This window comes from Nuphar pumila, chromosome 9 (genome assembly GCF_984573655.1).
Source record: "Nuphar pumila chromosome 9, dmNupPumi1.hap1.1, whole genome shotgun sequence".
In the NCBI taxonomy this organism is placed as follows: Eukaryota; Viridiplantae; Streptophyta; class Magnoliopsida; order Nymphaeales; family Nymphaeaceae; genus Nuphar; species Nuphar pumila.
Window position 1 is genome coordinate 4,549,161 of NC_143257.1, and position 138,988 is coordinate 4,688,148.

The following is a 138,988-nucleotide window of genomic DNA, read 5'->3' on the forward strand; positions in this document are numbered from 1 at the left end:
ATCGTGGACTTGTCAAAACAAACCTGGACAACTAGAAGACAGGAAAGGAAGCGAAAAAAGCATTTATGAGGGTAACCTTCCCTGCCAAGGAAATTAGTCTTGCTTTCCAAAAATCCAATTTCTTTCAAAATTTCTCCACAAGCGGCTCACACATGCTTGCTTTTAGTGCCCCTTCAAAAAGTGGAACTCCAAGGTATCTAACTAGAAGAGAGATGACCTTCAAGACACTTCTGACCAAACGATGGCTCTTAAAAAAAATCATATTTCTTTGCAAACGTCCTCTACAACCAACCCCAAAATTTTTTTTATAGAAATTCACTGGGAACCCATCTAGTCCCAAGGAACTACTACTATCATGAGCTAATTTTTGCGAGCTTGTGTGGTGTCTGGCGATATTTGCCACAATTTTGAGATCCATACTATTAAGAAACCAAAAGAGAATTTGGGCATTCTCGACTTCTCAATCTTCTACCTTACATTATCTCTTTCTTCATCATTAAATGCCTTAGTCACAATCCTTTTTGGTGAGTATGAGTTGTGGTTCATACTCACATACTCCCATAGCTCTATGTTTCATAGAGGTGCCCACATCAAATACTTGGAGTCGTTTAGCTTAAACGCAATCATCGTCATGGATTCTTTTCTGCCCATGTTAATAGAGAACAAACCAAAGAATATGGAGAATCTTTGCTTTGCAACCATGATTTTTTTTAAAAGCTTTTACACAATCACAAAAGCTTTAGGCTCTGATACCATATAATGAAACAAGTAAAAGTACAAGAGAGAACCCAATAAGGGTTAAAGAGAATACAAAGAGAGTACACACACTAGTTCGCTATGGAACAATGCAATCACAAAGTGAGACTAAACTCAATAGCACAACACATGCACACAATAGCCACTAAAGGCCAACACAAAAGATAAAAAATATAATTTAGATTCATAAAATGCTTAAGAAAACATTGTTTTCATACAAGAGAGGGAGTACATTTAAATAGGCACTTCGAGACACAAGGGGGCTGGCCCAACTAGCCATTGGACCAGGCCTAACAACTATAAAGTGCAAAAGAAAAAGAAAAGAAAAACTAAAAACTAAAAACTAAAAAATGACAAGTCAGTCCCTAAAGTACTGACACCTATTATATACTAAAATGATTGAAATACCCCTGATGAGTATTTCAATTTGCATACATAGAATATATATATATATATATATATATATATATATATATATATATATATATAGATAATTTAATACTTCCCCTCAAACTTACAGAATGATCGCCAAAAGTTTGCTAAGAAGAGATAAAAATTGAGGTTTGGCTAAACCATTAGTAAAAAAAAATTGTCAGCAGACATTTTGAAGTCACATAAGGCAATTCAATAGATTCTCACAAAAATTCTTTTCAGACATAGTGGCAATGCATCTCTATATGGTTGGTTCATTCATAGAAGGTATGATTGCTTGCAATGTAGACAGCATTCTTATTGTCGCAATGCATATTCAAAGGATTATAGATGACTAAGCTTATATCTTTAAATAGACTCCTTAACCAAATAATCTCCATAGTTGTTATTGTCATGACTCGATATTCAACTTTGGTGGATGACAAAGAGACTTATTTTTTCTTATACCTCCAAGATATAAGATAGTTTCCTAAAAATACACAAACCAGTAGTTAAAACTCTATCATTAAAATTACTTCCTCAATCTGCATCAATATAAGCAATTAAATCTAAAGAAGAAGATAAAAATATCCTTTTAGTTATAAAAGTTTTTATATATCTGACAATTCACAGAACAACACTTATATGCATTGTAGATGGGGGCATGCTGAAATTGACTGGCTGAGTATACTGATGGATAAGTAGGTCAGGGATTCAATTGAAGACGAGTTTTATCTTCCAATCTTAATTTTGCATTTACAATTTCTAGTATGTCCAACTTTTTATCATAAAAAATTTCAGATTTTTGCAACAAAATGTTGCAACCAATTTCATTTGAGACAAGATATATCCTCTAGGTGAATAAGTCACTTCAATACCTAAGAAATATTTCAAAAAACCAAGGTCAGACATATCAAAATATTTTTTAAAAATATTTTAAATTTCACTGATTCTCTTTTTATCACTCCTTGTAATGATCATATGATCAACATATAATAGAAGAACAAGAATGTCATTATGTGTATCTTTGACAAAAAGAACAATGTTAATATAACAAGATTTATAACCTAAGTTTAACATAACTTTATTAAACCTATCATACCAAGCTTTGGGGTTTGCTTAAGCCCATATAAAACTTTTTTTAACCAAATAACTTTTTTCTTCTCGATCATAATACCAAGAGGAAGATCTATGTATACTACCTCATTTAGGTCCCCATTCAAAAAGGCATTTTTAACATCAAATTAGTAAATAGGATATTTTCTAATAGAAGCTAAGCCAATTAGTATTCTAACACTAGTCATACGAGTTACAAGAGCAAATTTTTTTTCATAGCCTATCACATACTTTTGGGAACAACCTTTGGCCACTAACCTAGCCTTATATCTTTCTAATGATTTATCCCCTTTGGTTTTGATTGATAAACCCACCTACATCCTATAGTATTTTTTTTTTTAGGTAGTTATTGGATTTTTCAGGTTTTGGCTTTCTCAAGGGCTCATAATTCTAGGTTCATGGTACTAATTCATTCAAAAATTTCTTTAGTCTCATTGTAGGTTGAGGGTTCATGAAATAACTGAATAGATATGAGACATGCTCTATATCTAGGTGAAAATGTGTCATATGACACAAACCTTTCAGGAAGTCTAGAGGTTCTACTAGATTTTCTAACACTAGTTTCTCTTAGATTTTAGTTTTCGGAGTACCTATCAAGTGCACATGGAGGGTGTTCAATAGTTCTTCTAGAATAAAATTGAGTATCACGATTTTGGGTATCCTCCATGGGAATACCTGGCATCAAGATCATCATTAACATGTATAAGTTCATCAAAAACTTTCTTTGGCAATAAGTCAAATAGAAAGGAATACTCAAGATCGTTCTTAGGCTCATTAAAACCTTTTTCATTTTCGAGAAAGTTTATATTTCTTGAAACATATTGGCATAACCAAGAAATACACATTTAATGGCTTTGGGGGATAATTTGTCTTTTTTTCAAAAAACACAACATTTACGTCTACAAATTCTTTATCTACTTAAATCTGAAAAAGATTGATGAAGTTTTTAAATTGAATATATGTTTTATAAAGAAGATAAGGGCATTTAGTTGATAAGATAAATCACAACTAAGGTTAAGGCACCTTTAGCCCAAAAACTTTTTGAAACATTTTTTGAGATAAGAAAAGTTCTCGTAGTCTCAATAATGTGGATGCTTTCTCTCTGCCGAGCCATTTTGTTGAGGGATATTCGGACAAGATCTTTGATATGAAATCTCACTTTCTTTCAAATAATTTTTGAAATCATTAGACAAGTATTTTTCCCCTGAGTCTGATAAAAAAATGACGATATTGTTTTGAAATTGGTTTTGCACAATATTGTAAAAAAAATTAAAACATGAAAATACATCAAATTTATACTCAAAAAAATAGATCCAAGTATACATACTATAATCATCAATGAATATAACATAATAATAGATCCCACCTTTTGATATGACTGGGGTTGATCCCCATACGTCTGAATGCACAACTTCAAAAGGTTTAGAAGAAATAAAAGTTCTTGATTCAAAAGGAATTTTTTTATTTTTCCAAGAATACAGTCAGATGAACTCTTTAATACAAGAGTCTTTCAAAAATGAAAAAAGAGACATCTTAGATACATTAGGATAACCTAATCTTTGATGCCACAAAGAATGTCTTTTTCCTTAACAAAATTATAAAATTATTCTTTAGGAAGATGAAGAAAATCTATATAGTAGAGATTTTTCCTCCTATGGTCTTCCTCAATCAGTTTTCCTAACTGGCGATCCTACACCCAATAATTTTTTGATGAGGAGACCTCATGCCCATAATCCAAAATTGAGTTTTGGAATAATGAAACTTGAATTTTTTTTGAAATGTTTATGAATGTTTCAAGACTTTTTATTTCTAAATTGGTTTCATCGGCTGTAAAAACACAGATTATAAAAAAAAATGCATTCAGATAAGAGGGACTCTAAAAGGATCATGTGAAAGGAGGCATCAAAGTCAAGAATCTAAGAGAGTGTGCTTGGGAGAGAAAAAGTAGATACGGCAACACTGGAAGTAGATTTAGAAGAAGTCTTAAGGAATTAATGTAATGCTTCCATTAGATGGTGAATAGAATTCTTAAGATCTCCTTCTTTTGTGATAGCTTCATCACCCTTTTTGGGTGGTGTCTTTTCAACGATTGCAACCTTTTTTTTAGTTTGGGACATTCTGATTTGATGTGTCTTGGTTCTTAGCAAAAATGGTAAATAAATTTTCTCCCTCCTCCATTGTTATTCTTCCAAAAATGAGAAGGTAAATATATTTTAACATTATTGTCGGGTCTTGACAAGGCTAAAACACTTCCTCACTTTATTTAGTCATGCCAAGTTGGGTCTTGGCTTGGTACACCTCTCCAAAAGCATCATCAAGAGTGGTGGTAATGGTCTTATGTAAAATATTGGACCTAACTTGCTCAAATTCGAGTCTTAATCTGAATAGGAACGCAAATAAATGTTATTCCGCAAGTTGTTTTTGCCTTATTTCAATAGTGGGGTCTTCCCACTTAGGCGCAAGCAAAGCAAATTCATCCCAAAGAGGTGAGAGAGAACCATAGTAATCTCTCACACTCTTATCTAATTGTTTAATAATTCAAAATTTCTCTTAAAAAAATCTTTTTGTGCTAAATCTTTTTGCATAAACATATTTTTAAGAAAATTTCAAGCTTCACATGTCTTTTTGAATTTAACTATACTTGCCTTAATTTTGATATCCATACAATTAAGAAACCAAGAGAGAATTTGGCATTATCGGCTTCTCAATCTTTCACCTTGATATGGTATTCTTTTAGTTCATTCTCTCTTTCTTTATAATTAAGAGCTTTAACTTGGTCACCATCTTTTTTTGTGAGTATGAGTTGTGGTTCGTATGTAGTATCACTCGCATACCCCCATAGTTTTTTGTCTTTAATATGATGCCCCATAGCAGTAGCCCACATCAAACAGTTGGAGTCATTTAGCTTGAATTTTTTTTTGTTCATGTTAATAGAGAACTTACCAAAGAATGCGAAGAATATTTGCTTTGCAATCATGATCTTTGGAGAAGCTTTTATACAATCCCAAGAGCCTTGGGCTTTGATACCATGCAATTAAACAAGCAAAAGTACAAAAGAGAACCCAATAAGAGTTAAAGAGAGTACAAACACAATAGTCTACCAAGGGACAATACAATCACAAAGTGAGGATAAACTCAATAGCACAACTCATGCACACAATAGCCACTAAGGGCCAACACAAAAGATAAAAAAAATATAAATTCAGATTCATAAAATGCTTAAGAAAGCATTGCTTTCATACAAGGAGTCCCTTTAAATAGCACTCCAAGAGACTAGGGGGCTGGCCCAACAAGCCATCGGACCAGCCCAACAACTATAAAGTATAAAAGAAAAAAGACAAAAAATAAAAAAATAACAAGCCAATCCCTAGAGGACTGACACCTATTTCAAAGTGAAATGATTGAAATACCCTAGATGGGTATTTTAGTTTACATACACAAAATATATATATATACATTGATACTTAGAATTTAACACCTGACTAGCCTAATGGACCTAGCCCTGCATATCACCCCCATGTGTGAGTACCGAAACAATCGTTGTCATGTCACCCTATGTGTAGCTGCCTAGATGAATGTTTGGCCCTATGCACCATCTCATGTATAGCGACCTAGCCCAAGCCACGGCTTCCCATACCACCTTATAGCGCCACAATACTTTTCACAAATGTGTGGAAGCAATTAATGTTAGAGTTTCAAAAAAGGGGCGACGCTCACACCCCTTCAAATCAATAACCAAATCCAACAACATCGCACCATGAAGACTACGATGCAGCCTCCTAAAAATGTCACCTAGGGACCTGTAGGTACTTTATGACTAGGGAAAGGTTGTTACTGACCTCAGCCTTTCAGCCAGTTGATAGCTACATGTCTTAGTAAGCAACGCTACTCAGATCACTCATTGACGTTGAGGCACTCACTTGTATGGCCCCGTGCTCCCATGCACGTTTAAGACCACCTAATGTGATCCTCGGAAGAATTAGCCCTAAATCACATGCACACCTGTGCGTACTGAATGCTAATGCGTAGGATGTTTTTATCCTAAGTTGAGAGGTATTTAACCAAATCTCTAAAGTCATCCTCCAATTTATTGGCCCAACACAATGCATAACAACACACCATCGCACCAATGTTGATATTGTTGCCCATCGTATAGCAAGCTACCACCGCACGTCACTTATTGTTAGCAAGCTACCACCGCACGTCACTTATTGTCCAACGCATACCGCCCACTATGTCTGATAAATTTTCCACTCAACCGTGTTTCACACTCCCCTTGCCACATTTCGACCCTCACAATACCAGACAGTGCACACATTTTTTCTGCCAAAACATCTATTGTCTACCTAAATGTCGAGTGTTATCTACCACCTACATGATTGGTTGTACCAACGATGTTGTCTTGCAACACCCACTGTACACAACAGCGTCCATCCACATCAAGACTATGCATACACATCGGCCCCTAAACACCGGGTGCCATCCCCCACCTGTGTGCCCAACAGTGCTTACAAGGTTGGCTTGTGACAACTACCATCCATCTCAAAAATGATGCCTTTGATTTCTTCACTGTAAACTTGAGACACTACACAAACATTTTCCTCTGTCTTGACTGTCTCCAACTACTTCACTCCATGCTAAAACAGGATCTGGTTTGGTAAACAGGTGTTGAAAGTAATCAACTGCAGTGTATTGAATTTCCCGTTGAGTGACTGCCATAGAATTGTCCTCATTTATGTAGTAGTAGTCAATGTGCCTTCTTTAGATGTTGAGGTTCACTAAAGCTTGAAAATATTTGGGGTTTCCATCTCCTTTCAGAAGCCATCGATGGCACGTCTTTTGGCGCCAAAAGGATTCCTCAATAACCGGGAGAGATGGGAGTTCATCTCTTAGGGAAAAGTCTTTTTCCAGGGCTGCCTGACTACCAGCATCCACTTGAGCTTGAGCTTCAACCAACTGATTCTTGACCTCCTTGATTCTAATTGAGAGGTCCCCTATAGCCTCTGTCCTCCATCGAGATAATCTTTTGCTCACTGATGTCAATTTTTGGAGGAGCCTAATCATGGGGCAGCCATTGACAACAGCAGCCCAACCTTCCCTAATCTGATTCTCAGTCATCTTTGACTCACCAAAAATCAAACAATTTGAAAGGTACCTTACGAGTTGTGGCTGTAATGACCACGGCATTGTGATCATAAAACAACTTGGGAGCCTAATCTAGGCAGATTTGAGGAAAGGCAAACAACCAATGGTGATTGACAAAAGCGTGATCTATCTCACTAGCCCTGAAAGTCCCTTATGATTGTTGTTCCAAGTGCATTTTACAAGTTCTGCCAGTTCACAGTCACACTGATCAGCTGGTTGAACTCTACCATTCCAATTGCAGGCCCTGTGCCACCCCATCTTTCTTCCCTAGTTCTGGTAATATTCCAGTCACCAACTCAGACGGAGTTTCAAGATTGTGCTGTCTCAATAAATTCCACAGCTGTCTTCTTTCTAGGTAGCTATTGCTCGCATAGTTACCATTAAGACCATCAATTCCTGTTGAGATTCTACTAGCAAAGACATGGATTGGAAAGACTGAAGAAGATCTACTTTAATCTGATTCCCTTCCACATGACAGTTATTCTACTATGTGGAGAAGATTCGAAATTGCCCATCAAAGAGAGCTCAAAAAATTCCTTTCGAAGGACATTAAGATACTCTGCTGTTACCTTGGTCTCCAGAAGAATTGCCAGCTCCACTGATTTTTTGCAGAGCTACTCCCCAAACACCGGCGAGCCCATTTAAGGCCCAACCCCTCACATTCCAAGCTAGGAATTCCATGATCTCCCAAGTCAGAATTGCTGTTATCTGACCCAAAACATACATTTTAAGCCACAATTGCAACTTCTCATTTGACCAATGACCGTTCGTCAGTTTAACTAAATTTACTATATCATAGATAATAACACATACAAGGATGCCCCGCCAGTATCTACTGTTTTTCTAATTGTCCACACAAGTTAGTATTGTCATTAACATAAACTGAGCTAAACTTTTTTTGGCAAGTCAATCACCCATTCAAATGCTAGGTATAAGGCTTCTTTTTATCTGAAAATACATGTCTTAAAAACTTCATCATGCTGATTTTAAGTACCTATTGTCTTCAGGTCATCCAAATTAGTTGCCTCAAGCATATGATGCAAGCATTTTATAGTTTAATAAAGGATTTCCTACTATGGTACCCAGACACTCCATTTTTTTCCTCCGTACTTGTGTCAACAAGCGTATCCCGACATGCGTTGACACTCGGACATGCCATTTTACCCTCCGTACCTACAAGTTTATATTTAATTTATAATTTATAATTAGATTTTCAGTTTATAACTTTCTATTTTCAGTATATAATATATATTTTAGATATGGCATATATATATTTAGATTATATTCTGTTTATTTTGTATTTATGTGATATATTTATAGCCGTGTCTCCATACCCACATTTTTTGGAATTGCTACCCTCCGCACCTGCACCCGTACCCAGGTGACAGATTTCCTATGATCTTTCCTGCAAATTTTCCTTGAAAAGAATTTCCATCATTAATCATGTAAATCAAACCAAGTTTAAATACTTTATCATTCCTGTGGATAAAAAATAGTGCTCATCTTGTGCAATTATTTATTTACTCTAGACAAGGTACTATATCAACGAAGAATACCTACTTCACCAATCGCTTGCACCCCCGCACCCCCCCCCCCTCCCCAGTCCATCGTAAAATAGTTCATACAATTAACAACCATTTGCAGTGGATAGAAAATAGTGTCCATCTTGTGCAATTGTTTATTTACTCTAGACAAGGTATCAACATATTAATTTACTTGAAGTAGATGCCTTTAATGCAAGAGTTCGAGTTATTGATAGACATTGCCCATATACCATTCAAAAAGATGATATATTATGAGTTTTCAGGTCCTTATGAAATATAACAATAGATAAAAACCACTTGCACAAGGTAACACCTTCATTGTAATCCTTTTCCATTAACTAACCGCCCTTGCAGGAATATTTTCAAGTTCACCTGTATGCTCATAAATTTACTTTATAATGAATAATGCTCTCTCTCTCTCTCTCTCTCTCTCTCTCTCTCTCTCTCTCTCTCTCTCTCTCTCTCTCTCTCTCACACACACACACACACACACACACACACACACACACAATAGAAACCTTTAACTAAGATAACAAAGTATTCGTAACATTGAAATGCACATTGTATTTGTTAGTTTTTATGGCTAGACTCATAATAACTTCGAACAGAAACAACAAGGAATACAGGTGTACTTAAGTTCAAAAAGCATGGCTAGCTGCTTTGATGACCATTTCACCAGATTTGCAACAAGCAAACCAGGAAATTTGAATAATAATCATGCATAATAGTTGGCTTATCCCATGCTTAAGAGAAAGAAATTTAGTATTACATGAAGTAAAGAATCTGAAAAATATAAAACAAACCTTGCTTGTTACAATTACATATAATATGCAAAATAAATGGTTGGAGCTGATTGTCACCTTCGAAGTAGCTTCAAGACATCCCCAACAAGATGCAGTGATCCTGTCACAAGAACCTGAAACCAAAGAATCATAATGAACTCCTTAATATTACCATTGACACTCAATAAATGAATGCTTGACTTTTAGCTATCCAGAAATTTAAGATTTTCAAGCTTTTACTTTTTTAGTCACAATCCATCATGATGTGCCTCTAACAAACATCTAGGCAGCAAATATATAGTAATCATAAACTTGTATATAAGAACTTGGTCACTGCCGCAGAGGGTGTTCAGTAAAATTTTGCCAAAGAAAAGAGCTATCTTCAAATTAACCTACTTAGGACTTCAATTGTGTGAGCTTCCCAAGTACAAAACTTGGGATGAATTTTGTCTGCATGGAATGCGACTCAGACCATGAGTTATGAGATAGTGTGTACACATCAAACATTGATGCAGAGGCATAGTCAAATACCAGCATGAACAAGAAAAAAAAAGCCAAGCAGCAGTAAACATATGCTTGTGTTCATTTCCTCAAAGGATGTCACGAACAAGAAAAAAAAAGCCAATAAGCAATAATCATAAGCTTGTGTTCATTTCGTCAGAGGGTGTAAGCACACCAAGCAATGAAAAGGACAAGGCACCCTGAATGAAGGTGGTTACGTTGGCACTGCAACTTAAGAATGTTCAGTAGGCAAGGAAATATTTTCTCCATATCAAACTTCTGGCCATGAGTTTGCTCATGTCATAGAGTCCAACAGTAATTCCATTAAAAATTAAAAGAAATGATAATATTATACCTTAGCTCACTACCCAACTAGCTCAGCTGAGCAAGTAACAAAAGTTTGCAACTCATCCTCTTAAAAGTGAGTCATCATGCTTGCACAAGGTGTGGTTTTGCTACAAAATTAACACTTATACAATATTTTTTTTAAAAATCACTTTCTAACCTGAACTCTTACAGATGGGTTTTGCTTGACACATTCCCTCAGCCATTTAATTGTCAATGGCAATGAGGGGATGACTGCACTGGAAGCAATGGCTTTACCATCTGGATTACATTTTTGAGTAGGATCACCAAAGAGAAACGCATAGGAAGGATCCCTTTCTGCATAATGCAAATATGAGCTTTCTTCTACTTGTACATCTGATTCAGACAAGAAAAAAGATATCATTCAAAGAACAAAATTCAAAATTCAAACAGAAGCAGATCTTGAAATCACCAAGTTTGAATACAAATGATAATGTTGAAGATCAAAGGAATTATTACCCTTTCCATGAATAAGTTTCTCCCACATTCTTTGGAGAGTAAATTGCCATGACAAATCCGTGGGTATGCTAGAAGGTACTGGTGACGTAGAAGAGAGGACCTTGTTGTATGTAGACAAGCTTGGAACAAAAAGTACCTTGGAGAAATGGACTCCTGAGCAGGCAAACATTAAAAAGAATTACTAAACCGTATGGAGCTTACCATTGGAACGACCAAACTATGACTTAGGAATTTTCATATTACAAGTCAAAGTCAAATATAATTTGTTGAGGAAAATCAAGTGTGCCAATGTCTACAAAACTATCCTTTATGTAGCAAATAAATAGGCACATACAATGGTGATGGGCATTATTACCACAAGAAGCACAAGTATTGACAAGCTGTGGAAGAAGGACTTGAGGATCTCTGACCTCCATACAATTAAATAAAAGAACCTACAATGACATTTCATGCATCACGTTGAACATTTCAATGATTCCATGACAGAAATGGACAAAACCACCAGTCAAAGAAATAGATAATCATAACGCATGAAAATTATTGAAAAAAATATTTACATTTTCTGGAACAGAAAAAGAACTCACATTCTTTAAAATTTTGTCAGGTTCATTTGACATTCCATCTTCACTTTCCTTCACACTGCCTGTGCCAGATTTCCTATAATCTTTTACAGCATGAGAAAACCATCTTGCACAAACTTCCATGCTCTCTGGACTGTGTGCTCCATCCAAGTAAAAAACCAAATCACCTGAGTTACTTTCTTTCCTTTCTGATGATTCCTTCATAGCAGTATCATGCACAATCTGAGCACGGCCATTAAGACTTGCAGCTGAAAGACCTTTAAGAAATTCACTAGATAGTTCTCCTCTCTGATTTGTCTGATAGAGAAACCATGTCAGTGGGTTCTTGTGATAAGAGTGAAAACTAAGTCTCACAGATTCTACACATCTTATATCCAAGTAAACTTAAAATTATAGGAACAACTTTCAACTAAAATGTTCATTGCATGTACAATCAAATGAATTGTCATTATATGATTGCGTCATTGAACAGATTATTAATAAATCAAGCATCAGAATTCTTTGCTTGATTCTTTTGATCCCAAGGAAAATAGCATTTTACTAATAAATGACATGAACAGAAATTTTTGGTTCAAAGTGCCAAATTCATTAGAGAGCCTAATTGATAACTTCCCTGAGAGCCAGTTTGTTGCAAGGCCGGAACCCCCCCCCCCCCCCTGCCAACCCCTTTCATGCAAAAAGGCGATGCAGAAAAACCACTGGATCCCCCCTTCACATGAAAATTCTTCCCCACCTCTTCTGGTGGGAATAACTTTTGAGGGAAAAGAGGGACCCTGTGGGAACCACACTTTCCCACGGGACTGTTTCAGGGAGCAGGAAAGGAAGCCCTTTTTGTGTGAAAAGGGCTTCCTCTCCCATGAATCAAATGGGCCCTAAAAGTTGAAGCCAAACACCATTGTCTGTAAAGGGTTTTCATTCCAAGAACCTGAACAAAACCATTAATGCACTTAAAAGAAACATGAGGTATATGATTCTCTAAAAGAAGATGCCACAAAAGAATGCCTCTATCTTACTGTAGACCAGCAGAAGCTTCTTAGATAGGTGGGAAGCCCGCTTTTCGGAAACTCACTTTGAAAGCACGATACTCCTCGCTTCCAAAAATTTATAGGAATCTCGATTCTCCCATGCTTCTCTTATGCTTTCCACATGCTTCATATGCTCTTATAAGTTTTCTCACTCTACTTTTCATGTTTTTATGTGTTTTCTCTCATGCTTCTCACTCACTTCCATGTACTTTCGCTAAATTGGCAATCATCATTTTTAAATTTTGTTGAAAATTTAATTCTTACACTAAAAACTTATAAAATTTAAGAATAGTCACTTATATTTTAGTTTTTTTTTGTCTCATTTTTATTCCCATTCAATTCTTATATTACTTTTTTTTATTCCTCGCTTTCCGCTTCCTATACATTTTAAAATGCATTGTTTCTCGCTTTTGCTTCCCATATTGTTTCCTACTTCCGCTTCCTAATCAGGCAACCTTGTTGTAGACACTCCAATTTTGATACATATGGTGTAATGAAGTATACGGAAATGTAATACAAGAATGTTAATGCATTCACAATGTCCAATAATGGACAAGCACAAAGGCACAAGAAAGAAATAAAAGAGAAGTCATTATGAGACAATACAAAAATCCTTTAAAAGGTTACAAAAATAAGTAAAAAGTAAATAACTTTATTGTTAAGGAACTCACAAGCTTAAGAATACAAGGGGAGAAGTCTCCTATTTATACACAAAGAAAAGGGAAAAAGGAAAGCCATTGAGGGCTCCCACATGGTGTCGTTGGGAGCCCCCAACGGTCATATTTATGACCATTGGGGGTCCCAACGACTCTATGTGGGACCCCCAATGCTTAATAAAAAAAGACAAAAAAGAAAAAAAAAAAAAAAATCTACCCTATTTGAAATAGTTGTTTCTAGAAACAACTATGTAAAAGGACCAAAATACCCCTATTGGGTATATATATACATATATTTTAACACTCCCTCAAACTTTACGGGGAGATGAACGAGAGTTTATTAAGAAGAAAAATAAAACGGGAAGCAAGAAGAGTTTTGGTGAAGAAGTCTGCCAACTGGTACTCTTATGTGATATAAGGCAATGTAATAGTTCCTCTAAGATATTCATCACGTACATAGTGGCAATCCTGTTAGACTTCTTCAAAATCGATAATCAGGAAACTGCAGAGAGGAAAGAGAATGAGGCTGCAACTAATCACGTTTTCCATAGTGAAAAAATCGTGATCTCTTTCTTTTAATATATGAAACAAAACCTAATACATGGTTTTTTACAAGTAACCCTAATAAGTTACAAGTATTTACAAGTATGTCCAATATATGTTGGACATGTTACACAAAAGTAGTTTGGATCCGAATCCGGATCCAAACTTAAATACAAATACACGATATTTGCCCTGTCTAATAGTCCCCCTCAAGTTGTGCATGGTTTTGAATCATGGACAACTTGCTCTTTAGGAACCAAAAACGACACTTTGTGAGTCCCTTAGAGAACAAATCAGCCACTTGGTCTTCTGTTCTAACATAATGAGGCTCAATCTCTTTTTTTTCAATCTTCTGTCTGATAAAATGTTGATCAATCTCAATGTGCTTGGTCTTGCTGTGATGAATAGGATTAAGAGATATTTGAATAGCACTTTGGTTGTCACAAAAGAAAAAGCAACTAGCAATCGGCTCCTTTAACTTTGTTAACAAATGTCTAGTCCATGTTACTTCTGCCGTAGCAGCAGTCATCGCCCTGTATTCGGCTTTCGTGCTAGACCTAGCCACTGTCTTATGTTTTCTACTACTCCAGGAAACAAGATTGGCACCAATGAAAACACCATATCTTGAAACTGACTTTCGATCATCAAGATCTCCGGCCCAGTCTGTATCTGAATAAGCAATAATGTCATGAGCAGAAATTATGGATCTACTTTTGGTGTACAAAAGTCCATCTCCAACAGTACTCTTCAAGTATCTCAGTATCCTTTTTACTGCATCCATGTGTCCCGTCCTTGGCTCATGCATGAATTGAGAAACTTGATTGACCGAATATGTGATATCAGGCCTGGAAAATGTAAGATACTGAAGTATTCCCACTAAACTCTGATATTTGGTGGGATCATGATACAAGTCTCCGTCTTGCGTACACAATCCTTCATTCCAGCCTTTTCTAACAAATCCAGAGTGTATTTATTCTAGGTCAAAGTAAGCTTATTTCTTTGATTATCCACCTCTACTCCAAGAAAGTACCGAAGGTTTTCAAGGTCCTTCATTTTGAATCTTTGGCTCAGAAGATCTTTAGTCTCTTGAACATGATTCTTACTACTTCCTGTAATAATTATATCATCAACATATATCAACAAGAAGGTAGTAAACTCCTTACCTCCAAGAATAAAAAGAGAATGATCCAATTGCGATCGATAAAAACCATGTCTTTGAATTTCTAGGGAGAAACTCTCAAACCAAGATCGAGACGCTTGTTTCAGGCCATAGAGTGCTCGATTTAATCTGCAGACATACTCTTTTGAATCTCCTTCTATATATCCTGGCGGTTGTTCTATGTATACTTTTTCCTTCAAATCACTATGAAGAAAAGCATTCTTCACATCTAGTTGGCTTATTCTCCAACCATAATCTACAATCACGATTGGACTAAAGGTTTCATCATAATCTTGTCCAAATTCTTGGGTGAATCCCTTTGCTACGAGACGAGCTTTGTATCACTCGACACTCCCATCCGGTTTGTATTTGATCTTGTAAACCCATCGCGACCCAACAACATTCTTATCTAAAGGTTGAGGAACAGTTGTACATGTTTGACATTGGTACAAAGCTTTCATCTCTTCATTCATGGCTTGAATCCACTTTTTGGAGTTAATAGCTTGATGAAAATGTCTAGGCTCAGTCTCTTTCTCAATTTGTGACAAAAATAACTGAAAATCCATGGTGAAATTCTCATAACTAATTCACCTTTCAATAGGATGTCGGGCTCTTTCTGATCGTCTGATCGGGAGTGACACTGTATTAGAAATTGGAGAAGTGGTGTCATTGGGCGAATGAGACGTAAGAGCTTCTTGTTCAATATCATTCGGGGTCAAGAGGGAGCCCCTCTCTCTTCTCCTATAAACCTGCCCGGCAAACTTATTAATCTCCAGAGGATTTTCTATTTCAAGTTCCTGCATTCCATTGTTTCCATCTTGACAAGATATCCCTTGAGCACAGAAGGAAGATCACTCGTTGTTTGTTTCAAGAAAAAACTCTGCACTAAGCCATGGGTCATAAAAGAGCGCATTCATATTGGTTTGGGCAGAAACATATTCGCCATCTCCAAAATCATTTTCATCAAAAACTACATTTCTAGATATCTTGATTCGCCTGCTGTCAGGATCATAACATTTGTACCCTTTATGATGATCTGCATATCCAACAAATCTGCATTTTGATGCCTTAGCCTGAAATTTGTTTCGTAGAGAAGAGTCAATATGAACATAACACATGCAGCCAAAAAAATTTAGTTCATCATAATTAGGATGCTTCCCAAATAAAACGAAATAAGGTGATTTATTTTCTAAAATCTTCATGAGCAGACGATTAATAATGTGAACAACAGAATAAAAAGCCTTTGTCCATAATCCTACGGGAACACGACTTCCGTGCATCATGTTCATAGTGTTCTCCATAATGTGACAGTGTTTCCGTTCTGCAACTCCATTCTGTTGAGGCGTATGCGGGCAAGATACTCTACGATTTATTCCACTATCTTGGAGGTAATTGATAAATTCCCTAGAGGAGTATTCCCCCCCCCCCCACCATCACATTGGAAATGTAAAATATTACAAGAAAAATGAGTTTTAATAAACGTATGAAAACAACAAAAAATAGAGAAGACTTTCGATTTATTCTTCATGAAATATATCCAAGTGAAACGAGAGAAATTATCGATAAAAATAACATAATATCTGCTGCCAGAATTAGAGGAATCAGGAGCTAGTCCCCACACATCAGAATAAACGATTTCAAAAGGCCTTGAAGCTCTTTCATTTATTGAATGAAAAGGAAGAACATGACTCTTACACAATTGACAACTGGAACATATTTTATCATTTGATCTAGGATTCAAGCTAGATTCAGGAATAAGCCCATTAGATACCAGTCGTTCAACAAAGACTCGACCACAATGACCAAGATGTGAATGCCAAAACTCAGGCTTATTACATTTATTTGAAGGTTGCAAACTAAACACACAAATACTCTTTGACGACATAGACTGAGGAGAGGACTTCAAGGTAGGTCGAACACAAGTAGAAGGATCCTCCTGGAAGACATACATATTTCCCCGGCGTTTCCCTCTAGCGAACGTCTCCTTCATTTGTAGATCCTTGACATAAACAAAAGACGGAGTAAATTCAACAGAAGAATTGGTATGATCAACAAGCTTAGAAGCGGAAACAATATTTTTTTTAATATTTGGGGCATGAAGGACATTGGAAAGATGAAGTGGGGATTTAGGCAAGGGAATAGAAACATTTTTGATGTGAGTGATGGGATGGTGTAACACATCTCCAGTGACGATGTTACTTCCAAAATAGAGGGTTAAAGTAGAGAATTTACCCGCATTACCTGTGACATGAGTAGGTGCCCCTGAATCAATGTACCACACTCCTTTATCATCGCACTTCAAATCAAGTTTAGACAACGTGGCCAAGAGAAGTTCTTTCACATCTCCACCAAACTTTGAAGAGTTCTCCTTTCGTCCTGACGAGCTCTCACCCTTTTGGAACTTTCCTTTGTTCTGTGGATTGTGCCAACAGTTGGCTTTGATGTGACCTCGCTTGTTATAAAGGTAACATGTGGGTACATTTTTCACATTATAAATAGGTGTAGCATTCGGGGTAGGCAGTAACCCACGCCCCCCTGGAGTACCTCGTCCTTGTCCTCTGCCACCACCAAAATTATTATCCCCACGTCCCTGACCAAAAGAAATGTCAGTAGCAAGAACCTGTCCACCAGTCTCATGTGACATCCCCTTTAAAGTCATCTCATATTGAAGTAGTTTTGCTTGCAAGTCCTCAAATGACGGTAAGTCGGGAAGACATACTAGTGAAGTCGAAAGGACATGAAATTTTGGTCCCAATACATTCAAGGTTTGCCTGACTTTGTCTTTATCTGTCACTTCATACCCTACAACGGCTAGTTGATCGCTGATGCTCTTAACCTTGTTCAAGTACTCTATGACAAACATGGAGCCCTTAGTCAAGAGTTGAAATTCACGCTGAAGAAAGGAAATTCTAGCCTCTGATATCTGAGAGTATGTCTTCACTAGCCTGTCCCACAATTCTTTTGCTGAACACTCGTCTGGAATTCCCACCAATACTTCTCGAGAGATAGTGGAGATAATAAAAGCAACTGCAGCTTGATCACACTTCATCCAATTCTCGTATTGGGGATTTGGAATTTATTGTATAAAATCAACCTCATTTTCATCCTTAGTTTCTTGTATGATAAATTCTGGAGGAGCTGGAATTGATCCATTTAGATGTCTAGAAAGACCTTGACTTTTAATGAATGAAAGAATGTCTTTTCCCGATCAAAAAATTTGAATTGGTAAGTTTTTCAGAAATGAGTTGGCCAAGAAAATTAGATGAGAGAAATGACTGAGAAGAAGAATCCATGACTTAAAATTTTGGCGTGTGCAATCAGTATGTAAAATTTTCACAAATCACGATGCAACAAAATAAGACTCGTCTCCTTTCTTTTTAAACAGGAGAAAGCTCGAGTACTCAACGTGAATGTGAAATGTCAGATCTGATACACAGATCTAATATGATTTCATCAAGGAAGTGAAAGTTATGAAAAATTTATATGTGAAATTGCACACAACAGTAATGGATACAAAGAGTAACAGATGAAACTGAGGATTAAGGAAAATCAGATCTGAAAATGTCAGACTGCAGATCTGATTCTAACCCGTTGTCAGATCTGATGCACAGATCTGGGAAAAACCGTGAGGTGTCAGATCTGATACACAGATCTGATGAACAAACCTGATATGCAAAGATCAACGTGAATGGAAAAAAGAAAAAGAATGTCGTGAAACTGATTTGACGCAAACCCAAATCAGTTTCAGGAAATAAGGATGTCGTGAAACTGATTTGACGCAAACCCAAATCAGTTTCAGGAAATAAGGAGGTCGTGAAACTGATTTGACGCAAACCTAAATCAGTTTCAGAAAAAAAGAATATCATGAAACTAATTTAACGCAAATCAGAAGGCAAAAAAATAGTGGTTAGACGTCAGATCTGATACACAGATCAGATCTGGATGAAAAGATTATAAAAACAAGAATCTAGAGAAGAAGAAATAGAAAACAGAATATTAAAGATGAGATGCAGAATGGAAAAGCCGCAAAACAGTAGAAGACGAGAGGAGATAAGAAAGGGAATAAGATCTCTTAGAGACACACATGCTGGAAAAACTTTAAGCCCTCGGATCAGATCAGCTCTGATACTATGTTAGACTTCTCTAAAATCGATAATCAGGAAACTACAGAGAGGAAAGAGAATGAGGTTGCAACTAATCACGTTTCCATAGTGAAAAAATTGTGATCTCTTTCTTTTAATATATGAAACAAAACCTAATACATGGTTGTTTACAAGTAACCCTAATAAGTTACAAGTATTTACAAGTATGTCCAATATATGTTGGACATGTTACACAAAAGTAGTTTGGATCCAGATTCGGATCAAAACTTAAATACAAATACACGATATCTACCCTGTCTAATAAGTCCATCTCATACATAGTGGCAGTCCATCTCTATATGCTTGGTACGCTCATAGAAGGTATGATTGCTGACAATGTAAATTGCACTCTTGTTATCGCAACATAGCTTTGAAGGACCAGAGATGTCTACAATCATATCTCTGAGAAGATTTTGTAACCAAACTAGTTTCATAATTGTAGTTGTCATAGCTCTGTATTCAGCTTCAGTAGAGGATAATGAAACATTATGCTACTTCTTGCATCTTCAGGCAATCAGAGAATCTCCTAAAAAATACAAAAACCAGAACTTGAGATTCTAGTATTAGGGTTTCCCCCCCAATCAACATCAGTATAAGCAAGTAAATTTAATGATGAGCATGAAGATAAAAATAGCCCTTTAGTAATGATATTCTTGATATATCTGACGATTCTTAGCACAACACTCATGTGTACAGTTGTAAGAGCATGCTAAAACTGACTAGCAGAGTGAATGACATGAGCAATATCTGGTCTGGTAATGGACAGATAAGTGAGAGATCCAATTAATTGTCTGTAAGGTATAAGATCTTCGACAAGAGTTTCGTCTTCAAGTCTTAATTTTGCATTGACTATTTCAGGAGTTTTCACCTTCTTATCATCTGAAATTTCAGATTTAGTACATATATCTGCAGCAAGTTTCATTTGAGAAAGTATATACCTCTGAGAGAGTATGCAACTTCAATTCCTAAAAAATATCTTAAAAATCCTAAATCAAACATATCAAAATTATCTTTTAACATATTGTTAACATTACTAACTCCAATTTTATCATTCTCTGTTATAAACATATCATCTATATAGAGTAGAAGAATGGCAATACTAGTTCCTGCATTTTTCACAAAGAGAGCAATGTAAAACCCAAACTAGTCATGACATCACTGAATCTAAAATACCAGGCATTGGAAGTCTGCTTAAGACCATACAATGCTTTTAAAAGTTTAAGAGTTTTTCCTTGTTCAATGTTAAATCCTGACAGAGGATCCATATAGACTTCTTCATTTAGTTTTCCATTAAGAAAGACATTTTTAACATCCAATTGATATATAGGCTATTTTTTAGTTGACACAATAACTATTAAGGTCCTAATACTAGTCATTCTAGCTACGAGTGAAAAGGTTTCATCATAGTCAATATCATATTCTTGTGAGTACCATTTAGCTACTAATCTTGCTTTATATCATTCTAAAGTTTCATCACTTTTAGTTTTAACTTTAAAAACCCACCGACATCCAATAGGTCTCTTGTTAGGAATCTTGTTAGGAGGGAGCTTAACTACTTCCCAAGTGTTAGCTTTCTTAAGAACATCTAGTTCTATATTCATGGCTTCAATCCAATGCAGTATATTTTTTGCTTGATTATAATATGTGGGCTCATGATGGGAGTGTAAAGTTATTAAGCAAGCCCTATAATTAGGTGATAGTGTTTCATAGGACACAAATCTATTTGGTGGAATGGATTCTCTAGTAGATCGTATAAGAGACGTTTCTTCTAGAGACTCATTGTTTTGAGAAAATTTTTCTAAGGCACTAATAGATTTATGTTACTCACGCCGAGTATAAACTCGAAGATTTTTAGAATTATCAATGATGTTATAACCTATGTCACATGGGTGCGGGTGCGGGTGCGGGTGTGGCTCAATTTCAAAAAATTTGGACACGGGGACACGGGTATATATATATATATATATTTAAAAAATATATCTATATATATATATTTAAAAAATATATATCTAAGACCAAGACTGTACTGAGCACAGTCTGGTAAAGACTGTATTGAGCACAGTCTGGTAAAGACACAGTCTTTACGACTGTGCAGAGCACAGTTTTTGGTAAAGACTGTGCTCAGCACAGTCTGGTAAAGACTGTGCTGAGCACAGTCTGGTGTGCTCAGCACAGTCTGGTGAAGACTGTGCTCAGCACAGTCTGGGTTCTAAAAGTATATATATTTTTAAAAAAATATATAAAAGATAATTTTTTTAGTTTTTATACATTTTTTGTCCTAAAAAATGGACAAAAATAGACTCGGTCAAAGTTGACAGAGTCCAAAAAGTGGACGGACTCGGCCTCGACTCGTTGACCGAGTCTGTGTCCGCATCCGTGTCGAGGCGTGTCGACTCGGGTGTGGCGCCTCCTTAGCCGAGTCCGTGTGACATAGGTTATAACTACTTGGTGATGTTTCAATATTAGAGTTTTCATAATGTGTATCATCTATTATTTCAAAATGATTCAATGAATCATCATTATGGTGCACATCTTCTGTTGGAGAAAGATCATACAAGAACACAGTCAATTTCATCTTTCTTAGCAAGACTTTCAAAACCATTTTCATCTTCTAAGAATATCACATCTTTGAAAACATACAGTTTTGTTATTTTTGAAATTAAAGCATCTATATCCTTTTTTATTTTCACTGTATCCAAGGAAAACATACTCAATCGCTTTTGGAGACAACTTATCTCTTTTGTGTAAAAGTACAAAGCATTTGTAACCGAAAACTCGTAAGCGATTGAAGTCGGGTGCCATGTTGAGAAGTTTTTCATAACAAGAGATATTTTTCAATGTAGATGATGGCACACGATTTATTAAATAAGTGGAGGTTAGAACGGCTTCAGCCCAAAAATTTTGGGGGATATTTTTAAAAAAAAATAATGTTCTAGCGGTTCCTACAATATACCTATGTTTTTTTTCAGCTAACTCATTTTGTTGAGGTGTTTTAGGACAAGATCTTTTATGACAAATTTCATTTAGCTTTAGGTAATTTTAGAAATCATTAGATAGATATTCTCCACCTGAATCGGATCTAAGAATAGATATATTACTTTGAAATTGATTTTTAACTTTTATGCAAAACTCTTTAAAAAAAGAGAAAACTTCTGATTTAATATTAAGAAAATAGATCCATACATACCTAGTAAAGTCATCGATGAATGTTACATAATATGAATAACCACCCTTAAACATAACCGGAGATGGACCCATACATCCGAGTGCACCAATTCAAAAGGTCTTGTTGAAACAAAGGTTCTAGTTGAAAATAGAATAGATTTCATTTTTCCAAGAATACAATCTTTGCAAGTCATATATTTTGCTTTACAAAATTTGTTCCCAAAAGTAAAAAGATACATTTTTGAGTAGCTTGGATAAGTCTTTTATGTGAAGTTTCAATACTCTTGTCTTAGACATAAGTACAAAATGAGTTTGAAGGAAGAGTTAAATAATCCATAAAGTAAAGGTCTCCCTTCCTATGGCCTTGATCAATCCGCTTTCCGGACTGGAGATCCTCCACAAAGCAACCATTAGATGAGAATGATATTTTACATCCATGGTCGGCAATTTGAGAAACCGAAAAAAGATTTAGGTTTAATTTTGGAACTCTAACTTTTAAAACAAAATTTTTTTGAGAATTTTTGGAATCTAGTGTTCCTATACTCTTTATCTTTAAAAAGGTTTCATCGACCGTAGAGACACAAGATATTTTTGAATTGGTGCATACATCGGTTAAAGCATTTTCACGGGAAGTCATATAAAAAGATGCTCCTGAATCTAAAATCCAAGAATACGTACCGAGTGGTGACGTGGAGGCAATGGTGGCACCCGATGTAGAGGAGGTAGCTTTGAGAATTTGTTGAAGAGCCATGAAAATTTAACAAGTGTATCTTTAAGATCTCCACTCTTGCCTTCATCTTCCTTTCTGGTGATTGATTCTTCAACGGAAGCAACTTTATGCTTGAAAGTTCTATTCAATTTGGGATAAGCGGGTTTAATATAACCCGGTTCATTACAATGATGACAAACAATCATCTTTCTACCTCTACCATAGTTATTATTGTTGGTATAATTACCTTGCCTCCCAAAGTGTGGGGGTTTATATGTTTTAACATTGTTGTCGGGTTTAGACACGGCTAAGACCTCATCAACACTCTTACTCATGCCAAGATGAGTTTCTTCTTGAATAATTTTGGCAATAGTATCTTCCAAAAGAGGAAGAGTAGATCTATGTAGAAAGAAGGATCTAACTTGCTCAAATTCGGGACGAAGCCCAAATAGAAATTGAAAAAATCTTTCTTGTTCCATTTGTCTTTGCCTAAGTTCTACATCCTCAATGGCAACCCACTTAGGCTTTAAAAGTGCTAATTCATTCGATCGAGGATTTAAAGCACTATAGTAATCTTAAATGCTCAAATCACCTTGTTTGGTGGTTCTCACATTTTCTTGCAAAAAATATGTTCTTGCAAGATCTTTTTGAGTATACATACCCTTCATAAAGAACCAAGCCTCATTTGCTTTGCGAAATTTGGCAATGTTAGCACATACCTTGAGTTCTACATTGTTCATGAACCATGCAAGAATCTTTGCATGATTGTTCTCCCAATCTTTCACCTTTTTTTTATGTTCTTCAATGGCCTTGAGGCGAGCATCTCCCTCAAGAGCTTTCTCTTGACCTCTTTCTATCTTGGGAAGCTTTAGTTGAGGTCCGGGAATAGAACCCATTACATAACCCCAAAGTTTTTTTCCTTTGAAATTATTCTCCATTGCGGATGCCCACATCATGTAATTCTTGCCATTGAGCTTGAAAGAGAGATCAATCTTGGATTCCATTGAGTTTGGAATTAGGTTTAGAACTTATTAAAAGGGGGGGGAGGGGGCATAGAGCCCACTACAAGACAAAAAGAATATAGTGGGTATATGCTAGTTTACAATAATACCCCTCATCTGAAATATATGTACAAAAAGCTACATTAGAGGGTATTACACACAATGGAAATATGGCATTTCCTCACTCCCACTCAAGCTTGAGGTGATGAGAACACAATCAACCCAAGCTTAAACAAGAATGATTAGAAATCCTTCAACGATAATTTTTTCGTAAAACAATCAGCTACCTGGTTCTGAGTTCCAATGTATGACAAGGATATAACTCCATCATGATATGACCGATGAGTAAAGTGACAATCTATCTCAATGTACTTAGCCCTCTCATGAAATTATGGATTTTTGGCGATATGGATAGCACTTTGATTGTCACAATACATAGTTGTTGTGACTATGTTTACTCCCATATCCTGGAACAACTTCAACCAAACGAATTCTGCAGCCACTTGAGCTATTGCATAGTATTCTGCCTCAGTAGTAGATAAAGCAATCCTTTGTTGCTTCTTGCTCCTCCATCATATTAATGATTATCCTAGAAACACATAGAACCCTAAGGTAGAATGCATATCCTGAGAAGCTCCTCCCAAATCTGCATCACAATATGCCTTCAACTCCAATGACGACGTAGCAGAAAAGAACAATACATGATGCATGGTACCCCTAACATATCTGATAAACCTCATAACCACTGCCAAATGAGGTGATCTAGGGGCACTTATGAACTAACTCACCACATGAACTGCAAACATAATATGTCGTCTCAAAATGGCCAAGTAAATCAAGCTCCCAACTAGCTGCCTATAAATTGTAGAGTTATTGAGTAGTTCACCATCCGTATACTTTAATTTGCAGTTAGCTTTCATAGGAGTATTCACTTGCTTTGTATCATTTGCAAGTCTTATCTTCCCAATCAATTTTGCTTTATATTTGTACCAAGTCAATAAAAAACCTCATTTGGAGTATGCAATCTCAAGATCTAGGAAATATTTCAATTTTCCTAAATCTTTCATTTCAAAGTTTTGGGCTAATTGCATCTTACTCTAGCAATCATCGACCTATCATCACCAATAATAATCATATCATCTATATAAAGCAAAAGAAGACACTAGCCTTTATCAGAAGATGTCACAAACAAGGTTGGTCATGGTAACTTTGTCTGAATCTCAACCTCACCATTGCAACACTGAATTTTTTAAACCAGACCCTCGGGGCTTGTTTAAACCCATACAATGCTCTCTTTAGTCTACATACCTTGCCTTATCAACAATTCTTTGAGGTAACTCCATATACACTTCTTTCTCCAAGTCCCGATTCAGAAAGGCATTCTTTACATCCATTTGCCCTGCTAGCAAGTTTCTGATAGTAATGAGGTGAGCCACTGGTACAAAAGTTTCAGCAAAGTCTATCACATACTATTGACTATATCCTTACAAGATGAGCCTTGTATTTCTCAACAGGCCCAACTGCTTTAGTTTTGATTTTATACACCCAACTACATTCTTCCCTTCTAGCAGTTCAACCAACTCCCATGCTTTTATTCACTCTAAAGCCTCCAACTCCTCTGTCATTGCCTTTTGCCACTCTGGATCTGACACAACCTCAGCATAAGATTTCGATTCACTATAAGACTGAATCATAGCTAGAAATGTTTAATGAGTAGCAGAAAAGGAATCATAAGAAACAAATTTAGAGGGAGAAACAGAAGGTCTAGAACTCCTACGCACCTGAGGAGCAAGAGAAGACAAAGGTGCTGACGCATGAAGATCGGCTTGGAGGATATTGTGACTTGGCTCGGGCAAGGGCTCTTCCCCTGAATCATGTTATTGCAGAAAAGACTGTACAAGACCCTCTGATGGTCTTCTATTGTATGTGACCCATTCCTTGTCATTGCTTCTAACTGAAGTCTCTGTCAAAGGCATCAACAAGGATAAAGTAGACTCCATAATCTTCTTTGACTCATTTTTAGAATGGCACATGTTCCCAAAATTCATGTCTTGATGTCCACACTTTCCTACTTCCAGGATCAAAGCATTTATATCTTTTTTGTCCTTCACGATATCCTATAAAGCAACACTTTACAGCCTTTGGAGACAACTTATCTCTCAATTGTTGAGGAACTAGAACAAAACATGTACTTCAAAATACCCTCAGCATGTCATAATCTAGTTCCTTCTCAAACAGTGTCTTATAAGGAGAGATTTTCTCAATTACCTTACAAGGCATTCGATTTATCAAATTTACAGTTGTTCTCACTACTTCTACCTAGAACTCCTTAGGCATTCCACTGTTAAATATCATTACTCTAGTAGTCTCCAATATATGTTTGTTCTTCCTCTCTGCCACCCCATTCTGTTCTGGAGTACAAGGACAGGACCTTTCTCAAGTATAAATTCTTGTGCTTCATTACTCATATATTCTCCCCTAAGTCAAAACGAACGATTTTTATTTTTGCTGCAAACTAAGTCTCAACATACACAGAATCTTTTAAAAATATTAGCCAACTCATTTCGATTTTTTATAAAACGAACCCATGTATATCTGGTAAAATCATCTATAAATGTCACAAAATACATGGATCCTCCTTTAGACACAACGGGAGAAGGACCCCATATATCAGAGTGAACTATTTCAAAAGGACTCACAGACTCAATTTCCTTAAAACTGAACGAGAGAGCATGATTCTTAAACAACCTACACCTCTCAACACTTTACATCATTAGACTAAAAACGGTAAAAATAATTGATAATATCGTGATATAAATAAATTGGCAATCTTTTTAAATATCATGATAGTTACCTTTAAGATCGTTAGTTGAAAATACAATGATAATATTGCAATATTTTGAAAATATCATCGATATTTGTGACTATGGCCTCAATGGCTTGTTTGACTAACTAGGCTTTAGGTGTTTTTCTCTATATATTGCTCATTCTTTTTGTTGTGTAGTTGAGAGAGTGACGGATGTAGTTAGGTGTGTGTGTGTGGTGGTGTAGGGGGGGGGGGGGGGGGGGGGGGGGGAATGAGTGATTGTGGTGAGGTTTCCTTGTAAATTATGTCTATATGTTTTATTAATAGAAATATTTTTTTTATCTCTTGTTCTTGTTCTTTGCTATGTATTGTTTGTTGGGTTTCGTCAAATACATTATGATAATGCATTTGGATTTCATTTGTTTTAGTGAAATCGTTATTTTCTGTTTGTTTTTTGTCTTGGACTTCATGCCACTTTATGATACTCATTGTAGCATATTTTATATCAAGGGGCACCCTGTTGTACTTTTTTATTACCTTAATGTAGATGATAATATAAAACAAAAAAGAATCTGTAGCCAAAGAACTTATAGTACGATAAGATACAGTAAATTGCTTTGCATTTGGACCTTGCCTATATGAGATAATGACACATATTTTACAACATTAAGACCCATAACCAAAAGAGTGTGACTTGTACAAATCCAATTCACAATATCGAATGAAGCCCCACAACCTCAATGAACATTAAATAACAAATAACAAGTTTTGGCCAAGATAATGGGCATGAGAAAGAGATCACGGTGTATCTCAATTTGAAAAGAAAATAAATCAGACAGAAAACATAAGGTAAAATAAGACAAGAAATATGGAAGAAATAAAAGCATGAAAGAGGATTTCGATTAAGGAGAAGAACAGTGTAATGAATAGAACAGGGAAAAGCATGTTACTGGCATCATGGAGTGATTTGCCTACTCTTACTATGAGAACAAAAACAAAGTTTTGACTAAATTTCTAAGAGAATGTCGAGGAATGAACAGAAGATGGGTATGAATCAAGCTGCATAGATTTACATCTCATACACTATTTTGGCTGATAAACACAAGTTTCTTGGTCCCTTAACCAAACTAATATTTGTGCTCCTGATGTAAAAAGAAATGGCGTAAACAATACATAAGGCAATGTTGTCAAAATTAGCCACAAAAGAAAGATTATTGGTCTCATAGTGTGGAACTTAATGGGGAAATCTCACGAAGGATACACTGATTGGATGTCCCTAGGGACTTTATTGATATGTCTAACATTAGGACCAACATGTTGATGCAAGATCATAACTCTGCATCACACAAACATGCATGTGAGCACCTCTCTTCAGGGTTCATGGAGCAAATTAGATTGAAAATATCAACATATCGAAAAGGAATGTGTTTTAAAATATCATACTTCCATAGAAAAATGAAAAAGATATTAGAAAAACTTTCAACAATATGGAAAGATTATGAAAAAAAATTAGATTCTTCTACTCAGGAATCATGAATTGAAACTAAATTACTGATGAGAAAAGGTATTTAAATTGAACAAACACTTACCAGAAGCTCCTTGGAGTGTCCTGTTCTTTCAATCCAACAATGGCACAGTGAAACAGCAAGACCAGCATTTATGTACTGGTGGTTGCCAGCCAAGCCGAGCTTCAAATCAGCTAACTCATTCGGATCAAGGGGTGTTGCAACTTGCAATGGGATCTGCAAGCAATAAAAAATGTCCTTTAAACTATACTGTAACTGCCATTTAATAATTTAATTATGCCTAGAATGTTTCTTCAAGAAAATATTTACATCATGGTTTCGACTTAAGGTGGGTTTGGGTAAGGGGTTGATTGAGGAAACTAGGAAAACAGGAATCCTCTCCAGTAAAGAATCCTAGAAAATAAAAACATGGGAACCAACATGATTAGTGGGCCCCATGATTCTTTAGAATTTCTAGAATTCTCATTACACGTAGGGAGGTAGTAACGAGTATTCCCTTAGAAAAGGTTATGGTTGTCTTTGTTTTGAAGAAAAGACAGGCATCCAGTTCCTCATAAATTCAGTCACCCAAGGTAGGCAAACATAAAGGATCTCAAATTTCTTGGTGCATCAGTTATCTGGAATAAGAGAAGGTCAAAGTTGCAGGTTATTCATTTCCTTGGCACAAAGACACTCAACATGTTCAGAAACAGTAAAGCTTTTTCAATGCTATAGCCAGTTTCTTTTCATTATCACAAGTTTTCAAGGTGAAATGGATTGTCTTCATTTCCATTTGTCATATATACTGTTTGTAGTTGTACTAAGGCCATTTCTCTTCCTATAGAACCGTCTGTTTTCTCTATGTACGTTTTTATCTACAAACTGGAGAAAGAAATGGAAACAATATTACCATCAATTCAGAGGTTCTCTTTTGAAGAACAATCATCGCTTCAGCAGGTTGAGGCACTGTAAATGCAGGAACTCCTGCCTTTGTGATCAGGGAAGATATCAAACCATTTAAGAACACTAAGAAACGAATAAAATTCAGTGACCTTCAAATGTAATGTTTCTTATCAACCATTACTTATGAGATTCTGGAACCAGCTTCCATTAGCTACAAAGAGACAGAGTACCTTGAAAATTCCTGCCTTTTCTGATGCGATTTTCCCAAGTGTGTCACCTGCAATAAAATTCAAAATGTGAAAATTTTATCCATGCAACCCTTATTCCCTAGGAGATCGGTTAAAACTAATGCTTCTAAAATTGGCAAGTAAAAACAGAAACAGCTTTATATCACTTCCAAGGCATTAGTATCCAGCCTCCTAATTCCTGGCAATCTCATATGATGATATGAACATGCAAATAAAAACGGTCAAATGAATTTTAAAAAAAAAGAGAAAAAACAACGCTATCAGCTATGTCACATGGACTCTTCTAACAGGGCACCACACCCGCGTCGCACCTGCACCTAAAAGGGTGCGACACTTGGACACAGCTTCCTTTGTGTTAGGTGAAGTCAACCACACTGAGGTCCATTTCTATCCAAAAGTAGATTCAGTTAACCCTAATCAAGTCCATTTTTATCTATATTATATATATGAATACATAAATGCACACACATACACGTAGTGTTAACTTAAAACTGTTAAAACTTATATATATCTATATACCCTCCCCGCACCCCTGCACCCAAGTTTTTTTAAAGTGCCGCATCGCCGCACCCGCACCTATGTGACATAGGCTATCAGCCCACGTTATGGGAAAAATGTTTCATCTGCAAGAGAAATAAATTAGGACTTTTAGTTCCTATTTCTATGCTAGACTCTCACACTATTCTTCTGAAAATTCTATGTACTTTGGTAAACAACCACCTATTTTAGTAACTCATCTGTAATTGATTGCAGTAGCATGCCAAGAGATAAACAGAAAGAATCTAAATAATTAGTAATTATTCAGCTCAATAATGACAGAATTAAAGTGAAACTGGAACAGTCTAGTAAAGGGGTTAAATGAGTATTTAGTGTTTTTTGCATCAGAAAACCCGATTTACATTGTATGTGTAGATTAACAATTATTCCATGACTGAGTTGTTTGAGATACCTCATAATGTGTAGGGGTGAACAACGAGCAGGCCAGGGCCCAGTTTTTGGACTAGAGCAACCCAAATTGAGCTGATGCCCCACTCAGATTTTGGCAGAGCAACACAAGCTGACATGGTCCCAGTGTGTATTATAAATACATAATTATCTTGAATATAGCAACCATTTCTAGGGGTGGGCAACGGGCTGGCCCAGTCAAAGCCCGGCCCGTCAATTGAGGGGCCAAGCGAAAAGCCCAGTTCGAGCCGGCCCATGGGCCTAATCGAACCGGGGCAGGCCTATTAGATTATATATAATATGTATATTATATTGTATATAAAATATATATTTTATGCTATATATAATATATATTATATATATAATACATACTTTATGTTATATATGTTAAGATGTAAATAGCACATATATAATAATAATAATATTATTATATATTTTTGTATTTATACTTTTTTATTTTTTTTGTAATTTTCCTTTTTTTTTGGTATCTAGTTCTATTAGAACTAGATACATCTAGTTTGGTCAAGTTCCGGTTGGAACTTGACCAACTTTCTAGCTGTTGGAACTAGTCCAATGGCTAGAATTCTAGCTGTTGGAAGTTCCAACGGCTAGAAAGGGAGATCTCCTTATGAGCTCTCCTTAATACTCTTGTATAAATAGGGGTGCATCCCCTTGTGTAAATTATTCCTCTAAATGCTTTTTAAGCATTTTGCTCTCATAAATAAAGTTTTATTTATTTTTATGCTTTTTCATTTATACCCTTTTATGGGTCTTGTCTAAAGTATCTTTTAGATACTTTCTTTTGAGTAGATTCAAGTGCATTCGTGGAGCCTACCATTTCATTACATGGTATCAAAGCTACGGAACTCTTAGATCTTGAAAAACTTCTGCCTCGATTTACGTGCTTCATGTGTAACGGTGTGTTATTACCTTGTTCTTACAAAAAGTGTTTCGTCACTTGCAAATGAGTGTTTCATCACTTGCCAAAAGAGTGTTTTATCACTCTTCTATCGACTACAAGAGGATCCATTTGGAGAAAAGGACTTGAGCAACAACATTTTATTGTATCCCTTTCTCCCTTTTTCTCTATTTTTCTTTTTTTTATTCTCCTTACTATCTTCTTCACACCCTTGTAAATAATGGATGACCATGATAAGGTCACCATCATACCCATGAAGTTGAATAATACTAATTATGATGTGGCTTCAATTATGAAGCACCACATATGGGGAAAAGGCTTATGGGGAATAGTGGATGGTTCCGATTCGGAACCTAAACTATCTCTCACCAATAAAAGAGGGTGATAAGGAAGTCCCTCTAACGGAAGAGGGGAAGACTAAGGCTCTAGCCTCTTATGAAAAGAAATGAAAAGAATGGAAGATGGGGCATGCAAAGATAATGTCATGGCTTATTAATAGCGTAGACATTAAAAAATGTTCTAGCCTCGCTAAATTTGAACATGCCGATAAAGCATGGGAATACCTCAAAAATATGTATTCCCTTACAGATATTACTCATGTGTGTAATCTTCAAGAAAAAATTTGGACATTAACTCAAAATGACAAAACTATTCATGAATATTATAATGAGTTGTCCAAACTTTGGAAAGAGTTGACTATTCTAGAGTCAAAATGGCATTGCGCCGAATATATCGAGCTTCGTCAAATACAACTCGATATGAAACACTTTTACCAATTTGTGAATTGATTAAAGCCGGAATTTGAATCCACCAAATCGGCTCTACTTCATCGTAGTAAAATTCCTACTATTGTGGATACTATTGAAGAACTAACTATGGAGGAAAATCGTCTTACAAAGAGTACTCCAAAAGTTGATGATGATTCAGTTCTAGCTGTGTCTAGACTAGGAAATCATACTCGCACTTATAGGCCGCCTCATTTTGAGAGACAGAGTGGTGAGTTTGACTAAAGAAAAGTTATTTGTCACCACTGTCATGAACCGGGGCACTATAGGCCTTAATGTCTGAAGCTAAAAAGGAGAGACAAAAAAAGGGTTGCATCTGTTGAAACCGAGCCAAAAGATCAAGATGCACTTGTTTCCATGGCTCAACTGATGAAGATTCTTCAACCTATTCTCAAAGGGGTATCATCTTCGACTAAAGCCTCTATTGGAGCGACAGTTGCATCTGTATCCGGTCTAGGTAACTTCCCTTGGCTCTTAGATTCTGGTGCTTCATTTCATATGACCTCAAATGCTAAATGTTTATCCGAATGTCTTAACAATAACTCAAGTATATCAAAAGTCTTTACAGTAGATGGAACATCTTTTGAAATAAAAGGAATAGGATGTTTTGAAAGTTTTTAAAAATCTAAAACATTTTGCATTCCAAAAGTTAGATATATCCCAAAATTAAATTTGAATCTTTTATCTGTTTCACAAATTTCTGATTATGGATGTAATATATCCTTCTCTTTTGATAGTTGTTGGATACAAGATCGCTAGTCAGGGAAGCTGATTAGGGAAGGCCATAGAGAAGGAGGACTATATTACATGAACTTTTTGGAACTACCAAAAAATGTATTTTGTTTAAATGTTCAAAAATTAGAAACAAAATTATGGCACAAAAGACTTGGCCATCCTCATATGTCAAAAATCCAATACTTTCCAAGTTTGGGAAAATTTTGTAAATCTGAAAATTTTGCTTATAAAGACTGCATTCTTGGTAAAACGAAAAGATAACCTTTTTCTAGTATAACCTTTGTCTCTACAAAACCTCTTGAGTTAATACATTCAGACGTTTGGGGACCCGCACCAATTATCTCTAAAGGTGGTTATGCATATTATGTCATCTTTGTTGATGACTTTTCTAGACACACTTGGATTTATTTTCTTAAACATAAATTCAAAGTTTTTGCTCACTTTCAAATATTTCATAAAATGGTCACAAACGAATTTCAAAGTAATATTTTCATTTTTTGCACCAATTCAAGGAGGAGAATTTATGTCTGGAGAATTTAAAAACTATCTTAATCTATATGGCATTACTCATCAACGATCATGCCCACACACCCCTCAACAAAATGGTCTTGTGAAACGCAAGCATCGACACATTATGGAAACCACTCGGACTTTGCTAATTATAAGTCAAGTTCCAAAAGGTTCTTGGGTTGAAACCGCTCTATCTGCCACCTATCTCATCAATAGAATGTCATCTTCTTCATTAAAAAATATATCGTCAATTGAAAAACTTTATGATTTAGCTTCAGACTACTCTAGATTAAGAGTTTTTGGTTGCAAATGTTTTGTATTTACAAACAAAAATGATAAATTCTCCCCTCGTGCAATCCCATGTACCTTTTTAGGATATGCTGAAAATCAAAAAGGTTACAGGTGTTATGATATTCAAAATGACAAATTTTATGTATCAAGAAATGTGTCTTTTCTAGAAAAAGAAAGTTCTTTTGAAAGTGAAAAATCCAAAGATATTACTGAATATTCCTTTTTAATCAATTTAACTTCAAAATTCAATGAAGAAGATTTTGAATATAACTTTGACAATGATCAAAGTCCTATTATTTTTTAAAATGATAATGAAGACCAAACCAGTAGGGATGTTGGTCTGCAATATTCAAGACGAAGAGTTGGAGAGCAACACCCACCATGTGAAGTAGAAAGGTTTTCTGAAGTTCCCCCTCGTAGGGCTTCTAGAATTTCTCGACCTCCCAAAAAATTTGTCTCTTACAAATCTTTTTCACCCTCGTATAGGGAAACCCTTGCATTAATCCAATCCTATGTTGAACCTTCATCTGATTCTGAAGCCAAAAAACATGAAGAATGGATTGAAGCTATGAAAACAGAATTAGATGCATTAGAGAAGGCCAATACTTGGTCCATTCAAGACTTTCCTCTCAGAAAGAAACCTATAGGTGTAGATGGGTCTATAAAGTCAAAACCAAAAGTAATGGGACCCTAGAAAGATATAAGGCACGACTTGTAGCCAAAGGTTATGCTCAAGAGTATGGCATTGACTATGAAGAAACCTTTGCCCCTGTAGCCCGTATAACCACTGTTATAATTTTAATTGTTTTGGCTTCTATCAAAAATGGCCTATATTTCAAATGGATGTCAAAAATGTTTTCTTAAATGGGAGTCTTGTTGAAAAAGTCTACATGGAAGCTCCGCCTGGTATTACTATTCCTAAGGGTAAAACACTTCGTCTTGAGAAGGCCCTTTATGGCCTCAAACAGGCACCAAAAGCCTGGTATGACAGATTTAGTCATGTTATGACTGATATTGGATTTCATTCTTGTTTGACTGACACTGCTTTGTTTATTAAGCAATTTGATCCAGGTATCATCATCCTTCTTCTTTATGTGGATGATATGATCATACCACTGGAGGCGACAAACAGGGAGTTACCAATATCAAAACTCTTCTTAAAACTCATTTTGAAATGTTTGATTTAGGATTATTGAGATACTTTTTAGGAATAGAAGTTGCTTATTCCCCTCGTGGGTATTTGATATCTAAATCTAAATTTGTTTTTTATATTGTTTCAAGGTCTGGCATTACAGATAATAAGAAGGTGGACACTCTAGAAGTGGTCAATGTTAAAATGAAAATTGATGATGGAGAGCATCTTGATGATCCCACTCCGTTCAGACAACTTGTTGGAGCACTTTCCTATCTCTCCATCACTCGGCCAAACGTAGCACATGTTGTAAACACAGCTAGCCAGTTTCAACATGCTCCCACTTCTGTTCACATGGGAGCGGTTTTACATATTATTAGATATTTAAAGAGTTCTCTCTCACGAGAACTCTTCTTGTCTGCATCGTCACCATTAGATTTAATTGTTTATACTGATGCTGACTAGGAAGGTGATCCTAATAATAGGCACTCAATCACTGGTTTCTGTGTATTTTTAGGTGAATCTCTAATATCATATAGGTGCAAGAAGCAGCAGAATGTTTCTCTTTCCTCCACTGAAGCTGAATATAGAGCCATGGCAAGCACCACAATGGAAGTTGTTTGGCTCAGGCGACTTCTCGTTGATATGGGAGCTGAAGCAACACAAGCATCACGAATGTGTTGTGACAACAAGAGTGCAATCTATATCGCAAGCAATCGGACTTTCCATGAGCGCACCAAACACATTGAGATGGATTGTCACTATGTCAAAGGAGTACTTGCATGGAACCATTAATCTGCCATATGTGACGTCAAAATACCAATTAGCAGACTTCTTCACCAAGCTTCTCGCAGCTCCCAAATTTTTACTTCCTCTTAGACAAACTTTCGCTCATTGTAACGTAAGTTTGAGGGGGAGTGTTAAAATGTAAATAACACATATAATAATAATAATAATAATATAATATTATTATTATATTTTTTTGTATTTATACTTTTTATTTTTAATTTTGTAATTTTCCATTTTGTTTTTGGTATCTAGTTCTATTAGAACTAGATACATCAAGTTTGGTCAAGTTCTGGTTGAAACTTGACCAACTTTCTAGCTGTTGGAACTAGTCCAACGGCTAGAATTCTAGCTGTTGGAAGTTCCAACGGCTAGAAAGGCTCCTTAATACTCTTGTATAAATAGGTGTGCATTCCCTTGTGTAAATTATTCCTCTAAATGCTTTTTAAGCATTTTGCTCTCATAAATAAAGTGTTATTTATTTTTATGCTTTTCCATTTATACTCGTTTATGGGTCTTGTCTAAAGTATCTTTTAGATACTTTCTTTTGAGTAGATTCAAGTGCATTCGTGGAGCCTACCATTTCATTACAATATATACACACACACATGGGCTGAGCCGGGCCGCGGATCGGCCCGCAGCCCAGCCCGTGTCGGCCCGGTTCGGGCCAGTCCAGGCCAAGCTTGGGCCTAATTTATAGGCCCAAGCCTGGCTCGTGGCGAGCTGGGCCGGGCTGCGCGGCACATTGCCCCACTTCTAACCATTTCTTTCTTTTCTTAACAACAAAAGAAAAAACATCTTGTTGTTTCTTCTAGAATTTCTGGTCTCAGTGAACCGCTTAGGCCATGTTTGTTTTGATCACAGGTTACTGCAACTGTAAAAGTTTCATACCTGAGGCATTCACTTTCTCATGTTTGCTTTTAGGTTGTGAATTTGACTTGTTTGAAAATATATCATGTGAGAATGTGGCATGCCATATCATGTCACTGCTTTAATAGATTCACAGCTAAGCATCTAATGATTGTGAAAGTTTTATACAAGGTTGTAGTTATGTAAAACTTTCACAAGTTTTGAGGCTTCAACATTCACAGATGGGAATCACATTCATGGGTTGCACTTTTCCATGTTTGCAATGCCCCTGTGAAAGTTTTAAAATGTGATTCAGAATCACAAGAAACCTGTGACAGTTACGAAATCACATGCCTTCCCCTTAGTAGCATTTGAAACCAGATGAAGTTCTAACCATCTGTCAAAGAAAAAAGGAATTGATCTTGTAGGATATCAAGAAATTCTTTGATTTTGTTTCTCGAGACAAAATGATCATTCATCTACTTTTTATGTTTTGTGAATAGCCGGGGCATTGAGGGGTATCTAGAAGGATATTTCAGAAATTGATCTAATTCTATCTCTATTCTTTCCGTTTGAAAGAGGATCCTAAAGGAGGTCATCCTTCTCACTTTCAGTGGGATATACACATGGATTTGTTGTTTGCGTATTGGCTTCATATAATGTAGAAAGCACTAGTTTTCTCCCACCTATAGATAACTACCCCTTGGTAAGTGGTGCTGCCTGGTGGTTCCAAGGCCTATGGGCAGCGTGACCCGACCTAACCATTTTCTAAACCTAATAATGTGTTTCAATGCCTCATGAACAACTATGGGAGAATGCACAAATGTTTGTGCTTGGTTGACCACACATGCTTTGCCTCCTTTGATGAAAGTCACATATTGCAACATCCTTGTTATTCTAATACATTTTTTAAATTTGCCATAAAGTTCTTCGAAATTAGGAAATTTCTTATTCATCGTCAAGCCAAAAATTAGGGATGTGGAATGGGTCTGCCCTTAAATTGGTTGTAGCCCAACATGAGACAAGCCGAGGCTCAAAACACTAGTCAAGCCGAAGTCAGGACATGGATAACTCTTAGACCACCGTCTTTTGTAAGAGCCAGACCAGGGGATTGCAGCCCAAACCTATTTTTTGTTAATAATAATTATATCATCAACATAAAGGAGGATGACTACAGTATTTTTGCTGCAATAATAAAGGAAAAGTGAATCATCAACCAAAACATTTGTAATGGCCTCGGCGCCTCGCTTGGGAGATCAACTAATTGATTCCCACACACTAAAATCAGAGAGGACAGGAGAGGGTGGTAGATTGACACTAATCAAGCATGTGTTGGCAACAATACCTTCTTCTTACCTCATGTTCATTTTTAAATTTTCTCTGAAAAGTTAAGAAGTGGCTAACAAAAATTTTCAAAGTTCTGTTATGACAGGAGAGGGTGGGGGTTGGGAATGACCTTGGTACCATGGAAAGTCATCATGTTGAGCAGACGGAGATTGAGTATAATTGACCTTGGAAGAATGAATATTAAGTTGTCTTGAGGGCTGAGCGAGGTTAATGAAAGCCTAAGTCACACGGACTAGCCAAAGAGGCCGCCGCACCCGCATCAATGCAATGCAATGTGGATGCGGTCAACAAACCCTGGATGTGGTCAACGCACACCCAGGGTTATCTTTGTCTAAAATGGACTTGGTCAACTTTGATCGAGTCCATTTTGTTTCAATTTTTTTTAAAGAAATTTGGTGGGGGTTAGGGCATGAATCCTCCTCCTCCTCCCCTCCCCGACTCCTCTTCCGATGGTGGTGACGGCCTCTCCTCTTCCTCTTCCGACAGCAGTTCACCAGGTCTCTCTCTCTCTCTCTCTCTCTCTCTCTCTCTCTCTCTCTCTCTCTCTCTCTCTCTCTCTCCTCTTGTCTTTCTTCTTCTGCCTTCTCCTCCTCTCTTTCTTCTTCTTCCTCCCCTCGTTGGGCAAGGGGCGAACCCAGGCCTGTTGAGTTCGGCTCTTATGAACCTAGACCTGGGTTCAGCAACTGTTAAAAATTATATATATACCCTCCCCACACCCCTACACCCAAGTTTTTTTAAAGTGTAGCAGGGCCTGGGTTCGGCTCTTATGAACCTAGACCTGGGTTCAGCAACTGTTAAAAATTATATATATACCCTGCCCACACCCCTACACCTAAGTTTTTTTAAAGTGTCGCACAGCTGCATCTGCACCTGTATCCGCATCCACACCTGCACCTATGTGACATAGATGAAAGCGAAATATGGGTTTCACAAGTGACTATGGAATTGGAAGTTGATGAGTCTATGGCTTAATGGGTCTGGCATTCTAAAAGGATAGATAAAACATCATGAACATTTTATAGAAGGGATCATGATAAAACTAGGTAATGATACAAATATCGGTTTCTGCCTTTCTGGCTAGGCCCCTAGTTTGTGGAATGACCCCTAAATGAGGTAGTCTGGATGGATCAAATGGTTGGGACATAACTTTGAGTTTGAGATAACAGTCAAATGAGGTATAGCTAAAGAACTGGCTTTTGCTCATGGGTAGGATCATAGTCAACTGTATCATTCAAGGCAATTTCTCGGCGAGGATTTTTCTCAGATGGATTTTCAATAAGTGGTTTTTCTTGGGAGTTTTAAAAAAAATTGAAATGTAAAAAATAATAAGAAAATAATAGGTTTTTTATCATTTTTCTTACAAAATATAAGGAAACAAGTTTTAAAACTTTTTAAAAAAACAAAAAATACAAAAATTGGGATTAAATATATAAAAATAATAATTTTCTCAAAAATATTGCAATAATATCACAATATTTTTTTTATAGTGATATTTTGAAAATATCCTGATATTTTGTCAATAGTATATTGTGATGTGATTGGGATTGGATCTGGACTTACTAGATCCAATATGTTTCAGATCTGGATCCATTCCTTATTGACGTGTAAAGAGGGTTGTATTTTTTATTTTGTGCATGTTCTGTTATTGTCCCTCATCAGTTATGTATTCATTGTATATTAACGAGGGTAGTGTTGTAATTCATTCATATTGGGAATATAAATTAGAAAGCAAGGCACACGTTCCCCATATTGGGAAACGTGAATTCAGAATTTGTTCATCTTCTATTCTCCTTTTCCGCTTCTCTGCAGCAACTCTGAATCACAATAAGATACCAAAAGAGTTTTATGGTATCAGAGCAAGGCCGATTGATGGGAGTTATCCAAGGTACGTTCTTATAGATCTTGGTTGTCTTTCCAAATCTCATCTTCTATCCTGTCCTTGTTTTCTCTTGGCTCACTACATTTTTTTTATATATATTGTTCAGTCTAATCATTCTCCTTCAACATGTTTCTTCCTTCACATAACTGTTGTTTCCCAATCATTATCCTTTTCTTGTTGGTTGAGCAATAGTTTCTTATTATCTTGCTGCTCAAGACAAGGCCTATTTTCCTCTTTCTTACTCTAGATCAGATTTGATATATCAAAGATATTGTATATCAAATCTGATTTGAATATTGTGTTATCAAAAATTGGCTCATATATTTCAGATCTAATCTGCGCGCAGTTTTCTTGTGATCAGTCCATCAGCTACTTCTTTTCTTTCATGATTATGCTTGAATCTGGTTTTGGGTCATAAGTTTAATATCTCCTTGTGTTTTCTTTAGCCTTATTGGAACCTACATCCACTAGAGTTAAAGCTTTTGTTGCTGCACTTATATAGTTCAAAAACAAGCTTGTCATTACAAGGGATATGAGTTTTTGGTACTGCAAAAAAAAAGGCAGTCTTTCTAGGTTACCTTTCTCATTTCTTTCATTGTTTTCCTTTCTTTTTATCTTTGAGTTATTCTTGCCTTACTCTGCTTTGTTTTGGTCATTTATTATCTCTATTCTGTCATGGATCTTAGCCTTCAATCTTCTCCAAATCCTATGTCACATGGGTGCGGGTGTGGGGGTGCGGCACTTTCAAAAACCTTGGGTGCGAGGGTGCGGCAGGGAAAAAATGTAAAATATATATATATATATATATATATATATATATATATATAATTTTGAAGTTTTAACAGTTAACATTGTCATAATATCATTCATCATGCATGCAATATATCAACATAAATATCAATCAAATAAGTACAGCAATTACATAAATCAACCTAAATATCAATCAAATAAGTAAAGCAGAAAAAAACTAAATTACATACCAAAAGTATATCCTACAATGTATATGATGATGAATTAATGGATCTTAATAATTTTCTTCTTCATCATCAAATGCATCATTAAAAGGAATAATGGGCTCAGCTAAATCCATGTTTGTCATGTTGAAATCATACTCTCCCTCGAAGTCACAACCTTTTGGGTTTACATCCCGAAATTTAGATGTTCCTTGTCTGCGTTACAAACCCAATTTGAAAATGTTAAATACAATACAAGTATATTTAAATGAAAAACTAAGAAATAATTAAATAACTAAGAAAGCAAAATAGTACCTGTATTCATCATTGGTTCGCGAAAGTAATCGAATATTTGAATGAACATATACTAAATCCTATGCACGCTTGCTGGTGAGTTTGTTTCTCTTCATGTTGTGGATTTGAGAATATGTGCTCCAATTTCTTTCACAACAAGATGAACTAGCAGGCTGCGATAGCAATCTTAATGCAAGACGTTGGAGAAGAGGTGTTTCTGATCCAAATGTTGACCACCATGTGATAGGATCTATATTATCCTCCTCTCTAGCGAATAATGCCGGTCCATATAATCTCGAAGATAAAAATTTTTCAAACTCTTGTGTGACTTGATGTAGAAGATATGCTTCTGGAAAAAGTCTTGTCATACACATATTTCTATGTCTTGATAGCTCTAGGTCTAAATTTGGAGGGACACAACCAATACCACCTGCTCGTCACTTATTTACATAATATTTTGGATTAAGAGAATGTGTCATGCAATGCAAAGGAGTGTTGCTCTTATCCCATCTTCTGACTAAAATTGAATAAATATGGTTAAAAAACTTTGAATCATCCAATGCAGGATTTTTTTTCTTCATGCTTGAAAACTATAGCTTGTATTTTTTCAATCATATTATCCCACATTTCATAAACTCTATGAAGCATGGGCTCATCCTTATCAACTTCTCTTAACATTTCCCAAATAGGTTGCGTAAATTGAAAGAAGTATACCACTTTGTCCCAAAACTCATCATCAAGAATGAATTTCTTAATTTCTTGAGCCTTGATATCATCGTCAGCACGATAGAATGTTCAATTTTCATTTGTCACCATGTTAACTAAAGCATTCTTCACTTTTTTAATCATCTTCACCATCACAATGATGGATGCAAAATGTGTTTCAACGACCTTCAACAATTTCAGGTCAAAATGCCTATTAAATATAGCATTAGCACGATGGTGGTTAACAACAAAATTCCTAATGTTTTTGACATTTCTTTAAAAATCTTCAATTCATGAACATAAAGCATATGCTTGTGAATTTTCTTCTTCTTTGGGGTTGCATATGCTCTTTAGGGCCAGATTTAATTTGTGTGCTACACAGGGAGTCCAAAAAATATAAGGGTACTCACTCTCCAAACTCAATGTTGCACTTTTACAAACTGGAGCGTTGTCTGTAATGATTTGTACCACTTTCTGATCACCCACTTCTTTTATGACTTATATAAATAACCTCTTCAAATACTCTGCATTTTTATATTCCCCAGATGCATCAACTGCTTTCAAGAATATTGGCCCACTAAGCGAACAAGCAATGAAATTGATCAGTGGACGCCTTTGAATATCTATCCATCTATCAGAAACAATAGAAATTTCATTATGCTCCCATGAATATTTTTAAATCTCTAACAACCTCTCCACATTTGCCCTCTCTTCTGCAAGAAGTGTGGTTCGTATTTTTTCTGAGCTTGGAGGCGCATAACCACTCAAATTACAATTTGCCAAAGATGTTACTAAATCCTTCCAATAAGGATTTCTAGCCGCATTAAATGGGAGTGAACTAGAATAAAAATATTTATCTATTTTTCTATCAATATCCTCCCTTCCATGTGTATTGAATGATGCTTGTATCGTTCCTCTACCTCCTACATTGACTTTTCTTTTTTTTCAGCATCTTCTTGGTGGCTTCCAAATGGCACACTAATTGCACAAGAATCACTCGTTGTCTTTCTCTTCTCATATTCTTCTTGTATTTTCTTGTATTGTCTTCGCATTGCCTCATCAACTTTTCTGCATCCTGAAATGCCATGTCCTGGTATCTTCAACAAATGAGTCTTCACTATTGTGTAAGACCCAACAAAATCTCTTTCATAGAGCTTGCATCAAAATCTCTTGTTTCTACCTCCTCCTTTTCCAGTTTTTGCAAGCTTATCTACATGTACCTATAGTGGCCCTACATCATCACTCCTACTACAACTATCAACAAAACTAGCAACAGAACTCACATATGGGGACGAAGATGACGCAAGTCCCTTCCCTTTATCCGTCATTTTTGTCCTGAAAATACAAAAAAAAATTATATTAAAATCAATTATGCAGACAATCAAGATTTATAATATCGAGTCCAATGATGAGTGGTGGAGCCTGATTCAGAGTTTTTGCCCTTATTGGGGGGTTCGGGGGCTCTCCCCCCCCCCCCCCTCCCGGCTCGACCCCTCCCCTGAAATCAAAGGGAGCAGGGAGGGGGCTCGGCCCCTCCCCTGCCGACCCAACACGAGAGCAAGAGGGAGCAGGGGGGCTCGGCCCCTGCCCTGCCGACCCAACAAGAGAGCAAGGGGGAGCAGGGAGGGAGGCTTGGCCCCTCCCCTGCTGACCCAACAAGAGAGTGAGAGGGAGCAGGGGGCTCGGCCCCTCACCTGTCGACCCAACAAGAGAGCGAGAGGGTACCTGCGATGAGGGAGAGGAGGAGGTGGCGTCGGGCTCCCCTGCGAGACGTCAGGAGAGGAGGCGAGCGAGGCAGCGAAGCTGCGCAGGAGAGGAGAGGATTAGGGCAAAAAAAAATTGCCCTAATCCTCTTTCGCAGCCCCTTTAGATTGGGCATCAGAAAAAAAAAATTACGTTAAAAAATTGGATGAAAATGGCCCTAGGTGCGTTGACCGAACCGGGTGCCGCACGCACACCCGCGTCGCATCGCGTCGACGCGGGTGCTTCACCTGCTTTGCCGAGTCCCTGTGACTTAGTCCAAATCTGTTATCCAATTTTCTTCCTCAATTGGCCTTTGAAAAGCTCAATAATTCTAATTTTCTAATTTGAAAAAGACAAAGATAAGAAAGGACAAGATCTATCAAGACATGTGGATGGTTCTGTCTTGGTCCCGCCAGAGTTTGTTTTGTAGGAAGACAAATAAGAAAGGATAGGTTCTCAAATCAAGGCAGATTAGAAACCTGGAGTTTATCAGTTGGATGAAGAAGGATCAAGCACTCGTTACCTATATCACTTTGACTCTTTCTCAGGAAGTTTATATTGGGATTCCAGATGATTATACCACCATGCAGTGGATACATTTGGTTCAGACATATTCTTAGATATTTGAGTCTAAAGTCATGTATTTGAAGCGAGAATTCCAAATTTTGAAAAAGGCCAGCAATACCAGCATATTGGATTATCTGAACAATATTAAGAACATAATTGATCAGCTTGCTCTTATTGGGTGTGAAGTTTGAGACAAGGACAAAGTGCAGCAAGCCCTTAATGGGCTAGGTTCGGAGTATCATGTCCTTGCTTTCACCATGTCATGTCTTGAGAAGCTACCAGCTTTTGATAATCTGAGGCTGAAGTTACTTGATTATGAGATATCGCTTGCGGGGTTGTATGATAATGCTAACAAAGATCAAGGAGATTCTCATGACATCCTCTTCACGAGATCCTCACTTGGGAGAGGCCGTGGTTTTCATGGAGGCAGAGGCCGAGGAAGAAAGTGCAAGTGGACGTGGTTTGTTGCCCACACTCAATATGTCGCCCTTGATGAATAATCAGGGAGGACGTGGTGTTCCTACTTGCTATTTATGCAAGAAACCTAGACACATAAAGGTGAATTGCCGGTATAAAGATGATCTCAGGTACAATTCAGATGCAATTATGGTTCAGAATAAGCAGGAAGGTGAAAATCAGGGACATCAGAAGGTTTAATCGAGTGGGACTAGTGGGGCTTCCCCAATGAAGTCATCCTGTATTGGGTTGCTGCTAGTAGCCATCTTCTTCTCACATGGATTTTTGCCTTAAATACTCTCACTTACTTTAGTCCTATGTCACAGGGACTTGCCAACTAGGTGCCGCACCCGCACCCACACCCGATGCGGTCAACCTGACTTTGGGTGCAGTCAACGCACCCAGGGTCATTTATGTCCAACTTTTGGACTTTATATATATATATATATATATATATATATATATATATATATATATATATATATATATATATATATATATTTTTTATATTTTTGCCGCACCCCCGCACACAAGTTTTTTGAAAGTGCTGCACCCCCGCACCCATGTGACATAGCTTTAGTTCCAACAATTTCCTTGAGTGTCACCACACAGGTAGCATTGCTCTCACATTCTTCACCTGCTACTGCCAGCATTTGTGGAATAACACCATCATACTCAACCCTAAATACAGTCCCTAACACCAAAAATCTGCATGTAACTCCCACAAATGAAGGCATAACACACCATCTTTGAGTACATCAGAATTCCACACTTCAGCAAGAATTTAGAGACTGTCCCAACCTTAATTTAGGGCCCATATCAATGCATCACATCAAAAACTCCAAGAGACCCAAAATTGAACCAGTGGTGGAAAATAGCTTGAAAATTAGAAAACTGTGTACATTCACCAAAAAAAATGGGAAAATTCATGACAATTCTTCTGAATGCCAATCTGGTAGGAAGTAACAAACCCAAACTCAACAGCCTCCTCCTCGGGACAGGCGTGATGTCACCTGCTGGCAACTCTCCACTGCAAAATAGGTTGGTAGGGCCTTCAAAAAAGATCTGATACCATGTTCTTTGAAGGCCTTACATGCTGTAAATCATGTTAGCACGGTCAGGTAGTCAAGTAGTGAGTAGAGAAAGAGAGATAAGTGAGAGGAGGGTAGGCGATATAGGAAGATGGACTGTGTAAAAAGAACGAGGGGGGAAAAGTGTTAGGGTTCGACTCTCCCCCTCATGTATCTATCAAATGCTTATACAAAATGTATGACAAAATTGCCCCTATACACTCTGGTTATGGACAAATTGTACACTAGCACAAGAAACCCCTTGGTAAACTTAGTCTGCCCAATAGGTGGACGGATATAAACCTTACATCTTAACAAGCCCTAATGGACAGCGCAAAACAAGAATTAAAATGCACAGGAATTACACGACCAATGGTTAATGAAGGGCACAAAAACAAGATAAATTACAAGCCTTTCAAGAAATAAAAAAAACTATAGAATATCATATTTTCCTACCAATCATAAATTATAACTAATAACAGCTGATGATGTAAATTTCCCTTGTGTATGAAGATTTTTAGGCCTCTTTAGATACATATTAGTTGAAGTCTTGAAGATTACGCAACAAGTATGTCACATGGATACGACTGAAAATACTGGGATATGATTTCAATGTTACTAGTATATAAGGGGATAAGGAACGACAGTCAAAATGGAGTATCTGTGTGACATAGACCAACAACTAATATTTAACATTTACCTAGAATTTCCATAAAGTTATAACAAGATGAAAGTCAAACAAGCATAGAATCTGCCATTGAGAAAGGAGGTACCCAATATCTCCATATGATCCATCCCAAGTGATGCAATTCCACAAACAACAGGTTGTTTAATCTGCAAAAGTTACCAATAGAAATATGGAGTGGATTCTTCATGCAAATGGCTTTATAAAACAAGTCAGGTATGAAAGACAATCTTGATTACTACTATAGAAAACCCAAAGAATACAAAACATAAAGTGCCATAAACATTTCATCATCATTTGTCATGGAGGCTTCCAAAGAGAGCATAGTTACCACATTAGTTGAGTCCAGTCGTCCACCCAACCCAACTTCCACAATTGCCACATCAATCTATATTCATGAGAGCTAGTTATGAATCTCTGGCAGAAAAATTTTAAACTTGAAAGTGATAACACATATTAAACTATGACGAGTACAATATGAAGAAAACAACAAGAAACTTCCCATTGACCATTCTATGGCCCATGAAAAAGAAAAATATTTTTCTGATTTTGAGGCAACAGAGTTAGACATGTAATGAAGAGGGGCGGAAGCACCAATAAAGCAAAAAGCACTCTTTAAGAGTGATCACAAGAGCCAAGAACACAAACACTAAAAGTGTATACAAAAAAACCCACAAAAGGAGAAAATGACTTAAAGTCATAAGTTGGATATTATTGAAGAAAGAAAGAAGAGGGTGAAAACCCCATACCATTACAAGTATGAGCCTCCTCTATTTATAGAGGAGGAAAACTAAAGGAGGGACCATAAAGGGGGCTCCCTTCTAGTCGTTGGGAGCCCCAACGGTCATAAATATGATCGTTGGGGCCCCAACGACTAGATGGGTGGGGCACCTTTATGGTCCTTCAAAAAGAAAAATAAGAAATAAAAAAGAAAAAGAAAAAGGGGAAAAAGAAAGAAAAAGGGAAAAAGTACATGGTAATTTACCAAAACACCCCTATCAGGTTTTTGGTTGTACAGAAAATGAAATACATTATGTATATATATATTTATATATATACGTGTGTATATATATATAAGTATATATATATATATTTATATATACATAATTTAACATGCCCCCTCAAACTTTATGGGGAGAAGACCGAAAGTTTGCTAAGAAGAAACATAAATCGTGGAGTTGGGAGCACTTTGGTGAAGAAGTTAGCCAGTTGATATTCTGAAGTAACGTATGGTAATGTGATAGTTCCTCTGAGATATTCGTCTCGAATATAATGGCAATCTATTTCGATATGCTTGGTCCGCTCGTGAAAAGTATGATTGCTTGAAATGTATATGACACTTTTGTTATCACAGCAGAGCTTGGTGGGAGAGGAAATGAGGACGCCCATGTCACCAAGGAGACTTCTTAGCCATACGATTTCCATAGTTGTCATTGCCATGGCCCGATATTCAGCTTCAGTGAATGATAGTGAGACTTTCTGTTGCTTCTTGCATCTCCACGAAATGAGAGATTCACCTAAAAAAATGCAAAGACCAGTAGTTGAGATACGATAATTGGGATTTCCTCCCCAGTCAGCATCAGTAAAAGCAGTTAACTCAAGAGATGAGGAAGAGGATAAGAAGAGTCCCTTGGAGATGGCATTTTTGATGTATCGCACAATTCTTATTACGGTTGCAATATGAACTGAAGTAGGTGCATGCTGAAACTGGCTTGCTGCATGAACCGCATGAACCGCATGAACTATATCTGGACGGATGATGGATAGATAGGTAAGGGATCCAATTAATTGACGGTAGGGGGTTGGATCCTCAAGAAGAACATCATCCTCAAGTCTCAGTTTTGCATTGATAACTTCAGGAGTCTCAACTTTCTTTTCATCAGATATTCCTGACTTGGTACAAATGTCTGCTGCTAATTTCATTTGAGATAGGATGTATCCTCGCGCGGAATAAGCTACTTCAATTCCTAAAAAATATCTCAAGTATCCAAGGTCTGACATATCAAAAGTTTCTTTTAACATAGACTTTACATCATTTACCCCCTTTTTGTCACTCCCACTGATGATCATATCATCAACATATAACAGAAGAATAACAATGAAGTCACTTGTCTTCTTAACAAACAGAGCAGTGTCAGTATAGCAAGAAGTAAATCCTAAATTGATTAATACATTACTAAACTTGTCATACCAAGCTTTAGGAGCTTGCTTAAGTCCATATAAGGCCTTTTTTAATTTTAAAATTTATCCATTTAAATTCATACTTGGAGGAGGTTCCATATACACTTCTTCATTTAAATTTTCATTCAAAAAGGCATTTTTGACATCAAGTTGAAAAATTGGCCATTTTTTAATAGAGGCTATTGTAATAAGAGATCAGACACTAGTCATTCGAGCAACTGGGGCAAACGTTTCATCATAATTTACCCCATACTCTTGGGCATATCCTTTGGCCACTAACCTAGCCTTATATCTTTCTAATGAACCATCACTCTTAGTTTTTACTTTAAAACCCCATCTACATCCAATGGGTTTCTTGCCATTGGGTGGATCAATGATTTCTCAAGTTTGTGCCCTTTGAAGTGCATTAAGTTCTACTTCCATTGCTTCATTCCAATGAGCATATTGTTTAGCATCATTGTAATGAGATGGTTCATGAAATGAGTGAAGAGCAAGTAGACATGCTCGAAAATTTGGAGAAAAAGAATCATAAGATACAAATCTATTTAGTACTTTAGAGATACGATTTGATCTTCTTTGAGAGGTTTCTTCAATCGACTCATTTTGAGAGAATTTTTCAAGGGCACAAGGTGGATTTCTTTCATTCCTTCTAGAGTAGACTTGGGTTTGTCTTGATACATTTTCTTCTAAATTTTGGTCATCATTTGGATGTTCAAAATGATCTTCTATGAGAGATTCACTAGGATCAACATGATCATCTATGATTTTTTCTTGAGGTAACAAGTCAAATAAAAAAGAATAATCAATATTTTCATTTGGTTTATGCGAATAACCATTTTCTTCTTCTAGGAATGTGACATCTTTTGAGATATAAAGTTTGTTTTTTAGTATGTTAAAACATCGATAACCTTTTTGTTTTTCGCCATATCCTAAGAAAATACACTCAATAGCCCTAGGAGAAAGTTTATCATTTTTGTGAGTTAGAACAAAGCATTTACATCCAAAAATTCTTAGTCTTTTATAATCGGGAGACATATTGTAAAGTTTTTCAAATGGAGAAAGATTTTTCAAAGAAGATGAAGGGGTTCTATTGATAAGGTATGTTGAGGTTAGAACCGCTTCGGCCCAAAAGGATTTTGGAATATTTTTCGAAATTAATGAAGTTCTTGTGGTTTCTATTATGTGTCTATGCTTTCTTTTCGCAAGACCATTTTGTTGCGGAGTGTTGGGACAAGAACGTTGATGGCAAATTCCATTTTCTTTTAAATAGCTTTGAAATTCATTGGACATGTATTCTCCTCCCGAATCGGACCTAAGAATTGATAGATTTCCTAAAAATTGATTTTTGACCATTGCATGGAAATCTTTAAAGAAGGTGAACACTTCGGATTTGTGACTTAAAAAGTAAATCCAAGTAAATCGAGTGAAGTCATCAATAAAGACTACATAGTACGAAAATCCTCCTTTGGATAAAATAGAGGAAGGTCCCCATACATCGGTATGAATAAGTTCAAAAGGTCAAGTGGTGAAATAATTTCTTTGAGAGAATGGAACAGCTTTAGATTTCCCAAAAATGCAATCTTTACAAGTCATATGTTTGTCTTTACAAGTATTGTCCAAAAAAGGAAAAAGAGACATCTTTACAAAATTTGGATGACCAAGTCTCTCATGCCAAATTTCAATACTTTTGTCCTTTATAAGATTGCAAAAAAACTTTGGAGGTAGAGTCAAAAAGTCCATAAAATAAAAATCACCCCTTTTATGGCCTTGCCCAATCAGCTTCCCTGACTGGAGATCCTGCACGATGCAATCTTTGGGTGAGAAAGAGACTTGGCATCCATGATCGGTGATTTGGGAAACGGAAAAAAGATTTAGATTAATCTTTGGAACGATTCTTACTTTAGGAACAAAAAAGTTTTGAGAATTTTTAAAATCAAGTGTTCTAATACTTTCAATTTTTAAAGATGTCCCATCGGCTGTTGAAACATAAGAAGATATGGGTTCGGAAAAAACATTAGAAAGAGAGTATTTATGAGATGTCATATGAAAAGAAGCACCGGAGTCTAATATCCACATACCTGGAGGTGATGAAGAATAGGCGATGGCGGCTCCGGATGTTGAAGAAGAAGTCTTGAGAAGATGTTGAAGAACTTCGGAGATATGATTGAGAGTTTCTTTGATATCTCCTTCTTTGGCACTTACTTCTTCCTTCTTTGGAGAATTTTCTCCAACCGCGGTCACTTTTCCCTTAAGCTTTGGACAAACCGGTTTAATGTGACCCGGTTCATTACAATAGTGACAAATCACTCCCTCTCTAGACCCATTATTTTTGTTAAAGTGAGGAGGTCTATATGCTTTTACATTTGATCCGGGCCTAGTGACGGCCAAAACTTCATCACTCTTAATGCTAAGGGCAAGTCGAGTTTCTTCTTGGCATATTTCGGCAAGGGCATCTTCAATGGGTAAGGCTTTACTTCTATGGAGAAGAGATGCCCTAACTTATTCAAATTCCGGTCGAAGACCATGGAGAAATTGGAAAAAATGCTCATTTTCAATTTGTTCCCTTCTCAACTCAATATCTTCCGGAGCCACCCATTTGTTAAAATATGTATATGTATATATATATATATATATATATACATATACTTATACATATATATATATATAAGTATATATATACATATATGTATATATATACTGTTTCTCTTTTAGTGAAATACCCGATAGGGGTATTCTTGTAAAACTGCAAATGTATTTTTTGTTTGTTACTTTTTCCTTTTTTCTTTTTCCTTTTTTACTTTTTCCTTTTTTATTTTTTGTCTTTTTGTAAGACCACAAGGGGCCCCACTCTTGTAGTCGTTGGGGCCCCAACGGTCAGATTTCTGACCGTTGGGGCTCCCAACGACTACAAGGGAGCCCCCTTGTGGTCCCTTCTTTGAGCCTCCCTCCTCTATAAATAGAGGAGGTGTTCTCCTCTTGTAGCATGGGTTTTTCACCCTTCTCTTCCTTTCTTCAATAATATCCAACTTATGACTAAGTCATTTTCTATATTTGAGAGTTTTGTGTGTGCACATTTGGTGTTTGTGTTCGTGGCTCTAGTGGTCACTCTTAAAGAGTGACCTTTGCTCTATTGGTGCTTCCGCCTCTTTTCATTACATGGTATCAGAGCTCGGTTGGTGATTGGGCTTTTTTTTGGAACGTGTGCCTCTCAATTTTTGAAGAAAGGAAGGACTTTTTGGTGCCGATGGAACGTGACTCTAAAGTGGAGCTTTCTTTTAAGCTAAATGGGTCCAACTATCTCATGTGGGCCTCCGCTATGGAAAATCATCTTAGAGGTAAGAAACTTTGGGGTTTTGTTATGGGAACTACTCCCGAACCCTCTCTTGTTCTCACCAAAATCGAAAATGAAGTTGAAAAAGCTTTAGATGGCGATGAGCGCATCAAAGCTATTAATGATCATCAATCCAAAATTTAGGATTGGGAAAGTAACCATGCCAAAATTTTGGCATGGTTTATGAATAATGTAGACCTTAACAATTGTGCTAATATTGCCAAATTTAGAAGGGCCAATGAAGCTTGGTTTTTCCTTAAGGGTATGTATACCCAAAAGGATCTTGCTCGACAATTTTTTTGTCAAGAAAAAATCTGTTCCACCAAACAAATGGATATGAGTGTCTGGGACTATTTTAGCTCTCTAACTCCTCTTTGGGATGAACTTACTCTTCTTGAGCCTAAGTGGGTGGCTCCGGAAGATATTGAATTAAGAAGAGAACAAATTGAAAAGGAACATTTTTTTCAATTTCTTCATAGTCTTCGCCCGGAATTTGAACAAGGGAATCTCTTCTCAATAGAAGCAAAGCCCTACCTATTGAAGATGCTCTTGTCGAGATATGTCAAGAAGAAACTCGACTTGGCTTGAGTTTTAAAAGTGATGAAGTTTTGGCCGTTACTAGGCCCGGATCAAATGTTAAAGGTATAGACCTCCCCATTTTAACAAAAATAGTAATGGGCCTAGAAAGGGAATAATATGCCATTATTGTAATGAACCGGGACACATTAGACCGGTTTGTCCAAAACTCAAAGGAAAGGTAGCCGCGGTTGGGGAAAATTCTCCAAAGAAGGAAGAAAGTACCAAAGGAGATATCAAAGAAACTCTAAATAACATCTCCGAAGTTCTCCAACATCTTCTCAAGACTTCTCCTTCAACATCCGGAGCCGCCATCTCCTACTCTTCATCACCTCCAGGTATGTGGATACTAGACTCCGGTGCTTCTTTTCATATGACATCTCATAAAAACTCTCTTTCAAATGTTTTTTCCGAACCCATATCCTCTTGTGTTTCAACGGCCGATGGTACATCATTAAAAATTGAAAGTATTGGAACACTTGATTTTAAAGACTTTTTCGTTCCTAAAGTAAGAATCGTTCCTCAAAATTAATTTAAACTTTTTTTCCGTTTCTCAAATCACCCATCATGGATGCCAAGTCTCTTTCTCACCTAAAGATTGCACCGTGCAGGATCTCCAGTCAGGGAAGCTGATTGGGCAAGGCCATAGAAGGGGTGACCTCTACTTTATGGATTTTTTTACTCTTTCATCTAAGTCATCTTGCAATCTTGTTAAAGACAAAAGTATTAGAATATGGCATGAGAGACTTGGCCATCCAAATTTTGTAAAAATGTCTCTTTTTCCTTTTTTGAACAATACTTGTAAAGACAATTACATGACTTGTAAAGATTGCATTTTTGGGAAATCTAAAGCTACTCTATTTCCTCAAAGAAGTTACTTTACCACTCGGCCATTTGAACTTATTTATTCCGATGTGTGGGGTCCTTCCCCTATTTTGTCTAAAGGAGGTTTTTCGTATTACGTGGTTTTTATAGATGACTTCACTCGATTTACATGGATTTACTTCCTAAATCGCAAATCCGAAGTTTTCTCCTTCTTTAAAGAATTTCATGCAATGGTCAATAATCAATTTTTGAGAAATCTATCTATTCTTAGGTCCGATTCGGGAGGCGAATATATGTCCAATGATTTTCAAAGCTATTTAAAAGAAAATGGAATTTGTCACCAACGTTCTTGCCCCAACACTCCGCAACAAAATGGTCTTGCGGAAAGAAAGCATAGACACATAATAGAAACTACAAGAACGTTATTAATTTCAAGAAATATTCCAAAATCCTTTTGGGCCGAAGCAGTTTTAACCTCTACCTATCCTAGTGAATCCCTTAGCGAAGATCATTTTGAACATCCAAGTGATGATCAAAACTTAGAAGAAAATGTTTCAAGACAAATTTAAGTCTACTTTAGAAGGAATGAAAGAAATCCTCCTTGTGCCCTTGAAAAATTTTCCCAAAGTGAGTCAATCGAAGAGACCTCTCAAAGAAGATCAAATCGGATTTCCAAAATACCAAATAGATTTGTTTCGTATGATTCCTTTTCTCCTAACTTTCGAGCATGCCTACTTGCTCTTCACTCCTTTCATGAACCATCTCATTACAATGATGCTAAGCAATATGCTCATTGGAATGAAGCTATGGAACTTGAACTTAATGCTCTTAAAAAGACACAAACTTGGGAAATCATTGATCCTCCTAATGGCAAGAAACCCATTGGATGTAGATGAGTTTTTAAAGTAAAAACTAAGAGTGATGGTTCATTGGAAAGATATAACGCTAGGTTGGTTGCCAAGGGATATGCCCAAGAGTATGGGGTAGATTATGATGAAATTTTTGCCCCAGTTGCTCGAATGACTAGTGTTCGAGCTCTTATTGCTATAGCCTCAGTTAAAAAATGGTCAATCTTTCAACTTGATGTCAAAAATGCATTTTTGAATGGTAATTTGAATGAAGAAGTTTATATGGAACCGCCTCCAGGTATGAACTTAAATGGAAAAATTTTGAAATTAAAAAAGGCTTTATATGGACTTAAGCAAGCTCCTAAAGCTTGGTATGATAGGTTTAGTAACGTATTAATCAATTTAGGATTTTCTTCTTGCTATACTGACACTGCTCTTTTTGTTAAAAGGACAGGTGACTCCATTATTATGCTTCTACTGTATGTTGATGATATGATCATTACTGGGAATGACAAAAAGGGAGTAAATGATGTAAAATCTATGTTAAAAGAAACTTTTGATATGTCTGACCTTGGTTATTTGAGATATTTTTTAGGGATTGAAGTGCTTATTCCCCGCGAGGATACATCCTATCTCAAATGAAATTAGCTGCAAAATTTTGTACCAAATCAGGAATATCTGATGAAAAGAAAGTCGAGACTGCTGAAGTTATTAATGCAAAACTGAGACTTGGAGATGGTGTTCTTCTTGAGGATCCAACCCCCTACCGTCAATTAATCGGATCTCTCACCTATCTATCCATCACACTTCCAGACATAGCTCATGCGGTTCATGCAGCAAGCCAGTTTCAGCATGCACCTACTTTGGTTCATATGGCAGCCGTAATGAGGATTGTGCGATATATCAAAAATACTATATCCAAGGGACTCTTCTTATCCTCTTCCTCGTCTCTTGACTTAACTGCTTTTACTGATGCTGACTGGGGAAGAAATCCCAATGATCGTATCTCAATAACGGGTCTTTGTATTTTTCTAGGTGAATCCCTCATTTCGTGGAGATGCAAGAAGCAACAGAAGGTTTCACTGTCATCCACTGAAGCTGAATATCGGGCCATGGCAATGACAACTATGAAAATCGTATGGCTCAGAAGTCTCCTTGCTGACATGGGCGTCCCCATTTCCACTCCCACCAAGCTCTGTTGTGATAACAAAAGTGCGATATACATTGCCAGCAATCACACCTTTCATGAGCGGACCAAGCATATCAAAATGGATTGCCATTATGTTCGAGACAAATACCTCAGAGGGACTATCTCATTACCATATGTTACTTCAGAGTATCAACTAGCTGACTTCTTCACCAAGGCGCTCCCAACTCCACGATTTATGTTTCTTCTTAGCAAACTTTCGGTCTTCTCCCTGTAAAGTTTAAGGGGGCGTGTTAAAATATGTATATATATATACATATACTTATATATATATATATACATCCGTATATATAAGTATATATATACATATATGTATATATATATATTGATTCTCTTTTAGTGAAATACCCGATAGGGGTATTCTTGTAAAACTGCAAATGTATTTTTTGTTTGTTACTTTTTCCTTTTTTCTTTTTCCTTTTTTACTTTTTCCTTTTTATTTTTTGTCTTTTTGTAAGACCACAAGGGGCCCCACTCTTGTAGTCGTTGGGGCCCCAACGGTCAGATTTCTGACCGTTGGGGCTCCCAACGACTACAAGGGAGCCCCATTGTGGTCCCTTCATTGAGCCTCCCTCCTCTATAAATAGAGGAGGTGTTCTCCTCTTGTAGCATGGGTTTTTCACCCTTCTCTTCCTTCAATAATATCCAACTTATGACTTTAAGTCATTTTCTATATTTGAGAGTTTTGTGTGTGCACATTTGGTGTTTGTGTTCGTGGCTCTAGTGGTCACTCTTAAAGAGTGACCTTTGCTCTATTGGTGCTTCCGCCTCTTTTCATTACACCATTTAGGCTCAAGAAGAACAAGTTCATCCCAAAGAGGGGTTAAAGAGCTAAAGTAGTCTCGGACACTCATATCCATTTGTTTAGTGGAACGGATTTTTTCCTGACAAAAAAATTGTCTAGCAAGATCCTTTTGGGTATACATACCCTTGAGGAAGAACCATGCCTCATTGGCCCTTCTAAATTTAGCAATATTAGCACAATTTTTGAGGTCCACATTGTTCATAAACCATGCCAAAATTTTGGCATGGTTACTTTCCCAATCCTCAACTTTGGATTGATGGTCATTGATAGCTTTGATGCGTTCATCGCCATCTAAAGCTTTTTCAACCTCATTTTCAATTTTAGTGAGAACAAGAGAGGGTTCGGGAGTAATTCCTATAACAAAACCCAAAAGTTTCTTACCTCTTAGATGATTTTCCATAGCGGAGGCCCACATAAGATAATTGGACCCATTGAGCTTAAAAGAAAGCTCAACTTTAGAATCACGTTCCATAGGTACCGAATAGTCTTCCTTTCTTCAAAAGCTTGAGAGGCACACGTCCCAAGAAAACAAAGAGAAGCCCGATCACCAACCTTGCTCTGATACCATGTAATGAAGAGGGGCGGAAGCACCAATAAAGCAAAAAGCACTCTTTAAGAGTGATCACAAGAGCCAAGAACACAAACACTAAAAGTGTATACAAAAAACCCACAAAAGGAGAAAATGACTTAAAGTCATAAGCTGGATATTATTGAAGAAAGAAAGAAGAGGGTGAAAACCCCATACCATTACAAGTGTGAGCCTCCTCTATTTATAGAGGAGAACTAAAGGAGGGACCATAAAGGGGGCTCCCTTCTAGTCGTTGGGAGCCCCAACGGTCATAAATATGATCGTTGGGGCCCCAACGACTAGATGGGTGGGACCCCTTTATGGTCCTTCAAAAAGAAAAATAAGAAATAAAAAAGAAAAATAAAAAGGGGAAAAAGAAAGAAAAAAGGAAAAATAAAAAAGGGAAAAAGTACATGGTAATTTACCAAAACACCCCTATCGGGTTTTTGGTTGTACAGAAAATGAAATACATTATGTATATATACATATATGTATATATACTTATATATACATATGTATATATATATATAAGTATATGTATATATATATTTATATATACATAATTTAACAAGACACCCATCAGATGTTAACAATTGCCATACATGCACAAATAAATTTGTGTACTAAGATGATACAAGACATTGGCGTAATAGACATCTAAAAGATAAACATGCATATGATTTACCAACAACAGTTTCAAACATTTTATATAGAACTCCATAGTGCATTTCATCACCTTTATCCATTGAACAAAGTCCCATGGACAAAAAACAAACTGTGCACAGCTAAAATATAAAATATGCTTGCAATTATATTTATTTATGTTCTTGTTGGGTCTACTCTTGATGAGAAGAGAACCTCCAATTAAAAGAGCAACCACCAGTCCCAGATCTGCCCATTTCTTGGATATAATCTGAACCTGGATCCAATGATGGTAATTCCATTGGAATTACCATGTTGAGTCCAAATAATCCTAGTCGTAGTTGGACCTTTATACAGCGATTTTGTTATCAAAATCTGAATCAGGCATAGATTGGATTTTCTTTTTATGTATCATTCGGAAAGAAAGAGAGGACCTACCTTATAAGAATTGGCTGACTATCAAGGGAAAAATAGGACTCAGATCATCCCTGCCTAGGGTCTCCTATTCCCACTCATATTCTCTCCCACTCCAGAATCATGTAAGAGACCCTCAAGGCTGGGATAGTACTAGCCTCAAACCTAAACCAAATCACCCTAGCTAGTCTTTAGTGGCATGATTGGAATTTCTTACTATTGATAGGATTTTCAATTGCAATCTTATTTGTACACTTACTAGCAACACATTTCTCGTCAAAATCCTTGTTTCTGTTCCACTAGAGAGAGCTGATTTGAGTCAACAAAATGGAGCCAACTTTGGTGCATGTGAATCCATATCAATATTTTCTGTCATTCCATATCTCTGATAATAGTATGCACTAATGACATGACATCAACATAAAAGTAAAAAGCATAACAAAAGAGCCACTTAAGCATATATTATTAAAAGAAAAGTAAAGAACATCATTTATCTAGCATACATTGGATATTCACTATATGTTATTTTCTAAATATCATCTTATATTTGTGTTAAACCTTTATCCTTATTTTTCTTTAACTGTTTCTTGTGTACTCCTTTATCTTATTTTCTATTTTTTAATATGGCCTTTATCCTCATTCCCTTTTTTCTTTTCTCCTTTCCATCCTTTTCTTCAGCATGTTTGTTGAACGAGACTATATGCTTCTAACTTAATTCTATGGAAAATCTACAGGGTTCAGTTAGCCAGAGAGCAAAATGGAATCCTACTCAGGAAGGATTTAGGAACTAACTAACAAGGATCCAAGACCACCTCTAGATTATGTAACTTGTTAAGTTGTTTTCCTTTTGAAAGGCCCATTGTCACCCATGTTTCAAGAATATTTGACAGAAAGGCAACTCCACAGAAACAGATCCTCAGTAAGTGGTAAATAGGAATTCTTTATATCCATGTATTACAAAGATACATGATAAGACACTCCTTTCATTCAAAAAGGAAAATTATAGGGCCCACCTCTCTAAAAAAGTAGCTCTCTCTCAAGGATTTTAAGAGAAGAAGCAAAGAAGATCCCTTCATTTATATCAAATTCATCATAGCATCAATGGCTGATAATCAAATTATTACTGAATGGACAAAATCAAAATTATCATTAGTGCTATGCCAAGCTATAGAGAATACAACCACCAGACATTGAACCTCTTAAGCAAGTTCTATGCAGGATATTGTAAATCCACTACTCCTAGAATTGCAATAATGCAAAAAAATATAAATAAAAAATAAAACTTCAACATGTTCCTCAGCAAATTGAACAGAAATTGGATGCGAAAAAAAAATGGCCATGAGCGATGATGCATATATTTGGAGCACTACACTCAAATCAAAACTACTGGTCATACATTATATAGGACAACCACTTGGCCTCCAACAATCTTCATTATGGAAAGTAAAGACTGGGTTGGGAAACATAACCTCCACTGCCCACTTCTCCTTGCCACTTAGGCCTACAAGGATAACCACTTGACCTCCAACAATCCTCATCATGGGCAGTAAAGATTCGGTTGGAAAACTCGATCTCCATTGCCCACTTTTCCTTGCCAGTTAGGACTACAAGGATCTAAGACCAAGTATCCCAATTGATGACTCACTTCTAACCCCCCAACCAAATAACAACCAACATGGCCTGATTAAAATAGATTGGACTGAGATCCAACTCTCTCTGTCCATCTCTCCTTGCCACACGAGCTTCCAAGAATGTTTGACATATGAGCTATGCCAGGTAGGTTGACTTTCAGTTGTTACAGGTTTTGGTTACAACCATACAAAGCTAATACAAGATTGTTCCATAAGAAGTTATAAAAGGGTACAACAGTATGCTTTCTAGCCAAGTTTGTGTTCTTTTATATATTTTGAGCCATGAAAGGTTTGAAACAAATCCAACTATTTATGACAATGGCATATATACAATGTCACAGGGATTCGTCCGATAGGGTGCCGCACCCCCGTCAATGCGATGCAACATGGGTGTGGGTGCAGCACCCGGTCCGGTCAAACTAACCGTGGGTGAGGTCAACCACACCCAGGGTCATATATGTCCAAAACCAAAAAAGAAAAACTAAGGGTGGGTGGCGCATGGGATTAGGGCACATCACCCTCCTCCCCCGACCCCAACGCCTCCCCCTTCTCTTCTCTTGCTCCTCTTCCACGGTGGCAGTCCCCAACCCCTTCTCTCCTTCGACGAACAGCAGCAGCCCTCTCTGATCCCTCCTCTCCTCCTCCGATGACTGAGTCTCTCTCTCTCTCTCTCTCTCTCTCTCTCTCTCTCTCTCTCTCTCTCTCTCTCTCTCTCTCTCTCTCGTAGGTGTCGAACCCAGCCCTGCTGGGCTGGGTTCGGCTCCCATCCCTGCTCTGTTGAATGGGCTGGGTTCGGCTCTGTCGAGCCCAACCTTGGCTCTATCGAACCCAACGGCTAGGGCTTCTGGGTTGGGCTGGGTTCGGCATTTGGTTTTAGATTGTTAGTTTGATTTATTGAGACAGAATAGCAATTGTAGATTGTTAATTTGATTTATTGCATGCGTAGTGAATTAATGATATGAAAATTGCTTTTTATTTTATTAGTGTTATTGTTAACTATTAAAAATTATATATATATATATATATATATATATATATATATACCCTCCTGCACCCCTGCACCCAAGGTTTTTTAAAGTGCCGCATCGCCGCACCCGCACCTATATGACATAGCGTATATAGCATGGGTACTTCAAAATGGCCAACATATCTGTTTCAGCACTTGTACTTCAAGGTGTTAGCGTTTGGTGCTTCAATATATACATATGCTATATATTGTACATATTTATTTTATATTTTCTTCATATTTGATAAATCTCTCTCTCTCATCCATCTTCCCATCTCGTATCTCTTTTGCTTTTGTTTCAAACAACCCATGATGACAAGCCATGGGTTAATGGTTTTGAATACGAGTGAGCACTGGCTGGCAGTTGATGAGAGAGAAAAGAAACAAAAAAGATGAGGAAGAAGAAAAACAAAGCATATAGGAAGAAAAGAAGAAGAAGAAGAGGAGGACGAGAAAAAGGAAGAGGGCAGGAAGGCCTAGCAGTTGCAGCTTGCCAGCAACAACCAGTGATTTCTGGTCAGTTGAGAGAGAGAGAGAGAGAGAGATGTTAGATTTGGTAGATCTAACAGCCAAAAAAGGGTACACTAGTCCATAGAGAAGTTGGCTCCACCCATATGTATACAATTCTTTGGCCAGCATGTGTGTGCCACTTGTGTTGTATCAATGACTGGTATCTTATTTATGCATTTTTAAGTAAATGTGACCATACAGATTTATCCTCATGGTTCATTTATTTTTTAACGTCTTGAACTAATAAATTTAAATATTAAAAATTATATTTTAAATAAGGATAAAATGAATGGTCCAAATTGCACCAAGATATAACAATAAAAAAAGAGGGCTTTTCACATCCAAATTGCTAGACTAAGAACATGGATTGTACTAAATGAATCACGCAAATCCACCGACATGAGCTGATCTACGTGGAAATGCATGAGTAGGTGAGACTTTGAACTCATTGATAATATGTATATCTGCACCACAGAGTAAGTAATATGATATATGACAGAGAGAGAGAGATTCTGAAGGGGCTTGGGTCTATCATCTATGGTTGCATGAGGCCTGGGCCAGACTTCCAGTCTGCTAGGCCTTCACAAGACCCACTAGAACCCTTCACATATTCCTCTTTAAAAGGAGATATATCCAACTTAATTAAGGTTTTCGTATGTCTGAAGTTTTATGCCTGAAATGCCAAAGATGTATAGATTCCAAAACAATTTATTAGTGTGTGAATACAATTCTTTTTCCTACATTTACACTTTAGAATTGATCTAGATTGATTCATAATGCAAGCATTCTCCTGTGATTTTTCCTCTCAGCTCCTATGACAAGAGGTATCGATTTCTATTTATGTGCTAGATGTTCTTTTAATGCATGTCTCTTCTATGGCCAACAAATTTCCCCTACAAATACTCTAACAATATAAAAAAATATTCATGAAGACCATAACTGACAAAATAGATGGCAGTTTCCAACAGAATACTAATCTGATAAAAGCTTTTGGTATGTCAGTGCATTTCTTTTGGTGCATTGATATATCTGGACTTATTTATATTACTAATCACAGAAAATCTCCTTAAAACTTTTGTTTTTCTGTTAAAATAAATTTATTAAAGGTCATGTGTTTTTATCAAATCCTAAGTGGTTTCATTTGTTGTTTCTCTGAATTCTTTAACTGGCAATTCTTTTCTTTTTTTTCTGTAATAGAGAATGAAAAAAATATAAACTATGTATATTAGTTCTCATGATAAACATATGAATGATCAAAGTTACAGATGTGGAAAACAAACCAACATAATGTGTAGAATACAAGAGAAGGAAAGTAACAAATGTAATAATTATATTGCAACCATGTGAAAATATATGTGTATTTATATAAATATATATGAGTCACTAGAGTTTGAGAACTACCATGTGAACCTTGATTTCCATGAACTTTTTGTTTTTTATCTCTTAAATCTAACCGTAGGGATGTGATCCACATGGTATTATAAGGACCAGCACTTGAATCATCTAATTATGATGCATAAACAAGAATTTTTAAGGCTTTAGAATCAACGGCTCATAATCTTCATAAATATTCAAGTATCCAAAAATTGTACTTTTTCATTGAAAATATAAGATCCAACAGCTGATTTCTAGCAAATTCACCAGGACGAACACATCTAAATGGCTGGATTTGCAAAAAAGGTGTTGGAAATGCCCAGTTCACACAGTAGTTCTCATATTTCTAGTTCTCATGTTCTAGTGACACATGTATTATATATATATATATATAGATTGTACTTTAGGTATTTCTTGGAATGTATTTTTTATTTTTGTATTTTGTATATTTCATGACCTAGAAGGGCATTTTATTCTTTAGGCTGGCTAGCCGTTAGGTCCCTCTCTGTTGTATATATATATAGGGGATATATCACTGTTTGAGGTATGCATCTTCTTGAGCAGCGCCTTGTGAGTATTGGGAACTTCTTGCTCTTCTTAGACCTATTTCATTACAGCTTGCCAACCAGAAAGCAATTTCATAGTGTTGCAACTCATGTTAATTTGCTTCAAGCATGAAACTGTTAGGTTGTTGAAAACAGATTACTTTTCTTCTTTAGTGTGGTTGCTTTAAATAGATATTTTCAAAAAACAAAGCAGTTTCTATAAGCCACACCATTCAGCATTTTCAATATACACAATGTGAACATAAATCTCCAGACAATTTCTCCTTTACACCTAGATGCAACCTCAAAATCCCTGTACAGAGGGTATATACTAATTCTATTGGAAAGTACAAGTTGACTATAAATAGCACACGTAATAGAAGGCTGCAGCTGTTTATTGTCATTTTTTGTTTTAATAAATCATAGAAAAGGAAGGCACGTTTTTTTCTTTCTTTCTTTTCCGGCCATGGTTGCTTGGAGATATCTTCCAGTGGCAATTGAAACCCAAATATGTTGGTTAGGTTGCATGATTCTAGCAATGCAGTCATTACATCAGACTTGTATATTGTGGTTAACATGTTACAAAGGAAAATATAGAGCAGGAATGCTCTCTGGTACCTTTTCAAATGTGAAGATCCTAAACGCCAACAATGTGAGAAACTGGAAGAGAGGAGGCATTGGTATCTCCTCTGATACATTTTCCTGAAAATCCAAATCTCAGAGTTAACTTCATATCTTTCAGCTCAATAATTTCCTATTAGTTTCCAACATTACACACACACACACACACACACACACACACACACACACGTGTGCGTGCACACACACTCACTTATGATGATATTCTAAAACATTATAAATTCCAATTTCCAAAGCATGCAAGTAATCAATATCAACAGATTCTAGCTTGTGTTTTTTCCTGGAAGAGAGAAGGCATTGGTATCTCATACATTTTCCTGAAAATCCAAATCTCAGAGTTAACTTCATATCTTTCGGCTCAATAATTTCCTATTAGTTTCCAACATTACACACACATGCGTATGCGCGCACACACAGACACACTCAATTATGATGACATTCTAAAACATTATAAATTCCAAAGCATGCAAGTAATCGATATCAACAGATTCTAGCTTGTGCTTTTTGAGAAAATGCTATAGATTGTGGCCCAAACACAATTTGCTCAACGTTTATCAGCCATTTCCTACAAAAAGAAAAAGGAAATGCTTCATGTAATAAACATTGCAAAAAAGAGATAATAAAATAGCAACATCAAGTCAAAAATGTAATATCTTTGATATGGAGAAGGTGTTGAGGGAGTTAATTGTCTTTTTTCTTGTTCCTATGTAAATAAGACTTTATGTCTTATACTTAAGGGCCTTTTGTCACTGCCTTATTTTTTGTAAAAGGTGATGTATATGATGCTAATAGTAAATATGAAACAGGCATTTTTTTGTGTGTGCCCTAAACCTCTCTCTCTCCCCCCTATCATTTCTTCTTCTTCTTGCATTTTCCCTCGTCCTACCACTTTTCTTTTCTTCATTTCTCACCATCAGCTTACTACACACTGAAATCCACTGCAATGGTGACTTGAAGATGGTATCAGGGCATTAAAGATTCCTGAAATGGGTCTCTTCACGAGGAATACAGGTTCATGAAGTGACGTCCCTCCTTGAAGAATGATTGGTGAGAGTTAAAGGAATCAGTGCTTGGGTCTTTGAGATTACATATTGTTTTTTTATTTTACAGAGTTTATTCAGATTTGTTTTCTGAATCATATGAAGCAGTATTGAACTATTGAAGTTTTTTTTATATTTCCTGTTGCTAAGTTCGGGGATTTTCTGAGGTAATCTCAAGTCCGGCCAAATTTTGGTGGGTATCATTCAGTTGAACAGGCCGATAATGTCGTCTAAACTCCTGGAAAAAATAATGCAAGGTGAAAACCACAGAAAATTGAATTGGGATCAAATCTTAAGGCTTATTTGTAGCAGTGACAGTCTTTGACAGTGGGTTTCAATTTAAAGGTGGATTTTGTTGCTGTTTGTCCCTTTAATTGCGAGTCTAATGTGGAGAAATGCTTATACTCATTATTTTGGCATGATGGTTACCAGTCCCTTTTATATTATGGTGGCAGCATCTAGTTATGCATATCTAATTTATATAACGGCTTGTAGCATGATGCTATTTGCTTAAATTAGTTGTGTATGAAGATTGTGTGAAAGCTGGAAATAGTTAAGAGGAAGTTTCCGTGGTATTGAAACCCGATTAAAGATGGAACCTAATCCCAATGTTGGTGAACCAAGAAGATGGGAGTTTTACAGTGAACCCTAATGAAAGAGGCTCTATGCTGTGTGCTCAAGGAATGACCTTTTTCATTACATTATCATGGCTGATACGACTTGCAAACAAGGAAAAACCAGGGTTATCGGAAGCACCATAGGGCATGTGGAATCGTGCTTCTCCGAAGTGCATTTTGGAAGCACAAAACGTGGTGATTTCGAAACGTGCTGAGAAGCACCAAAAAAATTGGAAAGCACGCTTCCCAATTTAGGAGAAGCTCACTTCTCCTTTTTTTCATTTTTTTGTGTTTTCATTTTTTTTATCTCTTTTTTTGCTTTTCCCTTGTTTCCCCCTCACTTCCTAAGTGGCTTCCGGTTCGCTTCATAGGTCGCTTCCGAGACAATTCCTGGTTCGCTTCTAAGTCATCCTGCGCTTCCTGCTTCCTAAAATTTTGTAAGTGCCTCACTTTCTGCTCCCGCTCCCACTTCCCCGATTGGCAACTCTGGGAAAAACTAAGGAAAAATGAAGATAGGTGTAGGACAGTGGAGAAATGAGAGGAGAATAAGAAAGTAGAGAAGACAATCAAGGTTGTTTGTATCGTGCCATATTGTACGATATGATACTTTTTGCCTTAATGATACGATACACACTTGTATTGCGATACACTCATGTATCGACCTGTATCATACGATACAGGTCTGACGCACTTAAAAAGACCTGAAACCGAGTCTTTTTCATTTTGAGTTTAAAAGGCTTCTTAAGGACCGACTTTTACACATGTAGAGACAGTTGGAAGGGAACCCATGCACCCTAGATTCTCTGAGATCGATTTGAGGGCCAATTCTTGCAAGGGAGAAAGCTTTTGTGATTTTCTCAAGAGTGCATTTTCACCCATTTTTTCACTCAAGGAAGTGGGTTAAGGTAAAAAATCCCTATTATTTACTTGTTATTGAGTGTTTTTTAGGGAAGATAGCATCAAAAGATCCAGCATAGCAATGGTGAACTCAAGTAACGACTTGAAACCGATTAAGAATCAAATGCAACTATTGCCAAAATAGTTTTTCGGGTAGTATCTCTCAGTTTAAGCATCATTCAGCCGGGACACACTATAATGTGCAAAAATGCACGTCAAGAAAATTTTTGAATGTCGTAAAATGGCAATGACAACAATTACTGGATGATGTGAGAGGAAAAAGACAAAAAAAAATAGAAGAATGAGGTAGAAATGGGATATACGGAGCCCTAAGAGGATGTGTATTATGAAGATGAGTTCCCTACTTCTTATCCTAGAGCTCATAGCATAGGGTCAGAAGTAGGAAGTTCTACAGCGAAGAGAAAAAGTGTGGTTGGTGTCGGTACTAGTGTCGCGGGCACAAAAAGAAGAGGAGAAGGGAGTTCTTCGAGAGCAGGACCAGGAGGTAGAGCTAGAAGCTCTATTAGGAGTTTTTTTTCTCCTATGACTTTCGTTGAAATGTAGCTCGACATTCGTACTTCTATGACTCCTCAACATTTAGTCGAGCAAGCGAGTGTCACGATTAGAAGATGATTCTATGATGTCTGCATTCCTTTCAATGCAGCAAATTCTTTTTCATTTTCAAGAAACACTCCTGCGTCATGGCCTTGATCTAGGTTTAAGCTTGTGTTAGTATCTACAGGACTAAAAACTGAAACCTAAATTGATTGTGCATTTAGTCAGGCATGGCATGCATCATTTAAAAAGAAAATCAAATTAAAGATAAAAAGTCACTTATGTATCCAGTTCAAATTTTGTAATGATAAGTACATGCATTATTAACTGTGCATGCATGTTTAAATACTTATGGTTAAGTGATTGCTTTTGATTGAAAGAGTTATGCAAGTGTGAATGATTAAAAGTCTTGTAAAGCATTGCATCGTACGTATTCTTAACGTGTTAATTGATATTTGTATGCGTGAGTATTGGAATATGCTATTGCATGCTTGTTTTAATTTATGTGTACATAACAGATGTCATAACCAGTATCGAGTCTTGATACAAGATGCCTTCATATCATGCTTTAAGAGAAAATATTTTAGATGCTAATGTGAATAAAGTGAAGGCTTATTGTGATGAGATGAGGCAGTCGTAGAGAAAGATTGAGTGTAGCATCATGGCAGATGGGTAGACAGATAGAAAGTCAAGGACTTTGATAAATTACTTTGTCTATTACCCCAAAGGAACCATGTTTTTTAAATCAATTGATTTATTAGATACGTAGAAAGACAACAGATGTATTGTTGAGGGTTTTTTATCAAGTTGTGAAAAAGGTTAAACCTCAAAACATTATACAATTCATTACTAATAATGCAGCAAATTATAGGACAGCAAGTAAAAAATTGACAAAAAAATTTGGGTCATTCTTTTGGACCCTGTCTAATGCTCATTGCATAGACCTCATGTTTGAGGACATTGGCAGCATAAATGAGGTACATCAGACAGTTGAATGCTGCTAAGAAATTACTAAGTTTATTTATAATCATGCATGGGTTTTGAGCCTAATGAGAAAGTACACAGATGGTGCTGAGTTAAATCGTAGTGCAATCTGCGAATTTTTTGAAAGTGCAAAGTTTAGTAAAGAATAAAGCTATACTAAAAAAATGTGTTAGATCGGCTGAGTGGAATGCATATCCCTATGCACAAAAAAGAAAGCCCAGAGAAATTGTAGATATTGTATTCAAAAGTGAATTATGAGATTCATGCATGAAGTTATTGAGAATAACTATATCTTTGGTGAAGGTGCTTTGATTGTTTGACAGTGAAAACAGACTAGCTATGGATTATCTCTATGAAGTGTCTTCAAGCAAATCCATACCAAAAGAAGAAACAGATTAGAGCACAAAAGGCTCAATGACCTTTTTTACATTCACTACAACTTAAGACTGAGGCAGAGTTATATAAAATTGTAAAGTTTATTTCTTATTTTCATTCAAAACTCGACTAATTTTAATTTTTTTCATGTCATCTTTTAGGCAAATCAAAAAGTTACCAGCAAGGAGGCACAAAGAGTAATTTGATCCCATCAGTTTGGAACATTTTAATGAATTGGATGCATGGGTTGAAGAAGAAAAAGACTCTTTTGAATGAAGAGGAAATTCAGTTAATTAACATGGAAGGAGTACAAGAGGTAGATGATGAAAACCCCACATATCGTGGAGACGATGTGGAATAAAGATGATTATGATTATTGATGTATCATGTTTTATTAAAAAACTTGTTCTTGTGAGATGCTTTTGTTTATGTAATATGAAAGAATGACTCTAGTGGTATGTAATAGAGACATAAATGCTTCAGATGTGATTTTATGTAAGTAGTGTGTGCAATTCATCATTATTTCATGTGATATGATTTTTTAGAATTTTTACTAAATTTTTCTGATTTTTCTTGATTTGTTTTTATTTTTTACATTTTTTTGAATTTTTTATTAAAAATTTAGGACACGGTGTTACTATTGGGTTGACCGATACGGGCACTCTTGTGAAAAGCGTTGAGGCGTAGTGAGGCGCTCCACCAAAATCTGAGGCGAGGCGTAAGCCTCAAATTTTTTTTTTTTAACTTAAAAAAACTATAAAAATTATCTAAAATTATAAATAAATAAGAAATGCTTTATTAATGAAGCACTAACCAACACGAAATAAAAGATCTCAAATAAATACGGAAAAAATATGAGATTAACATGTAAAAGTAACATTAATGCAACAACTTGATCTATGTAAGTATCTAAGAAATAAAATATGAGCATTCATTCAATAAAAAACTAACATTAACAACAAAATGCATATTAGCACTAACAACCTCAGTTTGGAAGAATGCCTGATCCTTGTAAAAATTAAAATTCATTATGTAAAAAACCATACTGGTTGGAGCATTGACATGGTAAATGAATTGGATTCTGGACTGAAAAATGGAGTGGATGCCCTGAGACACTTGTTGCGTAGATTGGGTAAGACTAAACGCAGCCCTAGTTGGAGTGATGTTCAGTAAAGGTTTGAAATAATTAGATATCACTATTTTCTTAATCAAGTGCTACTTGGAGAACAATGTGCACAGTCGTGCTTAGTGAAGGTGTGTGTGTACTGTTTGCAATATAGGTAACAAACGCAGGTACCTATGAAATGCTAAGAAATGCATATGGTGAATGCATTGTGTAAATAACCATATTAATCGGAGCATTGATAACAGTCCTCTGGACTGAACAATGGAGTGGATGCACTTTTTTACTTGTTGCATGAATTCGGTAAGACTAAACCCAGACCTAGTTGGAGCGATCGTCCGATGAAGGTTTGAATATTTAAGAATCACCATTTCCTTCATTCATTGCTACTTGGAGCTATTTGCAGAGCTTAGCGAAGGTGTGAAAGCATCATTCTCAATATCAATAACAAAAATTCAAGGGTATATGAAACTCATATGTGATATTGTAATGTTGTTTGTGCAAGTGGAAATTCGAAGATGCTTCATTTAGTTAAGAATTATTTGCCACATGCCCCATGAACCATATTTCTTGTTGTTTCTAGCAAGGTTCCTACACATCAGAAGGCCAAACACAATATTTTTTGAACAAAAGGAGGACGCAAAAGGAACTTGATTCAGCTTCCTAAAACACTGTCCAATTTCAATAGAACAGAAATTAAAGAACTGTATCAATCAACAACTGTGACCGTGAATTTATCGAACTACATCAATTCTCAAAAATTCAAGCGTATAGAAGCTCGCCAACGATCAAAGAAGTCGGTACAAATCATAAAATCATCGTTACGTCGATCAACCACTAAAATTCTGAAACGAACCAGTCAATTAGATCAATTCAATCACACAGGAACTCGTACTTCGATGCGCAATCACGCCAAAATTCAGGATTTATCAAAAAAAATTGTGAATCTAAAACCACCAAAAACCCCGCGGAAAACGAACCAGAACGCGCTACGCACCTTGCCGAGGACGATATCGAAGGTTTTGGGGGAGCGAATGCGATCGTGAGCGGCGTGAGAATGGCGCTGCCCTTGAGGACGGTCTTGGCGAGATAGTGGACGCGCTTCGCAGGCTGAGGTTGAGTTCCCAATTCTTCCTCAGACACCGCCATATCTCCTCACTCAATGGAATTCATAAATGCCCTAAAAGAAATGAAGGATACTGATTCTGTTTGTGGGAGCGATGAATCTGACGGGAAGATTGGAGAATAAGACGGTGGATCAGGCTTTCTTCCAAACCGAGGCTGGTTAACCGATTTTTTTTTAATGTGCGCCTCACGATGAGGCGCGCCTCGCCTCACGATGAGGCGTGCCTCGCCTCAAGGCGCATGAGGCGTACACCTATATGCTTTTACGCTTTTTTACTGCGTCTCAAGGCACAAAGGTCCTCGCCTCGAGGCGAGGCACGCTTTTTGCGCCTTGAGGCGCGTTTTTAACAACACTGGATACGGGTAACAATACGCTAATTACAACCTTGAAGACAATAGTTAGGGCAATAAAAAAGGTACTCTTTTCTCACTCTTTTTTGTAGCATTAAAATGATTTTTATATTAATTGATAATGACATGCAAATCCCTAGACTGGTCAACTCAGGTTTGGATGACTATGACCCTTGGATTATGTAATATCGCGTATTTTGGTACTTAGTCATTTTATAATTTTGACGAAAATTTGGCCAAGTCTAGGAGAAAAATCGTTTGAACCTGACCGACGACATGGCATTGGATAGAAATGATTGGAGGAGAAGGATTCATGTGGAAGACCCAAAATGATTTTCTTTTTTGGTTCATATCGTTGACCCCAATTGTTTTGGGATAAAGGCGTAGTTGTTGTTGTTGTTGTTGTTGTTGTTGTTGTTGTTGTTGTTGTTGTTGTTGGGAGAAAAATCGTTTAAGGCTCGATTTTTTACACTGAAGTCTTTAAGTCTGGGCTTGACACAGGTCTCATCGACAAGGTCGAGGCGAGCCAAACGAAGCGTGAGAAAGAGTTTTAGTTTCGACTTTTAAATTCGAGCAAAATTCAGGTTATTTTCGGGTGAAATTTGAAATTTGATATTAGTGTTATATGTCGTTGGATGCATCTCAAAATTCTGAGCGTAACAGTGTTTTACTTTCCTGAATTCGAGTTTCGGCTGGCCCAAAAATTGCTTTTTTCTGAAAATTGAGCAGTTTGTCAAAACGGATCCGAAGTTGGATCGGATTAGATCCAATGCATAAGATCCAAATTATTATAAATTTGGACCTTATGTAAGACCCACTTTAATCTGAATTGAATCCAGATCTTGATCCATTTTCATTTTGGGCATGGGTTTGGATTTTTTTATCCGGATCTAGATCCGGATCCAAATCCAAGCCCCACGATTTTTCAGCTTTAAATTGAATATAAAGTTTTAATTTGGGGTTTAATAAGGTTAGGGAGCCTTCTGGGGTAATTTGGATATTTTTGAAAGTTTTTAGATAATTTTTATTAATTAATATTTATTTATTTATTTATTTATTAATATTAATTCTGAATTTCTATTTTTGGGCTGAATATGACTTCTTAATAGAGTCCTTAGTTTTGCTTAAGAGAGGTTAAGAAATAGTTTTAAAAGTTTTAAAAAAGAAAAAAATTACCAAACGTGAAAAAGTCAACTTTTTGAAGAGTTTCAAAAATTTTGGAAACTAGAGGGAGTAAGAGAGTTTCATCTTTTGGAAACTCTCTTAGAGAGGGCTGGAGAAAAAGGAGGGGGCGTCACCCCCTCTCTCACTCATTATATAAAGAAAAGAGAGAGAGAGAGAGAGAAGGAAAAAGAAAAAGAACGAGGGGAAGAGGAGAGAGAGAGAAAGGGAAAGAGAGGAAGAAGAAGGGTCTTCTTCTCCAGCCATCCAACCCTTGATCCACCATTGTTTCTTATTCTTTTTCAAGTTTTTGCTAAGGTACGGGTCTCCTCTTTTGAATATAGATGAGAAATCGAATGCCGGTTCGATTTCATGTAATATCTTGGATGAAATCCATGGGAAAAACGTTTTTATGGTTGATTTCTCAAAAAACGCATGGAGGATGATCTATGAATCTTCCTCCATGGCTGAATTCTTGTTTTTTTCTTGCATCTTTTTCCTGAAAAAAAAATTGTACATATGATAACAAAATTTTATTTATTGGTAGGAGTGGTCCTTTTAGAACCCTCTTGGGTGAGAATCGATTTTCATGGGTGGATCTTGTTATGGGTTGACTTAATGCGTGAAGATAGGTGTTAAAAATATGTTGTATGCATGTATTGCTCAGAAAATGTGTAAGTAAAAGCATGTTGGCTCTGTAATACCTGTTTTTCATGCATATAAATATGTATAGTGTATACATGGTTTGGTTTTTTGTGAAAAAGAAAAAAAATGAGTAGCAACGGGCCATCGAGGACCCATACAATCTGGTTGGGGACCTCACGGTCTGGCCGAACCAGGGCCAGACCTACAAAAGGTCTGCCAGGCCCAGCTGGACTGTGTCCAGCAGGCCTGGTCAGTCCTGCCGAGCCTCAGGACTCAGCCAAGTGGCTCGGCTGAGCCGGCCCAGGTCAAATCAATAACAAAAAAAAAGAGTTAATAATAATTTTTTTTATGGTGGTTGTTCAGCCCTGACAGCACACACAGGCCCGGACTGGGGCCTATGCATGGGCTGTCAGACCCAGCCGACAGGGTCAGCTGGGCTGACTCAGCCAACCCGGCTTGTCAGAAGCCTGCCTGGCCCAGTCTGGCCCTTGGGCAGGACTGGGACAAGCCTGGCAGGGTTGGTCAGACCCGACCCAGCTGACTCAGGTCAGCTGGGCTTGCTGGGAACCCCAGCCGACTGGGTCGGCTGGGTGTGAACCCTATAGAAAAAAAAAACATACAGAGGGGGCTCGGTTCTTGTTTTGTTTACAAAAAAAAAAATGTATTATGTGCTGCCTTTGTATATTTCCAGATTTTTGGCCATTGTAAAGGCTTCAGCTATGTGCATGCTAGAACGGAATTTTCACATGTTTATGATTAACTAATTGTGCATGATCAATGTCCAAATGCAATGTCAACTACATGGGTATTTTGTAAGCTTGTATAAAATCTGAAATTTTTTATTAAGTTGCATATGTATAGTTGCCTAAGTGGTCACATGTTTAAAGAAATTCATGAAGGAAGACTTGCATGTGACGCAAGTATGTGAATTAAAGCACGCATTTGCCATTAATAAATGCATTAAATGAAGTCATGCAAATGACATGAATGTGCGAATCAAATGAAAGCATGCAATGAATATAGGGTTGTGAATTCATGCACATGCATATTATCGTTCTAAGCACATCTTTAAATGGCATTTATGAATGTGCATTGAGAAGCATTTAGAAGTAATGCATTATGGTATGTTATTCATGATTTTTGCATATGGTGCATCGATAATCTGAGTGAATCATCGCAGGCCTGGAGAGCCTCGAGCACTGGATGTTCCTTCTTTATTTACTTTTAAATGCATCGCAAAAATCACATTTATTTTTATTGCATTGTATTGCACTGTTTTATGTTTTTCCACAGTCGGGAGTCTTGTGATGACTCTCGCAGGAGTAGATGCAAGCTTTTGCCTTTGCTTTTGCATGCTGAATTGCAAAATTTAATAATTGGCTTTTAATAAAAAGATAATAAATAAAAACAGTATAATATACGATCTGAGATTTTCCATCGAAAGAATAGGCATTTTAGAGATTCGTTTTGAGGGACCATGAGGATACAAAAACTCTGTGTGCTTTATTATTACCCCTAAACCCGATATTGAGGTTCTTTCTCATAGCCACGGTTTTAGGGAAAGTCTGTCACTTTACTTGAAGGTGGTGTGTTAGACACAACTGTTGTTTTGGTATACCAAGAAAGTGGCACTATTGGATGTAGAGATCCTTAGTGTCCCGACATTAGATGTGGATGTCTAATGTTCCGAAGGTGATTCGGTCGAGGGCTAAGTTTGGAACTCATTAATAAAATACAACTTGTGTGCTAAGCTACCCTGAGAACCCTACTTGACCTCGAGAAATTTTACCTGTTTTGTGTATCCGTGAGCAACGGTAATTAAAAAGAGGAACTTAAATTGTGTGTATTTAATAGGGACATGCATATGAAAGAAAAACTATAATGAAATATAATAATTTACAAATGCATTCACTAAAGCCATGCATATTCCTGCTATGCATTAGATCATGCATATTTACCTGTTTTCTTAATTGTTACATGTTGGTAATTGCATGATGTTGTTCTCTTATACATGTTAAATGATTGTTTTGCTTAAATGGTGACCCCTGTTATTTATTAAATGTTCTTTCATGCTTAATAATTGTTTCTTATTGCATGAATGCTTAATTGAATTATGAATTTGTCATAATTGCATATTTCTAAGTTATTGCATGAATCTTATCTGTATTTTTATGCTCATTTATTTCATTAGAGGTACCTGTACGCAGAATTCTTCGAATTTCTGACACCCTTATTTTTGTGGTTTTCGCAGCCGCAAAAGATCAGTGAAGCGACTAGTTTCTGAGAGAACTACGAGTGTCACACTTTCGCTAGACAGTTCACAGAGAGACAGTGTAGCTCAGTTTTCTTTTATTTACTTTTATGTCATTTAAATAACTCTGATATGTTTTTTGCAATTATTGTTAAATACTCTTTCTTTCATAATTAATAAATAATGAGTTGTTATGGTTTAGAATGATAAATGTAAGATCTCTTGTGGTGTGTTTAGCTATCCAATTGGGAGTGAAACTGTAAAGGCACCGGGTCTCTGGGAATATTTTCGTAATTGATTTAAAAAAAATCCGCAATTTTTAAGGGGTATGAGTTAGGATCGTTACAGATTATACGGTTCTCAAAATTTTTTGAAATTACTTTTTTGCCTTTAAAACTTGCCGAGCATGTTTCAAATGCATTACAACTCTGATTTTGATGAAATCATAACCGTTCTTGGATTTTCGATACAAATGCGACCAAATGTTCAAAACTCATAAAATTGACCTTTAAAATTATGATTATGCCCTTGGAGTTGTCGGGAATGTTTTAAGTATGTATGAACTCTGATTTCAACGAAATCACTTCTGTTCTCTTCGAACTTTCGATGCAGACGCAATCGTGCACTCAACTGTCACAAAATATGATTTTTATCTTGGTTTTTCTATTAGTTTAATTTGGGTATGATCCAACTCAAGTTAGCTATTTAATTTAGATCGGGTCCACTTAATGGATCTAATATTTAGATATCCAGTAAAAATAAAAATCTAGTAGTTCCTTTGATAATCGGATTTCCCTTGAAATTTTTTAGATAAATATATTATTGATTGTAACCGCTAAATATCCAAGATTCAATTTTAATAAATGCTGAAATATTACCTATAATTAATTCGATAATAACAGCTAATAAATTAGCCAGAGCATGATAATTAATTGCTTTAATTATTCCAAACTAGTTTATTTATAATCCCAGAAAATTTGTGGGTATCACACCTAGATCTGATCACTCTTGATCAAATCTAGATCTTTCAATTTCTTAAACTCAGTCTTCTTTGATCTTGTCTTCCTTATTTAGATTAACCTAAGGCTATGTGATCCAGATATGAATCAGATCTGACCAAATAAGTTCTTTCATAGTGCTTGTCACTTGTCAGCAAAATCTCCACCCAATAAGGCTGAACTTTTTCTCTCCTTTAAATTCAGATTCTCCTTGGTCCCCACGCACATCTCTGAATCCATATTTTCTTTGTGTATTCTGAATCTGTAACGACCCCAACTCATACCTTTGAAAAATACGAAAAAAAAATTCTAAGAGTTCCGGAAAACTTCCCAGAGACCTGGGTCCCTACAGTTCCAATTTCAGTTGGATAACCACACACCACAAACAAACGTGCATTTATCATCCATAACCAACCAACTAAACTCTTTTATTAATGAATCAATAAGAGTCTCATACTCAATGTTAAAAGTGAAATAACAACTTGCAGGAAATAAGAAAAACTAAAATAAAACAAAAGTAGAGTCACTTTGTCCGTAAGTGAAGCCGTTTGAAGCAAATGTGGCCCTCGTATTCCCTTAGAAGCGAGTTTATTTCACTAATCACCAGTGTCTGGGAAAAACCAATAAAATGAAAGGGTCAGAAATCCGAAGAATTATGCGTACAGGTTTTCCTAATGAATCAAATAAGAAAAAAAACATAAATAAGATCCATGTAGTATTTTTGAGGAATACTATTATAAGCAATTCATAAGACGATGGTTCCTAATGCATAGCAGGAATATGCATTATTTGTGTGCAATGCATAAACCCTTTATTATCTTTCATTTAAGCTTCCCTCTTTCCATATGCATGTCCTATTAAATGCACACAACTTTAAATTCCTCTTTTTAATTTACCATTGCCCGCGGATACACCAAACGGGTACAGCCCTCGACGTCAAGTAGGGTTCCCGGGGTAGCTTAGCACACAATTTGTATTTTATTACCGGGTTTCAAACTTAGCCCTCGACCGATATCAGGAAACAGCACCATCCATCGGAACCTTAGAAAACAGCATCCAAAGTCGGGGACACCATGGAAAACAGCATCCACTGGCGCCACTTTATTGGTATACCAAAACAACAACTGTGTCAAAACACACCACCCCCAGGAAAAAGTGGCGGGCTCTCCCTAAAACCGTGGTCAGGAGAAGAACTTCAATATCGGGTTCAGGAGCAACAACAACGCTCACGGAGTTTTTGTATCCTCACGGTTTCCCTAAACCGCAACGTCCAGGATTCCCACACCAAAGCAGGGACATCAAGGAGGCATGAGTTACATTGTTCTTTACTTTCTTTTATCTTGTTATTAATTCATCTCTTTTAGATTTGCAAATCAACATGTAAAAATTTTAATAACATAAGCTTGCAAAACAGCATGTCAAACTCTTCACGGGACCACAACCGTGGCAACAGAGACCAGTGCGGTAAAACAATAATATCACATTTGATTTGTTGCAATGCATTAAAACAACTAAAACATAGAACAACCTGTTCTCGAGGCTCACCCAGCCTCCTGATGATCCATTTGGCCATCGATGCACTCATAAGAAAAAAAACCATCAATCACATGCTTCTATGCATTATTTTCTACATGCCTCATGTATGCAAACTTTGAGATGTGCATGAAACAATAAGTTCATAAAACATATGCAATTTTTTCTTGTCATATGCATGTGCTTATGTGTAGTTATTCACAATTAGGCTTTCATTCATAAGCTTTAAATTTTTAAAGAATGCGAACATGCATATATCTGCAAAACATACATCATCTCCATTTGAAACATATGAATATTCATGCAATAACGCCCCTCTGAGACGCATACAAACTCTTGGTGAGCACGTGCCATATCTTTTAGGATAACACCCTGAATAAGCATAACACAACCTATAGGCATATGGAACATACATAACACAAGTAGAGATATACATAGCCAAAACATGAGACTTTTCATTAGTAACATGTATTGAAAGACAACTTACCTACCCACAACTAGGGTCTGGGAATTTAGAACACACACTATAAGTCAAATTCCATATTTAAACTAACATCAAGTGTTATATAAGATTTTCCTTGAAATTGGCTATTCAAGCTTAGCCGACTTAATTGACTAGGGTTCAGCCTCGATCCAACCGAAACCAAATAGGCACCCACCTGTCAAACAAGTCTTTTTTTTTAAATCTGTAACACTTGTTTCAAAATTTATATTTCATACTTCAAAAAAAAAAACATTTTCCTTTGCAGAACTTACATCTAGTTACAGGCAACTGGCCCAGCCGAGCCGAACCGAGTCGGGCTGCCAGCCAACCCAGCAACGTAGCACATAAATAACTCGAACAGATTCAAATGTGCAGGGACGAACCATGGTTTATTCTATACCTGGTATACCTAAATACAAATGTATATGGTTGGTTTCTTACAAGGTCAGATGTCATGTTCATGTATACACACATGAACACTAAGTTACAGGCACGTATATACTGATTCTGGGCATCACAAATTTGCTATGAGTCTTTCAAAAATAAATTGACATGAAGCATTCAACGGTATGTGCTATTCTCGTATAAACAATAAGAAAAACATTAGAATAAAATTCTGGTTTAACATGTCAACGAATATGCCTAGAAAATGCCTTGTGTAAAATGTCTGACATAGGCTGCCAAGCTTACCAGCCGATTGGCTGGCCTGGCAGACCTGCAATAGGTCTGCCCATGGTTGGCCTGGCAGGGCCGACAGCTGCCCCAACTGAGCCCATCTCGGTTGGGCTGCCAGGCACCCTGCTGCGGCCAACAGCCCACATTATAAATATGTTTTTTTTTTCTTTTAATGCTGACAGCATACCAAAATCCCTAAAAAAAATTCAGAACAGCATGTATGCTTGCATAACTCAAACATACTCAAGTTTATAAAGTTCATAACCGGGTCATGAAACAAATATTAGTCATAACATACGTTCAACCATGTTTTTGGCTTTATTTCCAGATTTACAAGCACTAATAATCCCTAATATGGGTTTTTCATAAGGATCGAAAATACTAGCCTGCACATACATAAGAAAAACATTTTTTTTTTATGGATCAAACCTTCTGTTTTAATGTAAAAACACCACTACATGAGTATTATCCAGCAATAGCATACAAAAAAAAATGAATACACATGGATTTCATCCATGGATCCTAGAGTAAATGCTTGGATTTACTCACCCACATGCTTTTACACTAAAATACTTCATGGAAATCGAATCCATGTTCGTTTTCCTCACTTAACTCAAAAGAAAAACCCGTACCTCAAAAATCCAACGCTTGGGGGCTGCGGATGTTGCGAGGAGAGTGCTTCCACCGGAGATGAGACTGGCGGCACCTCCTTGCCGACGAGAGAGAGAGAGAGACGAGGGAAGAGGGTGAAACCCCCTCTTCCACTTCCCTTTTATCGCCGAACCCCCCCCCCTCTTGCCGAGAGGCGCGGGGTTTCGGTTACGCCTGCCGTAACCGACCCCCTTCCTCCCTTCTGGTAACAGCAGGAATCGTGCCCTAGGCACGATTCTTGCCTTTCCCCCTCTTTTAAAAGCTAGGGCCCGATATCGGGTTTTAAAAACCCTATCGGGTTACGGATCCGGGTCGGGTCCGACCCGGGTCTAAGAGCTTCTCTTGTTTTTTTTTTTAAACCACTTAACAGTAACGGGGTGTGGCCCGAGTCAGGGTCAGGGTCCCAGTTGTAGTGTGAATCCGTGGTTTGCCCGCAATTTGGATCCGTACGTCTCGCAGTGTGGATCCGCCCGTTGGATCCAAATGGATCCACCTGCAGAACCGCGTATTAACTAGTTATGTACATGTATATATTATGTTTAATATTATTTATATTATCCTTAGTCATTTTCTAAATATATATATATATGTTATTATACGTATATATATGGATCCTTTATGGATCTTGGATCCGAAATACGGATCTCACGCCCATCTTTAGAAAAATACCTATTATTTTCAGATAAATGTAAACAATTAATGAAAAAAAATCGAGGTTATTACATCTGAATAATTTTTATTCTAACTTGGACCGTCATCCACTTTTATTTTCAATGTCTTCTTCACATTCCCTCACCTCTTCGTTCTTGAACCAACTTGTTTCTGAAAACTTGGATGAATTTAATTTCATAACCTGGAAAAAGCTAATTATTCCATTCATTTGTAGTCATGACCTAATGGGGCACCTCGATGGATCCACATTTGCCCCCTTGGAATTCATGCTTGTTACCAAAGAAAAATCAAAGGAAAAGGATAAGGAGATAGTCAAAAAAGGTGACTCCAAGCAAGCTATATACATTAAAAATCCAGATCACATTGCCTAGTTCAAAGATGATCAGATGTTGTGGCCTTCGTCATGGCAACTCTTTCCAGACAAGTTCTATTACATACTCTAAAAGGAGTAAGAGCAAAGGAACTCTGGGAAGTCCTTCACAGGTGGTATGAGCAACTCCTAAAGTGTATCATTTGAAATATGAGTTTGGTTCTTTAAAGAAAGGAAATGAAAATGTGGCAGAATTTCTAGATCGAGTGAAGTATATCACAGACCAGTTGGCAGCTGTAGGGAGTCCAGTGTTGGATGAGGATGTGCGCAGCCGGACCCTTTTTGGATTGAGAGATGAGTACAATATGTTTAAAGTGATGTATATGGATCTCAAGAAAGAGGTAATTTTGACTTGATTAGATCCATGTTACTTGAATTTGAATCGAATTTTAGCATCTCAACAAAAAAGGAGAAAGCTAATCCTAGTCATGAAGTAATGATTGTTGCAACCTCGAATCGTGGGCGAGGAAGAGGCCGAAATCAACATGACAACCGAAATCAAGGAATTCTTCCTAACCCACATACTTCCAACACAAATGACAATCGTTAAGAATATTACATGTCAAATGTGTGGTAAGCAAGGACATTCGTGCTCAAACTGCTATTGGAGATATGTTCCAACATATTGTCCACCTACAGTTATGCATCCAGCTCACTTTTGTCAATTTGCACCATAAGGCAGCGGCATGAGAGGGAGACGAGGCCCACAACCAGCACACTTTAATGCTTCTCCAGGGGCTGGATATGACCTCCTATTCTATCTTCAATCTTTTCCTTCCTCTTCTGTTTTTTTTGTGCAACAGGTGACCCTGACAAGGCAGTGGCTGCAGCTTCACACCAAGAGCCAATCCCCATGAAATCAAGCACGCAGATTACATTTGTCCGGTCAGAATTTAAACATAAAACCAAAAAAAACCGAAAACCCCATTTTTGCATGTTTCATTTTGCATATTTTGTTTCCATCATTCTGGATGTATGTATATATTCAAGAAACTTAGATAAGATTTGACAACTTCAGCACTAAATTGAGTTTGAAAATTGAACATTGCCTTTGTCCAAAAATTGAACAGATCTGGTTGGGCTTTTTTAAGACATGATGAATCCTAAAACACTATACAAAATTGTTTAAAGTCAACATTAGGGACTCTGGAAAGAAAATATGTGAATTTTCCTTATTCCATAACTATTTTTCATATTATTTCATCATTTAAGAGTTCTGAATCAGACCTTAGATCAAATTCAATAGGAACGATGAAACCCTTAAAATGCAGAACCATGTCAAAATTTTACATTTTGGATCTTGTCTGTTTAATATAAATTATATATTGGGTACCCGGTGCCCCAACTCTCTCACACACTATCACAATATTCTTTCCACATTTGAGTCAAAAATCATAACAAGTCAATTTAGAAAACACAAGCTTCACCAATACAATATACTCGAGGTTTTTCATGACTGTTTAGGTTGCTTTTTTTATTTTCCATAGTTGAATGTCCATATTAAAAGTTTTATCTTGGTCTATATTCTAGAGCTGAAACATGTATCAACATTGTTGTTTAGGGGATTCATGCGTGTTTCAAAGTAAACCAAATAAATGCAGTCAGGAAAGAGCAAAACTGAGTACCTTTAGTTTATTCCAACAATCCCAAAAGTACTGTAGAAACTTGTCTTCAGAAATATCCAACCTGGAATGCAATTGAAAATAAGAATTGAGTGACTACAGGAAAATATCACTATCATGGTTATAAGGTCAACAAAAAGGGAAATCACAACACTGCAGCAAATAATGTTCTCCAATATAGGAATTCTCACAAGATGGAATTTTGATATTTAAAAATATCCAGTTAAGCACCCAAAATTCCATGATCTCCAGATACCTAAAAGTAGACAAACATCAAAAACCTGCAACACCATTTTATCTACAATGTTCACATACAACATTACAAAAGAAAATACAGTAAAATCTCAAAGCTTTGAAGTGCCACATGGTACCAAACAATGAAATCAAACCAATAGCCCATCCATTTGCAATAGATAGGTCTTCTTATGTGCTAAGACAGTTTGTATAGGGTCATTATACAACTTGGCAGCTTGCTATGTCCTAATATGAAATCTTTTAGACCAAATAGCAACTAAACCTTCAAATCCAAATGCACACTCACATGTACATACATACACCACGTACTCTGCATTCCTTCTTTTTCTTCAATAACTGCTGAAGCTTCCTATTCATGGTTTCTCTCTCTCTCTCTCTCTCTCTCTCTCTCTCTCTCTCTCTCTCTCTCTCTCTCTCTCTCTCTCTGTGTGTGTGTGTGTGTGTGTGTGAGAGAGAGAGAGAGTTGTAGTTAAAAAAGGAAAAGGAGTTGATGACTTGATAACACCTGAAGATATATTTAAAAGTAGGATATTCACAGTTGATAAATTCTGACATTCCTTAACATGCTGATACAGAGACAATGCCAACGCAAAACTGAAATTGTAGGTGGAAACTTAAATTCAAGACTAAAAGCACAAAATTGTGCTGCATGGGTCCTAGAATGATTTTTTCCAGCAGGATTCCAGATTCAAAAATGCTCCTGTGGAAGGGGATTTCCTGCAATTTGAACTATTAAAAATAGGTAAAAACAGTGATGAAATAAAGATGATTGTTTCTTAATGGAATCTAATGGGGTTTTCCTTGCAACACAAATAAAAGAGTGTCAGTTTTGCCTTCTGCTCATTAAGCCAATTATCAAATGGGTTTATGTCTATTTTGTAGATTGAGTTGATCTTAGACATGGAAGCCCCCTTGTTTGTGCATGGGACCAACGGTGGCTTGACTCTGTCATTTTGTGTCAGATTTCTTTTCTATTTCTTCTTGACAGGAATGAGCAACTGAAGGGATCTCGCTAACATTAATTGCCATAAGAATTGTATACTCTACAGTTTACGCTAGAACGGTAGGGTTTTTTCCCCATTTTATCCTCTTCTTTTGTCTGGTTAAAAAAAGAAACAGAAGGGTTCTTCCGATCATGTTGATTTAATATAATAGGGAGAAACACCATCCAATATCCAGAGTAAAGCTAATAAACTATTTGAGGAGAGAACAGTGAGGATAATAGTGGAGGTGAAAACCTTTTACTTGAAAAACTTAGACCTTTTTCTGTCACTTCTTATTGGCAAATTTCTTTGATATGAGCTTATCTTTTTAATTATTTAATTTCATCTGATTTCTTCATGGGTCTTATTCATCTATACAATCTGTTACTCGATCAACAATTCAATCCCAAGACAAGACTTTGCAAATGATTAAGCTCATATCATATGACACATGCATGCACATGTCAGTGTTGGAAGAAAAGTCAGCTTGACTGTGCTCAGCCATGGTGTAATTCATTTACTTGGCTGCAACATGGATCAAGCACAACCGCATCATGTACAGGGTTGGCCATTTGCCACAAATCCAAGCTGACTTGCACTAATGTGAATTAACTTGGAGGCCTTACAACTTTTAGTTAGCAAAAAAACCAAGGCTAATAACAGGTAATTAAATTTATCTTAAAGTACTAACCCATTAATACGGTATCTTTCTCTCACATCAATCAAGTGGGGTGATGTAAAAAGTCCCGTACGAAAACCACATGCACGTAAGATAGCTTCAGAAAAGGTACATGTTGAACCCTGCAGCAAAAATTGTGAGGACAAAAGCTCATTTAGTTCTGTATACCCATACATGAATGTATGGTAAATACTCCAATAACAAATACTTACAAGGAATGTCTAGACATACTCTTTCAGCTAATCGTATATATTAATATGCTTGTGTATGAAGGACTTAGTGCCTACTACTAAAGGAAATGTTTCAACAAAAAATAGTGGTAAAAAGATAAAAAAGAAACACCAATGGAACATACGTCAAGAATAATAGAAGGATGAGAGAGGATAGTTAATGTATTAAAGTTTACCGTTTGGCTCTCACCTTTTACCCAAAATCCCAGAAAACAACCAGGCTTTCATAAATGATGTTTTCTATCACATGATTTTTGAAGAAAAATTTTGTGATTACCTTCACCACAATCACAAACAGAAATGATTAACTGGTATGCAAAAATACACTTTTACCCTTGATTTTAACCTTTTTAAAATAATAAAAAGTATTCAAGGATTTTGACATTTGTAAGGAAAAGAGCAGAAGATATGGGAGTGCACTTGAAAAGGAGCGATCCAGTGGAAGGACATCTAGTACAGGCAAGCATTTCAGTACGGGTGCATTCTTTTGGATGAATATTGCAGTGTGGTTGGCGGTCAGAGAGAAAGAGAGAGTACCTGAACGCACTGGTGGTGATGTCTCATGTAGTGTGAATCATCAACTGCTTTGAAACATCCATGATGATAATGGTATTCTGTGAAACAGCTAAGGGAAGAGAAAGATGGGAAGAAAAAGGGTTGGATGTTTCCATATATCTTAGCAATAAGTAAAATATATGGCAACTTCAGTGTAATGAAACGATACTTGGGATGACTCCATGTTGGGCTGCTGCTTAATTTTTTGTATAAACTTAGATATATTATTTACGAAAAGGCTAGATGTTTTTCAGAATTTAGGGTAAAAGGAAGATAGGAAAATGGAAAATACCCAGTTATAAACTTATAAATTAAGTCAAACCTACTCCCACAGATACTGCAAACTGATTATACTATGGAAATCCGGTCAACACAACTCACCATGAATAAACATAGACACATGGAGAGTACATTATTTCAAGTAAAAGAAAACAATAATGAGAAGCCTATTTGCCAGCTCATTTTTTGATATTTTAGTTCATCGACTTCAAAAGTGCAAGCAAACCTACTCCCACACAGACAATGCATACTGATCTTACTATGGAAATCTGGTCAACGCAACTCATTATGAATAAACATAGCCACATGGAGAGTATATTATTTCGAGTAAAGAAAAGAATATGAGAAGCCTATTTTCCAGCTCAATCTTTTGATATTTAGTTCATTTTGGACAGCACGATTTTTTTTTCCTGTTCTTTTTCATTTTTGAGGCCAAGAAAAAGAAAACTTTGCTAAAGGAACATAAGCTACATACAAGTAAAGAACATCAACAAAAGGGGCTTTCAGTTAAAAAGGATGTCCAAGTTACAGGTTAAGCATTTATTCTGATCTACTTCCTGAGGCACTCTAACAGGGATTCCTCTCCCAAAAGGTCGGTTGGGGTTGGGCCCCATTTATGTCATCAGACATACAAGACTTATTAAGATATAGATGAAAACACTGAGATCTAAGACCAGCTTAGCAAGAAGATTTTATTTTATAACCAGGGAAAAACAGCCTTACTGACCGAGTTTATTAGCAAAAAAGCCCAGATTCCCCTTGCCCACCAGGGAGTACACGCAACTTCAGCCTTGAAAAAAAAGGCCACGAACTCATGAGTTTCAAACTTGTGACATCCCATCAACATGGTGATGTTCATGAGTTTCCCCATGTGGACAAGAAGAAGGATTATGTCCAAAATGCATTTCTTTGTGAAAATCCACATGATGAAGCATACACAAGGCGGCTACTAGTTTGAAAACAATCCACATCGATGCATTTTGATCTTTTGGCCTCTCTAGTTGTCAAGCGGGTCATTTGTTTGTTTATTTGTTCCAAAAGTGACAGGATAAAAATAGTTCCAATACATGTTAATGACACAAATCCATGAGCGAAACAATTGAAAAAATTTAAACTAAGAATCTTGTATTATTAGAATTCTTTCTTGGTGTGAAGTGTGAACATATACGAAATCCAGTTGTATTGATCTGACCAGCAGTTGGGAAACGAGAGGAGCCGATCATGGCTCAGATCATAAAGAGCTTGTTCGAACTCATAAAATAGGTTTGACAAGCCGAACACAAACAACAGGTATTTGCTCAGCTCAGCTGGTATAGGCTCCTTAAGCAGTAATAAATATATCTTGGTTATATTTAACATCACATAGTGATGCAAATGACTACGAGGGTCATTGGCAAACACGCTCTAAATGTATGGTTTCAATGCGGAAGTGACTAAGCATATGTGCGACGTAGGACACCCGAAAACTTTTCTAAGTCAATAAACAGTAGCAGACGTTGCTACTGATTTTTGTCTAGGAAAACCCTCAACAGAGAAAAGACAGCAAGTAAAAAGACCTTTTCAATGGCGTATGGCATGCCGAAAATCGACAAAGGGGTGCCAAGATATGACCTCGGGAACACTGCTAAAACAAGTGCTGAATAGAAGCTGCTGCCCCTGTCCTGACTGATACTACCTATTTTCTAGGCACTTGCGCCAAAAATCTAGAAAAACGGTAAAAAGAATAGAGAAGGAGAATTTTGTTATCTTTCCAACGCCACCGGAATCATAGTGATCCGATGAGCGATTGGAGAGATAAGTCTCTAGGAATGCAGATTGGTCGACTGTTTCACAAAACAGGAAAAACACTACAGACTACAGTGTGATTTTGGATCGGAGAAATGACAGCCCTAGAGGGACTTTCGACCCCGACTGAGAACTGAGCGAACCTAGATCTAGCTCTCAACTTTTCAACAAGCCAAAAAACATGAATTTTCAACACCGAGATGCTGAAATATAGATCAAAGATCGAGTGTTTCTAGCGAAAAACAGTCACCAAAATGATTGTTTCTCACTATTCGGGTCTGTTTTCAAAGGTTGTAGAGATAGAATCTGAAGACGGGCTGAACATATAAAATGTGGTTGTACTCGTCTGCTTTCCAACGAACCTAAGAACGTCAGAAACGGACTTATAACCAAAGAGATACAACTCTGTCACCGCAACAGGGTCTGACAGGACAGAAAACAGTCACAAGGGTTCAATGTTCCGCCTCAATGATTCAAGTAAACACGATTCCAGCAATACGTCACAACAAACAAAATTTAACAACCCTCAAATTCAGAATTGACGATTTCAATGTCACACGTAGTAAAGAAATTCCAGCACATTCAAAGTTATGAATGACTCAAACCACCACCAAGCTGGCCATTCATGTAGGTCAATCCACACCAAGTGACCTTGGTTCGGCTGCTATGGTTCAGACATTGGTTCAGCAACCAAAACTCACACAGCAACGAGTTCAGCACCACACACATATTCAGCTGCAACTTGCACAGCAGCTCCAAGACGTCACCAGCTGACGCCAAAAGAAGAAGACGTTGAAGAAGGAACTTCACAAGCTCTCAAATCACTCGATCTCACGGTTCAGACTTGGGTTCAGCCTTCACTAGGCTCCCATTGCATCTCTCATGGTGTTCTCATTTCACCATTCATTTACAGAAATTTTTCAAAACTTAGGCAAAAACTGGTCCAACATTTTTTAGTTTGGCTTTTAAAGGGAGAAGAAGAGGGTCGTGTTCTTATTGGCTCTCATGAGAGGCCACCTTACTTGAGGGCCAGTGAGAAACACTCTCTTAATTTTGTCCTATTCTCCTCCTTTATTGGTTAATGACAAACTTATAAAAATGTGGAGAGTGGCTCACTCAAGAGGCCACCTATACCTTGGTCAATGAGAAGAATCCAATCTTGGGTGGATAGGATCGTTCGCAACTCATATAATTGAGATCCAAAGTTCAGATCCATTGTTGGACCACAAAATAAAATCTACCCAGAATACCCCTAAACCCTCTAGTACCCAAAGTGGATCTTAATGGATACTAGAACTATCCGGATCCATAAAACCCAACACCTAAATTAAAAAATACAAAAGATATTTTTATAGTTCCAAAAATTCTCAAAATTGGAACTAGGCTAGCTAAAGGGATTTCTGAGATACTAACGACAAAAATCTCAAAAATGCAAAAATATGAAATGACAAAAATACCCTTATACCCTATTTTAGCTTGAATGGGTCATTTTTGACTTGGGTATGCTTTCTCGGAGCGGGTCTTCAATGGTGAATCATCTTCCAGCTCCTCGCATGTATGGGATTGATCCAGATGTGTTGCATCATATAGTTTTGCATAGAACAAATGGTTAAAGTGTTTGGTTTGGAAACAAAAGCTTTAGAGTTCAAATCCTATTGTTTACAGCTTTTTATAAATGAGCCAGCTTGAACTTAGCTCAATAGGTCGAGAGTTCAAATCCTATTACTTCCACCTTTGAAACAACATACTTGTTTAAATAAGCTAGCTCGTGCCCAGCTCATATAGCTCAGGCTCATCATGAGCTTGAGCCTAGCTTGGCTAGCCATAAAGATGAATCAAGCTTTGCTTATTCAGCTTGTTTACCAGCTTATGTGACTGTCAGTTGCAAAAACACCAGGCAAAGCCACGCAGAAGTCATTAAAAGGATGCTAACTAAAGGTATGGTTATAGAGAGGCTGGATTATGTGAAGCCACAACAGGTGAATATATTGATCAACTGGTTCTACTGGTGAATTCAAATGCAAACTGAGGCATGGCTATAGATAGGCTGGTTTATGTGAAGCCAAAACAGGTGAATATATCGATCAACTGGTTCTAGTGGTGTATTCAAATGCAAACTAAATATGCATCCTGCCAAACACAAGCCTTCTGCAATGCATTTTTTTGTATCTTGGATTCTATTGTGGCTACAGTTACAACTAGTCTTAGGTTACACATCTAATGGCTTGTGCATTTGAAATTTGAAAATCTCTTTTGTCCAATCTCCATGGCAATCAAAGTGCTAGGGCCGTTTCATTTAATCCATGCTTGAACTTTGTACAAGTCCACAATTGTAACAATTAACATATAATCATAATAGGAATAGCTACCAACCATTCAATGTTTTCACATAACTCATCTCAGCAATTTGTACCCCTCTTGCCTCTCACCTCTACTTCCCCTTTTTCTCACATTGACTAGTATTTAAGGGCTGTCTCCAAGTGTTAAAAGGCTAAAACTAGTTGCATATTATTTGGTTCACAAAAATCAGCCAACAGAAGATAAGCAACAGAATTAAATATTTTAGCCTAGGGCCTAGATATTCTCCAACATGCAATATTACGAGATACAATTTCATTAAGTTGACATGGAAGAAGTGATAGCATTGTGAGTCATGTGTTTCAATCTTTTTCTCTCTAGAAAAAAGAGACATGAGAGAGAGAAAGTGGAGTCAGGCAAGCCTATCTTCACCTCCATAGTGGTATCCATTAACAAAGTGTAGGAAAATTCCTTTTAAACAAAGTTAGATAGTATGCTCACATAACTCTTTATCCCCACTTTATTCAACAGTGTGAGGAGAACACCAAAGCCTATTATTCAGGAATAAGCAATCCATCTTTCACAAAAAAACATTAAGATTTGCCTTATTATCTATCTCACTTGTTTAAAGTAAATGAAGGGCATGATGGCTTTCAAAGAAGACTGAATCCAGCAAGCTTTGAGGTAAAGCCATTGCCAAGACTACTCGAATGGTGATAATACCAAAAATTAACAGTAGTAGTAGTGTATTATTTCATTCTTTGGTTGGTTGGTAGCATCTTTGATGACCAACTGGCTAAGCTCCAAATTAAACATCTCAGGGTGCATCTGTGAGAGGATAATTCCAGAGAAATATTAAAAGTGAGAGATCAGCAAAATGTTTTGACTCAATAATTTGACATATATCTCTAACAGCCTGCTTAATCTTTTCTTATTCTTCGAGATGATTAAGGTGGGGAGTAGAACTAATGAAAATTAGAGGTTTATGTAACGGCACTGAGATGAAGAAATCTGTCCAACTTATTGACTAGAACTTTGTTAAATAATAATGACTGTCTTGGTAATAAGAGAGTTAAGTGATGAAGTGGGATATTCTGGAGAATCAATGATGATTGTTAAGTCGAACTACAGCATGAACATTTCAACCAAGATTTATTTTGAAGAAGGGCTCAATCATGAAAAGGGCTGGATAGTACTCTTAGGCACTTCCCTGGGGACTATGTCACATGGATACGACTGCTGATACGGGGATACAGCCATTTCTATGAGGTTTCCAATATGATGTGCGTATAAAGGGATACAGAACGGCAATCAAAATGGAGTATCCCTGTGACATAGCCTGAGGAGCACCACAGTGAAGCTGTGAATCAGTTCATTGATTTGTTTCCCCAAAATAATAATAAAAAAAAAAGATAAAGGAAATGTGGATAAGCGACTTATGTAATTATACTCACATGTATCTTGCACAAGGACACAATGAAAAATTATACGGCTAAAATATTAATCAATCACTTTCCAGCAAAGTCTTAAAAGATTATGAGACAATGGTTGGTTCTTATAACAAATTTCTTGATTTTTCACTTTATACCATTACATTTGTTAAGGGTATCATATAAGTTTCTATTACCTCTCTTTTTAAATCTTTTTCAATTTTTCATTTTCTGACAAATTTTTTTCTTTCAATTTATAGCATTCATGATTTTCTATTATATGAATTTTATAGAAATTTAGTTTCCATTTCATGATATGGTCCAGGCCATTTACACATGCAGCAAGCATGTCCACAAAATGACAAGCTTCCATTCATTTATTTACACCATAAAATAGAAGCATGATTGTTCGGTCGACATCTTCAGTAAAAACAAACTGGGATTTGATGGTAACTCCAACAGCCATGAGAAATTAAGCATCATCATGTGGCCAGGCTTGCAAACAATATCTGCCATTAAAAATTGAAAGCATCATGAAGATCTTAGTTTTTATGAAAGACATCCATCAAGAACAAAGATGGGAGCAACTCCAAATATTTCACTGTTCTATTTAACGGAGACCAAAAAGATTGGTTCTTCCATAATCAATAAATGATACCGACTATTTCTATCAAACCTAACCAAGGATATTAGATAATTTTCACAGAAAAGGCACAGTTGTAGAAGCTAATTTTTCAAAGGAAAAATAAGGAAGATAGCATTTATGACCTTAAGTAGACTTTATTGGGTCATTCTGTTAATCAGAAAAATTACCTTCCCCTTAGTTCCGGCAATGTGAATAACGTTAAGCCCATCAATAGACACCTCCAGTTCTAGTATCTGTGAAAAAGGTACTGATCTTCAATCTTCAAGCCAAAGCTATATAGTCGCAACAAAATGACAACAAATTCTTTGATGGGATCAACCTAAACTAGTGTCAGAATTCACCATTTGGAAAGCAAACAAAAATAGAAAAGGATCACTTAAACAGCAAATGCTAATTTATTTCGACCTGGCATAAAAAGTTGGAGGCTTTGTGCGTGAATCTTTACAACAACTACAAAATTATTGGATAACGAAATAAGTGGAAGGAACTTTATCCATGTATACAGGGGCCTAAGTGCTCAAAACAATTAGAACACAAGACAATAAGAGGAAATGTCAGTGTGACAGAGACTCGGTGTGATCTCAGTGTGATATATGCTCCTCTTCCTAAATGAATACAAGAGTGAGTGCATAAAGATTACAATAATGAAAGACAGAGACTCTCCCAGAAAAAAATACAAATAAGTAGCAATCATAAAATACAAAATAATGCCACACAAAGGAATACGAGACTGATGCAACTATAATGCACTCTAATACCAAGTTTAGGGGCTCCATGGAATAAGGTGTCAATGGTCCTTGAGACAGTTCCAACCATACTAGACAAGCATACCTAGTGAAATGGAGAAAGATTCTGGAACAGATTCAAAATCTGTATTATTTTGTGAAAATCATAGTGCACAATGATTTCACTAAGTCCAATTCATCATGGGAAAACAAAGCACCCTGAGATTGATCAACATTTCATATAAAAAAAAAATGCAAAATTTGAGACTAAAATTATCTACAGATTCATATACAAAAGGATTACCTAATAGAAGGTCCTGCTTTCTAAAGTTCATGTTGTCCATGTGTACAACTTGAGGGAGGCCATTAGAAGATGATTGACGATATATGACACACGTGCAATCTGTTTTTGTTTTAATAACTATTTTATGCAATGTTCTAGATATATACCATAACTCAAATTATAACAGCTAGAATATGGTATGGTATTGTAACACATCATAAAAATCATAAATTTGCATAACATTAACTTAAAAGATTTAGAAAAAATAAAAGCAAAAAATAAATAATGGTGATTAAGAATGAAGCTAAATAATATAATAAACATATAGCAGAGTAGAAAACAAATGCAATTACAAATAATTAAAGCATGATTTCATTCAAGCTAATCTGAACAGTCATAGTTCATGATACATAAAACACAAATGGGTGATAGAGAAAAAGGACAAATACTATGCAACAATCAAGCCAATCTAAAAACAAATTAAATATCTAATATCCTAAAACTCAAATTTTCTAGACTCAACTATAAAGTCGTGACAAGACCACTTTCAACAAAAAATTAAGTAAATCCTTAACATTTTATTTTTAGTTCTATTCCTTGCTCTTCATAAGCTCAGGAATTTCTCAACTTTTGAAGCTGGTGGCAGTAATGATGGGTCAACGACTCAACTTCATAAAGCATTCCATCTTCAAAATCCAGAATGACTTCTGATGGAGGTTGTTCTCTTCTTATATTTATCTCTTGTAAGCTAGCAATTATCCATCTCTACATGAACATTGGTTGAAATATTAGGAGATTTGTATTGCTTCTCAGAGTTGTGAACTATAAAGTGAAATTTGAATTGATATAGCTAAGTACAAATGCATAAAAACAATGCTTCATTGATTTCTTCCCAGCTGGTTCACAATATCTCTATGCTGGGTCACCTGTGGATCTTAGATCTACTGCTTATTCTGCTAATATATTTAACTCAAAAGCTCCAAAACAATGAATCTATGTCACAGGGACACACCCCTCAAGGAGGGGATAGCACGTCAGTACAACACATGGATTCGGACTTCGGATTCGGTGTGATTCGGGTCAGACATTATATAGATCATGTATGACATGCCAACACGATCTATGACGTGTGACAGTATCCGATACGAGTGACATGGTGTCCAACACGCATGACATGTTTGACACGTATAACATGGAGTTTGACACGTGTGACATGGTAAAAAATATGCTTATATATATAATATATGTATGGTTGTGTCCCCAAATCCTAATTTTTAAAAATTGTTGAATTGTACCAAGTGAATCCGCATTGTATCCCATACCCGCATCCGCATCCATGTGACATAGAAATGAATAATTTGTATGAGCATGAAAAATCTAAAAATAATTCATATATGCATTTCTTCACCAATATTCAAAGTTTATAATGTCTTACATCAAAATGTAGAATAATGGAAGAGAAAGGTAGAGATCACCTTCCTTGGCCACAACAAATGCACATCAGCGCACTGTCAATGCTGATTCAGATTCTAGATTAAAAAAAGACGGAGAACCCCAAAACCCAATTCTACAACACCCTAAAATGCATTTCCAATGTGATGAAAATAAAGTTAGATATGTTACGGGGTCAAAATAAACACAGCATACATAAAAAATCAGGCCAAAACTGGTTGGACTTGTCAAAAAAATGAAAGACAAAAACCGCCAGAAATTGCAATTCCAGCAGTGTTGGGTACCCCATGTTGGAGTTTATCCTACAATAAGTACATGTACCGTACAACACGTACTGTACAGGTAGTTTCAAGGGTGTATGTAATCATTTTTTTTCTAAGGTTAGTATATATCATAACGTATTGTATGATAACATTGATAAGCTACGTCTCTTAGAAGAATTACTATTGGGGGTTATTTGTTTAATTCCGCATAGCATCTATTAATCAGTGGCCTTGTTGTAATTTATTAGACCTACAAAAACACACAATATAGGAAGAGGAGCATGTCACACTGAGATCATGCAATTTAATTGCCAAAAGGACCTCTCTCATCTTCCTCAAATATTTCTTTTCCTCCAAAAAAACCCTCAATCAAGTATGTAAACGTGAAGCATTTTCTTCTAAAAGTGGACCTGAAAGTTGTCATTTATATGCAAGAAAAGCACAATATACCATAGAATGATAGAAACTAACACATCTATTACAATGATACCATCTAAGTGAAAAAAAGATTCTAAAAGTGCTTCTCATGTTATTAATATAATGAATGGAATAATCAAATAAAGATTATGCCATAATCTATAAGGCATCAACCCTTCATTTTCACAAATTCCAGCCTTTCAAGGGTTTCAACACATTGATTTGAATGATTTCAATGTGCAATACACAGAGATGACATCATCCCACCATATTATAATCAAACTGCATCTTTTTCTTTTTCTCTGTACAATTATCACCCATCAAGCTACAAGTGCAATGTGGATCATAAAAAGTCCTTAACCTTAGGCCAGATGCATGCTTCAAAGACTATCTCCCATATGAATAATAGGATAGAAATATTCTATTCATTAACTATGCTTTATATTGTAAGAACCAGAGTTACCGGAAGCGCCTAGGTAAAAGGGGAAGCGCGCTTCCCCGAAGCGCGCTTCCGAAGCGCGAGGGGAAGCATCCCCCTTTTTGGGGAAGCGCGCTTCCCCCACGCTTCCCCATTTTTTTCATTTTTTGGCTTCCCCTCGCTTCCGGTTCGCTTCCTAGGTCGCTTCCAGTTCGCTTCCTAGGTCGCTTCTGAGACGGTTCAGAATTTTCTTCTAAGTAGTCCCACGCTTTCCCGCTTCCTAAATTTTTGAAAGTGCCTCACTTCCCGCTCCTGCTTCCCGTATCGCTTCCCGCTCCCGCTTCCTCGACTGGTAACTCTGGTAAGAACTTATTTTCATGTATTGACTTGTTGATAGACTGATGAAACTACTTCAACATAACCTGAGACCAATTAATTTATAGGATACTTGAAGAACATATCACAGATTCTTTGGCCCAGAAAACCATTTGTGATTTCTCACCATCTTACTAATGTCACAACTATGTGCATTCCAAAACCTTCTTAAACAGTAACATGTACAAGTCATAAATACAGAACTATTGTGAATGTAAGCTGAATAATTTTACTCCATCCTCATCATAGCAACCACAACAGAAAAGAACTAAACAGCACTAAGCAACAACAAAAGATCAAAAAATCCTCGACTTCTGAACATAAAAGCGTGATCCATGAAACTAGAAAAATATTGTTTCTAATGAACTTATCAAAAACTAACCATTACAAACAAGGATATCTATCCATGAGCAAAAATATAAAATAACAAAACTGAAAATTCCCTTTAAGCACATCTAAGATCTACGTAAAGTTGGCAAAAACCCCTTTGTGTATGCTAAGGGAGAAAATTTGGATAACTGAAGATGGACTTCATGCCAAATGAGTCCAAATTTCTTCATAAAGGTGAAAAGTAGGTTTCAGAAAGAAATTTTATTGGAAAAGAAAACAAAATGCTCTAGGTTATATTGTTTCACATGAGCTGCTCAAATAATTCAATATCTATGTGCCAAAAACAACCTTTGCATGATAAGCCATCACTTGGTCATTTCAAAATATTCACATATATTATACAATTTTTGGTTTTTGTACAAATGTGAATATTCACTCAAAAATATGACGGCAGCCATGGTACCAAAAGTCAATGATATACACACTTGTTCAAGTGCCATGCTTATTTGGAGCAAATCATGCATAACCAAGAAAAATGAGTGCCAAATCTCTTTTGCCAGTTTTGGGAACAAAGCATTATGTAAAGCATACATAGTATCTGCTGATAACATTACCTCTTAACCTAGTTAATACATGCGGCAACTAAATTCCTCAGCATAGAGATGTATAAATTTACGTGCATATATTATTGTTACACAAATGAGATTGAATAAACTCAAAATGTTGTATGCACTTACCTTAACATACTTCTCCATTAACTGTAATTTATCATCTCGGTGACCTGTTCCTGTCGGGCTGGGACTTCCATCCCCACGTTTACGACGGGAAATAAGAGAGGAGAGTGCTTCCATAGCTGTTTCATAGGATGGCAACGGGGATGGATCACAAGGTACTGCCTGGTTGACCTTATTGCTCCCCATTTGTTTTTGTGAATCCAACTAATCATCCTCATAAGATCCTGCAATTAAATATTCTGGGCATTCGCAGCCAACAACTAAAAGTATCTTTTCTTTAGTATAAATGTAATATATCATATTTTGCTGTCCAGTAACTTACAAACCAGTTTAGTATGTATGTGTGAGTGAGTGTGTTATGTGGCTATTAAAGGATGCCTGTAACGACAATGTTAATATAAGCTAGAACAAGACTATACTAGGGCATAGAAAGGGAACTATTAGGATTTTCCACATGCAAATGAAATAATAAAGGTCGCATATTGGTAACGCATCAAAGAGATCAAATAACTTTTTGACTCAATGCATTTCCAATATGACTCCAAACATAAAGAAAATAACAAAAAATATGGGTGCACAATGTACATAATTTTCATATGTCAAAATGGTAGTAGTGTGTTGACTGGTGAGCTATGCTTGGTGGACACATATTGGTGTAAGGTTAGGCTTAGGAAACCATACATGAGAACAAGGGTGTCATATGCGTGTGTATGCACAAAAGAATACTACATGCATAAACTTCAAGCTGTGTGTGCGTGAGAGAGAAAGAGAGTTAAATTAGTAATATAAAGTAAAGGACTAAGAGTTGATAAAATACTAGCATTTTATTTTACAATTATTCATATAGTGATTCAAATAGAACCATGAAGATAAGACCAATATGAAGTCATCATAGTGTTTTAATTAGAGGATAAAAAAAAACAACCATAATACATTATATATCCAACAAAGAGAACACTAAAGAAATATTAATAAATAACACATTAAGTTAAAGTGTCTAGGTGCCGCCAAGTGTTGAATACATTCACAGCTGGATGGTAGAGTGTCCAGGTGATATGAGTGGGTGAGGTTATAGTTTACATATATCCTGCACCCTGTTCTTTGGTTGGTTTTTTCCTGTACGGAATGTAGATAAATACAGATACAAGGTGCCTCATTCATAACACTCCAATAAAGTCTTGTTAAAGCATGTTCCATTGAAAGATTGCTACAAAAATATTAATTGAAAGAAAAATGACGAAAGCAAAAAAATAAAAGGAAAGGAAAACCCTTGAAAGAATTTAGAACAATTGACCACCAGCTTCATCTCTTTCAAATGCAGCAACAAATGAGCTGGCAATAGCAATAGTAATAATTATTACACAACATGAAGATGTAAAAAATTTATAAAAGCCATGAACTTGCACAGGATCTATTCAACTGAAGTACTATACATAAACAAATACTTTTTCCTACAGATGTCACTTGACAATGCAAAGGAGGGAAAAGAATCTCTTGAGGGGAAGTCAGCCCCTAAAATCAACGTGTGACCCCGTTTTTCGGAGCAAAACGTTTTCGTCGGAAGAGATCGGACTCTGTTTCTCATGAGCGAATTACTCGCGACACAAAGAAAATCCCTAGTAATACTAAATAAAGTGCATGAATTTATGATACATGACTTAGCATATATACCAAATCATTGATCAAAAGGCAATTAATGGTGATATATCTCCATTTCAGTGGAGCATATGTTCAGAGAGAGAGAGAGAGAGAGATTCATACCCATGCCTGGCAGGAAAAATCTAGTGTTTGTAAAGGGAAGTGTAGAAGGAGGGCCAAATGTGGTGATAGTTATATGATCAGCACCTCCACTTTGCTGTTCTAAACCTCACGGAATCTGACCCCCTCAAGAGTGCAGAAGGGATGCAGAGCAGGAAGACTCATGAAACAGGGAAAGTGCGACCTGCAAAACACACAAGCACACACACATACACAAATTCACTCACACACACAATCATTATATCAATCCTTGATTGGATCTTATTAAAAGCTGGTCATGCAAAGACGGGACAAGATCTAGATTAAAAATTACTCTTAGGCTGTGTTTGGGAGGTTGATGTCGGAGGAAACAGGAGGGGATCGAAGGTGGTTACAGAGATCCTGAAAATCCCAGTGAAGTGAATATTGTTTGGGAGGAAGGAGGTCTGGGAATCGCAAATGTAGGCACGTACGTATTCAGGAGGCTCCAAATCCCTGTTTTCCCCTTTCAACTCCTTCACAATTGAGGATATATTTGCAACCCTCGTTGTGAAAGGATTCCAATGCCATTCCGGTGGATAGCCTCTCTCTCTCACAGTCTCTCTCTCCTCTCTCTCTATATATATTAGGTTTTCGGTGTATTTCTCTCTCTCTTTGGTTTGCGTCTAAGCAACTCTCTCCCTCAGTGTATATTTGGTTTGGATCTTGGTAATCCAAATCCAACATAATAGTTACATATGGGAATCCAATATTTTATATCTGGCTTACATCTAGGTAAACCAAATCCAACATAATAATCATGATAGTTGCACATGGACTAAGACCACAACTATATCCCAATTTACATTTTGTTTGGATATAGCTAAACCAAGCACTACATATATTGAGACATGGGACTCATATCAGAACCATATCCAACATAATTGTCAAACATGGGGCTGAGGTCAAACTAGAATTGAATTCATATTCATGCTCAATTAGAAGACCTATACGACATCCATATCTGACTTGGGCAATACCAGATGTACATTTGTGTAGGATTTGGTCAGGCCTTGTGTAAGTATGAGTCAAACTTAGATTTAGATGTAAGAATGTGCTTAGACCATTTATATCCTTATTTGTATGGGTGCAAATGGATATGTCCAAACCTTTAATATTCAAATTTGCAACTTTATTTTGCATACAAATGGTAAGTCATACTCACAAACCATATTATAAAAAAGTTGTTCTCCAAATCATGGAATCAAGTGGATCATGGAATCAAGTGGAGTTGCAATCCAAATCCTTGAAGAAATAATTGGTATTTCCAAACAATCATGGAAGTTGATATTTTCCTTTTGTAGTGGATTCCAGTATTTGTATCTCCCTCAATTCCCTTTGAATCCCTAGGTTCCTACTATATTGTTGCTTAAAATATACAGAAATTGACTGTACTATACGGTAAAAATAACATTTCATTAAAACCCCACAATTTACCAAAATCTCTCTCTGCAAATAGCTGACCTTTTTATCTTTTGCATATGCAGATATCTTGAAATTTGCATAATAATATTTGTGAACATCCCTTTAAACTCAAACATCAAAACTTTGCAAATACCTAACTCAGTTTGCATACATAGCCTCCAAATATATGAAGTTTCTCTCAAGAGATCTACAAATACATATCGATCTACTCTACATAACTTTGCATACTTTGTTGAATCATATATAAAGTTGTTTTTATTCATTTTGTTTCTCCTTTTTATTTGTTTCTAGAAAGAATCATAACCCTTTTTCTCTTTAGAACCCTATGCATTTTTTTCTCACCCCATGCGGCAAGTCTCGTAAAATAGTTTTGCTACATTGTAATGAAGTTGCAGTATCATCCTTCACACTGACTTTCCTAGTTAGGTCAAAAGTTGAGTTTTATATGAACAATATATATATTTGCATATTGTTTATTTCATTTTAATTTTTTTTTTTGTAAATATGAGCATTTAATAGCCCCATGTATATATGTGTTTGGTTGTTGTTGTTGATATTTTTTATATTTCTAAGTGTTTTATTTAATATTTGCCATCAAATTTATTGTTTAGGGTTAGTTATGTTTAGTTTTTTATAAATAGATATTTGTTTGCGTTGTAATTGATTTATGTTTGTTTGTTTGTCATTTAGTTAATATTAGTGTTTTTGTATTGGTGTAATGGGGTTAGAGTTTAAGGTGCACAACCATTGAATAGGGGTTAGAGGGTTATTGTGGGTAGTTGATTTTTAGAGTGGTTGTTGTAGGTAGTTATATTAATTAAATGTATGAAGTGTATATGAATGGTATTTTCTCATATATTATTTCCATTAAATGAATGATATGTTGTGTGGGTGGTGTAGGCAGTTAATAATAGACTTTGAAATTGTTAGAGTACACTACCACTCTACTTAGAAATCTATAATTGTCTCCAAAAATAGTAGTTATAAAGAATTTATTGCTTTGATGTCTTGTAAAATTGAATATGTGGAAGAGTAAATGATCATTTAATGCAGTTTTTCTTCAAACCTAGATAACCAATATATATGGATGGATATATTGGACGATGATGATGTAAAATCGATGTTATTTTTATGGTGACATTTATTTAGTTGCTCGCAAAGCTAAATAAAAAAGTGGATAATGTGCATCTATATGAAGCACCATCTATCAATCTCCCTTGACTTTGCCAGAATTAGTTACACTAATTACAACATCTTCTTCTCCTTACTTTGACTCCCCTACACACCCATCAAGGTGTATTTGTGTTGGACATGGGTTTGATATGAAATTTCATAAACCATACCTAGCTCCATGCACTAATCGGACCCTTTTTGTCCAACCCGATTTCTAAATGAACCCCCTTTTTATCACCAAACCTTGACCCTATAGTGTTTGGTATAGGTTTGGGTCTAGGTCAACTCGACCCATTGACATCACTAGGCATTCCCTCTTCTTTACCACCAAAAAATTAGAAAATTTTCTATTAAGAGTTGTCATTTCTCCACAATTTTAAAAGGGAAACCTCCTCTTTCCTTTTTAATTTTATGATATAATCCTAAATTTATCAAAATTTTATAAGATGGGGTATAACCACCCGACATGTCATTATCCATCAACCACTTATTGTGTGATAAGTATTGGGTTATTTACAAAAACATTCCCAATTCTCTTTGATAGTCGAAATCCATGACAAAAATTTTTGGTAGTCCATATACATTATTTATTTTAGAACAGTTACAATGATCTATGCCATTTAAATCATTTACAAATTAGTCATTGCCATATGCAAATTTATAAAGCAGTCCCTAAGTTTTCATCAACCCATGTAAATTAGTCCCTGAGGTTAACATTTGTTATATTGAAACCATGGTGTATAGTGAAAGCCAAATCTATGAAAACAGAAAACCTATGAGGGATCGAAGATGGTCCCATAGTATACATGCCGTTAGCTTTATGGAAAAATAGACTCTGTGCATAATCCCTGCATTGACATTAATTTGATCGAACACCTTATGATTTTAACTCTACAAATCAAGAGGGGCCTCTCACGAGGTGATCAAACATTTTTAGTAGCAATGCGAGAGGAAGAGGGGGTGAGACCCTCTAAATGTAATACCCAATAATTTTTTATGATTTTTTTATAATTATTAAATAACTAAAAATAAAATTTGATCTCAAGTATGGTTTATAATTTTAATATATATTTAAATTTTAATTGGTATTTAATTTATATTTTAAATTTAGTTTGGTTTTGAATATAATACCTAAATTTTTTTATAATTTTTTAAATAAATAAAGATAAATTTTATGACACGAATTTGGGTTAAATTAGAATTGAATTTGAATTTCACATTAATTTGAATTAGAATTAAAGGTGAATTTAATTTGGATTTGAATTAAATGTGAATTTGAATTGAATGTAAATTTGGATTTGAGATTTAATTAAATATGAATTTGGATGTGAATTTAAATTGAATTTGAATTCAATCTGGAACTTAAATTGAAATGGATTTCAATTAGAATTTAATTAAGGAATTTAATTGGAATGGAATTAGGAAGTAGTTTAATTAATTAAGGTAAATTGGACCATAGGGACGCCCCTTAGGTGGGACCCACACCCAATCCAAGGTGGGATGCTCCACGTTCCTTCTTTCTTATTTAATCTAATTAAAGGGAACCTAATTAGCTAAATTGAATAGAATCTTAATTAACTATGAGATATATATGGTATTTATATTTAGTTAGGAGACCTACTTAGATTAGGTCATTAGGTTGAAAATTGGAAACTCTCTCCCTCTCACACGTTTATGGGAGAGACCAAGGTGTAGAAGAATATTGCCAAGCTAGAAAACCATTTAAAATAGGAAACTTCAAGTGCTTATATTTCCTGAATGTAAATAGTCAACAAGCCTAATAAGTAGACCCCCTCACACACCCCTTATCTTTCTCTTTATTTTTTGCTCTCTCAAGACTTTATCTTTCTTATTCCCAACTTATCTCTCCTATTCTCCTTCCTCCACATGCCCCTTCTTGGATAAGGAGTCAATGTTGGTGGTGGAGGTACATACAAAGGAGAAACGAATGGCAGTGTGCGCTTAGATGCAGAAATCTGACATTTGATCCTATATAGGTGAGCACCCTAGCTATATTTTATTGTATTTTAGGATTCAATCTTAGTTTCAAATATGAGTATGGACTTATATCAGATGTTTTTCTAAATTTGTAGACTTTGTTTGATCATGTGTGGTTTTTGGAAGTTGTTTCGAAATGTGCAAAGTCGTAGGACTTGGGTTTTTTGCGAAAAAATGTATGAAAAATCAATACAAATAGGTTCATATCTAGAATTGATTCATGTGAAGTCAGATCTTAATTCAAGATCATGGTTTAGAACCTTTGATTGAATCTATGTATGAGTTTTGCATCGATTTTTATGAAAGTATGCAAAACAGTACTATGTAGAGATGCAGTTTGGGATTTTGGATTATCCCAAATTCGAATATGGTATTTTTTGATGTATTTAGCACAATGAAAATGTGTATGCCTTGATTGAATATGATTTTTATAGATTATAAATCTCATTGGAAGGTTTTATAAACCTGAAATTTTTTTCGAAAATCATTTTTAAGAAAAAGTGTTTGTTTATGTAAAAATGTTGGATCTTATATTTGATTCATGATACATATGTTATTTAAGTGTTTAGAGAATGCTTAGATGTGTACATATATGCATATAATATGTTTATGTTGAATCAAAATCATTATATGCATGTTATTGGTGTTTTTTTATGAAATTGTAAAGTTCTTTATGCGTTTCTTGAAAATGCATGTTGTGCTGCTTAAAACAAATTATGATTCCTAAAAAGGTTTAACCCATAAATTCTCAAATTTTGAAGGATGTTTCATACATGTAATAGCAATTAAAAAAAATAAGCTCATTTGAGTTATAAGTTGGGAGATATGACCTCTGCAAGTTAGCATAAAATTTTTGCCCTAACAAAATTTTTATATTGGTTGTATGTTTTTATAGATTTTACTACTTTCAAACTATTTAATACTTATAGCCAATATTTTTATGTGTTAGTTTATATATTAAAAAATATAAATAAAAATCTTGTGCACTGATTTATTACGGTTTGAGAATTAAAAACCATAGAAATTAGTTACAGAACCTAAAATTTTTAGAATATTATCTATCCAATAAAAAAAACAAGCTATAGTGCATAAATTTTAATTCTCTACTGGGATGAAGTTTAGACATGATTTCTTTTAGAGTTTGTATAAGAGACACCATGTGACAACTATGATTTTTTTGGATGATTTTTTTTGTAAATATGTTGGTTGAATTTTCAAAGGAATAAGATTTTATTTATCTTAAAAATATTAATTATGATAGAGTGAAATATAAAAGTTTGTTGAGCATTTATTTCAATGTAATTTGAATTAGACGTAACTTAGACTTGAATTTGAAATTTTTAGAATTTAGTGGAAGTTGATTTGAACTAGATCCTTGACAGGAGCCCTAACCGGATCCTCTTTCTAAAAGATGGGCCCAAAGACCCCTTTTAATGCCCCAAATATCTCTACTCTCTCGCTTCTCCCTTATCTCTCTTCCTCGTCTTTCCTTATCTCCATCTCACAACCTAGCTGACCCCTTCATCTTTTCTTTTCAATCCCCTTTATCCGTCATGCCTCTCTCTACTGATGAGAACCCCCATTGACATTGGAGGAGAAACTCACAAGGAGGAAGAAATTTGTAATTTATTTGACGGGTGAGGTAGAAATGCTATGACTTAAGTTATTTGTGTAGTTCGGGCTTTCGTTAACAACCTTCTTCACATACTAAGAAGTTTTTATGTATGATAGCATAAAGATATGATTTAAAGTATGTATCTCTACCATTATTTGGATTAGATGTGTTTGATTATTATTCTGATCCATGAAATTTACATATGCTCAGATCTTTGTATTTTTATATACCCGTATATATTCATGTCTTGTAATCTTGTCTTTATTCAAACCTACGTGTTGTTGTAGATCTCAAAACTAGGTGTTTTTCTTTTTAGATATATTCAGATCTGTATATGATATATCTTGTGATTTTTTAACCTTGCCAATGACAAGTACATTAAACTTTCTTCAGTATTGTGGCATGCATATATGCACACAATTACGACAAATTGTCAAGGCTGAAACAATTGTTGTTAGTCCCCCATAAAAATTTTTTGGGTGCTTTATTGCCATGCTTTGATAGTGTTGGATTTTGACATTTGACCCTTTGGTTGAAGATATTATAAAACTAGCAGTCCAACTCATCTACTCATCTGATTCTGATTGCAAGTCATTCCTCTATAAGATTTGTTTTTATTGCAAATGGTACCTCACAATATTTTGTCTTGCTCATGTGTGCATATGCATGAAAACAAAATGCACACTATGGTTTTGTCTTCACTTTGATATTTTACTCATCTTTATCATAAATGTTTTTATGTGCATCACATCCTTGGTATTTATAGTTTAAACACATAAAAATTGACCGTGTTTTTTAAGTTTTACCCCCATTAGTAAGTTCTTACCAGCTCACACATGTGAGTTGGCATGTGTTTTGAGAACAAAACATAAGCAAGATAAAATTAGGTTTTATCTAATTGTATTCAAAATGCATTTTTCCTAAAACCCATTTCTCTTATTGTGAAAAAAGAAACACCCCAAAATCAACTTGCTTAAATACATGCCTACCAACATGCACTCGAACAACACATGCAGACATGCATGCAAACCACATGGACTTGCATGCATGACTTCCTAGATTAATATTGAAGAAACATGTTGCAATTCTAAAGGCTGATTGAGTTGTAAGAATCTGTGTTCAAGTATAATTGATTCGCTTGAGCTTAGTTCTGTATTGCTACTATTTTTTCTGCACTTCAACACATTTAGGCACTTGTTAAAATTTGAATTCGGCTTGAGTTATCGTAGTTATGTATTGATGAGAGTTTTTTATGAACTTCATCATATTTAGGCACCCTGTTAGAATCCGAATTGTCGTGAGATGCCTTAGATCTGTATTGCTGCGAAAAACATTGGAACTAAGAACTTTCCATGGTTATGAAATTTTGTGGTGCACACACGCACAAACTTTTATGTGGCTGATTTTTTGCATATAATTGTTGTGCATACACCCTCAAGGGACGACCTCATGTAGACAGGTACATACATGTGCCTTAGGTAAGCATGTTTGGGTCGGCGATTTTGTGCAAACATGAACATGTTTGAGAAATTTGAAAGCATTTTCAGACCTATGGCTGATATTATATATATATATATATATGTATATATATATATATATATATATATATATTTATATATATGCTTAGCTAGCAAAATGGTATGTGTTTTGCGAAGTACGCTCACAAAACAAAACACATAGACTTGTGGTTATACCTCTGTACATATGTAGTTTCTCTACACATGCCTATATTATGTATTTTTGTGGAATACTTTGGAATCTGAATTGTTGCAAATACATTGAAACAAATTTTCTATTAGTAAACCATGAATGAAAGATCACATGTACAACACATGAGTATGATAGTGGGATCATAAATTATGAAGTATGTTAGTATGATGTTGGTGCCTGTTGTATGATGTAGTGCATATTGAATGAGGTAATGCATGTGAATGACATATGTATGTGTTGCATAATAATAGGAATAAAATATGCAATAATTAATTTTGTTATAAGATCAATGGATTGTCTGAGCCCAAATAGGTGGCCCATGACCTTGTCGAAGGTCAATTATATTAATATGTGTTGGTGCCATAAACTGGTGGGCGATAATCATGTGACGAGTTGATTGAAAACATATGTGCTTGTGCTTGTGTAGGCTATTGATTTTTTTTTATAAATAATAAATTATGGTTTAAGCATATATATGTCAAGAGAATTAGTTAAATAATAAGTAATGTGTAGGCTAATTCTCTTATGGCTTAATGAGAGAGTAAGCAGTACTATTAGCTTCGTGGAGTTTTATCAAGCATAGAGGATTGCTTTTCCAAGCCACCGAGAGAGGGGATAGATACCACTTACGTCGTGGGGTGGTAGTGATGTGATTCAGCTGAATTAAATTATAATATATTAGGTTGAGGGTGTTGGGTTTCTCTCTCGATAGGATCGTCCCTCACCTAAGGATGAAAAAGATGGTAAAAGCCAAAGTAATAAAATAAAAAATATACCCTCTGAGTCATGCCTCTAATATGAATATTGTATGTGTTAGTACTCACATAGTATTGTGAAAGAGAAACAAAAGTGCATCGTGCAATTAGTGAAGCATGGCATGTATCATTTAAAGAAGAAAAATGTAAATAAAAATATTGTAAGTTACACATGCCTATGGTGGACGCTTCGCTTGCACTAGTAAGTCATGCATAAATTGAATGATCATACATAATTGAGAATTTTGAATATGATTTTGAGTTATTATGTAACAATTATTTGTTTGTGCATTGATAGTTGTTCATTTATTATATATATATATAAAGAATGTTGTTTCAGTATGCCTATTTCTATGCATGTATGCTTAGTCATTGTATTCCTACTCGGGGCTTGTTGATATCTGACCATATATAAATAACTAAAGCAGTTATGAAATGCTACAACAACATCAACAACCAGTAATTTTTTTTTCTCGAGAAATTGAGTTTTTAGATAAAACATAATTATTTATTTTAGAAAACATTATTGTTTATTTTGGATTTGTATTACTCTGATTTATTGAGATTAAATTATTTGAATGAGGAATGTTATCCACATTAAATTCAGTCGTATGAGGAATGTTATCCACATTAAATTTAGTCGTATGATAATTGAATGCCTTGTAACTTGCTTAAGGTTTTAATCCAAAAGTAAAAGAGGTTTTCACTGATAAAAAAATATTCATGTTTTTCTAGTTAAAAATCTTGGGGCGTTACAACTTTGGTATTAGAGCAAAAAGAAAATATTGGCACATGATACGTCCAGCAGACCGACATTGCTCAGTAAGTAAGTTCTATTTTGTAATTTGTTGATATTATAAGGGTTTTGTATGATATAATTTTAAATTGGTGCAAATAAGAATCTATATGAAATAATAATGACATCACATGTGTTTAGTGTCAGAAGACTTAGAGCTTACATACATTTTCTTTTGAATAAGATGGTCAGACGACAACATTAGGGTTGGATCATGCAGAGCGACTTTCTCTTGAGAGCTCTAAATATGTTGACTACCGCGTGCCAAAACCTCATGAATAACGAGAGTAATGACAATAGAAATCATGAGGGCATCAAAGGAGGGAATCATGCAGGAAACCGTGGAGCAAACTACAAACATTTCATGGCGATAAATTCCACATCCTTCACAAGAAAGGAGGGCCCAGATGCTGCAAAGAAGTGGGTCCATGCGATCTGAGAAAATTTGCATCTATTGGAGGATCCCGATAATAGGTAGGTTACGTTTGGTGTCTACCGTCTGAAGGGAGACGCCAAGAGCTAGTGGGAGACTGTACGACAGGTGATGTAAAACCTATAATTTGTTAGGATTATAAATAAATAAAGAAATCATCTTTATCCTCAAGTTAGGAATGTGTTTTTGGCTTTTAAATTTTATTTATTAGTATTTTACATGTTTAATTGCTCATTTCTAGCTAATAAGAGCATAATTGATATTTTTAGATTTTTTTTATAATTAACAATTTAAAATATTTAATTTATAATTAAAACTATATACTTTAGTGAGTTATGACTTTGCAAAGTGTTTTGAGCCTAACTGGATGTATTTTGGAAGCTTGCAAAAGGATTTTGATCAAAAGGGTATTTTGGTTATAAATAATTTAAGTAGAATATTTAAATCAATATAATTATTAATTTAAGAAAATACTTAAACAATAGACTATTTAGAGTTAGAATACTTTATTTTGTTTTAGCAAAAGGTAAGATTTTGTTTTAGAAAAGAAATACATTTTTAAAATGGACCTGAAGTCCATATGGCATTGGACAAAATGGGCCGACCCAAAATTAGGGGTTTTATGGATTTTAAAATAAGTAAAAAGGTTTATAATTACTTTTATTTATCCTTTTTTTGAAATCTAAAATGAAATACATATATACCATATGGTATAGTAATTTTATTATTATTTTTTACGTATTTTAGAAATCGATTAAAGTTTGAGTTGATATGGATAAAAACTGGATCTGATTTGGACCCGATTTGAATAGGCACACAAGGGAACCTAATTGGGACTAGGTGGGCCCACTAGGAAACCCGATCCCCACCCTCTCTATATCTTCATTTCATTCCCAAATAGTCGACACCCCATTCTCTTCCTCCTTTCTTTTGGGTTTTGAGAAGACCTAATTTCTTCTTCCTTCTACCCTGGCCGACAACATTGGAATCCATGCCTTCTAGTTTTCTCGAGGTTTGCACCACCCACAATGCCATCAATGATCATTGGTGAGTTCATCTCTTCCCTCATTTTCTCAATCTCATTCTCCATCTTCTTCATTTTTTGGGGTTTTTTTCCTCATAATCGACCCATTGTCTTGGGATTTGCATACCACCCTAGTCAAATTTCTTGGGATTTGTGCCTGCTGCTGAAACATTTCCCTTGGAATTCATGCCATAGGTGAGATCCACATCCTGTTCTTCATCTCCCTCTTTATTTCTCTTCTTTATCGATTATATTTTTTAAGAAACCCTTATAGTCGACCCCTCTAATATGGGATTCTCGATTTTTATGCTTGATTCCCAGCCATGAGAGTCATGCCCTGTAGTTGACGCCATCTTTATCAGCAACATTAGCATGGATTTCATTTCCTTTACCTTCATATTTAATTTTTGCCTTTTTCAAATCAATTTTTCCAAGGAAATTAATTCTACTTTGAGAATTACGCATTAAAAAGCATGCAACTGCTGTTGGGAACGTTGGGACTATGTGCAGATAGAGGAGAACACCCAACATAGTCGATCAGCTCGGCCATTGCCATTTTTGGTATTGTTTGGATCAATTCTTGAGAAATCAACTTACCTGATTTTCGATTTATGCTAGTTTTTGTGTGGAGAGACCTCCTCATTATTTGTGCAACCCTATACTATCAGTGGGAGAGCACTCCAGTTGAACCAATTTTATTGTTTCTCCTTGGTGTTGCACGTGCACACCAAGTATTCGGTGAATTGCTAAAGCGGCAATTTGTTGTGGTTTTTGCAAAAACCCTTAGCTTTTTGGGTTTTGCAACATGATATTTCAGATCTATGAGGGTAGGATCCCTAAACTAAACTTTTTGAATGCTTAATTAGGTTGCTTAGTCATAATCTAGTATGTTTTATCGTTATGTTGATTGATTTGTCTAGCGTAGTATCGTGTTATCAAATTAGATTTTTAAGATGCCTAATGTAGTGATTATGTTATAATCTAATGGTTTAACGTAGTAAGCATGTAATTAGAATGATTAAATTAGTTATTTAAATATATAATACAGGCTTAAAATTATGAAAATTTAGTTTATGCCTTGAGAATTATGCTACACACTAAGTTTTTGGTAAAATGCCTAAGCGAGCAAAGTTTTCAAAATTAAAAGTATTTTTAAATGTGATTTAAAACCAGTTTTCAAATAAAAATCATGTATTTAAAACTCAAATTTGAAGAATTTTTATACATAATTGAATCATGGTTACGATTACGTATGAAATACTTCATAAAATTGCATGTGAGCAAGCACAAATGTGCGTAGTAAACTATGTTAACACACACATTGCCAATGCAGCTTTGTGCACATGCTCATGCATTATTTATATTTACAATTGAAAGTGTATAGCGGCACATGCCAATTCTGTTTAGAATTGTGTGAATGCGTAAATGTATGTACCTTGTGAATATATGAATTATTATACAGGTACTGCAAATAAAATGATACTTAATGCTAAGTATCACAAAGCGACCATTGAGCCAATGCACATTAAAAAAGAAAATGAATGTAATATTTATGAAAATCAGGTAAACTACTCGTGGTGAGTATGTGATGTAAAAGCATCATGCAAACATTAAAATGTAGTTCGAAGATCATGCAGAGTGTGATTTAAATATGTGAGAATAGAAGTGTCCTTTTGTCATGGTTTAGGAGATCATGCTTGACATGGTTTTAGATAATGGAATATAGAGTGCAGTAGGGCCAAAAACTCTGCACAGTAAGGGAAGACATTTCCATTTATTTTTTAGCTTGGGCAGCGTAGACGAACATAGGCCAATACAAGAACTCTGTGTCCATCTTCCAATCACTGCATTGCATAATTGACCATTTGTGATATATTCAGTTAAGCCATAGAAGAAAAAAATAAAATACATAAAATAATAAATACTCTTACAGTTGTTTCTAGGTGGCTATACCCTCTATTATACCAAATATGTTTAAAATAATCAAGAAAAATTTTGCATTAGATTTATAGAATCACTTTTTTCATGTGCATAAACATATAGAAGTAGACATGTAAAATTTTCTAATGTTTATATATGTCATTGCATATGAGTATACATGTGAATGAAAAAGATATGTATAGGGTTATGTGATTGACCTAATGATTCAAGTTACATACTTGATAGAATGCACGTGAGATGCATGTGTCTGAGACACACAGAAAAGGCTGAGAGAAATGACCTATTTTTTATATAATTAAAATGCAAAAGTACATAAATAGTTCTAAGAACAGACCTAATGATTGAAAAAATGTAAGAATGCATATTATAGTCATGAGATGGACATCACTACAACAAAGCAGTAGATTAGCGACGACCACATTCCGTCGCTAATCCGTCGCTAACATGGTTAGCAATGGATTAGCGACAACGAGACGACAATATGCTTACGTCGCGAATATTTCGACGCTAACTGGCGACGGAATTATTCCGTCGCCAGGTCCGTCGCTAATTGCGACGGAATAACGAGCGCTATATTCCGTCGCCAATCCGTCGATACTAAACGGCGACCACGGCTTGGCGACAGATTTACTTCCGTCGCTATGCCGTCGCTAGATTAATATGAATAGCGACGGATGGTTCCGTCGCAAACACGAAAAAAAATTAAAAAAAAATTATTTGAAAATTAAATACCGAGAACTGTACAATTTCTATTTCCTGTAAATAAAAAATAAACCACACAAAAAAATTCATATAACAAGAATCTACAACAATTAATCGTTCCACCTTAAAATTAAGAAGTTTAATTATTTACAATTCAACAATTACAATTAGGAAAAATAAAAAAAATAGAACTTCTTCAACACAGTCCTCTAATCATCGCCAAGATTTTGTGCGTCTTCTTGTTCATTGTCTTTATCTGTCCCTTCAGCTCCACTACGCTGATTATCGCTAGCAGCCTACACAAGAAAAGAACAGTCAGTATTGATAAACAAAATATAATAAAATAAATTACACACTATATGTGATTCTATCATGTGCTCATGTCTGATCTAAGGCAATAAAAAAACTCTATATATGATTCTATCATGCTCATATGTGTGCTAAGGCAGTCAAAAACTTGAATATGTGATTATAGCATGTTCATATGTGTTCTAAGGCATCTAGAAAAACTCTATATGTGATTCTACCATGCTCAGATGTGCTTTAAGGCAGGCAAAAAACTATATATGTGATTCGATCATGCTCGTATGTGTGCTAAGACAGTAAAAAAATTGAATATGTGAATATAGCATGCTCATATGTGCTCTAAGGCAGGCAAAGCAAAAAATTTTATATGTGATTCTATCATAAATGATATATAACATGTTCATATGTGTTCTAAGGCAGTAAAAAAACTCTATATGTTATTATAGCATGCTCATATGTGTGCTAAGGCAGTCAAAAAACTGAATATGTGATTATAATATGCTCATATGTGTTCTTAGGCAGTCAAAAAACTGAATATGTGATTATAGCATGCTCATATGTGTTCTAATGCAGTCAAAAAAACTTTATATGTGATTCTATCATGCTCATATGTGTTCTTAGGCAGACAAAAAAACTTTATATGTGATTATAGCATGCTCATATGTGCTCTAATGCAATAAAAAAACTTGATATGTTATTATAGCATGCTCATATGTGCTCTAAGACAGTCAAAAAACTGAATATGTGATTATAACATGCTCATATGTGTTCTTAGGCAGTCAAAAAACTGAATATGTGATTCGATTATGCTCATATGTGTTCTAAGGCAGACAAAAAACTGAATATTGATTATACCTGAGAGGGACCTGGAATCGAAGATCCCCTATCCTGAACAGCGGCCTTGATCTCATTTCGGAGAAAGGGGGCGACAGTGTATTGGAAGTAGTTATTCAGTGATTCATTAATGATCTCGCGTACATCATCACCGGAAAGAATAGTCGGCTGCTTGGAGCTTATGTCGGCGCAAGAAGTCGGTGAGCCGTAACTGGAAGAACCAATAACTGGTGAAGTGTTCATATTACTCCCAAACCCGAACACGCGACCTTTTTTGGGTTCACCTGCTGCAGTCACCCATGCTGTAGGATCAAATGATGGATGCTGAGTAGCGTCATCGCCATATCGCTCTACCATCTGTTGCTCATATGCCTCCTACAAAATAATGTTTAAAGTATTCATTAATAATTAATGATAACATTATGATAACTTGCATATATATTGCAATGATTATTAATAGAATTAATACATACCGTTGTCGTTCTCGCCTTCTCTGATACGAAGACTCCCGTGGTCTTCCGTTTATGTGTTTCTACAAACACATCCTTATATGGTACACTGCCTCCTTTTTCTGCTTCCTGCAAAGTTAAATGACAAAAGATTTAGTACACAAGTTTGCAACAATACTTATAAAATTAATATTATATATTGATGAGTTACCATTTTCTTTATGTGGCTCCCAAATGTCTTAGATCCACCTGTGTGTAGATGGGCTTCGGGCATCTTCGATCGATTTTGTGCAGCCTTCGCAGAGCGATTTCTAAATGCATCTCCCGCCCACTTATCGCACATTTCATCCCAGTAATCTCTCCTGATAGTAATAGGACCATGGCCCTTCCACAGTAATGGATCATCTACCACGCCAGATGCTTTTTTTGCTGCAGTCTTCATAGTGTGCAGCATGTCTGCAAATCGATTGGCAGCCACCTTCTGCCACACCTTCCTTGCATCATTTTCTTCCACCGTAGTTGCGAAGCGATTCGAAACCTACAAATATTTTCAGAAAGTTAGTAGACATTGCTTAAATAAATTAAATATGAAACACATTAACTATGAAGAACAACTGTATACCATGAATGGGGACCACAATCTGTCTAACACCTCCTTTGGGTACTCTTTCCATTGAGCAACTGGTCCTGGTAGATGTTGAAGAAGTGAATTCCTAATCTCCCGTACTACTTCTTGTGGCTCAAACCTCATGCTGCACATGAATTGTTACACAGTAAATATCAATATAAAATATTTAAAATATATGCAATAATTAAAAACAAAATACTTACGGTCGATTATCGATATACACTATTCGAATGAGTCTTCTTGTGCCAGCCTGAGAAGACCCTGTTTCCTGTGTTGGCTGTTGACTTGTGCGATCAACTGGTGTAGGTGGGTCGTGTACAGGCGCAACATCATCTGTAAAAAAATACATTAGAAATTCTCAGAATGCGTATTTGAACTAATCAAGCATCCAATTAGTTATATGATATACCTATCACAGGAGCCCGTGAAGATGAAGGCTGAGCCTAGCTACTACTGGATGAGCGACCACTATAACCTCCGCGAACCATATTCTAACAAATAACATATGTCATACAATACATTCAAATAATTCACATCAAGTATTACAATGCATTCAAGTCATTCACATCAAGCATTGCAATGCATTCAAATAATTCAAATCATTCACATCAAGTATTGCACTAATTCAAATCATTCGTTAATTGCATAAATTATAATACATTCAGATAATTGAAATCATTCAATCAAGTATTATAATGCATTCGAATCATTCGTATCAAGTATTAATATACATTCAAATAAAATTTTTAACCATTCACACCAAGTATTGCAATACAACTCACATCAAGTATTACAATGCATTTAAATAGAGGTTTGTAGTATAAGATTTTGCTCACTAGCTTGAAAATTCTTCCTCGTCACTAGTTTGACTTTCTTCTTCTTCTTCTTCATTGTTTGCCCATCCACTTGGTACATCATTTGGATCACATTCCTCTATGAATGTTTCATCGGCCAATGGAGATATGACATGCATATCATGCGCAACATCGTGACCATAAGCGAAGTCATAGACATCATCTGATTGATAGTAATCACTGTCTTCAGCTAACTCATCTTCCTGTAACTGATCATACTCGGGGTATAGTTTGGATTTCACCTTGCAAACTGCCCACCATTCATTTCTATCTGACTTTTTTATACTCGGATATGAAGTATAATAAACTTGTTGAGCTTGCGAGGCTAATATGAATGGTTCATATGTTCCAAACCTGGATTTATGATTCACCTCCACAATGCCTGAAGCTTTGTCGAGTCTTGTTGCAGTTGGATCAAACCAATGACACTTGAATATCGTAACCCTGTTATTCATGCCTAAGTAAGTCAAGTCCATTATTTCCTCTATAACACCGTAGTAATCATGTTTATTTTCACCGTAGTTGCTACCCTTGACACACACGCCACTATTTATCATTGATTTGTTTATACCGTAGTCTTTTGTATGGAATCGATAACCATTTACGATATACCCGTTGTAGCATTGCACAACTTTGGTCGGACCATTTTCTAAATCACATATTCCTTGATCTTTAACATCACCATTGCGAACCTACGCACAAACATAAACAATGATTGTGATCACGATCAATTAAGTAACTTAGTGTTGTTTATAAGTACAAAATTTATGTTAGCTTCTTTACCAACTGTTTCAACCACTCCACAAACTTAGTTTCACGTTCTTTTTGTACTTCTGCATCAGTGAGATGTGAAACTTTGCTTTGCAACTCCAGATCAAATCGTCTGCAAACCACAAATACTTATATTACCGAGCCATGTATCCACATATAGAACATAAAAGATTTATAATTGAGTTGCATATACATATACTTACTCGATGTATGGGTCGATCGCTGAGCAATTAAAAAGAATATAGATGTGTGCTGCATCTTGCTCTCGATCTGTCAATAGCCTTGATCGGCAACTACCAAATGCATGCCCAAGTGGTTGAAATATCGACAGTTTGTCAGCTACAGTTACTTGTTCTCCATGATCGTTACGGGGCGGGCATGTGTAACGTGTTGGAATATGAGGTTCGAAGTACATAGATGAGAAATTTGAAATCTCTTCTAAAGTGTACGCCTCACAAATAGAGCCTTCTACTCTTGCTTTATTACGAACCTTTTTTTTAGGTCGAACATGCATCTGACAAGAATATACATTTCAAATTTTAAATATCTGTCATTAAAGAGACAAATATAAAAAAACATATACCTTTCAAATGGGTACATCCATCGATATTGCACAGGGCCACCAACCCTTAGTTCATATGGCAGATGTATGATCAAATGTTCCATAACATCGAAAAATGCTGGCGGAAATATCTTTTCTAACAGACAAACAGTGGTGATGACAGAGTCCTTGAGATTCTTTACATCTGATACAACGACCTCCGATGCGCACAATGTTCTAAAAAATCCGCTCAACTCAGACAATACCCCCCATATAGGTTTGTCTAACATATCATGGAATACTAGGGGTATCAATCGTTGCATAAAGATATGACAATCATGGCTCTTCAACCCATATAACTGTCCATCGTCAATCTTCACAGCTCGAGCAATGTTAGAGACATATCCATCTGGAAATCTCAGTTGTCTCAACCATTGACATACATGTTTTATTTGATCAGGTCCGAGCACGTACTTCGCCTTTGGATTTAGTACTTTGCCATTATACTCTTTGAGTTCCAATTCTGGTCTTTTACATATTAATTTTAAATCCATACGGGCCTTCGGATTATCCTTCATTTTTCCTTTAATATTCATTATTGTATTGAACACATTATCAAACACATTTTTCTCTACATGCATCACATCCAAATTATGTCGTATCAATAGGGTCGGCCAATACGGTAGTTCCCAAAAAATAGATTTTTTCGTCCAATTGTGATCCTTCCCAAATCCACGAAAGGGTGTAGGACTGCGGGCATCTGTTAATACATCTGAAAAGTATCGCAATCTTCTTAGAATCTCTATGCCGGACAATCTTGAGGATGGACCTTCTGTTTCAGTTGTGCCTGCTTTAAATGCATTCTTTTGACGTCGGAACGGATGATCGTTGGGTAGGAATCGACGATGGCACTCAAACCAGCAAGACTTCCTTCCATGCCTCAATCTAAAAGCTTTGGAATCCTTCATGCAGTACGGACAAGCCAACCTCCCATGTGTGCTCCAACCAGATAACATACCATATGCATGAAAGTCACTGATTGTCCATAGAACAGCGGCCTTCATGTTGAAATTTTGTTTTTTGTGGGCATCATACGTGGTAACACCGTCATCCCACAGTACTTTTAATTCATCAATCAATGGCCTTAGATATACATCAAGATTTTGGCCAGATGAGGTCGGACCAGGGATCAACAGAGACAAGAAAAGATTTAGACGTTTCATACACAAGCTTGGTGGAAGGTTGTATGGAGTAACAAATACTGGCCAACATGAGTATGGAGTTGATCTACCCCCAAATGGATTAAATCCATCTGTACATAGACCGAGTCTAACATTTCGCACTTCCATTGCGAAGTTCTGATGAGTACGATCAAAGTGCTTCCAAGCTTCAGCGTCAACAGGATGCGTGATCTTGTTTTCATCGTGTCGAACTTTATTTGCATGCCATCTCATGTGTTTAGCTGTCCTTGAAGACATATACAATCGCTGCAATCTAGGAGTGATAGGAAAGTAGCAGAGCGACTTGTATGAAACTTCCTTTGATCTCGTGCTCCATTGCCTCTTGTCTTTGGCTTGAATCGAGGATGCCCACATGACGGGCATGATATGTCATTTTCCTGCTCCTTGAAATACAACATGCAGTGATTTGGACAAACATCAATCTTTTTGTAACCCATACCTAGAGCGTTGACCATAACTTTCGCACGATAGAAATTTTGTGGCAATTTCTCATCTTTAGGCAACATACTCTTCACAATCATGCACAAACGGTCAAAACATGATTGACTCAAATTATACTCGGACTTCAAATTCATTAGTTGAAGAACTGCAGACAAGATAGTGTGACTCTCACAACCGTTCCAAAGTGGCTCATCAGCATCTCTAAGTAAATCATAAAATCTACTAGCTGCATCGTTTGGTGATTCTTCATCTATGGCAGTTCTTACATCACTAGAACTCATAGCAGAACCCAGTTCTGTTCCTGCGGCATCAAATATCAAATTCGTATATGGATTATTGTGCACCACATTCACCCGTGCATCAAAATCATTTCTAAATTCTTCTCCATGAAACATCCAGTTATGATAATCACTCACAAAACCCTTCCTGTATAGGTGATGTCTAACGCCATGAGGTTCTACAAATCGATTATTCTTACAAATCTTGCAGGGACACCTAATCCGACCTGTGGGATCTACTGTACTGACACTTGCCGTTGCAAATTCAATAAAACTGTCAACACCATCCATATATTCATGCGATAACTCATTGTCCACTATCCTACGGTACATCCATTCACGGTTTGCAGTCATTTTGTCGTATGATGTTGCGAATAGTATCCTAACCAGTTAAAAGAGAACCATCAGAATGCTATGATGAAGAAAATATCAAATTTATCATGCAATATATGATGTCATACAATCACAAGATATATGATACATGCATTGATAACTTAATATTTTCATGTGCAAACTATTCATGACACGATACATCATTTGAAGCATGCTTTCAGTATACAATTTCACATGGTAGACATAATCAAATTGAAAGTTACTACATGTAAGCATGAATACAATCACATCAAACATTGCAATACATTGAAATAATTCATATCAAACAAATCTCAAACATGTACCTGCAGCAAACACACTTCAATATCCCACTAACTACTACCATGCCTAGCATGGACTCCGTACTCCAAAAATAAGAACACTTCCATATTCATACATTAAAATCATGCTCAGCATGATCTCCGAACTCCAACAAAGCAGTCCTAGATATCAACAACTAAGTGAGTGTGTGAACAATAAAGTGTTACATTCAATAAATTAAATAACATGTGATGCGCTTGCATCACTTACTCACCACGGGTATTTACCCGATTTGCATTGTTTTTGTCACTTACTTACCACGGGTGGCGGGGCACAAGCGAGTTCCGTTGAAAAATCTGCACAAAAAAACACTGTTTTAAAATGAAGTCACCACGGAAAAAAAACTGTTCTGGCAAGGGGTCGACTCCCCTGCTGTTCCTGCCGGGGTCGATCCCCTTACGAAACATAGGGGGTTAACCCCCTTACGGAACATAGGGAGTTAACTGACCCCTTGTTCGGGCAGCGGGTCGACCCCCATCCTGTTATGGCAGGTGGTTAACCCCCTGCCGGGGTCGACCCCCTGCCCGGGTCGACCCTCTAACGGAAAGGCAGGGGGCAAGGGTCCCCTGCCGAAAAACGCAGGGGGTTAGCCATCTGCAAGAAACGCAGGGGGTTAACCCCCTTCCGGAAAACGCGGGGGTTAACCCTCTGCCGGAAAACGCGGGGGTTAACCCCCTGCCGGAAATAGCAGAAGACGCAGGGGGTTAATCCCTTGCTGAAAACGCAAGGGATTAACCCCCTGCGTGAACCGGGAGGCGGTTAACCCCCTGCCGGAAACGACAGGGTTTAACCCGTGAGGGGGTTAACCCCCTGCGTGAAAACGGGGGTTAACCCCCTGCCGGAAACGGAAGGGGGTTAACCCCCTGCCGAAAACGGGAGGGGGTTAACCCCCTGCCAGAAACGGCAGGGGGTTAACCCTCTGCGTGAAAATGGGGGTTAACCCCCTGCGTGAACCGGGAGGGGGTTAACCCTTTACCAGAAACGACAGAGGGTTAACCCCCTGTGTGAAAACGGGGGTTAACCCCCTGCCGGAAATGGCAAGGGGTTAACCCCCTGCCGGAAATGGGAGGGGTTAACCCTCCGGCAGGGGGTTAACCCCCTGCGTGAAAATGGGGGTTAACCCCCTGCCGAAAACGGCAGGGGGTTAACCGCCTGCGTGAACCGAGAGGGGGTTAACCCCCTGCGTTTTCCGGCAGGGGGTTAACCCCCTGTCGGAAACGGGAAGGCGTTACCTTTCTCCGGGCGGCGAACGGTGGGACCGACGGACGGTGGGACCGGCGAACGGCGCGAGCGGCGAACGGCAGGAGCAGCGAAAGAAGAAAATGAAAAGCTGCCTGGGATTAGGGTTATTCGAAAGTTAGCGACAGCTTAGCGACAGATTCATTCCGTCGCTAAGCCAACGTAAAATCAAATTCGCGAAAATAGCGACGGATTATATTCTGTCCCCACATCCGTCGCTATTTAGCGACGGACTAGGTTCCGTCGCTAACGTCGTCGGTAAATGGTGCGATCGTACCGACAAAACAGTCTGTCGCAACATCCGTCGCTAATTAGCGACGGACTAGGCGACAGACTATCTTCCGTCGCTATTTTCATAAGATTCAGTAATTATAGCGACGAATATTTGTCGCTCGCCAATCCGTCGCTAACTAGCGACGAAATCTTTCCATCGTTAACGTCCGTCGCTGACAACGTATTTTCTTGTAGTGCATGTGTATGTTAGTTTGAGAAAAAAAATACAAATGCTTTTAATTTTTATAAACGGACATGTCTTATTTACTTAAAAAGCATGCACGTATAAAGTATGCTTGAATAGTCAAATGAAATTTTGACATGTTGGTCATATGCAACTTTATAAATGCATATGTTATGTTTAAGAGGGACTCTTATGTCCTCATTTATTTGAAAAGCATGTGTGTGTGTTTCACGCTGGATACAGTCCATGAGATTTAACATATTTACTTTATGCAATTATATATAGAATTGCTTGATTGCTTATTCGTTTATGCAAATGAATGCCATGGATGTAAATAAATGAATGAATGAATACAATGTGAATGAATGTTAATGTGGATTCCCTTGAACCATCATTTTATAAATGATGGGAATCACACTTTGATTATACCATTACAAACTTGATTTATATTCTTCAAGTTTGGTTTTGGGTTTTTTATGGGCACATTATTAATGCCCTACCATATTAAATATATCTTCTTGGAAGATTAGAATGAAGGACGCTTTGCTGCGAACTCAGGGGAGCTCTCTTACTCTTTACAATCTTTGTGGGATCTAGACTTTATTTCTTTTAGACTTGTAAACCTTAACTTTTGTTCTGCATTATTTCTATTTCTATAACTTGTAAATATTTTAGAATGAGAGAAACACATGGATATTGTCCTTTTTTTATGCAATAATTAACATATGATTACAAATCTCAACTTTTATGTAACTTTTCAATTGTCTCAGCCCTTAAATAAATTTTGACTTTCGTATTTTTATATGTGATTTTTTCTAGAGTAATAACCTCAACCAGGTTGCATCTAAGTTTGGTTCTGTATTGTATCAGATACTGGGAGGCTAATATATGCTCACGCTTGCGCTCAAGCAGGTCATCCAGTATTTGAAACGGTTGGAATGAGCCGTAGATGAACTCGTTGACTCATTACTTTCGGGAGTCATGCGACACTTTATAACAATTAATTTTTTTTAAAGTTTCACAAAATTTTAGGTTTTGAAAAAAGTTTTAAAATGTTGGAATTTTTATGGACGTTATAGTTAGTATCAGAGCAATGGCAAGAGTGACCTTAAGTTGTGAGTGAGATCGTCTTCACTGGTAAGGTGTCTGATACTAGGAGGCCAATATATATTTGTGCTTGTGCTCAAGCAGGTCATCCAATATTTGGAACGGTTGGAACGAGGCCATAGATGAACTCATTGACACATTACTTTCGGAGGTCATATAAAACTTTATAACAAATGAACAATTTTAAATTTTCTCAAAATTCCAGGTTTTGGAAAATGTTTTAATAGGTTGGATTTTTGAAGTATGTTAAATATGTGGTACACATAAGAGGAACTCCAAACACTTACTTAGGAACAATTTTCTGAGGTGTTCATGGACACCTATTTCCCACAATTTGCTCAAGATCACAAGATGCAGAAGTTCTTAGATCTCAAGCTAGGCGGTTTGAAAGTGGCAAAATATACAATTAAATTCGGGCATTTGGAGAAGTACTGCCCACACACCTACACCACGGACTAAACCCTTGCCAATAAATACATCCATGAGTTATGAGATGGGTTGAGGATTAAAGTCCTTACTAGTTGGCCACAGAGGTTGAACTAGGCCATCGAGATGGCTTCTGTACTACAGGTAGGAAAAATATAATTTTTGGGTAAACCTTAATTCAAACTTTTATGAATTTATAGTAATGTTTACTTGCTAAAGAAGGACTGAGAGTCTTCCAAAAAGACTCAACTTGGTAGGTTCCATATGACTGGATGTAATGGGAAGAAACCTAAGAGATTTATCACAGGACAGAGTAGTGCACTGCCTGCCAAGAAACCCCAAGTCCAACATAATGGAGCTACTCGATCACAACCACCTATCAAGGCATGTATGAGGTGCAAGAGGCACCATAAAGGCTAGTGCTACTGGGACACAAGAGTATGCTTGAAATAAAACAAGATGAGACATTATATCAGGGATTGTCTTAAGATGACAACACATAAGAGGCAAAACACAACACCTAGATGCTAGCAACATCCCCACTAGCTATAGCAAAAAGTTGTGGGACATGTCTATGCCACTATAACAAAAGAGTTGAAGGAGGATGTTGATGTCATAGAAGGTATCATTCCTATTGCCAAGTATGATGCTAAAGTGTTGTTTAATATGGGTGTGACACACTCTTTTGTTTTTACCCGGTTTGCTAGCATATTAGACTTGACACCTGTTACGATGGGATATTTTTTGGAAGTGGTCACACCTTCAAGTGAAGTAACTACTGCTCGCACTTATCTACCCAAAGTAGAGGTTATCGTTGCCAGGCAGAACCTCTCTACCAACTTGATTGTGTTAGACATGATTAGGTACGACGTTATACTGGATATGGATTGGCTATACGAGCATAATGCTTGTATAGATTGCCACGAAAGACAGATATGTTTCACTCACCCCTATCTGCCTATCCTAGAATACAGGGTCAATAAGTCAGTGAAGAAGGGAAAAATGATTTCAACACCGAAGGCTCAACGTTGCATTGAAAAGGGGTGTGAGGCCTTTCTAGTCAGTCTTTCCTTAGTAGAACCTATTACAACCCCTATGGAGGCCATAGCCATCGTCAAAGACTTTGTTCGATGATCTATCGAGACTACCCCTGCAAGGAATGACTTTGCTAAAGAGTTGATGCCTAGTACCACCTTAATATCTAAGGCTCCTTATCAGACAACACCCACAGAGCTGAAAGAATTGAAGAAACAACTCCAGGAACTTATGAACAAAGGATTTATTTGGTCGAACATATCACCGTGGTGTGCACCGGTGTTATTTGTCAACAAGAAAGATAGATCAATGAGCTTATGCATTGATTATCACATGCTAAACTAGGTAACTATCAAGAACAAATATCCTTTCTCCCGTATATATGATTTATTTAATGAGCTTCGAGATGTGAGAGTTTTCTCCAGAATAGATCTTACATCTGGCTACCATCAGTTGAGGATCAAGGAGTCTGATATTTAGAAGATAGCATTCAAAACACATTATGACCACTAATTAAAATGTGTAATCCTAGACTTTACAGGAAAACACTCAACCCTCATCCTCAAATGCATGTTATGTGGATTTAGGAGTGGCACATCAATTGTATTGGTTATTTAGGTAAGCATCTCGGTTTCATGCCTTATCATGGAAAATGATACATTACTACATGTAGTGAAATACATTACCCCATCACCCACTTAGACATAGCCAGCGTCCATACCCCATGTGGTCTTTTTTGTCTAGCCGATCCCTTGCTTATCCCTGGTGTGCAACATAATTTGATTTTTTCGGCTCAATTAGTTAATCAATTCAACTATCACATCTCTTTTCTCTGTTTTATGCTTCCATAAATGATCTCCTTACAAAGTGAAAGCTCATTGAAGGAAGAAGGGTATATATATCACGAATGAAGCACGAGTCAATTTTTTACCATATCTCTCCATTGTTATTTGTAGCACTGTTTTTTCCAATAAAAAGATCAAGTTGTAGCACAAAAAGCTGAGTGATTGTGCAATTATGGTCTTGTATTCTATGTAATAAAAGTCCTATTCTCTTGTCAAATAAGGTCTAAAGTTCTTTTATTTCATATTCAAATTTTTGAGTGTATATGATTGTAAGTTATCTTTTGGCTTATTTATCCAAAAACGTTTACTTCATTTTCATTTGGGTTGCCTCATTTTAACTTTTGGGGGCCACCTGAGTTATGTCTGTCGAAGTCTCAATATTATCTCATTGTTGTGGATGACTTTATTCGATAAATGTTTTCCTTAATGTATAAGGACAAAGTATTTCACTTATTTCTAAAGATTAATCCCTTATGTGGAAACCCAACTTTCTCATGAAAATCAGATCCTAAATAGTGGAGGAGGTAGCAAATGTATATTTGCGACATTTCTCAAATATTTACACGATAATGATGCATTACTTGAGATGTCTTGACTTCAAACATCCGACCCAAATGAGTTGCCAATAGGAAGTATGGATATATCATGAATACCACTCGTTATGATGAATGAGTTTGAACTAAAAATGGTTTTGTTAATAGAAGCTTTTGATACCTTAGTTTGTCTAATTAATTACATGCCTTTAACCGCATTAGAGGAAAGCTCACCACATTACATGTTTTACAAAAAACACCCTGATTACAAAGACCAGGTGTTGTCAAAAACCAGCTTGTAGGTTCCACTGCCAATCAGGGTCCTTATGTCCTGCGGTTTGCTTGGAAGTTGGTTTACTCTGTGATGAATGTTGCAGCATGATGCTATCAGACTGCCTTTTCTCTGTGTGTGAGTTGGAGGAAGGATCATGCACATCCTTTCTCCACAAGTGATGTTGCACCACCAAGACTGACACTGCTGCAAAATCAGGTGATGCCAAGAAATCACCTATTAAGCCCAACTCAGGATACTCATTCCAATCTTCCATTCCTGACATCATTGTAGAATAGCCTGCTTGCTGGTTCCTCCCTACTATGAAGAGGTCATGAACCCGATTCATTGACTGTATGGTAGTAACTGTTTCTGCCCCGCTGCAAACCCATTTCTCCAAGTATGACACTGACTTCTTCCCAGCCATCTCCATTTGAAAGAGGCTAATGCAGTAGTCATCAACCACTTTCTCCCTAGCATTTTCAGTTGTGAAAGAGATGGTGTAATCATCTGCTAGATTGAGGTGGGTGGTAACAGTTGGTGTCTTGTGCTTCACTTGAGCAATAGGTCGGAAGCGCACAACAGTGAGGTTGACACCATCTTGCTTTGCCATCCTTGTTGCATAAGCGAGTGCCTCCCTATCATCTGGGCCACCAAAAAACAAGACAACCACATGCTGGAATGCACTGGTGCAGGTTCGCATCAGGCCTCGGTTGACAAGGATGCCAACCGAGCACGGCGCATTGTCAAGTATGCTGTGGTTGACACTTCGGAAGAGATTGTTGCTTGATTCTGCAGTTTCAGAGAGTTGCTTATAGAAGGGAATGATTATGAACACTGCCGAGTTCTCTGTGGCTAGGCTGCCGATGTCTTCATGCATGGTGGAGTAAGGTGACATCCTTGTGAAGTGTTCAATGAAGATGTTATCGTTCTTCCATTGGTGGCTCCTGAAGGCAACGTGAATGGGGTCGTTGTCGACATTGTTGGTGAGGGCATTGGCGCAGAGGGTTGGGCCATAGACCATGGTGGTCTCGCGGGCGGAGGTGTGGATGAGGCGAAGGGCAGAGAGTTTGATGGGGGATCTTGGGGTGGAAAGAGTGGCCTCGAGTAGGCTGATGAGAGTAGGAACCATTGCATGGTCATGGAGGCAAGCAAGGATGCAGAAGGGGGCATCTGATCTCACATGCTGGACTGTCCGGCAATTGGTGTGGGATGGTGTTGGAGAAGGCCTATAAACCAACCTCATTGAGAGGCTGATTATGAAGTTATTCACCACTATCCCAAACAACATGATCACAAGCACTTGCTCATCCATTCTATCAACCTGAGATTTCACATGCACATCATTAGTGTTGTGCATTATATATTAGCTGTAAGGCCATGTTTGCAAGGGGTGAGATGTTTTCTACAAAAAATTCAGTATTCACATCGTATGCAAATTCTGTTATGCACTATTAGATATTGCCTATATTGTCCGAGTTCATGTAAATGATTTGTCAAGGCAAGATCAAACATAAAACCAGTTCAAACCATTGGATAGTAAATCTAAGGCAGCATTTGGAAGTGTGGAAAATGTTCCATGAGAAACAAAAGTTCTCATACCAAAAGTTTTCATATGAAAGTCGAACCTTCATGAGAAATCCGTTGTTTGAATGAAACGGATTGTAATTTGGGTAGGGTTATTGTGGATTTTTTTTTTCTTGAGGGAAGAACAAAGAAAAATGGGCAGAAAATATTGGAAAAATATTACAATATTTGGAGTCAACTTAATTTTTGGCATTGCCTGAAATTGTAAAAGACTCAAAGTTCCTCCTCCCACACCACATTAAGGTGTCAATAGTAACTTAAAAATTGAAACGCATCAGTTTTAGATTTTCTAATAATTCCTTGTTCATCACAAAAACTTCATAGCATAACAGGGTGAACCCTAGCAGGATCTGGCTAACACTATGCCACAAACATCACTGATATTGTGTAAATATCGTCCCTTTATCACGGTGAGAGGTTAATAGAATACTGGAAAAGATATCATGTTTTCAAAATATCATCTACTTTGAAATATCACTTTCCTAAAATAAAAAATTTGTGGCAGTTTGATACTTTACTGATGCTTAAAATATTTTGTATGTACCTATATATTTCTCAAGATTTTCCTTAAGAAACATAATTTCTAGAATATAATAATAATTTTTATCACCAAGATTTTATTTCTTAATTTGAAGAGAACTCATCAAGGTTTTCTCAAGAACAAGATTTGTGACATGAGCAATATAACTACAAGTAGCAGTAGCAGTAATAGTAATCATAGGCAGTGGCACTAACCATATTAGATGCTGCCCATCCCAACAATATGGCATCAATAACGCCCTTGGATGTCAAGAGAGCACCAGTGAGGCAACCCTCTCTGAGTGGATAGTTGTAGCTGTGAGCAATCAATGCAACAACAATCACCTTTCCAGAGCAAGTGATTAAAAGGATGATCAGTAGGGTCCAACCATATGACTGGTTGAACATGCTGCTCAGGTTGATGCCTTGTCCAATCATAGCAATGACAAGTGGCACCAACAACGCCACGATATCCTCCATCTTCTTGATGAATGCCGCTGAGAGCAGGCCGCTGGGCATGACCAAACCAGAGATGAAAGCACCTGTTGTTATGCGAAGACCTAGGATGTCTGTGACAACAGAGGCCAACGCCACCCCAACCAGGATCAAGCAATTATAAGACTCGTCTGCTTCATTTCTGATTCGCCAAAGCATAAGACGAGAGAGAGCAAACATCGAAACTATGAAGATCATGACTGGTACATTAAGACAATGCATTCAAAATGTACTGTTAGCTTGGTATTATAAGTCACACAGACTGGACAGATGTAATCTATATGCTTGTTTTTATAGGAACCACTTTTGGAAACATTTGATTTGAATGAATGGATAGTTTTTTATAAGGTTTCAAAAATCAACAGCCTGCAATTTGCATAAATCTTTGAGGATCCAAATACCATTTTTCTCATCCAAAATGCATGATCCAAGTGTCGATTTCTAGTAAATCAATCGTGCTGAACACATCTATTGTGCAAGTTGTATCGACTCAATCTAACCACATGGATGCATTTCGGGGTTTGTTTGCTAAGGATCAAGCCTTGGATCGTGCTTGTCTGATGTAAAAATGTGATATTTTGATTTATGATTTTTTGGCACATTATGGGCCGTTGATTTTTTTTGACCCCTTTAAAAACCTAATTACTTGTCATAATCACATTATTAAAAACAAGTTTTCTACTAAACAAACCATGTAGATCACAACTGTAATACTCGATCTACAAAAAATTGTAAATTTTTGAAGAAAAGAGTGATTTCTACCCACTATTTTCATACCTTCATTAGTAAACAATATTTACCATATATATATATATATATATATATATATATATATATATATATATATACCAACACTACTTTGGAAAACAATATTGGGGTCAAAGTCTCATGCATATGCTTTCATGGCTTCAACTAAGTAAAAAGTGAATAAGACCAGTATAGTACCAGAGATCCCTTTCCATAGGGGAACCAACGGATGCCCTGGCACTGGTTTCAATGAAAGAATGATATTGAACACCACCACCAATATGACTTGGGTGCAGACTGCTGTGGTCATGGCAAGCCTGGCGAACCCTGTCTCGAGGAGCTTGTGCTGCACCACGGTGCTTGCCAAGACGGTAACCGCAGGAATCCCAACATATGTGCCTATGAAGATGGGGTCGGTTTCACATTTCATAGTCGCGGGCACAACCTTGTTCACTGCTAAAATGCTGCCATATGCTAGTATAAAAGAGGAGGCAAGGCCTGCCACTGCCAGTACCATGGACTTCTTATCGATCCTTTTTAAGATTGAGCCAAGGTTTAGTTGCATCCCCAACAAGAAGAACCAATATATGACACCAACATTTCCCACTGTCGACAATACAACATCACTTTTTTGGGGGAAGAGATCATGCATCAAGTTTGGTGAAACACGACCAAGAACTGTTGGACCAAGGAGGAAGCCAGCCTGCCAACATTCATTAAATTAAATTTAATGACCTATTATTGCAAGAAATGAGCAGCAACGCACCAACTTTTAGAAGTTAAATCTTAAGTAGGAACTATATATGTATATAGGGTGATACATCCGTGCTAAATATCAGAGAGAGAGAGAGAGAGAGAGAGAGAGAGAGAGAGAGAGCATTTCATACCATGATGTCTAAGGAAACTCGGGCGAGCTTGAAGGGTTTGAGAAGGAAGTACAAGGCACGGCTGGTCAGGGTCACAACCAGCAGCTGCAAGCACAAGAGCGGGAAGGAGGAGTTGAGGGGGTTATCCCCTAACAACAACCCGTCGCTGATGACTCTTCTGTTGAGATTGCACATGTTCTCTGTCATGGATTCCATCTCTCTCTCTCTCTCTTTCCACAAGCCAAGGCAGGGTTAGAATGTGTTGAATGAAAGTGAGGCAAAGAACGCCTGTATAAGAAGGCTTGTGGGGTTGCCAAGAAAGGGAGAGTGCCAGCAGGGTAGATTTAGTTTTAGTGTGAAACAGTAAATTTTTTATCTGGGAGTTCTAGAGTTGGAATGCTTGATCAATGAGGGCTGGCGGGCTTCTGGTTTTTTGTGGTTATGGTTAGAATAGCATGATGCCAGGTTTATTCGTTGATCATTAAAGGTGCCGCAATTGACAGCCCTGCACCATTTTAGGGACAGAACCATACCAATATAGCCGAAAACTTGGTTGGACCAGGCTGTGCTCCTACATGTCCATCCCCAGACAGGTACTAAGAATACAGGTCTCCAAACGGAAGATACTGGCTGGGTCCTGCATGATCTGAACATTTTATTGTGGATCTGAATCTGAAGTCCGATATAAATGGGATCGAACCATGTCGAGTTGAATCCAGATCTGAAATGTGTGTCATAAACATTGGATCCTGTGGAAAAAGATTGAAAATGATGACTTTCACCAATAAAATGAGCAAACAGATCCTATCAGATCCAGCTTCAAACATTTTCAAATCAAAAAGTAATTTGAATGGGTAAATCTAAAACCAGTCTGAATACCTTTTTCCAATCTCCTTTTTGACGACGTGGAACCCTCACCAAGAACCAGGTCATTTATTGGGCCCGCCCTCCAGGGAGCTAAATTCAAGGTGGAGACACTAACACCCACACAACTGATGGTACCCAGATCTCAAATCAATCTTCGAAAATACCTCAAAAGATCACCAATAAAACGGGTATCACAATAAAAGAAAAAACATTTTGTAAAAGATATAAGCCCGATGGTCTAAAGTGAAGTTTTACCTTAGCCTTTTGCAAACAATCGAATAGATCTTTGATGTGAGGTAATGGGTACTTATGCTTAATGGTGACTTGGTTAAGCATACGATAATTGATGTATAGCATCATCGATTCAACTTTTTTTTTTTATGAAAAGAACATGTGCTCTTCATGATGATACGCTCGATCAAATAATTAAATTCATGCTCAATAAGCTCTTTGAGTTACTTCTTCAACTCCTCCAACTTAGTTAATGTCATGCGATATAGAGCTTTGGAGACTGGAGTTGTCCTCGACAAAAGCTTGATGCCAAACTCAATGGCTCAAAGTAGAAAAAATTTCAGTAATTCGTCTAAAAAAATATCTTGGTAGTCTCGTACTATCACTAACTCTTTCAAAGATGAGACCTTAGGCTCCTCTGAAGTCAAACTCATCAAAAATGCAGTATCTCTTCTTCTCATATATTTAGGAGTCTCTGGAGATGAAACAACACGTTGTCTGAGGGAAGATCTAAATACACGATAAGCAATTTCAAGATAATCAGTTCGTGATAGGACTATCGTGCCCTCACGACAACGAATAATGGCATAGTGCTTGTAGATCCAATCCAAGCCGAAGATGACATCGAACTCGATCATCTCAAGCAATATATGCATGCAGTCTCATGCATTCCTAAGAGTGGTTGCATGCTTCCCAATGCACAATTCTCAAAGTAGAATCGATTTCCTTGAAGAAAACGATCCAAAAAAGGTGAAAATTGAAGACCATGGTAGAGGGAATGAAATCCACTTTTTGTTGCTGACGAAGATGGCATCAACTATAGGGCATAGTTCCCAAGGTTGAGAATCTGGTACAAAAATTAAGAAATCCCATATTAGAGGGGTCGACTATGAGGGTTTCTTCAAAAATATAATCGATGAAGAAGAGAAATGAAGAGGGAGATAAAGAAGAGAATAGAGGATCTCATCTATGGTATGAATCCTAAGGCAAATGTTGTAGCAGTGGCACAAATTCCAAGAAAACTAGCTGGAGTGGTATGCAAATCCCAAGACAATGGGTCGATTATGAGGAAAAACCAAAAAGAAAATGAAGAAGGAGAATGAGATTGAGGAAATGTGGAAGTAGGAGATGAACTCACCAATGATCGTTGATGGCATTGTGGGTGACGCAAAAATAAAAAAAAATTGGAAGGCATGGATCCCAATGTTGTCAGCTAGGGTAGAAAGAAGAAGCAAATAGGTCATCTCAAAACCCAAAAGAAAGGAGGAAGAGAATGGGGGTGTCAACTATTTGGGAATGAAAGGAAGATACAAAGGGGGGGGGGGGGGTCGGGAATGGGGTCGGATGCCTTAGTGGGCTCCACCTAGTCTCAATTAAGTTCCCTTGTGCGCTTATTCAAACCAGGCCTAAATCGAATCTAGTTTGGATCCATATCAACTGAAACTTAAATCGATTTCTAATAAATGTAAGAAAATAATAAAATTATTATACCATATAGTAAGTATGTATTTCATTTTTAAATTTCAAAATAGGATAAATCGAAGTAGTTGTAAACATTTTTCTTATTTTAAAATCCATAAAAATACCAAATTTTGGGTCAACCCATTGGGTCAAAACCCGTATGGACTTCGGGTCTATTTTAAAAATCTATTTTTTTTTCAAAACAAAATCTTACCTTTTGCTAAAACAAAATAAATTATTCTAAATCCAGATAGTCTATTGTTTTAGTACTTTATTAAATTAATAATTATATTGATTTAAATATTCTACTTGAATTATTTATGACCAAAATACCTTTTTGATCAAAATCCTTTCGCAAGCTTTCAAAATGCATCTTGTTAAGCTCAAAACACTTTGAAAACACCTTGATAAGTCATAACTCACTAAAGTATATAGTTTTAATTATAAACTAAATATTTTAATAGTTAATTAACATAAACAATTTTAGAATGCCAATTATGCCCTTATTTGCTAGAAATGAACAATTAAACATGTAAAATACCAATAAATAAAATTTAAAAGCCATAAACACATTCCTAACTTAAGGATGAAGATGATTTCTTTATTTATTTATAATCGTCAAAAATTGCATGCTTTACATCACCTCTCATAGAGTCACCCACTAGCTCTTGGTATCTCTCTTCAGATGGTAGACACCAAATGTAACTTGCCTATCTTTGAGAACCTCCAGTAGATAAAAATTTCTTTGATCTCATGGACCCACTTCTCTGTACCATCTGGGTCCTACTTCCCTATGAAGGAAGGGGGATTCATCGCCATAAAGAGTTTATAGCTTAATCCATGGTTTCTTTCATGATTTCCTCCTTTCTTGCCTTTATGATTTCTATTGTCATTACCCCTGTTATTCTCGAGATTCTAGTAAGCAATAGTGAACAAAGTCATAGTAAAGAACAAGTATTCATTGCCACTGATAGTGGACTTATTCGATCAATTAGGCAGTGCCTGAGTCTTTTCGAAGTTGGATTTGTGATCGGGTTACTAGCAGGTAAGGATTGCAGATGCTAGCAAGTCAAGATCGAGCATTAGAGACTTGATGGTCAGTTGCAGTCTTTCGAGATTCCTTGGTGAAAATGCAAGGAGATCACTATGGATTTTATTGTGGGCCTACTTAAAACTCATCATCATCATGATGCCATCTAGGTAATCATTGATAGATTGACCAAGTCAGTGCATTTCTTACACGTCTAAGGCATGAAATTCTCTCTCTCTCTCTAATTATCCCCAAATCGGGTTCTCAGTCAGAGAACACTAACCCTCCTCCTTTGCCTCTGTCCGCTCTTTAGCCTATGCCAGCCTCTTTGCCTCCACTGACCCTCCCTGCATCCAACTATCTGCCGCTGGTAGCCCAGACTGAATCCACCCCACCGTTGCTCCCTTCCCTGAGCCTTGGTCCTCACCTCACCGGAGGTCACCCGATGCCAGAACCCCTGTGCGCCATCTGTCGCTGGCGACACCCTCCACTTTTCGGCCCCCCTCAAATCTCTCTCTCTCTCCCAGTCTCTCGTTGTCTTCCTGTTCGTCTCCTTCTATTTTTTGGCTGACAGGCAGAGGTTGCATGTCCTTTATTTTTTTCTGGCCGACAGGCAGGGGCTGCGCCACAGCTTGTCTCCCTTTTTCGACTGGCAAGCAGGGGCACCCCTGCCACTTTTTCCGACAGGTCGACAGAGGAGACACCCCCTGCCGCCTGTGACGAAGAACGAGGCAGGGGCTTTGGGCACCTCCCTCATTGCTTCCCATCGGCAAGGGCTTTGCGCCTACTGCCTGGGTGTTTCCGGCATGTAAGGGCAAGGCCCTTGCCCCACCAGTTCCTTATTTTTTGTCAGGGAGGGGTCGAGTTCCCTCCCTGTCTTCTTTTTCTTGGGTTTTAAGACGGCCTGCTCAGTAATTAGACAAGATATAACATATACACAGGATCATGAGATATGCTTGTTGTGACGTGCGTTGTTTGCTTGCTTGTTAGCTTGATAGTTCGGTATACTACTCGTTGAGCTAGGTACGCCTGTCGAGGCATTACCCTTGTTGGTTAAACTGCTTATGCAGTTCCTTGCTTGGTAATAACTAGCTTCTCATACTAGTTGATTGTTTATCCTGTGTAGCTTATGAATTGCTTGTGATACATTAGCTTGTGCCTCACGATGAATGTAATCACTTGTCGATGGATTGAGCCATCCTATTGTACTTGTATGTATTACGAGTGTTGTTGTGAATACCTATTTTATGCAATTGCTTTGCTTAGCTGGTGAAGAGAGTTAGTTACTCTTCACCTATTATATCTGTGAGATTGCTATAGTTGCTTGTTTAGCCCTATAATCCTTATTGCTCTTGTACGTAGCTGTCTGCTTTACTAGAGCCTTGCTTACTTCACAACACTTTTGATTAGATTTGCTAGTCTTGCTTGTTCCTGCTTGAGCTAGCGTTTATCTTTCTTATTGTAGCCTTTGCCCTTTCTTGTTCTTTGCACCCCTACTAGTCTATTGTGGGATTGACCCATTTTCATGGGCAGCTGGTGAACAGGTTGTGACAGCTTGCGATGACACGATGACGCGATGCATTCAAGGCAATGCCCTTTCCTGACGTTGCGCTTCTGGGGACTCTTTTGATAGATGTGGTACAAAGTTTCTTTGAAAGCATCTCTTTTGATTATAACTCTGCATTTCTAAAACTGTATTACCAAAATGTGTTTTTTCTTTTCATTTCAATAAAATATATATTTGAACTGCAAATCGGTTTGTAAGTGGGAATCTGCTTTTGGTTGTAATGTGCCCAAGGTCTAGGGACTTGTTGTTTTAAACCTGATCTTCCGCTAAACTTCTGTTTTAAACTCTGATAAATGATTGATTTCAAAGCTTTCAACCTTTCTCATAAAAGGTTTCAAGTCCATGATTTTGGGGCGTTACAACTTTTGGTATCAAAGCAACAGGGAAAGTGGTAATCCTTGATCATCCTGCATCTGCATCGCATTGTGAGTATTATTTCTCTTAAATTGTTTTGTAGTTATTTTAATTAAAGAATGTGTTTTTGCTTAGATGTCGTTCAATAAACTGATCAAATCTTTAGACGCATTAACCGAAGCAGTTAAGCAGCTCCAAGCGATGGTCCAAAACCTGGATCATAAGGTTGATAGGTTGGTTTGCACGAGCACCAATCTAGAGCGAGGTGTCAGCCCTCATGTTTTGTCTGATCCGATGTGCCTTCGGAACCCTGTTGATTGTCACTTTTGCAGAAAGGTGGGGTATTCTGCTGCAGAATGCCACTTTAAGCAACATCGTGATATAAAGTTTGCCGAAGATAGTGCTGACAACAAGCATCGACTTGCTAAAAGACCGAAACTAAGTGAAGGAAACGAGCCTCAACGACCGTTAAACCCAAAGTGTTTGAGATGCGATCATGTTCATCGTGGACAGGCATGTCCTCGAGCCTCGGGTGGCTATTTTTATTGTGGAAAGATGGGCCACTTTATCCGTGATTGTCGCATAAAGAAGGTGAATGACCTTCGGTGAGTGGGCAGTACGCCCCAACCTCCTCAGCAATAGCAACAGAACACATAAAAATCGTCGAGTAGACGCTTTTGTTAGTCTTAGTTTTAGACTTTTCGTGTATTTTATTGCGTATTTTTGTTAAGTAAAGGCTTATCAATAGAATTTTGTGACTGTGGTGTCTTTGTGATCTTAATGATTGTGATGCTTATTAGGTGAATGACGTGTCACGCCTACAGATCATTAGTTTAGATCATTTAGATATATGACACCTCACGACTACAAATGATTAGTTTTTGATGATACATCACGCCTACCTAACTGTGTTGCAGAGAGTTTTGCATTATGATTAGTTGTGTGATTACATCATCTCTGTATAGCATGATTGATGAATATCATGAGTATTGGACTAAGATGTCTTGTAGATATATGCGTGCGCTTCACGCTGAAGTGGTCGAATGCGATGTGCTTTGAGGTAAGAATTGTGGATGCATATGATGGTGCAAAGATTTGAATTGTCTTATTTGCACATACAACTTGAATCCTGTGAATTTATTGAACTGCGTAGGAGTTATGTAAGTTGAAGTTAAGTTGATTCATAATACGTTATTTGCGTATTTCTGTGTATAGAATTCATGCTTTGATTGCGCATGCTTTGAGGTCCTATTTGAGGAATGTTTATTTTTTATATATGATTATGGTTCGTGGAACCTTGTTGGAAGAATGTGTGATTATGCGTTTCGTTCTGCCATGTGAAGTGATACGATGCATATTGTTGATATATAGGCTTATACCCATATTGGTGGTGCTGACCCCGAGTGCGGTCAATTGTTTTGATCAGTCGATTGTATTGATGCATGTATCACTGTGTATGGCGTTTGTTGAGGATCTGATCTTCAATGGATTATCTGCAAGGGGGGGTGTATGACTAAGATCAGGTGACCCACTAGAGTGGTAGAATTCTGTGAGGACGTGCACTATCCAAGACCGGGTAGCCGCGAAGACGGTGAACTGTGAGGAAGTGTATGGTCCAATACCAAGTATACCATCTAGGGCGGTAATTCCTTGTGAGGTCGTACATTTTCCCAGACCAGGTGATTCGGCGTGGATCTTGTTGATTATTTGTGGCTATCGACCCAGTGAGTGGTCATTTGTGTTTATGCGTGTATCGCAGTGATTTTTCTTTGTTATGGCCTTTGTTGAAGTTTGGGTTCCCAAGGATTTTCTGTGAGGGTTCGTATGACCAAGATCTGGTAACCCGGCTAGAGTGGTAGAATCTCTGTGAGGATATACACTGTCCAAGAGCGGGTAGCCGCAGAGACAGTGAACTGTGAGGAAGTGTACTGTCTAAGACCAGGTATGCCATCTAGAGCGGTAATCCCTTGTGAGGTTGTGCGTTTCCCAGATCAGGAGGTCCGACAAGGAACTTCTGTGACTTTGATTTCCATGAAAGTTTATGGTGAGCTGTATTGATCTTCTGATATTGATGAGTATAGCCTGTTATGAAACTATTGTTTTGGCTTTCTGTTCTAGCATAATTATATGTCAGCTCCGATGTGTGAATCAGATCTTTATTGATTTTTAGATCTTGATCATGTTTTCGACCTTCTATGGAAGAGTGGGCTTTTATGAGAAAGTATGTCGCCTTAAGTGAGTCTAGATAGGTGGCAGTTGGCCGCCTTAGGCCTTGAGAGAGTATAGATTGTGTTTCTTCATGATGCACAGTTTGTTAGAGTTTGCGAGTGTGACACACGACGCCTTGACGATGATTTAGAGACCCCGTTCAAGGAACACAAGCTAGAGCAATGTCTCGTTTTGTCTCTTCATCCTTGAAGATAACGAATAAGCATTCTTATAACCTTTTGCTAAACCCCCCTTTCCTTTTATGGCTCTCCTTGTGAACTCTTGCGAAGACAAGTTTATAATGAATTCACACATATGTTTTGTTCGATCAAGTTGTTGATTTCGAACCTTTCTTTGGGACTCATTATGTGTTGTCCTGATCCCTTCAGAAGCTTATGTGTTTTGGGTGGGGGTGGGGGGGGGGGGGGGGGGTTATGCGCGCGTGCATCCTAATCTACCTAGTTCCCTTAGGTTGCGGTCTAGGCAGATCACCTTCCTATGAAATTTCGAGGATGAAATTCTTTTAAGGGAGGTAGGATGTAAAGCCCATGAAAAAAAAAATTGTATCTGACTCACGTCAGACACGTGTCGGACACGAGTCAGGGTCTGACCCCTGTGTTGGGCCCGGATCCGGGCCGGACTCGAGCTCAACCCGGACCCGGGTTCTCGAACTCTCGAGAACCTGCGTCTTTTAAAAGACGCAGGCGTCTTGGGCAAGGGTTCAAAACCCTCGCCCCTTCTCTCTCTGCTCTGCTCCGATCTCCCACCTCACGTCGCTGCCGCCAGCGATCAGAGGCGCCGGCGAGCGACTCCTTCCGGCCGCCTCCCCTCTGAGTTCCGGCTGCCTTCCCGGCGACGCTAGCATCCCTCGCTGCCTCCCCGTCGCCGGTGATCGCAGCCATCGGCATTTCCCCCTTTCTGTTGCCGACCTCCTCGTCACCGGTGTCCTCAGCCGATAGCAGCCTTTGAGCTCAGGCGACCATGTCTCCTTTGTCTCCCTCGTGATGCCGCCGGCGATCGGAGACGTCGACGAGCAGCTCCGACCGGAGATCCTCCCTGCGGCCTCCTGACGATGTGAGCGATTCCGTCCGGCCGCCTCCCTTCTGAGTTCCGGCGACCTTCGAGCACCGCCACCACCCCATTTGACTCCCTTGTTGCTGCCGTTTTCGGAGGTATAAACCCCTCCTCTGCCTTCCTCTGTGAGTCGATCGACGGGGGAGGGACCGAGCCCCCTGTCGTCGCCGCTTTTTAGCAGGGGGATTGTGTCCCCCCCCTGTTCTTGCTGGGTCGGCAGGGGGGGGGTCTGCTTTCCCCCTGCCCTTGTTGTGCCGGCAGGGGGAGACTCGGTCCCTCTGCCATCCGCTTTGCCGGTAGGGGGCTCTGCCCCCTTGCCATCCCTTGTGTCGACAGGAGGTTCGGCTCCCTGTCGACCGTTGGTGTGTCGGCAGGGAGCTTGGCCCCCTGTCGCTGTCTGTTGGCCGGCAGGGGGCGGAGCCCCCCTGCCATTATTTGGGTTGTCGACAGAGGGCTTGGCCCCTGTCGTTGTTCTGCTTGCTTGCAGGGGGCTCGTCCCCCCTGCTTTTCGCCTTGCCGGCAGGGGGCGAGGTCCTCTGCTCGCCTGTTGTTTCTCGGTAGGGGGCGAGGTCCCCCTGCCTTTGTGTTGCTTCTCGGCAGAGGGCTTCGCCCCTGCCTTCTTTTGCTTGCCGACAGAGGGTTAGCCCCCCTGCCTTCAGTTATTTTTCCCTACAGGGGGCGGAGCCCCCCTGCACTCTTTGTTGTTCCTCGGCAGGGGGTTCTGTCTCCCTGCCTCCTGCGTTGTGCCAGCAGGGGGCGAAGCCCCCCTGCTTTCCTATTTTCGAGCAGGGGCTTGCCCCCTGCATCTTTGTGTTTGTTCTCCGGCAAGGGGCCTTGCCCTCTTGCCTTGTTCTTGCTGCCGGCAGGGGGCTGCGCCCTTGTCTCATGTTCTGACAGGGGGTGTTTCCCCCCTGCCTTGTTGTGGCAGGTGTGGCAGGGAGCTTCTGCTCCCTCCCCTGCCTTTCTTTGTGCCTGACAGACAGGGAGCTCCTGCTCCCTGTCTATGTTGATGTTGCCAAGCAGGGCTGAGGCCCCTGTCTCTGACACCTCTGTCTGCAGGATGCAGAGTTTCTGCATCTGCCTCCTGCAGGCAAGGAGGCCTTGCTGCCTTGTTGCTTGTTTATATGTCGGCATATGCTAACGATCTAAGCTCTCCAGGTTGAACGGTGGATCCGGCTCGCCCTCTGTGGGTCGATCTCTTGCTTGCCTACGGTGCATGCGTACGAGGACCCGCAACCCCTTAAGGTAGGGGATTATTGCGTGAAAGGACAATGAACTGATAAATGCTAAAATAAGAAAGATAACTAAAAGATGACAATATATGTATACATATAATATATATACGTATGTCTTTACCTTCAAGGACGCGGTTTCACGATCCTTGTCTTCTTTACTTTCCTGCACTTTCCTTTTTGTCGCCGCCACGCTATATGTGCCTAGGCTTTCTATTTCTGCCTTTACATTCCATGTCTTTTAACTCAAGAACGCGGTTTCACGATCCTTGTCCTCTTTACTTTTTCGCACTTTACTTTTCTGTTGCCTCGTGCTTTGCGCCTTGGCATTTACTTATGTTTGCCTTATTCTCCAGGATGCCTGGTCCTCCTTTATGTTCATGCACTTTACCTTCTTGCATTTACTTGTTGCCCCGCGCTTTATGCGCCATGGCCTTTGCTTCTCGCTTTACTTTCTTGTACTGTCGTGCTTGCTCTTGCACTTGCCTTTTTCTTGTGTTTGTCCTTACCTTGCTGTCGTCTTGCTCATGCATGTATTCTTATCTCTGTCGTATGCTTTTTTTCTTGCTTACGCTTATCGATCTATCGAGGTGCAACCCTATGCCTCGTGAGTCATCCTTTACACTTGCGTAGTCAGTATAGGATCTCCTACCTCACGAGTCGCTTGCGTAGTTGTCTGCTTGTGCGGTACGATGATCGAGGTATGATCTTATACCTCGTGTGGAGCTTTAGCGTTCTACCCTCGTGGTGCGGCTTCGCCCACCGAGTCTTGTCCCTCGTTGTACCTTTGTATTAGTATGTGCATGAGTTTGCCTCTTGTCAGCTTGCACTCCCTGAGTGCAGCTTCGAGTGTATAGTGCATATCGTTTCGCTTGTCTTAAAGGTCTCGACACACACTTATGCACTTCGGT

The 138,988-nt window shown here is 37.2% G+C and overlaps 4 protein-coding genes across 7 annotated transcripts; all 4 read right to left on the bottom strand.

The window, feature by feature from the left end:
- Positions 1 to 9,491: 9,491 nt before the first annotated feature.
- LOC149828262 (folylpolyglutamate synthase-like) lies at positions 9,492 to 97,917 on the bottom strand. 4 transcript variants are annotated; one of them, XM_090017481.1, is made up of 17 exons: positions 97,614 to 97,917; positions 97,304 to 97,484; positions 95,546 to 95,766; positions 90,713 to 90,778; positions 83,335 to 83,444; positions 81,409 to 81,469; positions 63,256 to 63,339; positions 46,506 to 46,562; positions 46,263 to 46,323; positions 29,506 to 29,552; positions 29,283 to 29,360; positions 28,457 to 28,609; positions 11,665 to 11,958; positions 11,436 to 11,514; positions 11,081 to 11,233; positions 10,761 to 10,957; positions 9,492 to 9,888 (listed from the first exon to the last, which is right to left on the bottom strand). In XM_090017481.1, the coding sequence occupies exons 3-17, from the start codon at positions 95,726 to 95,728 to the stop codon at positions 9,829 to 9,831; spliced, it is 1,683 nt and encodes a 560-aa protein (XP_089873607.1). In that variant the 5' UTR covers positions 95,729 to 95,766; positions 97,304 to 97,484; positions 97,614 to 97,917; the 3' UTR covers positions 9,492 to 9,828. The 4 variants fall into 4 exon arrangements, 3 of the variants coding, with proteins under 3 accessions (XP_089873607.1, XP_089873609.1, XP_089873608.1); XR_016434264.1 differs by lacking the exon at positions 11,436 to 11,514; XM_090017483.1 differs by lacking the exon at positions 46,506 to 46,562.
- Positions 97,918 to 110,879: 12,962 nt separating this feature from the next.
- On the bottom strand, positions 110,880 to 112,371 carry LOC149828263 (uncharacterized). Its single transcript, XM_090016909.1, has 2 exons — positions 112,052 to 112,371; positions 110,880 to 111,186 (listed from the first exon to the last, which is right to left on the bottom strand). Exons 1-2 carry the CDS (start codon positions 112,271 to 112,273, stop codon positions 111,100 to 111,102), a joined length of 309 nt encoding a protein of 102 aa, XP_089873035.1. The 5' UTR covers positions 112,274 to 112,371; the 3' UTR covers positions 110,880 to 111,099.
- An 11,481-nt stretch (positions 112,372 to 123,852) lies between these two features.
- LOC149828264 (cation/H(+) antiporter 15-like) lies at positions 123,853 to 125,154 on the bottom strand. The gene has a single exon (XM_090018142.1). The coding sequence runs from the start codon at positions 125,152 to 125,154 to the stop codon at positions 123,853 to 123,855; it is 1,302 nt and encodes a 433-aa protein (XP_089874268.1).
- Positions 125,155 to 126,113: 959 nt separating this feature from the next.
- On the bottom strand, positions 126,114 to 126,620 carry LOC149828265 (cation/H(+) antiporter 15-like). Its single transcript, XM_090018143.1, has one exon. It carries the CDS (start codon positions 126,618 to 126,620, stop codon positions 126,114 to 126,116), a length of 507 nt encoding a protein of 168 aa, XP_089874269.1.
- Between the last annotated feature and the right edge of the window lie 12,368 nt (positions 126,621 to 138,988).

Excerpts from the sequence above, each read along its gene's own strand:
- LOC149828262 (XM_090017481.1), bottom strand. The coding sequence starts at position 95,728 with ATGGGGAGCAATAAGGTCAACCAGGCAGTACCTTGTGATCCATCCCCG. Across the intron at positions 46,324-46,505 it reads GACTGGACTCAACTAATGTG|ATTAAACAACCTGTTGTTTG; the intron begins GTAACTATGCTC and ends TAACTTTTGCAG. Across the intron at positions 10,958-11,080 it reads GAAACTTATTCATGGAAAGG|ATGTACAAGTAGAAGAAAGC; the intron begins GTAATAATTCCT and ends TGTCTGAATCAG.
- LOC149828263 (XM_090016909.1), bottom strand. The coding sequence starts at position 112,273 with ATGAACACTTCACCAGTTATTGGTTCTTCCAGTTACGGCTCACCGACT. Across the intron at positions 111,187-112,051 it reads CGATTCCAGGTCCCTCTCAG|GCTGCTAGCGATAATCAGCG; the intron begins GTATAATCAATA and ends TTTCTTGTGTAG.
- LOC149828264 (XM_090018142.1), bottom strand. The coding sequence starts at position 125,154 with ATGGATGAGCAAGTGCTTGTGATCATGTTGTTTGGGATAGTGGTGAAT.
- LOC149828265 (XM_090018143.1), bottom strand. The coding sequence starts at position 126,620 with ATGTTTGCTCTCTCTCGTCTTATGCTTTGGCGAATCAGAAATGAAGCA.